The sequence below is a fragment of the Salmo salar genome, chromosome ssa19, assembly GCF_905237065.1.
Source record: "Salmo salar chromosome ssa19, Ssal_v3.1, whole genome shotgun sequence".
In the NCBI taxonomy this organism is placed as follows: domain Eukaryota; kingdom Metazoa; phylum Chordata; class Actinopteri; order Salmoniformes; family Salmonidae; genus Salmo; species Salmo salar.
In genome coordinates this window covers 48,014,177-48,158,355 of record NC_059460.1, presented here as the reverse complement: position 1 = coordinate 48,158,355, position 144,179 = coordinate 48,014,177, and the positions used below count along the sequence as shown (strand labels likewise).

General features: G+C 44.8%; 8 protein-coding genes across 31 annotated transcripts in view; 4 read left to right on the top strand and 4 right to left on the bottom strand.

Annotated features, from left to right (window-relative positions):
- Positions 1–7,143, top strand: part of LOC106578942 (neurexin-1a) — a 135,190-nt gene extending 128,047 nt beyond the window's left edge. For 13 of the 20 annotated variants that reach the window (XM_045702396.1, XM_045702405.1, XM_014158246.2 and 10 more), the window contains one exon: positions 6,403–7,143. In XM_045702396.1, coding sequence (XP_045558352.1) covers positions 6,403–6,707 — 305 coding nt within the window. In that variant the 3' untranslated portion in view covers positions 6,708–7,143. The remainder of the gene's footprint in view (positions 1–6,402) is intronic. The other 7 variants (XM_045702410.1, XM_014158245.2, XM_045702409.1 and 4 more) reach the window with 1 other exon arrangement.
- A 15,221-nt stretch (positions 7,144–22,364) lies between these two features.
- On the top strand, positions 22,365–40,954 carry LOC106578936 (F-box only protein 11). 4 transcript variants are annotated; one of them, XM_014158221.2, is made up of 21 exons: positions 22,365–22,681; positions 24,090–24,244; positions 24,624–24,705; positions 24,814–24,958; positions 25,168–25,297; positions 28,394–28,477; positions 28,586–28,718; positions 28,837–28,943; positions 29,034–29,145; positions 29,275–29,381; positions 32,132–32,269; positions 32,367–32,584; positions 34,627–34,807; positions 34,893–35,015; positions 35,171–35,256; positions 35,366–35,697; positions 35,810–35,917; positions 36,304–36,384; positions 36,761–36,869; positions 37,458–37,556; positions 37,788–40,954. In XM_014158221.2, the coding sequence occupies exons 1-21, from the start codon at positions 22,594–22,596 to the stop codon at positions 37,915–37,917; spliced, it is 2,748 nt and encodes a 915-aa protein (XP_014013696.1). In that variant the 5' UTR covers positions 22,365–22,593; the 3' UTR covers positions 37,918–40,954. The 4 variants fall into 4 exon arrangements, with proteins under 4 accessions (XP_014013696.1, XP_014013695.1, XP_014013697.1 ...); XM_014158220.2 differs by having other exon boundaries at positions 24,087–24,244; XM_014158222.2 differs by lacking the exon at positions 36,304–36,384 and having other exon boundaries at positions 24,087–24,244.
- Positions 40,955–46,045: 5,091 nt separating this feature from the next.
- Positions 46,046–54,243, bottom strand: LOC123728969 (uncharacterized). The gene is made up of 3 exons (XM_045701929.1): positions 52,608–54,243; positions 46,437–46,489; positions 46,046–46,296 (listed from the first exon to the last, which is right to left on the bottom strand). Exons 1-3 carry the CDS (start codon positions 53,336–53,338, stop codon positions 46,046–46,048), a joined length of 1,035 nt encoding a protein of 344 aa, XP_045557885.1. The 5' UTR covers positions 53,339–54,243.
- An 11,439-nt stretch (positions 54,244–65,682) lies between these two features.
- On the bottom strand, positions 65,683–67,979 carry LOC106578939 (cysteine-rich PDZ-binding protein). Its single transcript, XM_014158227.2, has 5 exons — positions 67,852–67,979; positions 67,402–67,467; positions 67,269–67,323; positions 67,066–67,178; positions 65,683–66,248 (listed from the first exon to the last, which is right to left on the bottom strand). Exons 1-5 carry the CDS (start codon positions 67,865–67,867, stop codon positions 66,184–66,186), a joined length of 315 nt encoding a protein of 104 aa, XP_014013702.1. The 5' UTR covers positions 67,868–67,979; the 3' UTR covers positions 65,683–66,183.
- A 113-nt stretch (positions 67,980–68,092) lies between these two features.
- On the top strand, positions 68,093–71,356 carry LOC100196055 (phosphatidylinositol glycan, class F). 2 transcript variants are annotated; one of them, XM_014158219.2, is made up of 6 exons: positions 68,093–68,319; positions 68,602–68,859; positions 68,956–69,047; positions 69,146–69,262; positions 70,747–70,855; positions 70,966–71,356. In XM_014158219.2, exons 2-6 carry the CDS (start codon positions 68,632–68,634, stop codon positions 71,077–71,079), a joined length of 660 nt encoding a protein of 219 aa, XP_014013694.1. In that variant the 5' UTR covers positions 68,093–68,319; positions 68,602–68,631; the 3' UTR covers positions 71,080–71,356. The 2 variants fall into 2 exon arrangements, with proteins under 2 accessions (XP_014013694.1, NP_001134556.1); NM_001141084.1 differs by having other exon boundaries at positions 68,156–68,319; positions 68,597–68,859; positions 70,966–71,118.
- A 2,415-nt stretch (positions 71,357–73,771) lies between these two features.
- Positions 73,772–77,872, bottom strand: cox7a2l (cytochrome c oxidase subunit 7A2 like). The gene is made up of 3 exons (XM_014158226.2): positions 77,663–77,872; positions 77,197–77,331; positions 73,772–74,190 (listed from the first exon to the last, which is right to left on the bottom strand). The coding sequence occupies exons 1-3, from the start codon at positions 77,735–77,737 to the stop codon at positions 74,047–74,049; spliced, it is 354 nt and encodes a 117-aa protein (XP_014013701.1). The 5' UTR covers positions 77,738–77,872; the 3' UTR covers positions 73,772–74,046.
- Positions 77,873–81,293: 3,421 nt separating this feature from the next.
- LOC106578937 (potassium voltage-gated channel subfamily G member 3) lies at positions 81,294–86,846 on the bottom strand. Its single transcript, XM_014158225.2, has 4 exons — positions 85,684–86,846; positions 83,052–83,226; positions 82,612–82,678; positions 81,294–81,913 (listed from the first exon to the last, which is right to left on the bottom strand). Exons 1-4 carry the CDS (start codon positions 86,102–86,104, stop codon positions 81,329–81,331), a joined length of 1,248 nt encoding a protein of 415 aa, XP_014013700.1. The 5' UTR covers positions 86,105–86,846; the 3' UTR covers positions 81,294–81,328.
- A 2,444-nt stretch (positions 86,847–89,290) lies between these two features.
- Positions 89,291–129,743, top strand: mta3 (metastasis associated 1 family, member 3). Its single transcript, XM_014158228.2, has 14 exons — positions 89,291–89,558; positions 96,040–96,107; positions 96,687–96,780; positions 96,963–97,089; positions 100,341–100,404; positions 100,526–100,643; positions 100,713–100,815; positions 100,920–101,019; positions 101,123–101,311; positions 127,432–127,506; positions 127,643–127,701; positions 127,866–127,984; positions 128,126–128,283; positions 128,431–129,743. Exons 1-14 carry the CDS (start codon positions 89,531–89,533, stop codon positions 128,674–128,676), a joined length of 1,548 nt encoding a protein of 515 aa, XP_014013703.1. The 5' UTR covers positions 89,291–89,530; the 3' UTR covers positions 128,677–129,743.
- Positions 129,744–144,179: the final 14,436 nt, after the last annotated feature.

Genomic DNA, 144,179 nt, shown 5'->3' with positions numbered 1-144,179 from the left:
GCCGTCCCTACGCTCTAACCACTGGCTACCTGCCGTCCTGCCGTCCCTACACTCTAACCAGTAGGCTACCTGCCTGCCCCTACACTAACCACTAGTCTACCTGCCGTCCCTACGCTCTAACCACTGGCTACCTGCCGTCCCTACACTCTAACCACTAGGCTACCTGCCTGCCCCTACACTAACCACTAGGCTACCTGCCGTCCCTACACTCTAACCACTAGGCTACCTGCCTGCCCCTACACTCTAACCACTAGACTACCTGCCTGCCCCTACACTCTAACCACTAGTCTACCTGCCGTCCCTACACTCTAACCACTAGACTACCTGCCTGCCCCTACACTAACCACTAGGCTACCTGCCGTCCCTACACTCTAACCACTAGTCTACCTGCCGTCCCTACACTCTAACCACTAGACTACTTGCCTGCCCCTACACTAACCACTAGGCTACCTGCCGTCCCTACACTCTAACCACTAGTCTACCTGCCGTCCCTACACTCTAACCACTAGTCTACCTGCCGTCCCTACACTCTAACCACTAGACTACTTGCCTGCCCCTACACTAACCACTAGGCTACCTGCCGTCCCTACACTCTAACCACTAGTCTACCTGCCGTCCCTACACTCTAACCACTAGTCTACCTGCCGTCCCTACGCTCTAACCACTGGCTACCTGCCGTCCCTACACTCTAACCACTAGGCTACCTGCCTGCCCCTACACTAACCACTAGGCTACCTGCCGTCCCTACACTCTAACCACTAGGCTACCTGCCTGCCCCTACACTCTAACCACTAGACTACCTGCCTGCCCCTACACTCTAACCACTAGTCTACCTGCCGTCCCTACACTCTAACCACTAGACTACCTGCCTGCCCCTACACTAACCACTAGGCTACCTGCCGTCCCTACACTCTAACCACTAGTCTACCTGCCGTCCCTACACTCTAACCACTAGACTACTTGCCTGCCCCTACACTAACCACTAGGCTACCTGCCGTCCCTACACTCTAACCACTAGTCTACCTGCCGTCCCTACACTCTAACCACTAGACTACTTGCCTGCCCCTACACTAACCACTAGTCTACCTGCCGTCCCTACACTCTAACCACTAGACTACTTGCCTGCCCCTACACTAACCACTAGGCTACCTGCCGTCCCTACACTCTAACCACTAGTCTACCTGCCGTCCCTACACTCTAACCACTAGTCTACCTGCCGTCCCTACACTCTAACCACTAGGCTACCTGCCGTCCCTACACTCTAACCACTAGGCTACCTGCCGTCCCTACGCTCTAACTACTAGGCTACCTGCCGTCCCTACGCTCTAACCACTAGGCTACCTGCCGTCCCTACGCTCTAACCACTGGCTACCTGCCGTCCTGCCGTCCCTACACTCTAACCAGTAGGCTACCTGCCTGCCCCTACACTAACCACTAGTCTACCTGCCTGCCCCTACACTAACCACTAGGCTACCTGCCGTCCCTACACTCTAACCACTAGGCTACCTGCCGTCCCTACACTCTAACCACTAGTCTACCTGCCGTCCCTACACTCTAACCACTAGGCTACCTGCCGTCCCTACGCTCTAACTACTAGGCTACCTGCCGTCCCTACGCTCTAACCACTAGGCTACCTGCCGTCCCTACGCTCTAACCACTGGCTACCTGCCGTCCTGCCGTCCCTACACTCTAACCAGTAGGCTACCTGCCTGCCCCTACACTAACCACTAGTCTACCTGCCTGCCCCTACACTCTAACCACTAGGCTACCTGCCGTCCCTACACTCTAACCACTAGGCTACCTGCCGTCCCTACGCTCTAACTACTAGGCTACCTGCCGTCCCTACGCTCTAACCACTAGGCTACCTGCCGTCCCTACGCTCTAACCACTGGCTACCTGCCGTCCTGCCGTCCCTACACTCTAACCAGTAGGCTACCTGCCTGCCCCTACACTAACCACTAGTCTACCTGCCGTCCCTACGCTCTAACCACTGGCTACCTGCCGTCCCTACACTCTAACCACTAGGCTACCTGCCTGCCCCTACACTAACCACTAGGCTACCTGCCGTCCCTACACTCTAACCACTAGGCTACCTGCCTGCCCCTACACTCTAACCACTAGACTACCTGCCTGCCCCTACACTCTAACCACTAGTCTACCTGCCGTCCCTACACTCTAACCACTAGACTACCTGCCTGCCCCTACACTAACCACTAGGCTACCTGCCTGCCCCTACACTCTAACCACTAGGCTACCTGCCGTCCCTACACTCTAACCACTAGGCTACCTTACTGCCCCTACACTCTAACCACTAGTCTACCTGCCTGCCCCTACACTCTAACCACTAGGCTACCTGCCGTCCCTACACTCTAACCACTAGGCTACCTGCCGTCCCTACACTCTAACCACTAGGCTACCTGCCTGCCCCTACACTAACCACTAGGCTACCTGCCGTCCCTACACTCTAACCACTAGGCTACCTGCCGTCCCTACACTCTAACCACTAGGCTACCTGCCGTCCCTACACTCTAACCACTAGGCTACCTGCCTGCCCCTACACTCTAACCACTAGGCTACCTGCCGTCCCCACACTCTAACCACTAGGCTACCTGCCTGCCCCTACACTAACCACTAGGCTACCTGCCTGCCCCTACACTAACCACTAGGCTACCTGCCGTCCCTACACTCTAACCACTAGTCTACCTGCCGTCCCTACACTCTAACCACTAGACTACCTGCCTGCCCCTACACTAACCACTAGGCTACCTGCCGTCCCTACACTCTAACCACTAGTCTACCTGCCGTCCCTACACTCTAACCACTAGACTACTTGCCTGCCCCTACACTAACCACTAGGCTACCTGCCGTCCCTACACTCTAACCACTAGTCTACCTGCCGTCCCTACACTCTAACCACTAGGCTACCTGCCTGCCCCTACACTAACCACTAGGCTACCTGCCGTCCCTACGCTCTAACCACTAGGCTACCTGCCGTCCCTACGCTCTAACCACTAGGCTACCTGCCGTCCCTACGCTCTAACTACTAGGCTACCTGCCGTCCCTACGCTCTAACCACTAGTCTACCTGCCGTCCCTACACTCTAACCACTAGTCTACCTGCCGTCCCTACGCTCTAACCACTGGCTACCTGCCGTCCCTACACTCTAACCACTAGGCTACCTGCCTGCCCCTACACTAACCACTAGGCTACCTGCCGTCCCTACACTCTAACCACTAGGCTACCTGCCTGCCCCTACACTCTAACCACTAGACTACCTGCCTGCCCCTACACTCTAACCACTAGTCTACCTGCCGTCCCTACACTCTAACCACTAGACTACCTGCCTGCCCCTACACTAACCACTAGGCTACCTGCCGTCCCTACACTCTAACCACTAGTCTACCTGCCGTCCCTACACTCTAACCACTAGACTACTTGCCTGCCCCTACACTAACCACTAGGCTACCTGCCGTCCCTACACTCTAACCACTAGGCTACCTGCCTGCCCCTACACTCTAACCACTAGGCTACCTGCCGTCCCTACACTCTAACCACTAGGCTACCTGCCTGCCCCTACACTAACCACTAGGCTACCTGCCTGCCCCTACACTAACCACTAGGCTACCTGCCGTCCCTACACTCTAACCACTAGTCTACCTGCCGTCCCTACACTCTAACCACTAGACTACTTGCCTGCCCCCTACACTAACCACTAGGCTACCTGCCGTCCCTACACTCTAACCACTAGTCTACCTGCCGTCCCTACACTCTAACCACTAGTCTACCTGCCGTCCCTACACTCTAACCACTAGGCTACCTGCCGTCCCTACACTCTAACCACTAGGCTACCTGCCGTCCCTACGCTCTAACTACTAGGCTACCTGCCGTCCCTACGCTCTAACCACTAGGCTACCTGCCGTCCCTACGCTCTAACCACTGGCTACCTGCCGTCCTGCCGTCCCTACACTCTAACCAGTAGGCTACCTGCCTGCCCCTACACTAACCACTAGTCTACCTGCCTGCCCCTACACTCTAACCACTAGGCTACCTGCCGTCCCTACACTCTAACCACTAGGCTACCTGCCGTCCCTACACTCTAACCACTAGGCTACCTGCCTGCCCCTACACTAACCACTAGGCTACCTGCCGTCCCTACACTCTAACCACTAGGCTACCTGCCGTCCCTACACTCTAACCACTAGTCTACCTGCCGTCCCTACACTCTAACCACTAGGCTACCTGCCGTCCCTACGCTCTAACCACTAGGCTACCTGCCGTCCCTACGCTCTAACTACTAGGCTACCTGCCGTCCCTACGCTCTAACCACTAGGCTACCTGCCGTCCCTACGCTCTAACCACTGGCTACCTGCCGTCCTGCCGTCCCTACACTCTAACCAGTAGGCTACCTGCCTGCCCCTACACTAACCACTAGTCTACCTGCCGTCCCTACGCTCTAACCACTGGCTACCTGCCGTCCCTACACTCTAACCACTAGGCTACCTGCCTGCCCCTACACTAACCACTAGGCTACCTGCCGTCCCTACACTCTAACCACTAGGCTACCTGCCTGCCCCTACACTCTAACCACTAGACTACCTGCCTGCCCCTACACTCTAACCACTAGTCTACCTGCCGGTCCCTACACTCTAACCACTAGACTACCTGCCTGCCCCTACACTAACCACTAGGCTACCTGCCGTCCCTACACTCTAACCACTAGTCTACCTGCCGTCCCTACACTCTAACCACTAGACTACTTGCCTGCCCCTACACTAACCACTAGGCTACCTGCCGTCCCTACACTCTAACCACTAGTCTACCTGCCGTCCCTACACTCTAACCACTAGTCTACCTGCCGTCCCTACACTCTAACCACTAGGCTACCTGCCGTCCCTACACTCTAACCACTAGGCTACCTGCCGTCCCTACGCTCTAACTACTAGGCTACCTGCCGTCCCTACGCTCTAACCACTAGGCTACCTGCCGTCCCTACGCTCTAACCACTGGCTACCTGCCGTCCTGCCGTCCCTACACTCTAACCAGTAGGCTACCTGCCTGCCCCTACACTAACCACTAGTCTACCTGCCTGCCCCTACACTCTAACCACTAGGCTACCTGCCGTCCCTACACTCTAACCACTAGGCTACCTGCCGTCCCTACACTCTAACCACTAGGCTACCTGCCTGCCCCTACACTAACCACTAGGCTACCTGCCGTCCCTACACTCTAACCACTAGGCTACCTGCCGTCCCTACACTCTAACCACTAGTCTACCTGCCGTCCCTACACTCTAACCACTAGGCTACCTGCCGTCCCTACACTCTAACCACTAGGCTACCTGCCGTCCCTACGCTCTAACTACTAGGCTACCTGCCGTCCCTACGCTCTAACCACTAGGCTACCTGCCGTCCCTACGCTCTAACCACTGGCTACCTGCCGTCCTGCCGTCCCTACACTCTAACCAGTAGGCTACCTGCCTGCCCCTACACTAACCACTAGTCTACCTGCCTGCCCCTACACTCTAACCACTAGGCTACCTGCCGTCCCTACACTCTAACCACTAGGCTACCTGCCGTCCCTACACTCTAACCACTAGGCTACCTGCCTGCCCCTACACTAACCACTAGGCTACCTGCCGTCCCTACACTCTAACCACTAGGCTACCTGCCTGCCCCTACACTAACCACTAGGCTACCTGCCTGCCCCTACACTAACCACTAGGCTACCTGCCGTCCCTACACTCTAACCACTAGGCTACCTGCCTGCCCCTACACTAACCACTAGGCTACCTGCCTGCCCCTACACTCTAACCACTAGTCTACCTGCCGTCCCTACACTCTAACCACTAGGCTACCTGCCGTCCCTACACTCTAACCACTAGGCTACCTGCCTGCCCCTACACTCTAACCAATAGGCTACCTGCCTGCCCCTACACTCTAACCACTAGTCTACCTGCCGCCCCTACACTCTAACCACTAGGCTACCTGCCGTCCCTACACTCTAACCACTAGGCTACCTGCCGTCCCTACACTCTAACCACTAGGCTACCTGCCGTCCCTACACTCTAACCACTAGGCTACCTGCCGTCCCTACACTCTAACCACTAGGCTACCTGCCGTCCCTACACTCTAACCACTAGGCTACCTGCCGCCCCTACACTCTAACCACTAGGCTACCTGCCTGCCCCTACACTAACCGCTAGGCTACCTGCCACATACATATCATTTTTAAAGCGTTTTTCATGAACCGAAAGACGCTTTACAGTATCAAGGAAGCCAAAATCTAAACAAAAACAATGCCAGATTAAACAGAAAGATGCTGGGATAAAATACTCTCTCTATCTCCCCCTCTCCCTCCCCCCCCTCCCTCCCTCCCTCCCCTCCCCTCCCCTCCTCCCTCCAGCAGCCCACCCCCCTCTCCCGGAGGTCAAGCCGTTCCCGGGGACGTCGGAGGTGGTGAGGGAGTCCAGCAGCACCACGGGCATGGTGGTGGGCATCGTGGCAGCTGCTGCCCTCTGCATCCTCATCCTGCTCTACGCCATGTACAAGTACCGCAACCGCGACGAGGGCTCCTACCACGTGGACGAGAGCCGCAACTACATCAGTAACTCTGCCACCCAGCCTAACGGCAGCACCAAGGACAAGCCGCTGGGCATCACCAAGATCTCCAAGAACAAGAACAACAAAGACAAGGAATACTACGTGTGAGGAGAGGAGGAACTAACTAATGACACTCATAGACAGCAGTGGAGGCTGGTGAGGGGAGGACGGCTCATAATAATGGCTAGAATGGAGTAAATGGAATGACATCTAACACATCAAAGACGTGGTTTCCATGTGGTTGATACCACTCCATTGACTCCATTCCAGCCACATTTATGAGCCGTCCTCCCCTCAGCAGCCTCCGCTGACATATATACATATACACGTATACACACATACAGGAGGACATGCTCTGATACACACACTTAGACAAACACACACACACAGAGTGAGACGAAGAGACTGTCATGAGGACAGAGGCCCATGCTGTACAGTAATAGCCACTCATCACAGCCTCTCTGTGTTCAACCAGAATAGCAAGCAGATAGTAAAGGACCAGTCTCCCGTCTCTCACTGCTATAAACTGTCCTGTGGACTCAGAGAGGGGGGGGCAGGGTCAGAGAGAGGAGGGGGGAGCAGGGTCAGAGAGAGGAGGGGGGGTAGGGTCAGAGAGAGGAGGGGGGAGCAGGGTCAGAGAGAGGAGGGGGGCAGCAGGGTCAGAGAGAGGAGGGGGGCAGCAGGGTCAGAGAGAGGAGGGGGGGGCAGGGTCAGAGAGAGGAGTGGGGAGCAGGGTCAGAGAGAGGAGGGGGGGAGCAGGGTCAGAGAGAGGAGGGGGGAGCAGGGTCAGAGAGAGGAGGGGGGAGCAGGGTCAGAGAGAGGAGGGGGGAGCAGGGTCAGAGAGGGGGGAGCAGGGTCAGAGAGAGGAGGGGGCGGGTCACGCTGGGAAAGATCCCAGAGAATGCTTGTCTTCTGTCATACGGAGTCAAAATCAGAATAGCCAGATTAACACCCTGATAAACTCAGTTATAGTTGAGTGTAAGGCTGGTGTTTTGTCCAGTGGTGTAACACCAGATTACCTGAACCCTGAACCTAGCCCTAACCCACAAGTCAGCAGGATGGATGTTACCCCGGCAACAAGACAGGAAGAGCCACACCCACCAGGGTTGCCATGGTGGCTTGATACGCCGACTCGCTATAGGTAGATGGGAGAAGGAGCTGTGTGTTTGAAGTGTTGCTGGGACGTTTATTGTACAACGCAATACAATGTCACAATGTGATATCAACCTATCAACACTATGGAAACAAAAGACTTTGACTCTGGAGAGGAGGCCAGAGACACCAGAACTAACTACCTACCTATCTACACATACCACATATATATATACACACACCAGAACTAACTACCTACCTACCTACCTACCTATCTACACATACCACATATATATATACACACACCAGAACTAACTACCTACCTACCTATCTACACATACCACATATATATATATATATATATATATACACACACACACACCAGAACTTCATCACTGACTCTGTGATGGCAACAATATCTGAGATGATGATGATGATGATGATGAAGACGCTGATGAAGAAAAGAGGAAGAATGATAATGAAAATGTTTGCAGTTTAAACTCTATGGGGAAATTGTTGCACGTTGAATTATCTTACTCCATGTGTCGCTAACAGAGCAGAGACTACAGGGGTTACTCCTAAACCCAGCACATCCATGACCTACCACCTAAACTACCAACTGGGTTTATAATGATCTACCGCCTAAACTACCAACTGGGTTTATAATAATCTACCACCTAAACTACCAACTGGGTTTATAATGATCTACCACCTAAACTACCAACTGGGTTTATAATGATCTACCACCTAAACTACCAACTGGGTTTATAATGATCTACCACCTAAACTACCAACTGGGTTTATAATGATCTACCACCTAAACTACCAACTGGGTTTATAATGATCTACCACCTAAACTACCAACTGGGTTTATAATGATCTACCACCTAAACTACCAACTGGGTTTATAATGATCTACCGCATAAACTACCAACTGGGTTTATAATGATCTACCACCTAAACTACCAACTGGGTTTATAATGATCTACCACCTAAACTACCAACTGGGTTTATAATGATCTACCACCTAAACTACCAACTGGGTTTATAATGATCTACCACCTAAACTACCAACTGGGTTTATAATGATCTACCACCTAAACTACCAACTGGGTTTATAATGATCTACCGCCTAAACTACCAACTGGGTTTATAATGATCTACCACCTAAACTACCAACTGGGTTTATAATGATCTACCACCTAAACTACCAACTGGGTTTATAATGATCTACCACCTGGTTTATTCACTTCAATGTAATAAACGTAATTTACACCCAACAGGCCATTATTACTGGGCTTAATAGTGACAGACAGACAACACATAACAACTGGATCAACACATGGTGGTCCTCTGTAGGTCCATTGGTAGAGCATGGTGCTTGCAACATCAGGATTGCAGGTTTAATTCCCGCTGGGGTCACCCATAAGTTAAAATGTACGTTGCTTTGGATAGAAGCAGCTGATAAACAGGATATACTATTATTGCAAGATCATATATCAATCATCAATAAGAAGACGGGACAGATACAGGACACGCAACTTAATTTGTACCCAATCAACCTTCCCTCACCTCCCAACACACAGCAGATACTGACCAACAGAGGTGTGGCCGGGCTACTGAGAGACCGGGTGGTGTGTTTGTGTCGGGGCGTGGTTTAGTGAGTAACCCTGGTGGAAAGGCAGGATATGTTCACAGGCCCAGTCCTGTTTTACAGTCTGTGCTATAGACATTACATGTATGACTGTACCTGCTCTGATGAGTGTTTTATATCAACAATGTCTGTAAAATAATCCAAAACTGAATATTACGTATTATCATGTGTTTCTATAGCGATAGAGCTGTTCATGATGCCATTGGCTAAGAGAATTTGAGTTGATTTACTGTCATTGGCCCTCCCTCTCCGTGCATCCTGTTGCTTCACCTCATTGGTTGATTGTCCCGCCCGTTGTCCAGGTGATCAATCCCAGCCAGGCAGGAGAGAGTGTGTGTGTGTGTGTGTGTGTGTGTGTGTGTGTGTGTGTGTGTGTGTGTGTGTGTGTGTGTGTGTGTGTGTGTGTGTGTGTGTGTTTTAGAGGGCAGGCTCTGTGGAGAAGGTTGAGGGGGTGAGTATGATGTCATTCAGAGCGTGTAAGACTGTCTTAAAATGGCACCCTTTTCCTCTAAAAGTGCATGACTATAGACCAGAGGCCTATGTTCCTAACCCTACGTGGCTCTGGTCAAAAGTAGTGCACAGGCTGCCATTTGAGACACAGACTAAGGACAAAGCAGATAGAAATTCACTGTCCAGAACAGGCAGAACTCTCCATTGTTTCTTATCTGCTCATTGTATTTCTATCTGCTGTCAGTGAACTCCCCCAGGTCATCCAAGCAATATTGCCAACCAATCACATGGTTGCATGGGAATCAGACTGGGGGCGGGACATAAAGCATTAAAGAAAAAGTACTAGAGGGAGAGCGGAAGAGATTAAACTGAAAAATGAGACGGAAAAATGTAACTAATTATTTCCCTCGCTCCAACTCTTTATCTTTCCATATATCTCTATTTCTCTCTGTTCCTCTCTCCCTGTAGTCTACCCCTCTCTCCCTGTAGTCTACCCCTCTCTCCCTGTAGTCTACCCCTCTCTCCCTGTAGTCTACCCCTCTCTCCCTGTAGTCTACCCCTCTCTCCCTGTAGTCTACCCCTCTCTCCCTGTAGTCTACCCCTCTCTCCCTGTAGTCTTACCCTCTCTCCCTGTAGTCTACCCCTCTCTCCCTGTAGTCTACCCCTCTCTCCCTGTAGTCTACCCCCTCTCTCCCTGTAGTCTACCCCTCTCTCCCTGTAGTCTACCCCTCTCTCCCTGTAGTCTACCCCTCTCTCCCTGTAGTCTACCCCTCTCTCCCTGTAGTCTACCCCCTCTCTCCCTGTAGTCTACCCCCTCTCTTCCTCTCTCCCTCTAGTCTACCCCCTCTCTCCCTCTAGTCTACCCCCTCTCTTCCTCTAGTCTACCTATCTCTTCCTCTCTCCCTCTAGTCTACCCCCTCTCTTCTTCTCGCCCTCTAGTCTACCCGTCTCTTCCTCTCTCCCTCTAGTCTACCCCCTCTCTCCCTCTAGTCTACCCCTCTCTTCCTCTCTCCCTCTAGTCTACCCCTCTTCCTCTCTCCCTCCAGTCTACCCCTCTCCCTCTAGTCTACCCCTCTTCCTCTCTCCCTAGTCTACCCCTCTCCCTCTCTCCCTCTAGTCTAACCCTTCTCTTCCTCTAGTCTGCCCCTCTCTTCCTCTCTCCCTAGTCTACCCTTCTCTTCCTCTCTCCCTCTAGTCTAACCCTTCTCTTCCTCTCTCCCTTTAGTCTAATCCTTCTCTTCCTCTCTCCCTCTAGTCTAACCCTTCTCTTCCTCTCTCCCTCTAGTCTAACCCTTCTCTTCCTCTCTCCCTCTAGTCTAACCCTTCTCTTCCTCTCTCCCTCTAGTCTAACCCTTCTCTTCCTCTCTCCCTCTAGTCTAACCCTTCTCTTCCTCTCTCCCTCTAGTCTAACCCTTCTCTTCCTCTCTCCCTCTAGTCTAACCCTTCTCTTCCTCTCTCCCTCTAGTCTACCCCCTCTCTCGTTCTCCGTCTCTATGCTCTATATCTGAAGTTAAGAAGCATTGAGCTGTGGTATTGTTCATATAAGTGTTTGTTTAGCCTTTTAATTTTATACATTTTCTACCGTATTTTACTTTTATTTTTATTGTTACAGTTCTTTGAAGAACATAAAGCGGCCATTTATTATGAAAAATAGTTTTGAAGATCTAACGAGTCAATAAAATATTACCCAAGTTAAGGTACCCTGATTTCTATTCTAAAATATTCAAATAAGTGCAGTTATTTGTATACATTTCCTGCAAAACACTATTTCTTTATCTCTCCCTCTACCCCATTCTCTCTCTTTCTCTCCTCCCCGTTCTCACTCAATCACTACCTCGCCTGCCTCTCTCTCTCCCATCTCCATCTCTCGCTTCATCTCTCTCCCTCTTTTTCTCCTCCTTATGGTGAAGGTTGACAGTGCCGTTTTGCTTTCATCACTGTGGACCCTTTCATTTCTCTATTTACCTCTCCTTCTCTCTCTCTCTCTACCTATTTCTCTCTCGCTCCCTCTCTTTCTTCCTCTCTTGCTCTCTCTCTCTCTCTCTCTCCCTCATCCATTACCTTATTAAAGGTTTGTAAATATTTTTGTAAATGTGTTATTATATAAGGACCAATGATCTGGTGTCCTTGACCACAACATACACACACAGCCCTCCAGCCCCGGAACAATACGGGTGCTTGGAGAGTGGGGAAGAGAGGAGGAAGATATACAGGGATGTAGGGAGAAGAGAATGGAGGAGTAGAGGATGAAGGAAGACAGAAGACAGTGTGTGTGTGCATGAAGGAGAGTAGAGTTAGGGAACGTTCCACATTGTTCCCTTCGCACATAAATACAGTAAACTTATGTAAATGTAATATTTCAGTTTTTTCTTTTTAAGAAATTTGGAGAGAAAAAAAATCTAAAAAGCTAATTTTGCTTTGTCATTATGGGGTATCGTGATTAGTAAAAAAATATAAAAAATGTATCTATTTTAGAATAACATGCTGACCACACCGCTTAGAATAAGGCTGTAATGTAACAAAATGTGGAGAAAGTCAAGGGGAATGCAGTGTATACTCAAACTTCAGGGCCTCTTGCCAGCTTTAATGTGGCTCGTGGTCCATGGTTTTGACACATCAGACTAAACTAAACACACACATACAAACACAGACTGAACACACTCACTGGTCCCCTACCGACTAGCCTCAACACCTTACACCCTACCCCCTACCTCCTACACCCTAAGCCCTGGCAGCTTATACAATGGAGTGAGTGATGGGATAAGTATCCTTGATTTCACCCAGCCTATCAGAGAACAAGGTTACTGTTTTGCAGTAATAGTTCATCTATTTCCATATTGATTTTGATTTATTCAATCCTTGTAGAGCTTTGCAAGATCCTCTGGAGTTAGGGGAAGGGGACTGAGGATAAGGGAAGGGGTCAGAGGGTAGGGGTTAGGGGAAGGGGTCAGAGGGTAGGGTTTAGGGGAAGGGGACAGAGGTTAGGGGACAGAGTGTAGGGTTTAGAGAACAGAGTGTAGGGTTTAGGGGGCAGAGGGTAGGGTTTAGGGGAAGGGGACTGAGGGTAGCGGAAGGGGTCAGAGGGTAGGGGTTAGGGGACAGAGGGTAGGGTTTAGGGGGCAGAGGGTAGGGTTTAGCGGAAGGGGACTGAGGGTAGCGGAAGGGGTCAGAGGGTAGGGGTTAGGGGACAGAGGGTAGGGGTTAGAGAACAGAGGGTAGGGTTTAGGGGCAGAGGGTAGGGTTTAGGGGAAGGGGTCAGAAGGTAGGGTTTTAGGGGTCAGAGGGTAGGGGACAGAGGGTAGGGTTTAGGGGAAGGGGACAGAAGGTAGGTGTTTAGGGGTCAGAGGGTAGGGGTTTAGGGGGCAGAGGGTAGGGTTTAGGGGGCAGAGGGTAGGGGTTAGGGGACAGAGGGTAGGGTTTAGGGGGCAGATGGTAGGGGTTAGGGGACAGAGGGTAGGGTTTAGGGGGCAGAGGGTAGGGGAAGGGGACAGAAGGTAGGGTTTTAGGGGTCAGAGGGTAGGGTTTAGGGGACTGGTTCCCAAACTTTTTTGGCCCAAGACCCCATTTTGATATCTGAAAATTATATGACAGTCAATTGCAAATTAGTCTGACGTAATCTATTTATCTCACCACCAGTAATGAGACGGGTGTGCTTGAAGCATGTCACGTCGGAGCTTCTCAAAGTCAGGGGTCGTGATCGACAGTGTGCACCTCATTTCTCCTGTCACATCCAACTTCGATCGATATTTGTTTTTAATGCAGACGAGAGAGCTGAATCAGCGTACTGCGAGTTTTAATGCTCGGAGCGAGACGGCACAGTATTCCCTTTGAGTCAGGAACCAAAACTCCTCCATAGTGATCTGTGAATGCGTTGTCTGAAGCATTCGGTCACATGACAGCATGATCAGCTGTTCGATTTCACTAACTTGCATGTCAAATAAGCCAGGATCACAGTCAAATGGATTTGATATGTTTTTGTATTTCCCCTGCATGCTTGTATTCAGTTCGTTCAGTTTCCCAAATGTCTGTTACATTTTCTTTTCATTACAAAAGTCAACCAAGTCCGTTTTTTTTACATCCATTGTGAATGACAACAGTGGAGGTCCTGGGCTGGAGTGGTTAAATGTGGTCTCCGGTTGTGAAGCTGGTTGGACACACTGCCAAATTCTTTAAAACGATGTTGGAGGCAGCTTATGGTAGAGAAATTAACATTAAATTCTATGACAACAGTTCTGAAGGGAAATTCCTGCAGTCAGCATGGCAGTTGCACGCGCCCTCAAAACTTGAGAGATCTGTGGCATTGTGTTGTGTGACAAAACTGCACATTTTAGAGTGGCCTTGTATTGTCCCCAGCACATGGTGCACCTGTGTAATGATTTTTTTACATTTACATTTTAGTCATTTAGCAGATGCTCTTATCCAGAGCGACTTACAGTAGTGAATGCATACATTTCATACATTTTTTTCTCCGTACTGGTCCCCCAGCTTCTCGAAATGCCACACCTGTCAGATGGATGGATTATCTTGGCAAAATAGAGATGCTCGCTAAAAGGGATGTAAACAAGTTTGTGCACAAAATGTGAGGGGAGAAAAAAAGGTTTGTGCGTATAGAAATTGTCTGGGATCTTTTATTTTAGCGCATGAAACATGGGACGAACACTATATATATACTGCTCAAAAAAATAAAGGGAACAATAAAATAACACATCCTAGATCTGAATGAATGAAATAATCTTATTAAATACTTTTTTCTTTACATAGTTGAATGTGCTGACAACAAAATCACACAAAAATAATCAATGGATAACCAATTTATCAACCCATGGAGGTCTGGATTTGGAGTCACACTCAAAATTAAAGTGGAAAACCACACTACAGGCTGATCCAACTTTGATGTAATGTCCTTAAAACAAGTCAAAATGAGGCTCAGTAGTGTGTGTGGCCTCCACGTGCCTGTATGACCTCCCTACAACACCTGGGCATGCTCCTGATGAGGTGGCGGATGGTATCCTGAGGGATCTCCTCCCAGACCTGGACTAAAGCATCCGCCAACTCCTGGACAGTCTGTGGTGCAACGTGGCGTTGGTGGATGGAGTGAGACATGATGTCCCAGATGTGCTCAATTGGATTCAGGTCTGGGGAACGGGCGGGCCAGTCCATAGCATCAATGCCTTCCTCTTGCAGGAACTGCTGACACACTCCAGCCACATGAGGTCTAGCATTGTCTTGCATTAGGAGGAACCCAGGGCCAACCGCACCAGCATATGGTCTCACAAGGGGTCTGAGGATCTCATCTCGGTACCTAATGGCAGTCAGGCTACCTCTGGCGAGCACATGGAGGGCTATGCGGCCCCCCCCAAAGAAATGCCACCCCACACCATGACTGACCCACCGCCAAACCGGTCATGCTGGAGGATGTTGCAGGCAGCAGAACATTCTCCACGGCGTCTCCAGACTCTGTCACGTCTGTCGCGTGCTCAGTGTGAACCTGCTTTCATCTGTGAAGAGCACAGGGCGCCAGTGGCGAATTTGCCAATCTTGGTGTTCTCTGGCAAATGCCAAACGTCCTGCACGGTGTTGGGCTGTAAGCACAACCCCCACCTGTGGACGTCGGGCCCTCATACCACCCTCATGGAGTCTGTTTCTGACCGTTTGAGCAGACACATGCACATTTGTGGCCTGCTGGAGGTCATTTTGCAGGGCTCTGACAGTGCTTCTCCTGCTCCTCCTTGCACAAAGGCGGAGGTAGCGGTCCTGCTGCTGGGTTTTTGCCCTCCTACGGCCTCCTCCACGTCTCCTGATGTACTGGCCTGTCTCCTGGTAGTGCCTCCATGCTCTGGACACTACGCTGACAGACACAGCAAACCTTCTTGCCACAGCTCGCATTGATGTGCCATCCTGGATGAGCTGCACTACCTGAGCCACTTGTGTGGGTTGTAGACTCCGTCTCATGCTACCACTAGAGTGAAAGCACCGCCAGCATTCAAAAGTGACCAAAACATCAGCCAGGAAGCATAGGAACTGAGAAGTGGTCTGTGGTCCCCACATGCAGAACCACTCCTTTATTGGGGGTGTCTTGCTAATTGCCTATAATTTCCACCTGTTGTCTATTCCATTTGCACAACAGCATGTGAAATGTATTGTCAATCAGTGTTGCTTCCTAAGTGGACAGTTTGATTTCACAGAAGTGTGATTGACTTGGAGTTACATTGTGTTGTTTAAGTGTTCCCTTTATTTTTTTGAGCAGTGTATATAGAAATATATACAGTACCAGTCAAAAGTTTGGACACACCTACTCGTTCAAGGGTTTTTCTTTATTTTTACTATTTTCTACATTGTAGAATAGTGAAGACATCAAAACTATGAAATAACACATATGGAATCATGTAGTAACCAAAAAAGTGTTAAACAAATCAAAATATATTTTATATGTTTGAAGAATCTAAGTAGCCACTCTTTGACTTGATGACAGCTTTGTACACTCTTGGCATTCTCTCAACAAATCCTCTGTAGCACTTTGCGGTTGAGGGCGGTGCAGTTGCCATACCAAGCGGTGATGCAGCCAGTCAAGATGCTCTCAATGGTGCAGCTGTATAACTTTTTGAGTCATGACAAATCTGTTCAACCTCCTGAAACTGTCATGCTCTCTTCACAATTGTGTGGGTGTGTGTAGACCATGTTAAGTCCTTAGTGATATGGACACAAAAGGAACTTGAAGCTCTCGACAAGCTCCACTACAGCCCCCTCGATGTGGATGGGGGCTTGCTTGCCCGCCTGTTTCCTGTAGTCCACGATCAGCTCCTTGGTCTTGCTGACGTTGAGGGAGTTGTTGTTGTCCGGGCACCCCACTGCCAGGTCTCTGACCTCCTCAGTGTAGGCTGTCACTGCCATCTGTGATCAGACTTACCACCGCTGTGTCGTCAGCAAATTTGATGGTGTTGGCGTCGTGCGTGGCCATGCAATCGTGGGTGAACAAGGAGTACAGAAGGGGACTAAGCACACACCCATGAGGGCCCCCCATGTTGAGGGCCAGCGAAGCGGAGGTTTTGTTGCCTATCCACACCACCTGGGGGTGGCCCATCAGGAAGTCCATGATCCAGTAGCAGATCAGCCATGATCAGAGCATTGTCTTCTTCTTCAAATTGGCTTGTTTGCGAATGTCTTCAAACGATTTCCCCACCATCTACTAGACACAATAAATGAATGATACAAAAGGTTTGGTTCAATACTCCAGCACTGCAGGTGGTGGTAAATCACCAATATTAGCTTAACACTTAACATATAAAAAATGTAAAATCCTGTTAAAAACATGTATTAGAAACAGTAACTTTTACTATGTTGTTTTGCATTGCATCAAACAAATGTTTGCTTTCATGTTTAAACTTTAAAGAAAGAAACCTGTCAATTATTTAAGAGGCACTGTTGGTTTGAATTCTTTGTAGTACAGTCTACTTAATTCATTTGACCTATTGGGTTGAGATGTGAAATAGTGGCCTGATTTGGTTTAGCCAATTAAAGTCTTGTTATGTTTTGGGCCGATCGTGTGAACTTTGGTTTTATTTACTGTTGTGGGGCACTTTTAGGGGCACTTTTGACACTGCTGGAGACGTGAAGCGAAACAGAGACCTACACTGTTGAGTTTAAACTTTTACATCTGATGGAGCCTCCTGAGAGGTGCAGCGGTCTAAGATACTGCATCACAGTGCTAGAGGCATCACTACAAACCCGGGTTCGATCCTGAGCTGTATCACAACCCGGCCGCGATCAGGAGCGGCGCACAATCATCCGGGTTAGAGGAGGGTTTGGCCGGGAGGGCTTTACTTGGCTCATCGCTCTCTAGTGACTCCTTGTGGTGGGCTGGGTGCCTGCAGGTCGACCTCGGTCGTCAGTTGAACGGTGTTTCCTCCAAAACATTGGTGCGGCTGGCTTCCAAGTTAAGCGGGCGGTTGTTAAGAAGCGCAGTTTGGTGGGTCATGTTTTGGAGGACGCATGGCTCAACCTTCGCCTCCCGAGCCCGTTGGGAAGTTGCAGCGAAGGTTTGGCGGGTCACATTTCCCCTGTCTTCTCAATATAAAGTTCAAGATATGTTTAATGTTTTTAAGAGATATATAAAGATGTTTGTGTTTGTTTGTTGTTGTTTGCAGACCCGGGTCAATTGCAACTCCAAAGTATTTGAGGTGCTTCGAGTTTTGGAGATGCACCTAATTTAGCCTAGAAAGTTGAAAGTGTTCCATTTCATTGAACAGGGCTAACCAAACCAACAGCAGAAGTATTTAAAATGATTTTGAAATGTTTATTCCACCCAGATCTGGTTCGTTCATGAGATATGTTTATCGGTTGTATAAAAATGTTTTTATATGAGTTCTGCTGTTGTTGATCAATCTCTCTGATGTGCATTTTATCAAGAGTGAGAATGTTACTGAGACTTGAGTTGAGGTATAGTGTGTACTGGCAGCACAGAGAAGCCAAAACTAACCCTCACCCACACACGTACTTCATTCATTTCTTGTGTTATCAGAAACATTCTGTCCTTCAGCACATCCAAATTGTTCAAGGACAAAGACCAATCTCCCAACCCCTCTGTGTGTGTGTGTGTGTGTGTGTGTGTGTGTGTGTGAGTGAGCGAGAGAGAGGAGGTTACACAGCTGCACGCAGCCGGTTTATCATGAGGACGGAAATGGCTGGTAGATATGCCTCATACACACACAGTCTATCAAACACACACACTCCAAAGATGTTATTTCAAGGTTGCAGGTGCAAGGCAGGTCCATGAGTCCACCTGAATGTGGAAAAACACGCTGATGCCCAGTCCCAAATCAACCTCTAGTCCCTAGGCCTAGCTACTACCACTTACCACCTACCAGGGCAGCGGGGTTGCCTAGCGATTAGAGCGTTAGTCTAGTACCAAAAGGTCGCTAGTTTGAATCCCCAAGCCAACAAGGTGACAATTCTGCCGGTGTGCCCTTGAGCAAGGAACTAAACCTTAAATTGCTCCAGGGTCAGCGTTGATACTGCCTGTGACCCCACTCAGGAAGAGTTGGGAAATGCAAAAAAACACATATGTATTAATAGGACAAATATAAGCACCCACCAAATTATACTGAACAAAAATATAAACACAACATGTAAAGTGTTTGTTTCACGAGCTGAAATAAAAGATCTCAGAAATGTTCCATATGCACACAGCTTATTTCTCTCAAATGTTGTACACAAATTTATTTACATCCCTGTTAGTGAACATTTCTCCCTTGGCAAGATAGTACATCCACCTGACTGGTGTGGCATATCGAGAAGCTGATTAAACAGCATGAATATTACACAGGTGCACCTTGTGCTGGGGACAATAAAAGGCCACTTTAAAATGTGCAGTTTTGTCACACAACACAACGCCACAGATGTCTCAAATTGAGGGAGCGTGCAATTGGCATGCTGACTGCTGGAATGTCTACCAGAGCTGTTGCCAGATAATTGAATGTTAATTTCTCTACCATAACCTGCCTCCAACATCATTTTAGAGAATTTGGCAGTACGTCCAACCGGCCTCACAACCGCAGACCACATGTAACCACGCCAGCCCAGGCCCTCCACATCCGGCTTCTTCACCTGCGGGATCGTTTGAGACCAGCCACCGGGACAGCTGATGAAACTGTGGGTTTGCACAACTGAAGAATTTCTGCACAAAGCATCAGAAACCATCTCAGGGAAGCTCATCTGCGTGCTCGTCGTCCTCACCAGGGTCTTGACCTGACTGCAGTTTGGCGTCGTAAACTACTTCAGTGGGCAAATGCTCAACTGCCACGCTGGAGAAATGTGCTCTTCACGGATTAGTCCCAGTTTCAACTGTACCGGTCAGATGGCAGACAGCGTGTATGGAGTGGTGTAGGCGAGCGGTTTGCTGATGTCAACGTCGTGAACAGAGTGCCCCATGGTGGTGGTGGGGTTATGGTATGGGCAGGGATAAGCAACAGACAACAAACACAATTGCATTTTATCTACGGCAATTTGAATGCACAGAGATATCGTGACAAGATCCTTAGGGCCATTGTCGTGCCATTCATCCACCACCTTCACCTCATGTTTCAGCATGATAATGTACAGCCCCATGTTGCAAGGTAGAGAAAGCTTGTTGGACACTAAGAAAGCTTTGTTGTAGAGCATTTAACACAACATCTGGGGAAGGGACAGCTGAGTATAAGACTATCATTTGCATATAGATGGATGAGAGAGCTTCCTACTGCCTGAGCTATGTTGTTGATGTAAATTTAGAAGAAGGTGGGGCCTAGGATTAAGCCTTGGGGTACTTCCTTGGTGACAGGCAGTGGCTGACAGCAGATTTTCTGACTTTATACATTGCACTCTTTGAGAGAGGTAGTTAGCAAACCAGGCCAAAGACCCCTCAGAGACACCAATACTCCTTAGCCGGCCCACAAGAATGGAATGGTCTACCGTATCAAAAGCTTTGGCCAAGTCAATAAAAATAGCAGCACAACATTGCTTAGAATGAAGGGTAATGGTGACATTGATTGAGGACCTTTAAGGTTGCAGTGACACATTCATAACCTGAGCGGAAACCAGATTGCATACCCGAGAGAATACTATAGACATCAAGAAAGCCAGTCAGTTGATTACTGGCAAGTTTTCATCTGACCCAGATGTTTTTTTTGGGGTCAAGTTTAAGGAGCTCCTTTTGCACCTTGGGATCAGTGACTGCCTGCAGGGAGAAACTTTGTAGTGGGCAGGGGAAAAAGAGGGAGAAGCATCGGGGATAGTCACATTAGAAGGGGTGGGAGATGAGGATGTTGGACTGGCAAGGAGGCATGGCTGAGTCAAATAGGAATTCTGACTTAATGAAGCGGTGATTAAGAGCTCAGCCATGTGCTTCTTGTCAGTAACAACCACATCATCAACATTAAGGGACATAGGCAGCTGTGATGAGGAGGGTTTGTTCTCCAGGTCTTTAACCGTTTTCCAGAACTTCTTGGAGTTAAACCCACAGAGAGAACTGCTCCTAAAAGTAACTAACTTTGGCCTTCCGGACAGCCTGAGTGCACTTATTTCTCATTTGCCTGAACGAGAACCAGTCAGCCTGAGTATGCATGTGCCGAGCCTTTCGCCAAATGCAATTCTTGAGGTGGAGTAACTCCGCAAGATCATGGTCGAACCAGGGGCTGAACCTGGTTTTAATTCTCATTTTCTTTATGGGGGTATGTTTGCTAACAATACCACTGAAAATATTAAAAAATAAGGTTCAAGCGTCTTCAACAGAGTGGATCAAGCTGATTCTATACCGTTTTACAGAGGCCAGTTCATGAAGGAAGGCTTGCTCATTAAAGTTTTTTACCAAGTGTCTATGACAAATCAGGACATGTCGTTTCACTGAGCAGACATTACAAACACAGGCTGTAAAACAGTGATCATTAAGGTCATTACAGAAAACACCAGACTGATACCTATCAGGATTATTTGTGAGGATAACATCAAGGAGAGTAGCCTTTTCTGGGTGTTTGGCGTCATACCTTGTGGGACTGGTAATAATCTGAGAAAGATTTAGGGAGTCCTATTGCTTTAGGACTTGGTCAGGTGTTTTTAGCATGTCCCAGTTTAGGTCACCAAGCAGGACAAATTCAGACTTAGTGTAAGGAATTCAGACTTAGTGTAAGGGGCCAGGGGAGAGCTTAGGGCAGGTAGGGTACAGGCTGGTGCTGATGGTGGACGATAACACCCAGCAACAGTCAACAAAGAGCTATTTGAAAGTTTAATGCTTAAAACCAGCAAATCAAATTGTTTGAGGACACGCTTCCAACAGATGCATATCTGTATTCTCATGTAAGTGAATTCCATAGATTAGGGCTTAATGAATGTATTTCAATTAACTGATTTCCTTCTATGAACTGTAACTCAGAAAAACCGTTAATTGTTTCGTTTATATTTTTGGTCAGTGTATTATGTACACATCAAAGGACGACTAGAGGGCAACATTGCACCGTATTTCTAGACCGTCCCCTAGTGATCAGATTCACAACCAGGCGACTAGGTTTAGTATGCAGTACAGTAGCCACTTACCCATTAACACGCTACATATGCGCAAGCGAATGCCATAAAACATGATCTTGAGCATGGAAGTAGCACACACACATAGAAGTACTACAGCACCAGGCTAGAGGTAGCCGGTTTTGTCCTCAATTATATCAATTATGTTACTGACCATTGCTTTGACACTCTACTATCCTGTAGCCTATCCTGGGTTGTATCCATACGGTTGGTTCTGGCCCACTGCCTATCCTGGGTTATATCCATATGGTTGGTTCTGGCCCACTGCCTCTGTGTGGTTATCCTAACCAAAAACGCCCTGCGGCTATGCAAAGCAGGGATCCCTTCCCTCCTGCTTTATCATACTTGATTCAGCTAAGCAACTGCTCCACAGGACCTTGACTTATCCAGGTGTGTTGTGTAGCGTTGGAGCCAAAGTCTGCACTCCGATCTACACGAGGGCAGTGTTCTCAAGAGGATCTGGTATGCTTGGCCACAGGAGGTCGCTGTGAGTCCAGGGTGTGATTGGTGGCAGACATCCTCCAGTGTTTTCCGACTGTCCCTGTGTGAGTTAATGGCTCCTCCTGCTAGATACGGAGCTGGTAGCGAGCAGTCCGAAAAACACTAACTACACCCGGGTAGATAGCTAGCGCACTGGGTGGTTTGAGAGAGCGAGGCTCACCGGGTTGTAGTCGAGGCCTGGTGTTAAAGCGTGAAGCGGATGGTCGAGGAAAGCGTTCTGTATTTTAACAACAGACTCTCCAAAAAATGAACTCCGTCAGAGCCACCAACCGGAGACCCAGGCGAGTCTCAAGGCCGCGCCCGGTGCAGCCCGACCGGAACGAGGGGGACCGAGGTGAGAGGGACCATCGCCAGAGCACTGTAGGGCTGTAGTCGTGTCAGGACGGCAAGGTGCCACAGTGACCCCAGTCTCAGCTGCCTGGCACGAGTGTGTTATTTAGGCAAAGCCGAGGCTTGTACCGCTGTGGCACAGGCCGCGCTTTGTTTGGCTTGAGTGACTGTGGCTACCAGTGGGGCTGGGGGGTAGCGTGAGTGCTTTCCCTGCTGCGTAGTTCGCTAACGCGTTGACTAGCTAACGTTAACTAGCCCATATAACTATGCAGCCATCCATAACGTCGACCATGGCGAACCCACTGACTTTGACAGATTGTGAATGTTCATGGGCATGGCACTAACGTTACTAGCTAGCTATCATCGGCTTCTGACGAAATTAATCTGCGTTGTATTTTGGACTGACATTTTTTGGGGTGTGCTGCCCATACTCTAGTAACTAGCTAGTTACTTTAGCTCGCTAACGAGTAGCTATGAATGTCTACTTTAGCGATGAACGATCAGCCTCAATTTAGACAAGTACATGTTCTTGTTAAGCAGTCAACCAGCTAGTTAACTGCGTGGCTCACACTCATCAGACATTTAATTTAGCCAGTTAACTACCTAGTTAGTTAAGCTAACCAGTTATGTATAACTGAGCGCTACCGTTGGCTAGCTAGCTGTGTTTGTTTACATGGCGGATTTACTAGCTAACAGCAGTACCTACGTAGTTGAGTTGTGACTCATCCGTGCAGGTCTGCTCGGCCCGGTTACCTGCAGGTCAACTTTTCGGGGCTTTATAGGGGCTGTGGCTTTGTTATCGCAGTGTGATGGGCAGGAGGCCGGTGGCCAGCTAGGGAAGGACATTGTGGGGCTCAGTCGGGCCCTATTCTGGTAGTCAAACCGCAGGGACGCATCTGCAGTTATCAATCACCAATCATAATCTGTCACCCACACGGCCTTGTAATACAGTAGCCTACCCCTGTCATATATTAAACACATCCATGACACCACCCAGTCTATGAATGACCTAAAATCGTTTTAAAAGAGGCAGCCTAGAATGACACTGATCAGCTGTCATTACTAATAAATGTGTTTTTAATCAGCCCTTTACACCCTTACCAACTGCAGTAGTGATTAGTCTGTGTGGGTGGATGGTGTTGTTTAAATGGCATCTGCCTGCTGGTGTTTGTCTGTTGAACTGTGCTGATGGAGAAGATGTGTCTTTGTCCTGTGTTTACACGGGCAGCACAATTCTGATGTTTTCCACTCTAATTTGTTTTTTGACCAATCAGATCAGCTATGGAGAAGATCTGACATTATTGGTCTAGGACCTATTAGTGGAAAAAAGATTGAAAAATTGGGCTGCCAGTGTAAACGCAGCCTATGTGTGTCAGACTGTGTTCTGACTGTGTCCTCTGTGTGTCCAGCAGATGAGGAGGCTCCAGCTGCAGCAGCGGAGGTGGCTGTGGAGGAGTCTGGGCCTGCAGCTGGGAACAGCCCCTATCAGCTCCGACGCAAGTCTCTACTGCCCAAGAGAACAGCCTCCGGTACTGCAGCGGCCTGCCCCAGCAAGACCGCTATGGAGGTCAGACCGAGAGAGAGCACCATTCTGTGTTTGTTCACCTCCCTTAATTGGTTTAAAAGGACTGGTTCCTGTATTTCTGGTGCTTGCACCACCAGGGTTGCGGGTTTAATTCCCGGGGCCACCCATACGTAAAATGTATACATGCATGACTAAGTCGATTTGGATAAAAGTGTCTGCTAAATGCCATATATTATTATGTTATTCTGATACATTATTTATGAAACAGTGTAAACTCCCACTAGCACCAGTGTACATTTCGGGAGAATGGTAGAGGACAGTATTGGTGTGAGAGAGACAGAATGTGTGTGTATTAGTGTCTGTCATTGGGAGAGGTAGCTGTGTGTGTGTGTGTGTTACTGATATGTGTGTTCTGACACAGGGAGCGTCCACCTCGACGACAGAACCCTTCGGTCACCGAGCCAAACGGGCCAGGGTCTCTGGCAGGAGCCACGACCTGCCAGGTAAGAATGTGTGTCTAGGCGTACAAGTCAATGACATGAGGTGTCTGCATGGCTGTTTCTACAACTGCATGTATCGTCTATGAATACTAATGGGAACTGTGTGTGTAGCCGCTCTAGCAGAGCAGTACCTGCAGCAGAAGCTTCCAGATGAGGTGGTTCTGAAGATCTTCTCATATCTCCTGGAGCAGGACCTCTGTCAGACTGCCTGCGTCTGCAAACGCTTCAGCGAGCTAGCCAACGACCCTATACTCTGGTACACAATCTTCAGTGGACTGTGACTCTATATACTGATGGGGAAAACAAAGACACATTTTCTTGCCCATTGTAGTTAACTGATATGTTACCCCCCCCCAAAAAATCAGTCACTATCGACCATTATTGGTCCACACTGACATGAAGGCTGTTAATTTGGGCATCCCTCTATGCCTGAAGTTGACCTTTGCCTTTTCTGTTTGTGTCCAGGAAGCGTCTGTACATGGAGGTGTTTGAGTACACCCGTCCCATGATGCACCCCGAGCCAGGCAAGTTCTACCAGGTCAGCCCTGAAGAACACGACCACCCCAACCCCTGGAAGGACAGCTTCCAGCAACTGGTGGGTAGACTGTGTGTGTCAGTGTTTTCCATTAGCGCATGAATTTGGTTAATTAGCCGGTAACATAATAATTTTCAGCCTGCTACTTTTTCTACTTCATTTTAACTAGGCTACTTTTCATTTAAAGTTTAAATTTGCTACTCTGTCGAGTCCGCTAGAACGAACGATATGCATTTTCTGGCGATCTAGGATAAGCGCCTGTCAGTCACAAAGAGAGCGATGACCCATACCTCAGTGGCGATGACAGGGAAACTCAGGCTGCTGTCTGTCCTACCTCCTGGTACAATTTGTGTGCTCTGTGTTGGTTTGCAGTGGAATTTCTATACACTGAGGAGGGAGAGAATTTGCTCGTCCCATGTTATGTAAGTGGTAACGATGAGTTGAAATCCACCACGTAGTCTAGTTATTGTTTTCTGGCACATTGGTTTATTTTCTATTGCATGTTTCATATAGCCAGCCACGCGGAGTCGTGGTGGATAGTAGGCTATTTACTGTGCTTTGATTGACAATTGAACAGCAAATGTTGACTAGTTTATAAAAGGTGTCTGGCTGACAAAGTAAAGCAGATCTATAACTCTTGCCAGTCATAAATCATGCAACGTGGTTATAGGTCCATGGTATCGCATCGGGACAAGTAAACCAAAGGATTTCCTGGTTTCCTTTCCTATGATGACGGGGCTTGTCAGACAGGGACGCTAAAGTGATCTTGTCAGTCCGTGTAGCCCTTCAGAATCACATCGGTGAGACGTTCATTTGTCTCCCTAATTTGCATAGGCTACTGGTAGGACTAGGGTTTTTGGCGATTATCTGGAGATAAATGATGAAAACATTTTGAGGAAGATGGTGAATCATCCACAGGAATGATAGTTAGTGGAGAGCCTCATTTTGCTCCAAGTATGATCATTTGGTCCCTTGCGGAATTCAGGCATTAAAACGGATTTCAACAATATAAAAAAATGTTGACCTTAGGAGGGAATCAACAAAATGTCTTGAAAATGAGTTAATTTGCCCAAGTTTATCATATGACAGAATGCATCAGTGATTCGTATTTCCTGCAGCTTTCTGAATAGGCAACGAGAATGCTCCTGTGTGTGGGGGGCCGTTAGCGATGATGCAAATGAAAACAGTCTTCTGGTAGATGGAAAGGCTTTTCCATAAACCTTCTCAGGGCTTGACATTGTTTGTCTGGGGGAAAGTTTAAAAAAATGTTGGACAACCAGAATATAGATTTAAGTAAAAAAAAACACTCTCAAACAATTACCCTGATCAGAATTGGACCAGGCAGCGCACAGCAGGGCAATGCATGTTTGACATTCTGAGTAAATAACTTACAGTCCTATTTGCTATAGCCTATTTCAATAAATATGTTATATTTACACAAAGCAAGATAACAATGTAAACAGACCTAAGTCTTTCCAAAGCAGCGCCAAATATCCGGTCGGAAAATTCTCTTTCGAATGTAGGACGACCTGGGCCAATAGCCGAAGCCTATTTTTCTAGAGGACACTGCAGCGTCTTATTGTTATAGACCACCACAGGTTCTATTTTCTTTCCATTTGATATGATTATGACTTGTCTAATTGAGCCACTCTTTCAGTTTAATGCGTGCTAGGTTTCTCCTGCAGCGCTGTTTCATGAACAAACATTGAATGAATCTAACAGAATGGCTAAAAAATTGTGAATGTCAAGCCCTGCTTCTCAATTAAATGTTAACAAGTAGTCTAAGCTTACTTGGCAGAATGATATCATGAATATTTTCATCAACCCAGTGGGTATTTGTCAGTGGTGTAAAGTACTTATGTAAAAATACTTGAAAGTATTAAAGTACTTTTTTGAGGTATATTTACTTTACTAATTTATATTTTTGACAACTTTTACTTCACTACATTCCTATAGAAAATATTGTACTTTTTACTGCATACATTTTCCCTGACAACCAAAAGTACTTGTTACATTTTGAAGGCTTAGCAGGACAGGAGAATGGTGAAATTCACACACTTATCAAGAGAACACGTGGTCATCCCTACTGCCTATAGTCTGGCGAACTCACTAAACACAAATGCATCTTTTGTAAATAATGTCTGAGTGTTGGAGTGTTCCCCCCCCCACTATGCGTACATTTTTAAAACAAGAAAATGGTGCCGTCTGCTTTGCTTAATAGAAGGCATTCTAAATGAGTTAAAGTTTAACTTTTGATACTTAAGTATATTTTAGCAATTACATTTACTTTTGATACTTAAGTATATTTGAAACCAAATACTTTTACTCAAGTAGTATTTTACTGGGTGACTTTTACTTGAGTAACTTTCTATTAAGGTATCTATACTTTTACTCCAGTATGATAATTGGGTACTTTTCCACCACTGGTATTTGTTTTGCAAACTCTACCATGGTATGTGCGCTACAAAAACAAGCTAACAGCCTATTGCTAGGTGCTCACTGGAATTAAAGGGTGACTACATCCCAAAATTAAAATGTCTTATGACTTTTCACAGTCCTCAAAAGTGGTCTCCTGATGTGGTTTAAGCATTGATGTGGACTTAGAACATTCAATTTGGTTGTTTTTCTATTAAAAAAAAGGTGATTTTTGAAAGCGAAAACCTGAAAAAAAGAATGTGGGCTATATACTATACTTCCTTTTTTTGTTTTAATAAAATACATAATTTGAAGAAAAAAACATCACTGTAACAATTCATGTCTTGTAGTGAAACTGTAAATATGACTAATCAAGAGAAGACAGGTTAAATGTTAACATTAAAAAAGGTTAAAGGTTCTCTTTCTTAGAAACTAGTCCTGATCATATAGGCCTGGATCTACACAATATATATATATTCCTCAAATTACCACAACACATTTTTCCAATCTGGGAGGTAAATTCTCTAAAGTATTAAGTCATTTTGCTGTGTATTTTAAGGGAATCAAGACATTTGAATGTACCAGAGGCCACCAAAATAGAGCTGCTTTTGGAGAAAGATAATCTAACAGGCCCAGGGGTGCCTTGTTGGCTGCTCTATGTATTATACTGGTGTGTGTGTGTGTGGTTAGACAAACATTGTGTTGATGTTATTTGAACATTGTTGTAAAATTGTGTTGCAGTATAAAGGAGCCCATGTGAAGCCAGGCTTTGCTGAACATTTCTACAGCAACCCTGGGAGGTTCAAAGGCAGGGAGAATATGCTGGTAAGAGACACATAATTCTACTCATGGTCTATTGAAGGCCTATTTTTCAATATGGCTGCGAGCCAGCTCCATTTTAGCTTGATTTGATGTAACCGTTTCTGTCTCCAGTACTATGACACCATAGAAGATGCATTAGGAGGGGTGCAGGAGAGTCATTTTGATGGGCTGATCTTCGTCCACTCTGGGATCTACACTGACGAGTGGATCTACATAGAGTCCCCCATCACCATGATTGGAGCAGGTACTGTGTGTGGTCTGTCTGTCTGTTTTTCTCTTTCTACCTCTGTCTGTATTATCTAGTGGTAGAAATGGTCTTTGTGTGTGTGTGTGTGTGTGTGTGTGTGTGTGTGTGTGTGTAGCTCCTGGTAAGGTGTCTGATAAGGTGGTGATTGAGAACACCAGAGACTCAACGTTTGTCTTCATGGAGGGATCGGAGGACGCCTACGTAGGGTACATGACTATCAGGGTACGCTGCTAACACAGATCCAACTCTCTCTACACACACACACACACACACTCTCCCCATCTCCCCTCTAACCTGTTGTTTCATCTTCAGTTTAACCCAGATGATAAGTCAGCTCAGCACCACAACGCCCACCACTGTCTGGAGATCACTGTCAACTGTTCTCCCAACATAGACCACTGTATCATCAGATCTACCTGCACAGGTAATGTGCACACAGTCCGCAGTAAGGCTTGTATGTTTTGCCTGTTTAGTTTGTCTCCAGTGGGGGATGTTGGGTAATGTAGTTTGTCTCCAGTGGGGCATGTTGGGTAAAGTAGTTTCTCTACTCCAGTGGGCTCGGCTGTGTGTGTGAGCGGCCAGGGGGCGTGTCCTACCATCAAACACTGCAACATCAGCGACTGTGAGAACGTTGGACTTTACATCACCGACCATGCACAGGTAAACAACCACATCACCGACCATACACACCACTAACCACTCTTAAACACCCTCTCTGACTGTGTATTCCTGCACGGTATCTATGGGGATAAGTAAGGGATAAACGCCCACGTTCTGTTCATTACCTTGGAAATATTAGATGAGGGGGAGCCAAGTCCGTTTGCCAAGGTAATGTACGGGGGAGCAGAGGCGTATACCACAGTTGCCAAGGAAAACAATGTTAAAGCACACATTTACTGGTAGAAATGAAATGTATTCGTTGATATTTAAATGTTTAAGTGAATTCATACTTTCTCATCTTCTGGTTGCTAGAGACGTGATCTAGTCTTTCATTCGATTAGTTCGATATTTATGGGCGCTACCCAGTCGTCGGTTGTTTATGTTCCGTTGCCATGCTCGCTGGCAACATTCTTATCCCTTGCTTGCTAGCTAGCCAACTAGCTACGGCTAACACAGTCATGGCCTCTGCAGCCAGAATAACAGCAAAGTAGCTGCATTTGCATTTGTTTAAACTGTTTTCTATTGACAATCCTTTGCCTACATCCATAACAATGAGCTGATGCCCGTTTTTGCCTGGCATAGCTAGAAGTGTATGCCTTCTCATCAGGACACTCGTCAACACTGTTCATTATGAGGAGATCGCATTGCATATCAAACACTAGGCTAGAAGCTAGCTAAATAGTTTGTTGCTAGCAAACCTGCCAACATGGCAACTGAATTAAAAATAATATCAGATGCTGAAAACAGCAGGTCAAACTAGAAACATGTAGAAGGATTTGACAGCATAGCGCCACTTGCGTCGTGACTGCAACAGTAGCGACCAGATAAATTCATGTTTATCACTCACCACACTAGATCTGATGCTATTTTTAAAAAAGTATGTATTTGCAAAAACAGATCGCTTGCTAGCTACGTTTTTCATCGTTGGACCTGCGTTTACTATGTATCAAATTTTGGTGTGTGCGGTTGTTGGTTTAGCTTTCTGTAACTAGCAAGTACAGTTTGCATGTGTACAGTCGTGGCCAAAAGTTTTGAGAATGACACAAATATACATTTTCTAAGTCTGCTGCCTCAGTTTGTATGATGGCAATTTGCATATACCCCAGAATGTTATGAAGAGTGATCAGATGAATTGCAATTAATTGCAAAGTCCCTCTTTGCCATGCAAATGAACTGAATCCCCCAAAAACATTTCCACTGCATTTCAGCCCTGCCACAAAAGGACCAGCTAACATCATGTCAGTGATTCTCTCGTTAACACTGGTGTGAGTCTTGACGAGGACAAGGCTGGAGATCACTCTGTCATGCTGATTGAGTTCGAATAACAGACTGGAAGCTTCAAAAGGAGGGTGGTGCTTGGAATCATTGTTCTTCCTCTGTCAACCATGGTTACCTGCAAGGAAACACGTGCCGTCATCATTGCTTTGCACAAAAAGGGCTTCACAGGCAAGGATATTGCTGCCAGTAAGATTGCACCTAAATCAACCATTTATCGGATCATCAAGGACTTCAAGGAGAGCGGTTCAATTGTTCTGAAGAAGGCTTCAGGGCGCCCAAGAAAGTCCAGCAAGCGCCAGGACGTCTCCTAAAGTTGATTCAGCTGTGGGATCGGGGCACCACCAGTACAGAGCTTGCTCAGGAATGGCAGCAGGCAGGTGTGAGTCCATCTGCACGCACAGTGAGGCAAAGACTTTTGGAGGATGGCCTGGTGTCAAGAAGGGCAGCAAAGAAGCCACTTCTCTCCAGGAAAAACATCAGGGACAGACTTATAAACTGCAAAAGGTACAGGGATTGGACTGCTGAGGACTGGGATAGTCATTTTCTCTGATGAATCCTCTTTCCGATGGTTTGGGGCATCTGGAAAAAAGCTTGTCTGGAGAAGACAAGGTGAGCGCTACCATCAGTCCTGTGTCATGCCAACAGTAAAGCATCCTGAGACCATTCATGTGTGGGGTTGCTTCTCAGCCAAGGGAGTGGGCTCACTCACAATTTTGCCTAAGAACACAGCCATGAATAAAGAATGGTACCAACACATCCTCCGAGAACAACTTCTCCCAACCATCCAGGAACAGTTTGGTGACGAACAATGCCTTTTCCAGCATGATGGAGCACCTTGCCATAAGGCAAAAGTGATAACTAAGTGGCTCGGGGAACAAAACATCAATATTTTGGGTCCATGGCCATGAAACTCCCCAGACCTTAATCCCATTGAGAACTTGTGGTCAATCCTCAAGAGGCAGGTGGACAAACAAACAAAAAACACAAATTCTGACAAACTCCAGGCATTGATTATGCAAGAATGGGCTGCCATCAGTCAGGATGTGGCCCAGAAGTTAATTGACAGCATGCCAGGGCGGATTGCAGAGGTCTTGAAAAAGAAGGGTCAACACTGCAAATATTGACTCTTTGCATCAACTTCATGTAATTGTCAATAAAATCCTTTGACACTTATGAAATGCTTGTAATTATACTTCAGTATTCCATAGTAACATCTGACAAAAATATCTAAAGACACTGAAGCAGCAAACTTTGTGGAAATGAATATTTGTGTCATTCTCAAAACCTTTGGCCACGACTGTAGGAGCATATTGCTTCATGATTGTCCCGATGTCTTTCCCAACTGTCCCGTTTTCTGGTTTTAATGCCCTTCTGGCCAATCAGAAACGAGTATTCAACAATGCTGTGGTATAATGATGTGACAATGTATTGTGGGGTATCTTTGAGGATAATGGTGTGATGATGTGTTCCAGGGTATCTATGAGGATAATGAGATCAGTAATAATGCATTGGCGGGAATCTGGGTAAAAAACCACGGCAACCCCATCATCAGACGAAACCACATCCACCACGGCCGAGATGTAGGAGTCTTCACCTTCGACCACGGCATGGTAACACACTGACCTATAACTTCTCACCCACCATTTCCCAGGTTTTTACATAAGTGCTGTACATTGCAATGCTGACAGTATCTCTCTCTCCCCTCAGGGTTATTTTGAGAGTTGTAACATCCACAGGAATCGTATAGCAGGCTTTGAGGTGAAGGCGTATGCTAACCCTACAGTGGTTCGCTGTGAAATTCACCATGGCCAGACAGGGGGCATCTATGTGCATGAGAAAGGAAGAGGACAGTTTATAGAAAACAAGATCTACGCCAACAACTTCGCTGGAGTCTGGATCACCTCCAACAGCGACCCTACGATACGGTACACACACACCCCTACAATACTGTTACACACACACCCCGACAATACTGTTACACACACATACACCCCGACAATACTGTTATACATACACACACATAGTAACCCTACGATACGGTACACACACACCCCTACAATACTGTTACACACACACCCCGACAATACTGTTACACATACACACGCATAGTAACCCTACGATACGGTACACACACACCCCTACAATACTGTTACACACACATACACCCCTACAATACTGTTACACACACACCCCGACAATACTGTTACACACACACCCCGACAATACTGTTACACACACACCCCGACAATACTGTTATACATACACACGCATAGTAACCCTACGATACGGTACACACACACCCCGACAATACTGTTACACACACATACACCCCGACAATACTGTTATACATACACACGCATAGTAACCCTACGATACGGTACACACACACCCCTACAATACTGTTACACACACACCCCGACAATACTGTTACACATACACACGCATAGTAACCCTATGATACGGTACACACACACCCCGACAATACTGTTACACACACATACACCCCGACAATACTGTTATACATACACACACATAGTAACCCTACGATACGGTACACACACACCCCTACAATACTGTTACACACACACCCCGACAATACTGTTACACATACACACGCATAGTAACCCTACGATACGGTACACACACACCCCTACAATACTGTTACACACACATACACCCCTACAATACTGTTACACACACACCCCGACAATACTGTTACACACACACCCCGACAATACTGTTACACACACACCCCGACAATACTGTTATACATACACACGCATAGTAACCCTACGATACGGTACACACACACCCCTACAATACTGGTACACACACACCCCGACAATACTGTTACACACACACCCCTACAATACTGTTACACACACACCCCGACAATACTGTTATACATACACACGCATAGTAACCCTACGATACGGTACACACACACCCCTACAATACTGTTACACACACATGCACCCCGACAATACTGTTATACATACACACGCATAGTAACCCTACGATACGGTACACACACACCCCAACAATACTGTTACACACACATACACCCCGACAATACTGTTACACATACACACGCATAGTAACCCTACGATACGGTACACACACACCCCGACAATACTGTTACACACACACCCCGACAATACTGTTATACATACACACGCATAGTAACCCTACGATACGGTACACACACACCCCAACAATACTGTTACACACACATACACCCCTACAATACTGTTACACACACACCCTGACAATACTGTTATACATACACACGCATAGTAACCCTACGATATGGTACACACACACCCCTACAATACTGTTACACACACACCCCGACAATACTGTTACACATACACACGCATAGTAACCCTACGATACGGTACACACACACCCCGACAATACTGTTATACATACACACGCATAGTAACCCTACGATACGGTACACACACACCCCTACAATACTGTTACACACACATACACCCCGACAATACTGTTATACATACACACGCATAGTAACCCTACGATACGGTACACACACACCCCAACAATACTGTTACACACACATACACCCCGACAATACTGTTATACATACGCACACATAGTAACCCTACGATACGGTACACACACACCCCAACAATACTGTTACACACACATACACCCCGACAATACTGTTATACATACACACGCATAGTAACCCTACGATACGGTACACACACACCCCAACAATACTGTTATACATACACACGCATAGTAACCCTACGATACGGTACACACACACCCCAACAATACTGTTACACACACATACACCCCGACAATACTGTTACACATACACACGCATAGTTGCACTGCGATGCAGGAAACACACACACATAAAACTACTCTGTGAAATTAGACACTAACCCCTCTCTCAGTATTATGGGCTGTTTGTTGACGTTCTGTTCGTCTCTAGGGGCAATGCAATCTTTAACGGTAACCAAGGGGGCGTGTACATATTTGGCGATGGGCGTGGCCTGATCGAGGGGAACGATATCCATGGCAACGCTCTGGCAGGAATCCAAATCAGAACCAACAGCTGCCCGATTGTACGCCATAACAAGATCCACGACGGACAGCACGGCGGCATCTACGTGGTAAATCAGTTTACTCATATAGATCCTTGGACTTGTGCGTCTCAGGAGATGTTGCTAAATGTTGTGTGTGTGTGTGCGTGTTCAGCATGAGAAGGGCCAGGGTGTGATCGAGGAGAACGAGGTGTACAGCAACACGCTGGCAGGAGTCTGGGTGACAACTGGCAGCACGCCTGTCCTCCGCAGAAACCGCATCCACAGCGGCAAACAGGTAACACACAGCCCACACTCATTCTCTCACCGTTATCGTTGGAAGAACAAATACAAAAGGGATGTTGTATCCTGTGAGAATTGGAGGCCTGTCTCATTAGTGTCCGGACTCTAAATTGTTTAGAAGTCCGACCTAACGCCCTTTCTCCCTCTCAGGTTGGCGTGTATTTCTATGACAACGGCCATGGGGTGTTGGAAGACAACGACATCTACAATCACATGTACTCCGGCGTTCAAATACGGTAGGTCCTGCCTCCTCACACGCCAGTCCAGCGCAGGACACACGGTGGGGATGATAACGTTTAACTGATGTTAGATGGCGGTTTTACTAACACTGTTGGTTGTCTATAGGACGGGCAGCAACCCCAAGATCCGACGCAACAAGATCTGGGGAGGACAGAACGGAGGCATCCTGGTCTACAACTCGGGTCTGGGTTTCATCGAGGACAATGAGATCTTCGACAACGCCATGGCGGGCGTGTGGATTAAGACGGACAGCAACCCCACGCTGCGGCGCAACAAGATCCACGACGGGAGAGACGGAGGCATCTGTATCTTCAACGGAGGGCGAGGTCTCCTGGAGGAGAACGATATCTTCAGGAACGCCCAGGCGGGAGTTCTGATCAGCACCAACAGCCACCCGGTGCTCCGCAAGAACCGCATCTTCGACGGTTTTGCTGCAGGTGAGCTGCCCATGTGTACACATTTTACATGAACTTTACTGTACTGACTGGTCAATACTGTAAGCTACTCGTCGTCCGCCACCTGTGTTGAGGATGTCATTTCCTGTCTCAGGTATCGAGATAACCAACCACGCCACTGCAACTCTGGAGGGAAACCAGATCTTCAACAACCGTTTCGGAGGCCTGTTCCTCGCCTCGGGGGTGAACGTGACCATGAAAGGTAGCTAGCGCTAACAGGGTAGGGTAATGTAGAGCTAACAGACCAGACCAGTGGTAGTCAGTATATTTCTGAGGGATCCACTTGTGAAACAACCTCGCTGGGCGAGCCGCCATAGGCTATCGATCGGAGAAAGGGGGTTGGGGGGGGGGCAAGAATTCAAATGAATTCACACATGATATTTATAGATACTAATTAACATGGACAAACAAGCTATTTCATTCTCCATTGTAGGACACTTGGCTATTAGAAACAAATGTTACTAAATTATTTGATGAATCTTTTGAATTTGGCCTTATTGCCATTATCTCAAAAGTTATAGTACAAAGATATTTGTTAAATTTCAGTCTGAAGGAAGTATATGGTTTTAATCAGTTCATTTCCCCCAGTCATTCTGTGCAGATTCATCACTCTCCCTTCTAACGAGTCCTACACAGCTTGTGTTCGTCGTAGATGGAAACAGAAGACACGTATGTGTTCCTGAGAGTCTTTGCTTTCAGGAATGGGGTCAAACTCAGTTCAACAGCTATAGTCAAATTCCTAGGAATATTATCTCTGTTTGTCCCAGCTGCTAATAGTGGATACTGGAGGTTACTGGCGTAACCATGGTTCTATGTACTAATTAAGCAGCACATTCAGCTGACTGAAGAAATAACTTGCACAACACATTCATTCAGATCATTGCAGAGAGACGCCAATAGGGTTGCCGTGAGACGCGCAGTGACTATGGCTGGCTTAGACTGTATAGAAAAAGGTTCTTGGTCACTGCACTCTCTGGATATGTGATCTTTTGGGAATGTCTGTCAAGTGGACGGGCTCTCATCCTCTGCTCTGCCTCTCTTCCAGATAATAAGATAATGAATAACCAGGATGCCATAGAGAAAGCTGTGAGCAGAGGACAATGTCTCTACAAGATCTCCAGCTACACCTCCTACCCCATGCATGACTTTTACAGGTACACACACCAGCCCATGCACGACTCCTACAGGTACACACACCAGACCATGCACGACTCCTACAGGTACACACACCAGCCCATGCACGACTCCTACAAGTACACACACCAGCCCATGCGCGACTCCTACAAGTACACACACCAGCCCATGCGCGACTCCTACAGGTACACACACCAGCCCATGCACGACTCCTACAAGTACACATACCAGCCCATGCACGACTCCTACAAGTACACACACCAGCCCATGCACGACTCCTACAAGTACACACACCAGCCCATGCGCGACTCCTACAAGTACACACACCAGCCCATGCGCGACTCCTACAGGTACACACACCCGCCCATGCACGACTCCTACAGGTACGCAGAGGACATTTAGTCACAGGTACGCAGAGGACATTTAGTCACAGGTACGCAGAGGACATTTAGTCACAGGTACGCAGAGGACATTTAGTCACAGGTACGCAGAGGACATTTAGTCACAGGTACGCAGAGGACATTTAGTCACAGGTACGCAGAGGACATTTAGTCACAGGTACGCAGCAGTTACTCCACTGATGTTTTCTTTGACCTGTGTGTGTCCAGGTGTCACACCTGCAATACGACAGACAGGAACGCCATCTGTGTGAACTGCATCAAGAAGTGTCACCAAGGACACGACGTGGAGTTTATACGGCACGATAGGTGAGTAGCGCACGCCAACCGTTTACTACCGACTAGATGGTCCCGCCTGTGGCGTTTTGTTTCAAAAGAATTGAAGGACTGTCAGTACTATTTTTCGCCGAGTATCTTTTTAGAATAACAGGATAACAACTTATATATGTTTTCATTATGTTTTGGATGTTTCTTTGTCTCACGCCCTCTCCTGTCCTGTAATCCGTGTTACCCCCCCCCCATCTCTCTCTCTCTCCGTAGGTTTTTCTGTGACTGTGGAGCGGGAACTCTGTCCAACCCCTGTACTCTGGCTGGAGAACCCACACACGACACAGACACACTTTACGACTCAGCCCCGCCCATAGAGTCCAACACGCTGCAACACAACTGAACACACACACATCACATGTACACACACCCTATAATCTACATACACACACTACATAACACACATTCATAACACACTCCTATATATATATATATATATATATATACACACACAGACATATTCATCACTCACACACGCTGACCATAGGGAGCCAGAGAGACTGAATACGGTGTTCTCAGCCGGGACTGGCATAGAGGAACCCTGAGATTCAGAGAGACTGAATACGGTGTTCTCAGCAGGGACTGGCATAGAGGAACCCTGAGATTCAGAGAGACTGAATACGGTGTTCTCAGCAGGGACTGGCATAGAGGAACCCTGAGATTCAGAGAGACTGAATACGGTGTTCTCAGCAGGGACTGGCATAGAGGAACCCTGAGATTCAGAGAGACTGAATACGGTGTTCTCAGCAGGGACTGGCATAGAGGAACCCTGAGATTCAGAGAGACTGAATACGGTGTTCTCAGCAGGGACTGGCATAGAGGAACCCTGAGATTCAGAGAGACTGAATACGGTGTTCTCAGCAGGGACTGGCATAGAGGAACCCTGAGATTCAGAGAGACTGAATACGGTGTTCTCAGCAGGGACTGGCATAGAGGAGCCCTGAGATTCAGAGAGACTGAATACGGTGTTCTCAGCAGGGACTGGCATAGAGGAACCCTAAGATTCAGAGAGACTGAATACGGTGTTCTCAGCAGGGACTGGCATAGAGGAACCCTGAGATTCAGAGAGACTGAATACGGTGTTCTCAGCAGGGACTGGCATAGAGGAACCCTGAGATTCAGAGAGACTGAATACGGTGTTCTCAGCAGGGACTGGCATAGAGGAACCCTGAGATTCAGAGAGACTGAATACGGTGTTCTCAGCAGGGACTGGCATAGAGGAACCCTGAGATTCAGAGAGACTGAATACGGTGTTCTCAGCAGGGACTGGCATAGAGGAACCCTGAGATTCAGAGAGACTGAATACGGTGTTCTCAGCAGGGACTGGCATAGAGGAACCCTGAGATTCAGAGAGACTGAATACGGTGTTCTCAGCAGGGACTGGCATAGAGGAACCCTGAGATTCAGAGAGACTGAATACGGTGTTCTCAGCAGGGACTGGCATAGAGGAACCCTGAGATTCAGAGAGACTGAATACGGTGTTCTCAGCAGGGACTGGCATAGAGGAACCCTGAGATTCAGAGAGACTGAATACGGTGTTCTCAGCAGGGACTGGCATAGAGGAACCCTGAGATTCAGAGAGACTGAATACGGTGTTCTCAGCCGGGACTGGCATAGAGGAACCCTGAGATTCAGAGAGACTGAATACGGTGTTCTCAGCAGGGACTGGCATAGAGGAACCCTGAGATTCAGAGAGACTGAATACGGTGTTCTCAGCAGGGACTGGCATAGAGGAGCCCTGAGATTCAGAGAGACTGAATACGGTGTTCTCAGCAGGGACTGGCATAGAGGAACCCTGAGATTCAGAGAGACTGAATACGGTGTTCTCAGCAGGGACTGGCATAGAGGAACCCTGAGATTCAGAGAGACTGAATACGGTGTTCTCAGCAGGGACTGGCATAGAGGAACCCTGAGATTCAGAGAGACTGAATACGGTGTTCTCAGCAGGGACTGGCATTGAGGAACCCTGAGATTCAGAGAGACTGAATACGGTGTTCTCAGCAGGGACTGGCATAGAGGAACCCTGAGATTCAGAGAGAGACCGAGACAGTGATGCACTTGGGAGTCTCTTCTAAAGGGAACTATGAAGCTGGTCTGAATTTGACTGGTCTGGTCTGGATTAGCCTCTGGTCTACTGTGATGTGAAACTGACTCGTACTGAACGGCCACATGAGATTCTCACCATTGCATCTCTGGACGCCAAATGGCCAGGTAGAGGATGGAGAGTGAGTGTGGAGAGGGTAGGGAAGTGGCTACTCTGATAATGTCGGAGTGGCCAATGAGACTTCCTTTGCCTGTGACCCCTCACATCTCGGCGACTCTCCAGGATCCTGGGAATCTAACTTCCTCCCAAGATAAGAAGAAAGGAGATTTAGCCCCACCCACTGAGAAAACGCTTCCTGTTCAGAGGCATCTGTTACTAGGCAGTGGATGGATGATATATACATACGTACTGCTAACGGAAGAGAGGGACTTTGATCAAGCACCTCTGCTTTTATAATATGTTATTCTGATCAACAGATATTATTTTAATGCTTTCTCATGTAGTTTTGTATTTACAAGCAAAAAATCTTACTGTATTTGAATGTCTTTTTATTATTATATATTATAATTATAAATGTTTGTTGTGTTGACCCCAGGCTTGCTGCAGTAGCTGTTAATGTCCCAGTGGATTTGTTCTTTCTGTGAAAGAGAATCACGTTTAACACTAAAGTCTCTCTCCAGGCTAGTAGATGTAGGACTGGTGGAAGATTGTGTGTGTGTGTTGGAAGGGTGCATGTGTATGTTTGTGTTCATATGCAGTCCGTGTTTCTGGAGAGGGTCAGATACGGGGCATCGGGACTTTTTCAAACTGGGACAGACGAGTCGTTCTGCAGCCCCCTTCCCCATCTCTCCCTCTCATATTCTCTCCCCTCCTCGTTCCCTCTCCTCCCTCCCTACTTCCCCCCTCTCTTCCTTACCCTGATCTCTCCCTCTCCTATTCTCTCCCCCCTTCCTTTTCTCTCTTTGTATTCTGGTGACTGTGGCTCCTCATACAGCCTGGATTGTATGCATGTGTACCATAACATCAAGGTCGTGTGCCCCTGCTCAGACGCTGTGTGCCACGTCGTCGACTGTGCCGTCGAGAACCAGATTGCTATTACATATGTGGTTAATTGATGCGTAAAATTCCTTCCCAGGCATAAGATCTGGCTCGCATCAATAACGTCTGAGCAGTGGGACACAACCCTAGACTTAATATATTGTGAAGTATTAATACAACCATTATGTAGATGCTAGTATGAATTCAAAAAGGGTTTAATTTCCTAGGAAGAAAGAAAAAAAAAGAAGACGGAAACTGGTCGTTTGTAAGAAAATAAAACTTTATTAGATCAGCGGTGTCTGATTTTCCGACTGATTTAATTCCGTCCTACCCATTTACGAGTCCGTGCTCCTCCCACCAGCCTCCCTTGCAATACAACCTTTGGGTTTTAGTTTGCTTGTTTTGTTTTTTTACCAATCAAAGCTCGAGTAAAGTTGTGTGTAAATATTGCACCAACAACGGACTCCTGACCAGTGTGTCACTGCTCTCTCTCGCGTCAGCCAGGCTAAGATGGGGCGTCATGTATAAAATGTTCTCACACTCAGGTTTGGTCATGAATTATGCATGTTTCAAATCACACTAACATTGTTATTTCTAACTTGAACTTTGTGTGAAAACGTAAGATGTATTGTTTATGATCTACCCAACTTTTATTCATGTGTATAAAGTACACTTCGTCAACAGTTCCTTCCAATTTTAACTGCCATGTAATATATTCTCTAAAACTTTGTTTAGTGTCCTCGGGACGTTGATCTCTGCAGAGATCTAGCGTCTCGGCTGAGATGTAAAGGGTTTATTCATGCAACCATCATTACTGGCCAAAAGAAAATACAGAACGATTGAAATCATTTGAACACTATTTTTTTTTATTGGAAACATGGTTACATGTTTTATGAAACTAGAAAGATGGTGAGGAAAGACTACGCAGAAAAAGAAAACTGACCATGTGCTGCAACTACTGTAGAAGGTCTGCACTTGCATGGAGCTCGGTGATGTCTTATGGGTAACAACCTCCACCTTAATGGCTTTAAGCTCTGCCTTTACCTCCTGGTCAGTAGTGGTGGCGACTGGCAGAGATTTCACCTCTAGAAACGACTGGAACAATACTCCCTCCTGGAGAGAGAGAGTGTATTAGGAAGTTGGAGTAACTACAAGCCAATGAGCTACATACACTGCAATGCGTATGTATTTGGACAGTGATGCTAAATGTTTTCATTTGGCGCTATACTCCAGCATTTTGGATTTTAGATCAAATGTTTTATATGAGGTGACAGTACAGAATGTCACCTTTTATTTGAGAGCATATTAATACATATCTGTTTTACCGTTTTGAAATTTAAGCACTATAAGTCTAATCCCCCCCCCCCATTTTGAAGACGTCAAGTATTTAGACAAATTTCACTTAGTGCACCAAAGTAGTCAACAGTATTTGGTCCTATTTTTATTTATTTTTATTTTATTTCACCTTAATTTAACCATGTAGGCTAGTTGAGAACAAGTTCTCATTTACAACTGTGACCTGGCCAAGATAAAGCAAAGCAGTGCAGTGCGAGACAAACAACAACACAGTTACACATGGAATAAACAAACATACAGTTGTGTCTTTGGCATCATTAAACTGAAGACATGTTTATCAAATAACTCTAATTATTATTACGCGATTAACTGATTAATCGTGTAACTGTAATTTACTAGGAGGTCAGGGCACCAAGGAAAATATTCAGATTACAAAGTTATAATTTTCCTAATATAACTTTGATATTATAATATCTGATCGATTAGTCTTCTGATTTAATGATGTATTTTTACCTCGCGTCAGTCTCATTCCAAATGTTGTAAATTGTTGTTATCTGCACGAACCCAGTCTTCACTAAGTCATCCATACATCAATTGTCTTAAAATCATTTATTTACTAAACTAAGTAATTCACACAAAGCATACAAAACAGTAGGTATCATTACAAAGAAATGGTAGAGGAATGTGCCCTAGTGGGCTAAACCGACATGGGGGCTTGTTAAAAGTTGAAAATTATAACAATTGATATGCTAATCCTTTGCACATGAACGCTCACTCATTCGGAAACAATTGCAATCAATATATATATTTACGCTCAGTGTGTCGTCGTGATCTTTGTTGGAGAGTTTGGTTCAGTTGGAGAGTTCTCTCTCTCTCTTGGTTAGAATGGATCTTTCAAAGCGACATTCATTAATGTCGTTATAGAATGGATGTTTCGTCGGTTGTCGCGTTCAATGATACCGAATTCCTAGCTGCAGACTAGTAATTAATATCAAAGACTTGTTATTATTCTGTCTGTATCGATAGTCTAATAGTTTAACCACGTGGTATGGTTAAAGTTCAGTAGAGGGATGCATGGTCAAACCTTGGCCCTCTCGTTATCGAGGTAAGCTGGTCTGGGGAAAGAAACCCTGGGTCGGGGTTCATATACTGAACGTAGAAAAGGCTGTCACATGACCCCTTGTCCTGTCTGTGTCCCTGGGGGCGTGCCGGTGACTTGGTAAAACTTTAAGTAGAAAATACAATTCTCTCACATTAACATCTTACAAGCATCCCAACATATTCCAAATAGGTTTATCCATATTCATAAATTTTATACAACCATTTAGATGTAAGCCTCATAGCTGAGGCTATCATATAAACATTATTATGGTAATATGGCCGTATTGTCTCATGAGTTTCACAACATTGTACCAAACAGACCAGTTCGTAGCTGGATTCTTCACTGATCTTTTATACCTTCTCCAGAACATAAATGTCGTTCAGTTCCCCCGTCCTGTGAGGTGGAAGAATTCCTTTCTCTCTATGAAACCACTCTGTCTCAAAACTGTGGCCATGAGGCAGGACTTTCCCTTTGGAATTTACGACCGCCTTCTGGTGAAATAATTACAATTTAGCAATTAAACACTGGAGTGATAGATGTGCAGAAGCTGAATGTGCAAGTAGAGATACTGGGGTGCAAAGGAGCAAAATAAATAACAGTATGGGGATGAGGTAGTTGGATGGGCTATTTACAGATGGGCTATGTACAGGTGCAGTGATCTGTGAGCTGCTCTGACAGTTGGTGCTTTTAAAGTTAGTGAGGGAGATATGAGTCTCCAGATTCAGTGATTTTTGCAGTTCGTTCCAGTCATTGGCAGCAGAGAACTGGAAGGAAAGGTGGCCAAAGGAAGAATTGGCTTTGGGGGTGACCAGTGAAATATACTTGAAATATACCATATTCCTAGCACGCAATGACTACATCAAGCATGTGACTCTACAAACTCCTTGGATGCAGTTGTGTTTTGGGTTATGTTTTGTTCAATAAAGTTAGAGAGGCTACACCAAAGCATGCGAAACTCAACAATAATGGGGGAGATTAGCATTTTGGGGGGGGGGGGATTATCTTTGTCCCTCTGTAACGTTTGCACTCATCATTCACAATTAATTCAGGATTATCCATCTTTTAGTCTTACTTGCAATAAAAGTGACTACAAAATGACACAATACATTAGGGAGATACCTAGTCAGTAGTAAAGGGAAAGGGGGATACCTAGTCAGTTGTACAACTGAATGCATTGAACTGAAATGTGTCTTCTACATTTAACCCAACCCCTCTGAATCAGAGAGGTGCGGGGGGCTGCCTTAATCGACATCAATGTCTTCGGTGCCCAGAGAACAGTTGTTTAACTGCCTTGCTCAGGGACAGAGCTAGAGATTTTTACCTTGTCAGCTCGGGGATTTGATCGAGCAACCTTTCGGTTACTGGCCCAACGCTCTAACCACGAGGCTACCTGCCACAGTATTCACCATTCACTTCCGATTAGACAACACATAATCCAAAACACAACCAAAACAAGCTGTAAATGCATCCAACAACTTTGTAGAGTCACAAGCTTTAATGTAGTCATTATCTGCTAGAATATGGGACCAAATACTACACTTTTGACTACTTTATGACACTGTAAGTGAAATTTGTTCACATACTTATGACACCTTCAAATAGATACATAAAGTGCTTTCATTTCTAAATGGTAAATCAGATATGACAATACCTTCAAATAAAAGGTGATATTCTGTATTGTCACCTCATATGAAACATTCATGTTGAAGTGTTCACCATCTTCTACACAGACAAAAAGAGCACTGTGTGTGATGATATACAGTGCATTCGGAAAGTATTCAGACTTGACTTTTTCCTCATTTTGTTACATTACAGCCTTATTCTAAAATGGATTAAATAAGGGAAAAAACTGAAATACCTTATTTACGTAAGTGTTCATTTCTAAATGGTAAATCAGATATGACAATACCCTCATAATACCATCAAGGTGATAGACCCTTCTCTATGAGACTCGACATTGAGCTCAGGTGCATCCTTTTCCATTGATCATCTTTGAGATGTTTCTACAACTTGATTGGAATCCACCTGTGGTAAATTAAATTGATTGGACATTATTTGGAAAGGCACACACCTGTATATAAGGTCACACAGTTGATGTCAGAGCAAAAACTAAGCCATGAGGTCAAAGGAATTATCCGTAGAGCTCCGAAACAGGATTGTGGCGAGGCACAGATCTGGGGAAGGGTACCAAAACATTTCTGCAGCATTGAAGGTCCCCAAGAACACAGTAGCCTCCATCATTCTTAAATGGAAGAGGTTTGGAACCACCAAGACTCTTCCTAGAGCTGGCTGCCTGGCCAAACTGAGCAATCGGAGAGAAGGGCCTTGGTCAGGGAGGTGACCAAGAACCCGATTATCACTCTGACAGCGCTCTAGAGTTCCTCTGTGGAGATGGGAGAACCTTCCAGAAGGACAACCATCTCTGCAGCACTCCACCAATCAGGCCTTTATACGGTAGAGTGGCCAGACGGAAGCCACGCCTCAGTAAAAAAGGCATATGACAGCCCACTTGGAGTTTGCCAAAAGGCACCTAAAGACTCTCAGACCATGCAAAAGAAGATTCTCTGGTATGATGAAAGCAAGATTGAACTCTTTGGCCTGAATGCCAAGCGTCACGTCTGGAGGAAACCTGGCACCATCTCTACAGTGAAGAATGGTGGTGGCAGCATCATATTGTGGGGATGTGTTTCAACCGCAGGGACTGGGAGACTAGTCGGGATCGAGAGAAAGATGAACGAAGCAAAGTACAGAGATCCTTGACGAAAACCTGCTTCAGAAGCCTCAGGACCTCAGACTGAGGCAAAGGTTTTTATTCCAACAAGACAACAACCCTGAGCACACAGCCCATTTTTATAAATGAGCAAAAATGTATAGAAACTGCCCAGCCAAACTGTTTTTGCTTTGTCATTATGGAGTATTGTTTAGATTGAGAAAAAAAACAATTTAAGCAATTTTAGAATAATGCTGTAAAGTAACAAAATGTGAAAAAGGTCAAGGGGTCTGAATACTTTCTGACGGCACTGTATAAGCTCTGCTCCTCCTGTATGAAGGATATACTATATCATTAGGTATGAAGGCTGTGTCTTGGGTGGGCATGGCCTGTTGGAACTCTAGACCCCTGCAGTCCGCAGCCAGGAGGCCTGGTGTAGGGGATGGGGTGGAGATAGAGGCCACAGAGAAGCCAATCACTGCAACCAGCTGGGCGACGCCGTCACTCAACAACTGCAGGGGGTCCACATAGCCTGGTGAGGTCAAAGGACATAGTTTAAAGGGGGGGGGGGAAGCAACAGGGAATAGATAGGAGATTGAATTCCAACATTGATCTCTAATTCTAATTAAAATTGTACTGATAGGAAGTTGCAGAGTGTGTGTTTGTTCTCACCCGAGGCAATGGCATTGTGAGCCTCATACTCCTCATTCAGAGAACTCCGCTGACTGCGCACCCACACACAGAAAGTTATCATATTGCGGGGCACATTGTGTGTGTTTGTGTGTGTGTGTCACAGGCCGGCTCATAGCCTGTGGCAAAAATGAGAGGACATCAACAACTGGAATAGGCCAATTCAAAACGTTCTTTATTATATAACAAAACTATTAACTATAAACAAAGAAAATGGAATGAGGTGTGGAAATGTCATAATGTAAGGTGTAGGGAAGGTGCATGGATGCTTGAATATGTGTGTGTAAACATGACTGAATGGAAACTAGCTAAACCAGCAAAGTAACAAACGAAAACAGATCATACCTGGAGGAGCAGGGGGAGAGAGAGAGAGAGAGAGAGAGGGGGAGAGAGAGAGAGAGAGAGAGAGAGAGAGAGAGAGAGAGAGAGAGAGAGAGAGAGAGAGAGCAAACCCAGTGAGCCAGAAGCTCAGCGAGGAGACAGACGACAGAGAGGTTAGTGGAGCAGTTTGTTAAATACCCTGAGCCCAGGTGGCTCCAATCACACCAGCTGCAATCACTAACGACCCTCCTCTGCCTGCAGGGGAAACCACACTGCACTGCAGAGGAGGAGCCGTGACACCCCCCTCCTTAAAATGAGGGTCCCACCCTCAATTCAAATTATGACCCAACATAATAAACCCATAATCCAAATTCCTCAAAACAAACAAAAAAACTAAACAGATACCAGTCCCGGCTCCTAGCAGTAGCCCCGTGTCCCCTGGCTGACTGTCCGTCCTCAACTCAGCAGCCCTGGTACCTGGGGGGCAAATTAAGAGGAAAGAGGCGCAGACAGCCCGCAGGGTTCAACAGAGAGAAAATACAAACTAGGTTAAAGGAGCACGAGACAGAGCATCAGCAATAATATTATCCTTACCACTAATGTGTCTAATATCCAGGTTGAATGGTTGCAAAAACAAAGCCCAACGCATCAGGCACTGGTTGGGATTTTGCAAGGACTTCAGAAAAGTGGGTTGTGGTCCGTGAACACAGTTAAAGGGGTTAAACCAGAACCAACATAGACCTCGAAGTGCTGTAAAGCCCAAATGAGACCTAAAGCCTCCTTTTCAATTACAGAATAGTTTCTGATACTTCTTAAATTTCCGGGAAAAGAAACTGACTGGACACTCAATATTGTCATCATTTTCCTGGAGAAGCGCAGCCCCAGCACCGATTTGACTGGCGTCTACCTGCAATTTGAAAGGTTTCTTAAAATTTGGTGCTACCAACACAGGTGCCAAACACAAAAGAGCCTTAACTGCACCAAATGCCTCTTGACACTGGGTGGACCAGAGAAATTCAGCCTTGGCCTTCAGCAGATTGGTCAGGGGAGACACTACTACCGAAAAGTTTTTACAAAAAGCACGGTAGTACCCCGCCATTCCCAGGAAGCGCATCAGTTCTTTCTTTGTGGAGGGCTGTGGGAACTGCTTCACAGCCTGAACCTTGGCTTCCACGGGACAGACAACACCCTGACCAACAACCTTGCCTAGGTATGTGACTGTAGCTTTGGCAAACTCACACTTGGCCAAATTGATAGGCAACCTGGCCCACACCAGTCTTTCAAACAGGGCTTGCACTCTCCAGGAGTCTGAGTAGACGACCACGTCGTCCAATAGCAGTCTTTTCTCCTCAGATACACAATAAAATCTCTGTTTAATAGGCTTAGCATCTCCGATGTCTATGTCATGCTCAATTAAGTGGGTTTTCGATAGAGTGTCAGAAAACAAAACAGGGTAGCTTCTAATAAGAGCTACCAATTCACCACGTTTCTTAGAGTCTAAATGATCTACCAAAAGCCCAAGGTTTTGCAAAGTCTGGGAGTTTTTCAACCGACCTTGTAAGACCTCATCCGAAACCCTAACTACCTCCTCTTCTCCCCCCTCCAAAGTTAAAGCCACAAGATTCAGTGACTGGAGCAGCAGTCAATGCTGACCTCACTGCTGGAGTGCCTTCCACTTTGCTTAGATCACGGGAGTGATAACATTTTAACAGGTTCACATGGCATAATTTAGAGGACTTCCTATGACCAGGGGTTTCAATAAGATAGTTCAAATCTGACACTTTGCGCAACACAGTGAAAGGACCACAGTATTTTGCCTGAAAAGGTGAACTTAAAAGAGGCAAAAGAGCAAGTACACGATCACCGGGACTAAACTCACGTAGCTCAGCCTGTCCGTCATATTTCAGTTTCATTTTCTGTTGAGAACATTTTAGTTTTTCTTTCGCCAGTTCACCAGCCCTATACAACTTGAACCTAAAACCATTTACATAGTCAATAAGGTTCCAAGGTGGTTCCTCAGGCAAACAACCATCCTGCAGTACTGCTAAAGGCCCACACACCTTATGACCAAACACTAAGTAATTTGGGCTAAACCCTGTGCTTTCTTGCACTACTTCACGAGCAGCTAGTAACAACCAAGGTAACCCCTCCTCCCAATCTGCAGACAGTTCTGTACAGTATGCACAAAGCAAGGATTTTAAAGTTTGATGAAAACGTTCCAAAGCTCCCTGACTCTGGGCATGGTACGCAGTAGACTTATTGTGTTTAACTTTAAGTTGTTTGAGAACCTGAGCAAATAAATGGGAGGTAAAGTTAGATCCCTGATCTGACTGGATGATTTTTGGAATCACAAATGTTGAAATAAATTGAGTTAACGCTTTAACTACTGATTTTGAAGTTATGGTACGCAGTGAAAAGCTGCCGGATATCTAGTTGCTTGACACATAACAGTTAATAAGTAGCTATGACCTGATTTGGACCGTGGTAAAGGCACAACACAATCGATAATAAGATGCTCAAAAGGTTGCCCTACGGCTGGTATTGGATACAAAGGTGCTGGCTTTACAACCTGGTTTGGCTTGCTTGTGCGCTGACACGTATCACAAGTTTTAATAAACTGAGCTACATCCCGCTTTAAATGTGGCCAGAAAAAATTACGGAGTACGCGATCATAAGTTTTACGAACACCCATATGACCTGCCACATCACCATGTGAAGTTCGCAACACTCTATTTCGCAAAGTAGTAGGTACAACTATTTGAAAGACTGGTTCTCCTAGACCCTGATCATAGTGTGGAACCCATTTCCTAACCAACAGTCCATCAAGAAGAAAGTAACACTGAGCACTATTCCTCACCACTGAATCAGGAACAACTTTCTCAAACAGATCATCCAAAGTAGTATTAGCCTTTTGCTCAGCTATCAATGAATCTCTAGAACTAGTCAACTGTTCTCTGGAGTTTGACCGGCAACTCAAGACTTTCAGGCTTACTTTCTACCTTATTACGAGAGGCAGCGCGGGTAACAGCACAAACTGGAAATATCTCAGGAGATACACAGTTGTGATCTGGAGATACCCTTGCTGGGGACACTGAAGGTTGCTTCGTAAAGATGTTTACTTTTCCATCTGCCCACACCTTACTACCTGCCAAATCATTCCCCAAAATCATGTGGACTCCCTCTACTGGCAACTGGGGTCTAACCCCAACATCTACATCACCCTCTACCAGACCACATTTTAAGGTAACTTCATGTAAAGGAGAAGAGAATGGAACTAAATCCATACCACGTACCATTACACATCTGCCAGTATCAGACTCCTTAGAGAATGGCAAAATAGATTTCAGAATAAAATAATCTAAAGCTCCAGTGTCTCTTAAGATCTTGATCGAAACATTTTGGTTGCCATCTTTCAGGGATACTACACCATCTGAAATAAAGGCTGAAAAATCACAGTGGGAAGACTGAGAATCAAACTCAACTAGTGGCTGAAAAAAACTCACCCTGGTGGTCAGAAGCTGAAACAGGAGTTGCCATCACAGCAGGTTAACTTGACCTGACTTTTTTGATTTAAGCCTTCCCTGTAGCTCAGTTGGTAGAGCATGGTGTTTGCAACACCAGGGTTGTGGGTTCAATTCCCATGGGGGGCCAGCACAGGAAAAAAATAAAAAAATGTATGAAATTGTATGAAATGTATGCATTCACTACTGTAAGTCGCTCTGGATAAGAGCGTCTGCTAAATGACTAAAATGTAAAAAAATGTAAATTGTAGAGGACAATCTTTCTTCCAATGTCCTTCAACTAAACAGTAGCGACAGGTATTAGCATTCACCGGTGCTTTAAGTCCTCCAAACTTCTGTTGAGGCCTTTGGAAAGAAGCTACAAAAAAATTGACCTACTATTCCTGGAAGTAAAGTTATTTTTATGGTACATGTCACTGTTTGACTCAAAATGGCTTTTATGTGTTAGCCTGTACTCATCTGCAAGGACTGCTGCATCACTTGGAGACTTAACTTTACGTTCATTCATGTACGTAGCAACCTGGTCAGACACAGAATTTTTGAACTGTTCTAACACAATCAAATTAGACAGATCCTCAAAAGTACTAACTTCTGAAGCTGTACACCAACGATTAAATGCAGAAGTCAAATCACGAACAAACTCAGAACAGGTTTGTGAATCTAACTTTTTCCTGTAACGAAAACGTTGACGATATGCCTCTGGCACAAGTTAGTAGACCTTCAGAACTGCTGATTTAACTTTAGCATACACTTTACTGTCAGCTACACTCAGTGCTGCAAAAGCCTCACGTGGTTTACCTGTAAGTACACATTGCAACAACATAGTCATGTCCAAATCAGACCAAGCTCTAGCTTCCGCAATACGCTCAAATAAAGTAAAGTATGTATCTGGATCTGACTCATCAAATTTAGGCAACAAACGAAGATTCTGTGCAACATCAAACTGTGGTAATCCTTCTGGTCTATTAGCATCTCCAACTGCATTCCCAACAGCTCCCGCTGCTGCTCAAAAGTTAATGAAGTACTAGACTGAAAACTTCTACCTTCACTACTAGCAGATTGACCCGAAAAAACACCTATTTCCATAAGACCCTGCTTTAATAGTCTTTAATTTTTTTATCAACAATCTCAATCTGATAATGTTCAGCAATTTCAATTAACTGCTCCTTAGTACACAACTCTAAGGCTACCTCTGAAGGAGCTTGAACAAAACCACTCAGAATGGAAGACATTTTCCTCAACCAATACAACTATTACAAATGCTCAACAAAAATACACAACTCACCTGCTGTTAGTCTGGGTTCAAGGACAGGAGCCACACCCCACTATCCTCCAAAAACAACTACCTAACTGCCCTGGTCTTCGTGCAGTCACATGTGGTGGGGTTTTATGCACACAAAACCAGTGGAGTGGAAAAGACAACCAGAAACTGGCGGCCCCCCCATAACCACGGAGGTGCTCCCGAGCGGATGTAAGGGAAAAGGAAAAGGGACACTCTACCCACGTTCACTGCCACCTAAAACAAAAACACCACAAGCCTCCTACTGACACTCGGTGATAAGCCTGAACAGCAGAGGACTCCCACTTTAACAAAAACCCAGAAAAACCCAGAGTGAATTGCTAACCAAATTTAGCTACCAAACTAACTGAACCAAAAGAACACATGGCTCTCAATGCTCTCTCCAACAATATTGGCCAAACCAAAACATCCCTCTCAAACAAAAACTTGGCAATCTGAACTAAACTAACTATAAGTACAACTAACCTTAACTTATGGATGAGCCCCCACTTGTCACAGGCCGGCTCATAGCCTGTGGCAAAAATGAGAGGACATCAACAACTGGTATAGGCCAATTCAAAACGTTCTTTATTATAAAACAAAACTATAAACAAAGAAAAAGGAATGAGGTGTGGAAATGTCATAATGTAAGGTGCATGGATGCGTGAATATGTGTGTGTGAACATGACTGAATGGAAACTAACGAAACCAGGTAGGTAGGTAGGTAGGTAGGTAGGTGAGAGAGAGAGAGAGAGAGAGAGAGAGAGAGAGAGAGAGAGAGAGAGAGAGAGAGAGAGAGAGAGAGAGAGAGAGAGAGAGAGAGAGAGAGAGAGAGAGAGAGAGAACAAACCCAGCGAGCCAGAAGCTCAGCGAGGAGACAGACGACAGAGAAGTTAGTGGAGCAGTTTGTTAAATACCCTGAGCCCAGGTGGCTCCAATCACACCAGCTGCAATCACTAACGACCCTCCTCTGCCTGCAGGGGGAACCGCCCCTGCACTGCAGAGGAGGAGCCGTGACAGCGTGCGACAGACCTGTTGCTGAACCGGACTCTGTTCTTCTGGACGTCCAGCATAGTGAACTTATTGTTGCTTAGACGACTCTCCTCTTTACAGGTCACCTTCAGATAAAACCCCAACACGCTGTCACTCATCTCCTCTTTACAGGTCACCTTCAGATAAAACCCCAACACGCTGTCACTCATCTCCTCTTTACAGGTCACCTTCAGGTAAAACCCCAACACACTGTCACTCATCTCCTCTTTACAGGTCACCTTCAGATAAAACCCCAACACGCTGTCACTCATCTCCTCTTTACAGGTCACCTTCAGGTAAAACCCCAACACACTGTCACTCATCTCCTCTTTACAGGTCACCTTCAGGTAAAACCCCAACACACTGTCACTCATCTCCTCTTTACAGGTCACCTTCAGGTAAAACCCCAACACGCTGTCACTCATCTCCTCTTTACAGGTCACCTTCAGGTAAAACCCCAACACGCTGTCACTCATCTCCTCTTTACAGGTCACCTTCAGGTAAAACCCCAACACGCTGTCACTCCTCTCCTCTTTACAGGTCACCTTCAGGTAAAACCCCAACACACTGTCACTCATCTCCTCTTTACAGGTCACCTTCAGGTAAAACCCCAACACGCTGTCACTCCTCTCCTCTTTACAGGTCACCTTCAGGTAAAACCCCAACACACTGCCACTCATCTCCTCTTTACAGGTCACCTTCAGGTAAAACCCCAACACGCTGTCACTCATTTCCTCTTTACAGGTCACCTTCAGGTAAAACCCCAACACGCTGTCAGACTCATCTCCTCTTTACAGGTCACCTTCAGGTAAAACCCCAACACACTGTCAGACTCATCTCCTCTTTACAGGTCACCTTCAGGTAAAACCCCAACACACTGTCACTCATCTCCTCTTTACAGGTCACCTTCAGGTAAAACCCCAACACGCTGTCACTCCTCTCCTCTTTACAGGTCACCTTCAGGTAAAACCCCAACACGCTGTCACTCATCTCCTCTTTACAGGTCACCTTCAGGTAAAACCCCAACACACTGTCAGACTCATCTCCTCTTTACAGGTCACCTTCAGGTAAAACCCCAACACGCTGTCACTCATCTCCTCTTTACAGGTCACCTTCAGGTAAAACCCCAACACGCTGTCAGACTCATCTCCTCTTTACAGGTCACCTTCAGGTAAAACCCCAACACACTGTCAGACTCATCTCCTCTTTACAGGTCACCTTCAGGTAAAACCCCAACACACTGTCAGACTCATCTCCTCTTTACAGGTCACCTTCAGGTAAAACCCCAACACACTGTCACTCATCTCCTCTTTACAGGTCACCTTCAGGTAAAACCCCAACACACTGTCAGACTCATCTCCTCTTTACAGGTCACCTTCAGGTAAAACCCCAACACACTGTCAGACTCCTCTCCTCTTTACAGGTCACCTTCAGGTAAAACCCCAACACACTGTCACTCATCTCCTCTTTACAGGTCACCTTCAGGTAAAACCCCAACACACTGTCACTCATCTCCTCTTTACAGGTCACCTTCAGGTAAAACCCCAACACACTGTCACTCCTCTCCTCTTCAGCATCCAGACCTACACACACAAACACTATTAAATTGTGTGTCCAGTTCATGTGCTGTTCCGTCTGCAGGCTGTTCCGGTGTGTTCATCTACTCCCTCAGCTCAGAGAGCACCGTGTCAAACGACGCCTTCACCAGGGACTCATTGTTCTCTCACACACACACACACACACACACACACACACACACACACACACACACTCTTTACCTGGTTCATATCTATTGTTGTATCATCTCTCTGTACTTGAAGTCTGCCCACAGGTCTCTGAGAGGAGAGATCAACAGCATCTGGCGCCTTCCTAGAACATAGGATGGTGCTAGAGTTAGTGTGTGTGTGTGCGTGTCACAGGAGGTTGGTGGCTCCTTAATTGGGGAGGACGGGCTCGTGGTAATAACAGGAGTGAAATCAGTGGAATGGTATTAAATACATCAACACGTGGTTTCCAGGTGTTTGATGCCATCCCATTCACTCCGTTCCAGCCATTATTATGAGCTGTCCTCCCCTCAGCATCGTGTGTGTGACACCAGAAGGGCAGGGATCTGACCCACTGTGTGTGTGTGGCTGTGGCCTAGTGGTTAGAGTGTTGGGCCAGTAACCGAAAGGTTGCTAGATCCAATCCCCATGCTGACAAGGTAAAAATCTGTTGTTCTGCCCCTGAACACGGCAGTTAACCCACTGTTCCTAGGCTGTCATTGAAAATAAGAACTTGTTCTTAACTGACTTGCCTAGTTAAATAAAGGAAAAACGTATTGGACAAGCGGTGGGGAACTGCCACAACAGATTGTCCTGAAGAGTCTGTCTGACCTCACTTTCATTCACTAGACACACTACGACATCTAAACACAACAGTATAGTAATAGGAAAGACATTTTTTTATTTAACTAGGCAAGTAAGTTAAGAACAAATTCTTATTTACAATGACGGCCTAGGAACAGTGGGTTAACTGCCTTGTTTAGGGGCAGAACGACAGATTTGTACCTTGTCAGCTCGGGGATTCGAACTTGCAACCTTTTGGTTACTAGCCCAACATTCTAACCACTTGGCTACCCTTCCGAAGGTGGCAGCAGAAGAGAGGGCACAATCTTCGGTGTTACCCTGAACTGCCATGTTTACGCACTATGCCGTCACCGTTGAGGGCTGCACGGCTAAGTTATGCAGCCACACACACTTATCTTGAAGAGGTTGAGGGCCTGTACAGCAGCGTTGTCCTGTCTCATGTACTGGCTGAGGTCAAGGGTCGTCAAGCTGAACGAGCTGAAGTTTGATTGGTCATACAGCAGTTCCAAGTAACGAACCACTTCTGCCAGACACAACGTGGCTACCTGGAACACACACAGACACACTATACTGTAAATGGAGTGTTTTGTGTTGGGCAACAATGGTCAGATTACCCGCGAGCAGTGAAGAGCTGTACTAATGGAAATGTATGCTGGTTTAACAAGCTGCTGCCTCCCAGACCGAAGGGTACTGACAGGCATGAGGCACCTTGTGTGTGTGTTACCTGTGTGTCTTGTTCAGGCAGAACGTTGCAGGCATTGGCCTCTCCTTTCCTGGTCCGTAACAGTCATTTGGGGTCCTGGGTCACGTCTTTATTACTGACAGCAACGCACCACCACGCTGCAACTCGCACACAGATTATACATAAGCAGACACACATACAACATGTACACACACTCCCTTTCTCACTCACACACTCCCTTCTGCTCACACTCACTCACATTTTCTCTCTCTCGCTCTCTCTCTCGCTCTCTCGCTCTCTCACAGACACACAAACCTACCAGTCTTATGTAATCAGTGTTGTCGCCCTGTGGTAACAGACATTCTTTAGGGCCGACTAGGTTACATTTCTCCGTCAGGGAACTTACACGTCCACATAACCTACGCCTACCACTCACTATCCATCAGCACCGACAGCGAACCGTAAGGCCACAACCCCTGCTGATCCAGCCCCGCTTCCCTCAGCCCCGCTTCCCTCAGCCCCGCTTCCCTCAGCCCCGCTTCCCTCAGCCCCTCCAAATAGAAAATCCTCAAACTAGGTCAGATTCCCAGAAAGAGATGAAAAGTGAGAACTATTATTGTGTGTGTGTGTGTGTGTGAGAAGAAAGAGGGGGGGTGGGCTTGTTTGGATAACATAGCGTAATGCTACAACTCGGGTAGGTGTAACATAGTAAATCTGCACACTTCTCGATTATAATTTGCTGGTGAAGTTCTCTACATGTTCTGTGTTTGTGTGTCATATTTATTTAGGGTGAGAAATGACAGATCTGCCCTCTTAATGTTGCCAGGGTAACCAATGCCATGGCAACACAGATGATAATATCATATATTATTGTGTGTGAACCACGTTCCTCTCTGCTGGCTGCAACATGTCTCTATCTCTACTCCATCTGCCCCCCATTCTTGACAGGCAAGGCATCACATTCAATATGTTTAATTATTTTGACAACTTCTCTGTTAATATGTTCCGCCCATGTCATTCGAGTGTCAAACCGGACCTCCAGGAAGCTAAACTCTCCCCCTCTCCTTCTGTACTGCTCCAGGAGAGCGGAGCTGTCAGCAACATGCTGCTGGTTCAGACCAGAGGTTGACTAACAGGTGGTTGGAGGTGAGAGAGCTTAAGGCGTCCACATTCTTCTCAGCCGGAAGAGTTTGTGCATATATTATGACTACATTTTGTTTGTTTGTGTTCGTTTTGGACTTCGGTTATGTTTTGTTTTGGCTGTTCGGGCACAAAATATTTATCTTGAGGCAAGCCGAAGTTGGTAGCCGAAGTCTACGCCCCTTCGTGGGTGACTGACTGGTCAACAGTTGTGATTCTTCAATAAAGTATGTCATTCAATGAGAGACGACTCGTTTTCATGCACATTTTTTCCTTGAGAAATACTGTAACAAACATCTTAGATGTAAAATTGCGCGACTAAGATCTCCTCGGCAAAAACGTCAAAATTAATAACAGATTTCTTAGAATTTTTTATGATAAATTCGGACTATTTTGAGGAAGAGTATACTGGCTACGGCATCCCAAAATAGACAAGCAGTACTATTGCCACTTTTTTCTCATTTTTCAAGCGAAGGTCTTTTAAGGGAGTATGTGAGTACACTCGTTCGGTTCAGCGGAACTGAAGCATGCTGACGCCTTTAATGTTACCTGAGTGTTAGTGTGGGTTACTGGAGTGTTGGTGTTGGGTTACCGGAGTGTTAGTGTGGGTTACTGGAGTGTTGGTGTTGGGTTACCGGAGTGTTAGTGTGGGTTACTGGAGTGTTGGTGTTGGGTTACCGGAGTGTTAGTGTGGGTTACTGGAGTGTTGGTGTTGGGTTACCGGAGTGTTAGTGTGGGTTACTGGAGTGTTGGTGTTGGGTTACCGGAGTGTTAGTGTGGGTTACTGGAGTGTTGGTGTTGGGTTACCGGAGTGTTAGTGTGGGTTACTGGAGTGTTGGTGTTGGGTTACCGGAGTGTTAGTGTGGGTTACTGGAGTGTTGGTGTTGGGTTACCGGAGTGTTAGTGTGGGTTACTGGAGTGTTGGTGTTGGGTTACCGGAGTGTTAGTGTGGGTTACTGGAGTGTTGGTGTTAGTGTTATTTCAGTTTTTTTAGGCTTATAGTGTTAGCCCTACTGCTAATATCCTGTCTCACACCAGACACAAACAAACAGAGGGACAATACCCAGACCTAACCGCTCCCAGACCATGAGAAAATCACTCCAGACCAGTTCGAGTCACACTTCTTATCACAAGCTCTCTCCTTCTGTCTCCCTTCCTCACTGTACTGTATATCATCATCACTGTATATCATCAACAAGATCTCATGATCTGACTTCAGTATTCAACATTTGTCCAGGGGGGAGGATAAACGCCTATTTTTGACAGTTAAGTTTCGGAATCAATTCCGATTGGTTGAGGGTTAAGGTTTGGGATAGGGTTAAAACAAACAAACCAACAAAAATGTGTGAACCTGTGATCCTTGGAGCTTGCGGCATACTGGGATTGAACCCGTGATCCTTGGAGCTGGAGGCTTACCTCCATCCACATTCCCCATTCACAATGCCCTATCAAGCCGCGAACCTACTTGATGGTAATACTGCTCACCATTGCCCCTAGTGGCCAGTATTGAAAGCATCTTCCGACATCATGGGGATCTGGACGAACGTCAAATACTGCATTGAATTGTGTGATCTGGCTCATATCCTAGCTACCCTTCTATTCCTCTCCAAACATACACCTTTCCTAACAATTTCAGATAATGTTTTGACAGGCAGTGATTGACAGGTTGACAGAATTATTGCCAGATGGTCAAGACTATCAGGATGTCTCTGTATTTATAAAGACATGAATTGTTATTAAACCTGATCACCAATTATTCATTTATGTTTGATGGTCTTTCTAATGTATTATATTGGTGTGTGTGTGTGTGTGTGTCCTTGCTGTGATAGCAACTGTTTTCTGTGTGTGTCTGTAGGATTGTTGAGATCTACAGTCAGAGGCTCCAAGGTAAGAATGGCAGACGGCGAGAGAGAGTGTTTACATATATACACTATACAGTGCATTCGGAAAGTATTCAAACCCCTTTACTTTTTCAAAATTTGGTCAGTGGTGGAAAAGTATCCAATTGTCATACTTGAGTAAAAATAGAAAATGACTCAATTAAAATTGAAAGTCACACAGTAAACTACCACTTGAGTAGTATTTGGTTTTAAATATACTTACTGTTGAAGTCGGAAGTTTACATACATCTTAGCCAAAGGCATTTAAACTCAGTTTTTCACAATTCCTGACAATTAATCCTAGTAAAAATTCCCAGTCTTAGAAATGTCAGAATAATAGTAGAGAGAATGATTTATTTCATCTTTTATTTCTTTCATCACATTCCCAGTGGGTCAGAAGTTTACATACACTCAATTAGTATTTGATAGCATTGCCTTTGAATTGTTTAACTGGGGTCAAATGTTTCGGGTAGCCTTCCACAAGCTTCCCACAATAAATTGGGTGAATTATGGTCCATTCCTCCTGACAGAGGTGGTGTAACTGAGTTTGTAGGCCTCTTTGCTCGCTTTTTCAGTTCTGCCCACATATTTTCTTTCGGATTGAGGTCAGGGCTTTGTGATGGCCACTCCAATACCTTGACTTTGTTGTCCTGAAGCCGTTTTGCCACAACTTTGGAAGTATGCTTGGGGTCATTGTCCATTTGGAAAACTCATTTGCGACCAAGCTTTAACTTTCTGACTGATTTCTTGAGATGTTGCTTCAATATATCCACATAATTTTCCTGCCTCATGACGCCATCTATTTTGTGAAGTGCACCAGTCCCTCCTGCAGCAAAGCACCCCACAACATGCTCCCACCCCCGTGCTTCACGGTTGGGATGGTGTTCTTTGGCTTGCAAGCCTCCCCTTTTTCCTCCAAACATAACGATGGTCATTATGGCCAAACAGTTCTATTTGTTTCATCAGACCAGAGGACATTTCTCCAAAAAGTACGATCTTTATCCCCATGTGCAGTTGCAAACCATAGTCTGGCCTTTTTATTGCGGTTTGGGAACGGTGGCTTCTTCCTTGTTGAGCGGCCTTTCAGGTTATGTCGATATAGGACTCGTTTTACTGTGGCTATAGATACTTTTGTACATGTTTCCTCCAGCATCTTCACAAGGTCCTTTGCTGTTGTTCTGGGATTGATTTGCACTTTTCGCGCCAAAGTACATTCATCTCTAGGAGACAGAACGCGTGTCCTTCCTGAGCGGTATGACGGCTGCGTGGTCCCATGGTGTTTATACTTGCGTACTATTGTTTGTACAGATGAACGTAGTACCTTCAGGCGTTTGAAAATTGCTCCCAAGGATGATTTGGTCTTGGCTGATTTCTTTTGAATTTCCCATGATGTCAAGCAAAGAGGCACTGAGTTTGAAGGTAGGCCTTGAAATACATTCACAGGTACACCTCCAATTGACTCCGATGATGTCAATTAGCCTATCAGAAGCTTCTAAAGCCATGACATTTCTGGAATTTTCCAAGCTGTTTAAAGGCACAGTCAACTTATTGTATGTAAACTTCTGACCCACTGGAATTGTGATACAGTGAATTATAAGTGAAATAATCTGTCTAAACAATTGTTGGAAAAATTACTTGTGTCATACACAAAGTAGATGTTCTAACAGACTTGCCAAAACTATCGTTTAACAAGAAATTTGTGGAGTGGTTGAAAAACGTGTTATAATGACGCCAACCTAAGTCTATGTAAACTTCCGACTTCAACTGTAAGTATCAAAAGTAAATGCTAAAATATAACTATAAAAAGTAGCAGTAAAAGTTGTCAAAAATATGAATAGTAAAGTAAAGATACCCCAAAAAACGACTACGTTTTTTGTGATTGCTTACACGCTTGTTGCGGAATTTGGCTCATTGTGTCAAAACTCTACATGCAAGTCAAATAAGACAACACTTGAAGATAAACATCTCACTTTTATGTCAAAATGAAACTCTGCAATCAAAACCTAACAATCCTTTTTCAAAATGGCATTTTTGCAACAAAATGTTGCACATGCACCATTTAAATTACTCTTTCAAAGCAGCAACACACTGATGTACTTTATACAAAACACTGCTGTCTTTATTACTTTGTATACCTTTTTAATGTTCTCATATAGGCTTCTGTGAAAGATTGTTCCAGTACAGTACATCTACTCACATTTCAATTAACACAAAAATAGAAACACTTCAGAAAAAAAAGATACAGCTAATTTTTTTTCCATTTCAGGTTTTTAGGACAACAAAAAATACACAAAGAAAAGTAGAATTACAGTACAGTAATCAATACAATATGTTACTGTAAGCACATGGAAAGAAAAATGATTACTGTAAAATTACAGTGCAATGGTAAACAAAAAAATAGGATTGTAAGGGATTGTAAGGGATGGGGTGAATGGTTTATGGATCCCGCCTTTTGTTAGGGTCTGCCCACATCACCTCATCCACATCACAAGCAATGTCATCCCTGGCTGGGCAACGGGGAAAAGATTGCCTTGCGTGCTGTATCCAACCCTGGACTGACCCCACTTCAATGTCTCTGCATGCCTCTTCCATTGCTTGCAGAAGAGGCAAGCGGGCATGTGGTTGGCGGTCATACACTTTCCAAGGCGAAAATAATTACTCAATCGGATTGGGAAATGGGGAGTAAGGGGGCAAGTAAACAACTGATGTTATTGTAGTTGGTGAACCAGTCCCTAACCAGAGCAGCCCGGTGGAAACTAACATTATCCCAGATGACAACAAACCTGGGCTGCTCTGGTCCGTCCTGTACAACTGCATTATGTAGTGCATCCAGAAATATGATTATGTGTGCAGTATTGTAGGGACCTAGGGTGGCATGGTGATGGAGAACTCCTTGCAGACTAATGGTGGCACACAAGGTGATATTTCCCCCGCGCTGCCCAGGGACATTCACAACGGCTCTATAACATTTCGGCCCCGACGTCTGGTTTTAGCCAGATTGAATCCAACTTCATCAATGACAATCAACTCATGAGGCTGTGCAGCTGCATCAAAGTCCAGGACTCTAACATAAAATGCATTCACTGTACCGTGAATATGGTGTAACTCAAAACACAGGACTACAATACCTACATTTTCAAACAAGGATGGGGGTGGGGGTGGATTGGGTCAGACACATTCAGTCAAAACTACAAGTTACAGGCAAGGCAGGTGCCTCCACAGACAATTTAGCAATTAAACACTGGTGTGATAGATGTGCAGAAGATGAATGTGCAAGTAGAGATACTGGGGTGCAAAGGAGCAAAAAAAGTGTTGACATACTGACACGGTTGATATTATGGAATGTTGTGTGATCTGCGATGATTTGCTCTCGTAGTTGATGTAGGCGGATGGTAACATCACAACTGTATTACATGTACTTCACAGTACTATACCTATTTTTCTGGTTCACTGAGGAGCATAGACCTAATATTGTAGGACTCCATTGTATTGTACTGTGATACAGAATGATGTGCAACAATTACATAGGTACAGTCTAGTGTAGAAAGTTCAAGACACGCTACCATGTAGCGACTCAGGTTGGGCTGGACTCTCTGCCCAGCCTCCCTCATCGTCAGGCCATGATTTATGACATGGTCCACCAAAGTGGCCCTAATGTCGTCGGAAATATGTCTCCGTCTGTTGCCTGGTCCCCTTCTTTGTTCTTGTCGTCGTCCTCCTCCTATCGCTCTTCCTCTTCCTCTCGCTGCCTCCATGTTTGCAAAGTTCTCACAAAAGAGGTGAGCTTACCTGAGGTCTATTTGTAGTGCTAAGGCTCAGACTAATTGGTGTTCAATTACTGTATAAATGTTTTCGTGTGGGTGTTGCCAATTTCAGGTATGTGTGTTTTCCCACTAATTGCAAGAAATGTCATTCTTGAACCAAGTGTCTAATGTATGAAACAGTGTGTAGTGTTTTGCCAGTTTGTTTGCAGAATTGCAAACAAAGTGCAAACAAAGTGCAAAGTGTGTTGCAGAATTGCAAACAAAGTGCAAAGCAGAAAATGTGTTTGTACTTTTGGTGCCTTTGTTTAAGGCATGGTTACAAAAGTTAAGGTTTTGATGCTTTTGTCTAAGCATTCACTTTCAGTGTGTTAGCAATCGGCAAAAACTGTGAGTAGTACTTTAATGTATTTTTACTTAAGTACTTTACAACACTGCATTTTGTTACGTTACAGCCGTATTCTAAAATTTATGAAATGTGTCTTTCCCTCATCAATATTCACACAATACACCATAATGACAAAGCAAAAACATGGTTTTTAAAAATGTTAGCTAATTTATTAAAAATAAAAAACAGAAATATGACATTTACATAAGTATTCAGACTGTTTACTCAGTACTTTGTTGAAGCACCTTTGACAGTGATTACAGCTTCAAGTCTTCTTGGGTATGACGCTACAACCTTGGCAGACCTGTATTTGGGGAGTTTCTCCAATTCTTCTCTGCAGATCCTCTCAAGCTCTGTCAGGTTGGATGGGCCAGGCACAGACTGGGCCACTCAAGGATATTCACAGACTTGTCCCGAAGCCACTCCTGCATTGTCTTGGCTGTGTGCTTAGGGTTGTTGTCCAGTCTGAGGTCCTGAGTGCTCTGGAGCAGGTTTTCATCAAGGATCGCTCTGTACTTGAATCTTGAATCTTGTTTCTCATGGTCTGAGTGTCCTTTAGACTCCATGCGGGCTGTCATGTGCCTTTTACTGAGGAGTGGTATCCGTCTGGCCACTCTACCATAAAGGTCTGATTGGTGGAGTGACCTCTGAAGCTCTATCAGAGTGACCATCGGGTTATTGGTCACCTCGCTGACCAAGGCCCTTCTCCCCCTATTGCTCATCTGGGAAGAGTCTTGGTGGTTCCAAACTTCTTCAAACAGTATACAGTGCATTCGGGAAAGTGTTTAGACCCCTTGACTTTTTCCACATTTTGTTACGTTACAGCCTTATTCTAAAATTGATTAAATTGTTATTTCCCTCATCAATCTACACACAACACCCCATAATGACAAAGAAAAATCAGGTTTAAGAAATGTTTGCAAATGTATTAAAAATAAAAAACGGAAATACCACACATGCTAATTTACATACACATACATAGTGCATATGGTACAAAGGACATATACATACACATATTACCTTAGAACATTACTGGAAGAAAAATGCAATATTGTGTGCATGTGTCCTGTTCCCCTCCCCAGTTCAGGAGCATCTGACCAAGCAGATTGCCATGGTGATATCTGAGGCACTACAGCCAGCTGGTTCCTGTGGTTATAGAGGCAGCGTGAGTACTTCACACTCTCTCTCGCTCACTCAACTCGGGATGTGTTTCAAACTGCTTTAAGATACTTGAAGTTCTGGACTTACAAATCACGTTATCCATGAGTTGAAACATGGCTTTTCTGGTGTTGGTGTGTATATTATAATGATGTGTGTGTGTGTGTCTCTGCGTGCACATGTATCTAGTGATGTGTGGGGTTCAGAAGATCAACAGTCGAACGTGACCAACTGCATGTTGACCCCTGACCTGTGTGTGTGTGTGCGTGTGTAAAAATTGGTGGCTTCAGCTAGAAACCTGACAATCTTAAAACATTCTACTGTACATAAGTATACTGAACAAAAATATAAATGCAACATGCAACAATTTCAAAGATTTTATTGAGTTACAGTTCATAGAAAGAGATCACTCATTTGAAATAAATAAATTAGACCCTAATCTATGGATTTCACATGACTGGGCAGGGGCTCAGCCATGGGTGGGCCTGGGAGGGCATAGGCCCACCCACTTGGGAGCCAGGCCCAGCCAATCAGAATGTTTTTCCGACAAATAGGCTTTATTACCCCCCCACCCACCCCCCCATGTAAGCCAACGTGTCCTACTATAGATGTACAACACATTAAGAACACCTGCTCTTTCCATGACAGACTGAGCAGGTGAATCCAGCTGAAAGCTATGATTCGTTATTGATGTCACCTTTTAAATTCACTTCAATCAGTGTAGATGAAGGGGAGGAGACAGGTTAAAGAAGGATTTTTAAGCCTTGAGATAATTGACATGGATTGTGTGTGTGTGCCATTCAGAGGGTGAATGGGCAAGACAAAATATTTCAGTGCTTTTGAACTGAGTATGGTAGTAGGTGCCAGGCGCACTGGTTTGACTGTGTCAAGAACTGCACCACTGCTGGGTTTTTCACACTCAACAGTTTCCTGTGTGTATCAAGAATGGTACTCCACCCAAAGGACATCCAGCCAACTTGACACAACTATGGGAAGCATTGGAGTCAACATGGACCAACATCTCTGTGGAACTCTTTCAACACCTTGTTGTCCATGCCCTGGCGAATTGAGGCTGTTCTGAGGGCAAAAGGGGGTGCAACTCAATATTAGGAAAGTATTCCTGTTTTTTTCTTAATATGTGCAACAATGTTTTCCTCTCTCTATGTTGCCATATTTGTTTTCATGAATCGTGTGTTCTCAATAAAACAATATCACTACGACGGTAGTGGTTTGGCTCTTCCTTTCTGTGTAACAGGCTGGATGTGTGTATGGTGGGGTAGAGTGGAGAGCCTGAGGGTAGACAGGACATTTAAATGTCAATGACTTAGCCAACCTCTGTTCTCTAACCTGACCCTGGGTTGCACAGGAAGTTACAGCATGCTGTGTCACATCATGATGATGTCAGAGGTTCTAAACCAATCCCTGTGGGGCATAGAGCTGACAGAGATCCCACGTTCACATGCTAGTCGGAATTAGGAAACTCAAGAAATTTCTGACTAGCTAGCTGGTTGTAGTTATACATGTGCCGTGTTAAACCAGTTAGACAGTCAGAAATCTCAGAGAAAACGACTAGCACGTGAACACGGCAAGACACAGAAGAGGGTAATGACTCGTGATCATGCCTACTGAATAAGAAGACCATGTACATTGAACAGACATACTTGTTATGCTTTTCGTCTGAAACTACACAAAAGTAATAAATAATCCTGTCATTGCCATTACATATTGAATATTTTTATGCACTCAAAACATAACACTTGATATAATTCACAAAGAATCAATAAAAGGAAACTCCTGTATCAGAGCAGATTTTACACAACAGGAGAGAAACCATCAGTTCAGCTATTAAAACTAAAAGTAGTCTCCGATTTGGTGTGTGGAACAGTGCTGGCCACGTATTGCTGCTACAAAGCTGAAAATTATAGGAGCTTTACAATAGGGAGGGAAACCCTGCTCCACATCTGTCACACACACACACACACACACACACACACACACACACACACACACACACACACACACACACACACACACACACACACACACACACACACACACACACACACACACACACACAGAGTAAAAACCCCTTGACTGCAACTCTGCTATGAGTGTTTTAGACAGGGGGTCTAAACAACAGGATAAAGTCGTCATTCCTCGTGCACACCTTCCTCCCCTCTCCCTCTCTCCGGTCATCCTGGTGGCCTGTCAGAAGCCTGTCAGACAGAGGTCTGCTTGTAGTTCTTGGTGTCCAGAACCTTTTTCCCACACATGGCACAGATACCTGAGAAAGAAAAAGGGAGATAAGGGAGATTGTTATCAGGTGAAAGTGTCACACAATTTGCTTCTGAAAGAGCAACCAAAATGTAATAAAACATGGTGTGTGTGCTTAGGTAGATATACCGTAATTTCCGGACTATTAAGCGCACCTGAATATAAGCCGCACCCACTGAATTTAAAATGTTTTATTATTTTGAACATAAATAAGCCGCACATGTCTATAAACCGCAGGTGCCTACCAGTACATTGAAACAAATGAACTTTACACAGGCTTTAACGAAACACGGCTTGTAACAAAAATAAATAGGCTTTAACGAAACACGGCTTGTAACAAAAAATAAAAAAATTGCAGTAAGCTTTAGTTGTCTTTTGCACTGAGTCAATTCCTCACGCTGCTGTTTCCAACGTCTTATCATCGACTCATTAAGACCAAGCTCCCGTGCAGCAGCTCTATTTCCTTTTCCAACAGCCAGATCAATCACCTTCAACTGGAAAACTGCATCATATGCATTTCTCTGTGTCTTTGCCATGATGAGGGTGACAAAATGACTACCGTAATCAGAATGATGGGAAGTTTGAGAGCGCTCGATTTAATCTAAACAGTAAACAAAAAAGTTGTTTGACCTTAACCGTTCGGCAATTTCATTGGTCTAATGAAAGCTTCATGCCGCCAAAAAACTGAGCACGTCACAGAATGTTTTTTTGCAGAAAAAAAATTGAAAGCGGGAAAAATCCATATATTAGCCGCGTCATTGTTTAAGCCGCGAGGTTCAAAGCTGGGAAAAAAGTTGCGGCTTATAGTCCGGAATTTACGGTAGTACCTTTCTTGTAGGCACAGCCCTGGCAGTAGTGAGATCCTGATTGGTGAACAGAGCTCTTGCAGATTCTGCAGATGCCAAAGCCTGACTTTCCTGGCTTCCCATAAGGATCAAACCTGTTGACATAATCATATTACTGTAACATATTTACTGACCATATACAACATCCACCCGCTCCCATCATTCAACAACAACAACGGTCTTACCTGGCCTTCTTAGATGTCAGAGCCTTGTTCTCGTTCAGCTTCCGCCCACCGCTCTCTAATAAACATAATACAATACTGTAATGAATAATGAGTATCAAAGAATTCTAAACATTGTAATACAAAATTCTGTAACCTGTAGTGTTTCTCGCTCCATCCTTCCAGGTGTCTGGAGTTATCACCCTGCCCAGCTTTTTCTCACCTAAGAGAAAAAGAGAAAAAGAGAAGAGATAGAGGACGAGGAAGAAAAGTTAAGAAATAGGAGAAATTAAGAAAAAAGATGGGGAGAGATGGGAATTCATTACTAGCTGCAGGAGTCACACAAACACTTCTCGTTCGTTCTCGGATACACAATAGGGCATGCTAATTACGTAGACTACACAACAAAACAAGCCTTCTGCAATAGTTTCTAGTTAGATACTGTTGCTCAGATAAACAGAATCAGCTAACGTTAGCTAGCCAGCTAACTAGCCAGAGTAACGTTAAGATAGCTGCCATCTGCTAACACAGCATCGCTTTCTAACGTCAGCATTATAACATGCTTTACGGACAGAAATGCTAATACTCCTGAAAAGGTCGTACTTACAATTGTCGCAAACCATGTTTTCTTTGTTTAGACAAAAAGCAACAATTTTCGCTAAGAAATTGTACCTAAATGTGTAGCTCGTGTGTCAACAACGATTGTAAACTTCCTGTTCGTCTGGGACATCGGAATCTGATTCGTTGATCTCCCAGGTGGGGTAAATTTTTATTGGCTGCCAAATATGTCAGTCAATGACATAGTTGACTGACATATTTGGCAGCCAATAAGAATCCAAGCATCTGACCTTGCTCGGCAGCATGTTTACGGAAGTGCGTCTGATGAATGAACACTACATTATCGTCCGTGTCTATGTGGAATGTAGAACAACTGTCACGTATAGTTAATTTGTCTCATTTAGAATAGTAGCTACTGTCATATGTCTAAGGATGAAGCTAGCTAGGCCACAAAGGCAGTAGCTAGCAGCCAAAAAACGTCAACGTCGCAACATCTCAGAAGCAAGAGGTTCTCATTGTAAGGCGATTCAGAATATCCACTGGCACTGCTTGTTTCTGCCCTAGTTAGTTGGTTTTGTGCTAATAGCTGTTAGAGTTATTGCCAGGGGTTTAGTGGCTCAAACTATTATGATGAATGATTAACAATGCAACCAGCTCTGTCTGCCAGCCCTGAGTCTGCATGTTTTAACCATGCCTTTATTGTACAGGTGGTTGTGGACTCGCCCTGTAACGGCTACGTCTTTTCCTCTCAGTCGATGCAACATGTTACCATAATACCATATTTCCTATCTCAGTACAGGTAGACCTGACCAGACCTCTCTCCAGCACCATGTGGGACCAGGAGATCAGACAGATGGCGTCCAGCCACGCCATCATGGCGTCAGGGGTGTTTATGGCGACAGTGGTGCCAGCGGTGCTAGTGCCAGGTTTCTCTGTGTACGGGACCCACCTGCTGTGGCTGTACTCTGTTGCCGGGGCCGTTGCCGTGGTCAACATCACCCTGTTCTGGCTGCTGGGGGTCAGCTCCCCCACCAAGAAACACACTATCACCTACAAGGTACAGAGGCATACACACATCTGAGGTTATGATCAGTTTCATATCAGACCAGAACTGAACAGTATAAGCTGATAATCTCCTCGTCCTCTCCTTCAGGTGTCTAGGTTGGTACGTTCCTGTCTCTACCTGCTCCTTTCCTGTCTGTTCTTCCACACTGTAGTGATCCTGTATGGAGCACCGCTACTGGAGTGAGTTCTGCCAAGAGTATGTGTGTTTCCAACTGCCAAGATTGGGTGTGTCAGATTGTGTTGTAAGTCTTTGTTTCTGACTCTTTTCATTGTGTTAGGACTGCGTTGGAGACGTTCTCTCTGGCGGTGTTGTTGACCAGTCTAACCACTCTGAGGTGTGTCTGTGTCCTCGGGCCCAACGTCCAGGCTTGGATAAGAGTGTTCAGTCGACATGGGTACTACCTCTATCTACCTCTGACTCTCTCGGTCTCATGCATTTCCTGATCCTCGTATTCTCTCTCTAGTCAAACTCTCTCTCCAACTAGGGCTGGGTGATCATTTGAAATTAGCGCAAAGTTCCAAATACCTTTATTGCAAGAATCTAGGTTTTTCTGAGTGTTTGTCTTATTGGTCTCATCTCCTTCCCTCCGTCTGTGCTGTGTGCACCTTCCCACTTGCACATAGACACCAATCCCCTCCCCCTGTCACTCACAACAACAACAACAATGAAAGCATCTTCTTCCTCTCTGACAACAAGCAGTTTCAACTCGCTATTTGCGTTTGAGGTTTGGTCCAACAGAATCGGTGATATGGACACCAAATCACATTGAGACATTATTTTACTGTAATAGAACTTCAACTTTGTAAAGGTACCCTTTTTATGTCTCAACTCCCAAAATGTAGAACAGCAGAGCCTACAAAACGGGAGTATCAATGAACATGATTGTGAAAAATGTACTGTATGCTCAGTTTCTTTCACAGGTGGCATTGTGGTACCGCTAGCAGCATTTTAGCCAGACTGTTATGTGCTGGCTGTCTAGTCTGTGTTTTGTAAATGTGCCATGAGCATAAAAATATGTATTTATATAAGGAACAGGCAATGTTGTTCAAACAGTTGGAGACCGACAGGCGGGTGTATTCATAACAGTTGACCTGTTCTACCTGGTTAGCAAGCAAATGGATACAAGTTGGCTTTAATATAAATATAAAGATTAGCTGGCTACTCACTAGCAGGTGGACTTGTGCTTGAGAGATTGTTTATGAGACCTGTGTTCATTTCCTATAATACCTGCTACCAGGAGTTGGTCATTATCAGTGGTTGTGCATGGTTCAGCTTACATTTGTGACAAAAACTGCATTTTCATAGACTTGAGAGCCAGATAAGGGATTTATTGCGGCAACAACAAAAAGCAGGTTAAACTATTTTGATCAAATAATTAAATTAGGGTTGAAGGCTTATATTTAGGCCTAGGTACAATTGTACCTGAATTCATTTCATTATTCCCGACTGTTTTAAATGTAGTGTATTGATCATTAATTGTGCAACAAAGCTTATTTAGAAATAAAAATGTTTTTCGAGATATTGTGAATCTCCCATACGTTAGGAAAAAAATGATTTTTAAGCCGTCACCCAGCTCTTTCTCCAACTCCTTCTTTCTCTCTGCTGCTCTCTCTCGTATGTCCACTAGGAGGCAGTCTTCACAACTACATCACAAGCTTCACAATGAAGATGCTTTGTGTGTTAAATATCTATATGGTGCCTATAGATATTCTACACCTGCTTTTGTCACATTTTGCTGGCTTAAAATTAAATCTAAAAAGAGAGAAAAAAATTCTCCCTACAGATCTACACAACCTATACTTTTTAAAGTGAATGAAAGTTATAGAACATTTTCCAAATGAAGACAAGGTTTACACAATAGTTGTGTGTGTGTTTCAGGGCCATGTCGGTGTGGGACACCTCTCTACAGATGGTGGTTGGCTGCAGTGTTGTCGGAGCCTGGCTAGGAGCCTTCCCCATCCCATTGGACTGGGACCGGCCCTGGCAGGTCAGAACACTCACAGAAAGGCCATGAGTAGATTGACACAATTCCTTACTTTCATATCAGCAAGCCATGTCTGTTCTACACATTGATTTTCTATCTACAATTGTCTGTAGGTGTGGCCCGTCTCCTGCAGTCTGGGTGCAGTGATTGGTTACCTGACTGGGCTAGTCGCCGCCCCCGCCTGGATCCACTGGCACCGCAAACACCTCACCTACAAGATCAAGTGATGGACTGGGGAGAGAGTGAGTGAGGATGTGATGGACTGGGGAGAGTGAGTGAGGATGTGATGGACTGGGGAGAGTGTGCGTTTCTATACGTGCATATGGTTTATATGTCAGTCCTCCAGGCAGCTGATCCATTATCCCTGTAGTATTCCTGCTGTATTCCATTGGTATCTGAATATGTACTGGACTGTTGGAGTGGACAGGCTCTCTCCTGTAAAATATGTTGCCGTCAAAAAAGATTCCAGACTTCCCTTTTGACAAATAAAGTCTTAGTTCTCTACAGACGTTTTCTTTGTATTTCTCTGATTATGGTTGATCCAATAGGCTTGTAACTGGGTAATTACAGACAACAAAACAGTGACTGCCACAGCTATGCATTACACACACTGTTCCAATTACTCTAGCTGTCATCTTTCAATATCACGACTTCATTGATTCATTTTCTGTACTATGGCGGGGCTGTGTGTGTGTTGCTGTGCACTGAAAGGCAATTTGTCTTTTGTTCCTCCCTGGAGAATTGCTCCAATCTTTACCTTGTGTTCGAGGGAGAAGGGGAAGGGGGTAGAGTGTGCAGAAAGAAAGAGGAGAGGGAGGGAGTGCAATAAGGGGGTGAGTGGGTTCTGAAATGGGCTGTGGAATGAGTCAATACTCTCTAATAGAAGGATTAATATTTCATGACCATTTGTCTTCAGCGGTCTGATCATACAAGCGCTCCCTCATTTTTATTACCCTCTCCCCCTCCACACTGCTTTTTCTCTGTTTACCTCAGTCTTTCTCCCCCTTCTTGGTGACAGGTAGAGTTACTGACATGCTGTTCTCTCCAGTCTCTCCCTCTCTAAGAGCAGGAACAATAGAACAGACGATAGAGAGCTGTAGTGGGTCGTCGTGACACAATCAGAGAAAGGGTGAAGGAGGGAGAGACACCGGATTGGATGAGACGGGGTAGATGTATATGTAGCTGGGCAGCCTAGTGTCAGCCAAGGGAACCTGTAGATGTAAAACCTTAGCAAATAAAATGAGGAAAGAGCTTGACATGTCTCTATGGCTTATAGAGGCAAAGAGGAGCATCCGGCATAACGCCACAGCCAGCCACCCCCTCCACAAGAGATGAAGGGCGTCCAAGAGCCAAGTGAACAGCAGCTCAGACTGCACCAGACGGAGGAGGTCTTTCAGAAACACACACTTACTCTGGCAGAAGTCTGTAGGCTGTCTAAAGCTGTGTGGGAATAGGTCTGTCACATCCATTCTAAAGCTGTCGGTCAGTGAGAGAGCCAATGTTGTTCAGTGCATTTGAAAAGTATTCAAACCCCCTGAATTTTTCCACATTTTGTTCAGCTACAGCCTTAATGCAAAATGGATTACATTGTTTTTTCCCCTCAATCTCAATCACAATATCCCATATTGAGAAAGCAAAACCAGTTTTTTAGAAATGTATGCAAATGGTAAAATAAAAACATTTACATAAGTATTCAGACCATTTACTCAGTACTTTGTAGAAGCACTCTTGGCAGCGATTACAGCCTCAAGTCTTCTTGGGTATGACACTACAAGCTTGGCACACCTGCATTTGGGGAGTTTCTCCAATTCTTCTCTGCAGATCCTCTCAAGCTGTCAGGTTGGATGGGGTTCAGGGTCAATCAAATTTATTTAAAAAGCCCTTCTTACATCAGCTGATGCCACAAAGTGCTGTACAGAAACCCAGCCTAAAACCCCAAACAGCAAGCAATGTAGGTGCAGAAGCACGGTGTAGGAAAAACTCCCTAGAAAGGCCGGAACCTAGGAAGAAACCTAGAGAGGAACCAGGATATGAGGGGTGGCCAGTCCTCTTCTGGCTGTGCCGGGTGGAGATTATAACAGAACATGGGCAAGATGTTCAAATGTTCATAGATGACCAGCAGGGTCAAATAATAATAATCACGGGTCAAGTCCGGGCTCTGGCTGGGCCACTCAAGGACATTCAGAGACTTGTACCGAAGCCACTCCTGCGTTGTCTTGGCTGTGTGCTTAGGGTCGTTGTCCTGTTGGAAGGTGAACCTTCGCCCCAGTCTGAGGGTCCAGAGTGCTCTGGAGCAAGTTTTCATCAAGGATCTCTTTGTACTTGGCTCGGTTCATCTTTCCCTCGATCCTAACAAGTCTCCCAGTCCCTACTGCTAAAAAAAACATCCCCACAGCATGATGCTGCCACCACCATGCTTCACCGTAGGGATGGGGCCAGGTTTCCTCCAGACATGACACTTGGCATTCTGGTCAAATAATTCTATCTTGTTTCTCATGGTCAGAGTCCTTTAGGTGCCTTTTGGTAAACTCCAAACGGGCTGTCATGTGCCTTTTACTGAGGAGTGGCTTCCGTCTGGCCACTCTACCATAAAGGCCTGATTGGTGCAGTGCTGCAGAGATGGTCTCCCATCTCCACAGAGGAACTATGGAGCTCTGTCAGAGTGATAATCGGGTTCTTGGTCACCTCCCTGACCAAGACCCTTCGTCCCCGATTGCTCAGTTTGGACAGGCAGCCAGCTCTAGGAAGAGTCTTGGTGTTTCCAAACTTCTTCCATTTAAGAATGATGGAAGCCACTGTTCTTGGGGACCTTCAATTCTGCAGAATTTTTTTGGTAACCTTCCCCAGATCTGTGCCTCAGAGCAGACGAGACACAGTTGGGTGCTTTGGGAACCATGCCAATAAAGGACAGAGGATCACTGGGTATTTAACTGTTTTTAATCACATTTATCAACTTCTTTTTATACAAATGTGACAGACAGACATCACACGTTCTCATATAATTACATTCATATTTTTGTTCCTCCTCATTTTCAACACATTTGCTCTGTATAGTTTCAGTGTTCGAGCCGTGGATGATATGATAGGTGTCGGGTCCTGGGCCAAGCCAGGGGTGTCATCAGTGAGGTGTAATGTTGGGCCCTTCTGAACAGACCCCCGGTGAACTTGGCTGGGGATATTGGGCTGGACTGGGTTTAGGTCGTTTTCCTGGGTCGTGCAGCGATGTAGAGGGCCACGAGGCAGTAAAGTGCTCCTCCTACTGTCAGGGCCATGGTGGTGCGGTACAACAGTCTGTCAGGGACACCTCTCTTCAGATGGACTGGAACGCCATCTGACGTCTGAGGCAGGGACAGAGAAAGAGAGGGGACTGTTAAGCACAAATCACACAGGCTGAGTTTACGTGTGTGAACGAGCGTGCTCAACTGGAAATAGAATACATGGGAGTGAAAAACAGAAAACAGACGTCCGCGAGCGTCAACGGCGTCACGAGCATATAGCCCGTCAACTTAGAAAGAACGTTTCTTTTTCCTTGCGTCTATGCGGAGCAATACTGGTCAAATTAGCCGATAAATTGTCCGAAAATAGACTGTTGGTGCACTGTAACATTGAATTGTGACATGTATAGTTAGTGTCTACTTAGTGTTGCTAAGTTTGACTGCCAGTGCCAACATTATGTATAGGATAGTGCTTATAGGACAGTGCCAGTGTAACAATGCATGAATGCAACGGAATTCTATACATTTATCAACCGGATTGTGTTTTGGAATTACACATGACGTTATCGATGTAATTTATTGTCAAAGTCATTTATTGACAATAGGCTATCACCATTGTAGCTTACAGCCAATTAAATTGATGAAGTTCAAATTAAATGCATGTTTGGGGGGGGGTCTAGATATTGAGTGGGTCATTTGTAGAAAAGAATTAGAAGAGATGCTATGCTAAAGTTGTAGTTTAAAACATATTGGGCTGTAGGCTAGGGTTTCAGTAAAATAGGCTACCTGTATAAAAAAAAAAAACTATGGCAGCATATGAGTGTTGATTTCCATCATAGGCATTTAGCCTAGGTGGGCTACGTCTGGAAAACTCAAGGAACTCCGATTTTGAGAGCGAATACAACTGTTTACTATGGCTTTATTTGTCACATGCGCCGAATACAACAAGTGTAGACTTTACCATGAAATGCTTACTTACAAGCCCTTACCTGTTGAGGACAGCAGCGGAACGCCTAGCCAACATCCAATGGAACAGCAGGGCGCGAAATACAAAACATCAAAAATCGAATAATTTCAATTTCTCAAACACACGACTATTTTACACCATTGTAAAGATACACTTCTCCTTAATGTAACCACATTGTCCGATTTCAGAAAGGCTTTACAGCGAAAGCAAAACATTAGATTATGTTAGGAGAGTACATAGACAAAAATAACCACACAGCCATTTTCCAAGCAAGGAGATGTGTCACAAAAACCCAAAATACAGCTAAATGAAGCACTAACCTTTGACGATCTTCATCAGATGACACTCCTAGGACATCATGTTACACAATACATGTATGTTTTGTTCGATAAAGTTAATATTTATATCCAAAAACAGCATTTTACATTGGCACGTGATGTTCAGAAAATGTATTCCCACCAAAAACTTCCGGTGAATGAGCGCTTCAATTTACAAAAATAATCATCATAAACGTTGACAAAATGCATAACAATTATTTTAAGAATTATAGATACAGTACTCCTTGATGCAACCTCTATGTCAGATTTTAAAATAGCTTTTCGGCGAAAGCACATTTTTCTATATTCTGAGTACATAGCTCGCCATCAAAGCAAGCTATACAGACACCCACCAAGTTCTGGGGTCACCTAAACTCAGAATTAGTATTATAAATATTCTCTTACCTTTGCTGATCTTCGTCAGAATGCACTCCCAGGATGGCTACTTCCACAAGAAATGGTTGTTTTTGTTCGAAATAATCCATATTTATGTCTAAATACCTCCGTTTTGTTTGTGCGTTCAGGTCACTATCCAAAGGCATAATGAGCAAGCGTAATTCGAGACACGAAAAGTCAAAATGTTCCATTACCGTTCGTAGAAACATGTCAAACGTTGCTTACAATCAATCTTTAGGGTATTTTTTACGTAAAAATGCGATAATATTCCAACCGGACAATAGCGTATTCATTCCAGGAGAAAAAGAAGCAACGGCACGCTCGCGGATCACCAAGTCCTTTGTCCATAGGCAGTCCACTCATTGACTGAGCTACTATTCTCTGCCCAGTAACAGGAGAATGATGGAAAGGCTGTTGACTTTCTGAAGGAGACTTTCTGAAGGCTGTTTACAGCCAATGGAAGCCTTAGGAAGTGCAACGTGACCCCACAGACACTGTAGTTTCGATAGGGATTCAAAAGAAGAACTACAATTCTCAGATCTCCCACTTCCTGGTTGGATTTTTCTCAGGTTTTTGCCTGCCATATGAGTTCTGTTATACTCATAGACATCATTCAAACAGTTTTAGAAACTTCAGAGTGTTTTCTATGCAAATCTACTAATAATATGCATATTCTAGTTTCTGGGCCCGAGTAGTAACCAGTTTAATTTGGGTACGTTTTTCATCCGGCCGTGGAAATACTGCCCCCTACACCCAACAGTGCAGTTCAAGAAAGAGTTAAGAAAATATTTATCAAGTAGACTAAAATAAAAACTAATAACAAAAAGTAACACAATTAGAATAATATTAACGAGGCTATATACAGGGGGCACCGGTACCGAGTCAGTGTGTGGGGGTACAGGCTAGTTGAGGTAATTTGTACATGTAGGTGGGGGTTAAGTGACTATGCATAGATAATAAACAGCGAGTAGCAGTGTACAAAAAGGAGGGGGGGGGGGGTCAATGTAAATTGTCTGGTGGCGATTTTATTAATTGTTCAGCAGTCTTATGGCTTGGGGGTAGAAGCTGTTGAGGAGCCTTTTGGTCCTAGACTTGGCGCTCCGGTACCGCTTGCCGTGCGGTAGCAGAGAAAACGATCTATGACTTGCGTGACTGGAGTCTCTGACAATTTTATGGGCCTTCCTCTGACACCGCCTATTATATAGGTCCTGGATGGCAGGAAGCTTGGCCCCAGTGATGTACTGGGCCGTTCGCACTACCCTCTGTAGCGCCTTACGGTCAGATGCCATACCAGGCGGTGATGCAACCGGTCATGATGCTCTCGATGGTGCAGCTGTATCACCTTTTCAGGATCTGGGAAACCATGCCAAATCTTTTCAGTCTCCTGAGGGGAAAAAGGTTTAGAGGATAGAGAAAGGGGGAGTGTGAGAGGAGTGAGTGAGTGTGTACCTGGAACAGTCTCTGGAAGTATGGCACCTTGTTCACCCCTAGGTATTCCACCATGGCCCCTGACTCTGACACCATCTTGGTGGGTGTAGCAAACGTCATGGTGGGAGGCTCTGCTGGCAAACCAGACCTCAGACCCTGGAACAGAACACACAGTTTTATCTCAACACCAACACAAGTTAGGACAACTCCTTGAAGCACCTTTTGACAAGTAAAATAACCAGGTGCTAGTAAACTCAGTGGGGACAGGAGGGACGCTGCTAACTAGTTACACAAGCCATGGTCAAGATAAAAACTATTAATATTCATATCCCATTAACACAACTCAAAGAAATACATTTTTCACGTTTAGGCTCGGGCCTCTCGGATACGCTGTTCTGTCAGCCATCGCAGCACCGTTAGTTAATGAAGGTCACTAACGCCAGGTACCCAGCCTCTCACTGTCCGACTAGGGCACTCCCGGGCTTACCTGCGGACTGTAGGCGGTGGCCGGTGCCGACCCTGTCAACCTCTGGCTGAACCCGCTGAACTTGTAGTATGTCATGTTGCCAGATGAAGGACAGGTCAGATGGCGAGTAGTTACTGTTACAAAACACACAGCTTCTCTCGACAAATACACCCGGCGAAAAGGGTCTTTCCCGAGGCAGCGTCGACGGAAAGTGACGCACTGAGGTGTCTCTGCACTGCCCGTTCAGAAATGCAACAGCTATAGTATTGCGTCCCTTTGATATTTTAAGTAGAAATTGTGCACCAATATTACATTTTAAAAGCCTGTTATATTAAGTGAAGTGCTCTTTAATATAGACTTCATGAAGAATTAAATCAATCAGTTTTGTTATATGAATAAAGACTTGCTAAAGTGGCAAAATTCAGAATTCCCTTTGTGCACCCTCTGTGATTTCTAGGGAGATTTCAACTCACATAACCCCAATATTTCTGCTAGTGTTCACTGTCATTGTAAAGCCCTAGTTATTTTTGTTGCTTTGAGAAAGTCATTTCTGAAGATTATTTTTTATTTTATGTGATTTACTGATTCACATAGGCTACATCTGTTCCTTTAATGCAAGGGCAACCCTGTTATGTGAACTGAACTCTCGATTTAATATGGTGAAACTATTTATTTTTAAATATTTTTCCCTAAATAAACATTGAACATCTAAAAGCCAAATCCTAGTGTAAAAGCAGGTGAGCTGGTTCTACTGTTTGGGGCCATTTCCTGATGTTTTGTGGTGGAAAACTGAGTGCGTGGAGCATAACACGTCAACTCTGTTACCCATTGATAGACAGGCTAGAAATGTTTTAACAATGTAAAAAATAGATAATAGTGAAGCTTGCATTCAATTGCCACACCCTGTTGCACACAACACACAATGGGCATTGTGGCTGATTTAAGATGAAATTGTCAACCCTGCTTCAGTCAACCCTATTACAGTCAACTCTGCTACAGTCAACCCTATTACAGTCAACTCTGTTACAGTCAACCCTATTACAGTCAACCCTGCTACAGTCAACCACATTACAGTCAACCCTGTTATAGTCAACCCTATTACAGTCAACCCTGTTACAGTCAATCCTGTTACAGTCAACCCTGTCACAGTCAACCCTGTTACAGTCACCTCTATGACAGTCAATCCTGTTACAGTCAACCCTGTTACAGTCAACCCTATTACTTTATTTGGCACTTAATAGACACTTACTATAGTATTTGTTTTCTTTCTTTTTTACCTCTTGAGATGGGAAAAATTGTTTTCTATGAAGTTTTATGAAATATACATTTTTTTCAAACGTTCAAAGGGCATTAAATTGGTGGAAGGAACTGTGACAGTACCAAAGAAGACAGGGTTAAACTTACAATTAGATTATCTTTATAAAGGTTTATAATTTGTTTATTAGGCTAACTGTCAATTAAACATTAGGATATAAATAAGTGCACCTAGATATGCCTCCTATCAAAAACAAAGAATGTTCTTCAACTGTAAATTGCTTGCCAATAAAGTTGGATGATTTAATGAGTGTTCAACTTATAAGCATTTGTAATTACAATCATAAAGCACTAATAACAGTGCAGCTACATAAGGAGTGAGGGCGGGGGGCAGCAGGAGGAAGCAAAGAGTCAGATGAGAGGGAGTGAGAGAGGGATGAACAGGGGGATGAGAGGGAGTGAGAGAGGGATGAACAGGGGGATGAGAGGGAGTGAGAGAGGGATGAACAGGGGGATGAGAGGGATGAACAGGGGGATGAGAGGGAGTGAGAGAGGGATGAACTGGGGGATGAGAGGGAGTGAGAGAGGGATGAACAGGGGGATGAGAGGGATGAACAGGGGGATGAGAGGGAGTGAGAGAGGGATGAACAGGGGGATGAGAGGGAGTGAGAGAGGGATGAACAGGGGGATGAGAGGGATGAACAGGGGGATGAGAGGGAGTGAGAGAGGGATGAACTGGGGGATGAGAGGGATGAACAGGGGGATGAGAGGGATGAACAGGGGGATGAGAGGGAGTGAGAGAGGGATGAACAGGGGAATGAGAGAGATGAACAGGGGGATGAGAGGGAGTAAGAGAGGGATGAACAGGGGGATGAGAGGGAGAGTGTGTGTGTTTGGTTCACATATTTCTCCTCTCAGAATCACAGCGACTCACAGGCACAGGCAGCCAATCATCTGCAGACTTGTGTCCAGTCTGAAACTATGGTTTATGTAGCTACGGAATTGTTCATGGGATATGTGATGCTCCATACCCGTTACAGATTGGCTAATGGAAAGCCTCGAAAGGAATTTTTCAACTAACCTGTTCTTGCCGGAGAATATTCAGAAAGATATTAAGTTCACGTTTTGCACCGAGTGAGGAGTTCCCTCACCATTTTAGCTGCCAGACATCTTGCATTTCCCAACATCTTTGCAAGAAATCGTTGTTTTTAATGCGACGCGGCCGCGGCTATGTGTAGTTGTAAATGAGAACCTGTTCTCAACTGGACTAACTGGTTAAATAAAGGTGAAATAAATAAATACATGTTAAAAAGTAGGTGACGACCAAAACAAAGATCTACACACATGCAAGAGGCATTTCTCACTCGATACAAAAAGTGGATTTCTGAATATTCTCTGTTTTTTGGAGAACCACGTGAAACTAGACACAGACATTTATAAGATACATTTTTTTTACTGAATCGAGAACGAAACAAGTATCTTCCTTATCGTATCTCCTAGAACAGGTTAGTTGAAAAATTCCTTGTGAAATTCCAATCTGTAACGGGTATGGAGCATCACATATCCCGTCAACAATTCTGTAGCTACAGTTTATGGTCTGTACAGTCTGCTGTGTGTGTGTGTGTGTGTGTGTGTGTGTGTGTGTGTGTGTGTGTGTGTGTGTGTGTGTGTGTGTGTGTGTGTGTGTGTGTGTGTGTGTGTGTGTGTGTATGAGCAGCAGCGTCACAGCTATGATTGACAGTCATACAGTAACTGAACTAGGCGAGAAACCTGTTCCCCATAGAGACCAGAAACACATAATTTGTCACTTTGTAGTTTGCTAAGAGAAAATCAATAGAAATTCACACATGCATTCACACACACAAACACGCACACAGTCTCTGTTGATCTTTTATGCTGAGCTCATGCCGACTGTCTTTGTCTGTTTCTTTCATCTCTGTCAGGCTATCTCATCCTCTCTTTGTCTCTCTCTTTTTTTATTTCAGACTGAAACCTACACAAATGGGAAAAGCTGTCTCTGCGAAAGTAGTTTCCATGGAGATATGATGCAAACATTGACTTATGGTCTTTGTGTGTCTTCTGTCATCTGCCCTGCTTCCAGATGGCGGCACAGGATTGGTGGAGATACGAGGGACGTCCAAAAGTCTATTAGTTCATTAAAGTTCCATGTTCAGGGGGAGGGGCCGAAGGGGTCACTTCAACTAGGCAGCTGGGCAAAGCTGTAGAAGATGAGAGGGTGTGTGTGTGTGTGTGTGTGTGTGTGTGTGTGTGTGTGTGTGTGTATATATATTCAGGTGTGTGTGTGTGTGTGTGTGTGTGTGTGTGTGTGTGTGTGTGTGTGTGTGTGTGTGTGTGTATATTCAGTGTGTCTGTCTGTCTGTCTGTCTGTCTGTCTGTCTGTCTGTCTGTCTGTCTGTCTGTGTGTGTGTATATTCAGTGTGTGTGTGTGTGTGTGTACCTAGCGGAGCGTAACTTCAGTTCGTTGTAACACTGAACAAAGCTGTGGTAGATGAAGGTGATTGGCAACGCTAGAAGAACGATGCCACTGACCACACACAGCCCGCCCAGCATGCGCCCACCAACCGTTACTGGGTAAACGTCACCGTAACCAACGGTCGTCATGGAGATGACAGCCCACCATGCGGCAGCTGGGATGCTGGCATAGTCTCCTCCTCTGTTACTGCGGTCGTCAAGGTTACGGTGGTCAGGGTCAAGGCCATGCTCCAGCAGCTGAGCCAATGCGCTGTATATTGCCGTGGCAACGGTAAGAAAAATGGCGAGGGTGGCCATCTCGTGACGACAGCGGCGTAGCGTCATCCCCAGAGTCTGCAGTCCCAGGAAGTGTCTGGCCAGCTTCACCAGCCAGAACACACGCATCATCCTCAGAACCCTCAGGGTTACCCCGGCGACGCCTGACAATCCCCCTGCTCCGCCTGGCATCACCATTGAGACGTAGTAAGGTGTGATGGCCGCCACGTCGATCAGGTTCAGCGGCCGACACAGGAAGACCAGCTTGTCCTGGATTAGATTTAGATTTTGGGGTTATAAAATGAATGTAATGAAAAAAGAAGGATAAGTACCAGCCTTTTTGGGATTATATAGAATCATTTTTTATGGTCTTTCGAGAACTTTTATGGAGAATGTTTCTATAAAAAACCTTTCTCAATCTGAATGGTTCTTTGTAGATCCTTTTGTAGAACAATACAGGGTTTTTAATTATGGTCAGCCATATTATATTGTTTAAATTCCATGGGTGTTATTATTGTGTTAATTGACAAGTTGAATCTAGTGAACTTCCTCTAGAACATCTGGAGCTCCCTGAGGAGAGAATTGGGAACCACTGACTGAATTAGTTAACTGTTCTCAAATTACACAAGCCATACATGAGTCTTTCACAAGACACAATCACTAGCCACAGTCATATATAATATGTAATGACATAACATAACACACTAGATAAACTGGAATGACACTCTCACTCATTGTTGCACAAAAAGGAGCTGTACGTAAATCACACCCCAAAATATTCAAATGAGCCGCCCTACATTTTAATTATCACTAAAAGAGCAAAGAACCCTTTTGTGAACTGTAAAGAACCATTAAAGAGTTCCAAGTGTTCTTTGAGCCATTATGGTTCCACATAGAACCATCCCCATTACCAAATAACCCTTGAGGAACAATCATATTTTAGTGTGTGGAACCAAAAAGTAACACACCTTAGCCACGAGGAAACGCACCACACACTCCGCTGTGAACCAACCGATACACACCGCCTCCACAATCCTGTAAGGAGGTATAAAAAGAGAAACACAGAGAGGGAAAGGAAAGGAGAGACACAAAGACAAGAGGACTGTTAGAGTTAACCAGCCAAAACATCTCCTATTGTTGTAGCTACGTCTGATTGCTTATTGATTCGCAGCCAGGTTATTAGAGGTCTGTGTGTACGGATAATCAATGTTTTAAATTAAAGCCAATGGCTGTCTGCTGTGCAGTATCCGGCTGCTTGTTGTCACCGATCAATCTTACCGAGAAGCCCACAATCATCACACACACTCCCATACACACACTCACACACACTAACACCCCAATTCGACTGATATTCAATGACCCCTGCTTGCGTGCGTGCATGCGCTTTTGTGAGTGTGTGTGTGTGTACCTGTGCTCTTCCACTGTGTTGTGTTTTGCGGTGTTCCAATCTGGCAGCGTGCTCATACACAGCATCACCATGGAGATGATGACGAAGATGACGGACAGCAAAGCGAGGAGTTGAGCTGCCACCGATGACCCCGGTTCCTCAAAGGTCCGACGCATCCACTCTAGCCACCCTGATCCTACACACACAGACACACACACACAAAGGTCTGTATTACATGTGTCAAACATATCACACTCAAAGGCCTACACACAGACACAGACAGTGGCGTCTAACTATCTAGCATTTGAGATGGGGCCCCCAACGCCCATAGGGGGCACAAAGGCACTTGGCAACTCAGATTTGTCCTATTTGTTTATTTTTCAGATGTTTAATTGATTACTAAACATTTTTAAGCCCATCTTTTATCATCATTATTATTTATTTTTTATTCTGTCAGTGGTGTTTGGCGGAGGGGGCACACTGACTGGACCAGGCAAAGAGTACCCTCCCCCCTCCATTCTCCCTAGTCAGTGGTTCTTTCCAAGGTACAAGGAGCAAAGAGATAGCCTAGGCAGGATGCTACTCTAGTGTGTGCAGTATTGCCAGTGGAGGAGAGAGAGTGTAGAGCGACACACACATCATTTGAGTTGATTTTAGCTTCTGGTGATTGAGGTATGTTGGTAAATGAATTTGATCAAGCAATACTGAACAAAAATATAAACGCAACATGTAAAGTATTGGTCTCATGTTTCATGAGCTGAAGTAAAAGATCCCCAAAATGTTCCATACCCACACAAAGCTTATTTCTCTCAAATGTAGTGCACAAATTAGTTTACATCCCTGTTAGTGAGCATTTCTCCTTTGCCAAGACCATCCACCCACCTGACAGGTGTGGCATATCAAGAAGCTGATTAAACAGCATGCTACTTACACAGGCGCACCATATGCTGGGGACAATAATAGGCCACTCTAAAATGTGCAGTTCTGTCACACAACACAATGCCACAGATGTCTCATGTTTTGAGGGAGTGTGCAAAGGCAGTGGTGTAAAGTACTTATGTAAAAATACTTGAAAGTACTACTTAAGTCGTTTTTTGTGGTATCTGTACTTTACTATTTATATTTTTGACAACTTTTAATTTTACCTCACTACGTTCCTAAAGAAAATGATATACTTTTTACTCCATACATTTTCAATGACACCCAGGACAAGAAGGACAAGAAATTGGCCTAATTCACACTTATCAAGAGAACATCCCTGGTCATCCCTACTGCCTCTGATCTAGCGGACTCACTAGATCAGAGGCAGTAGGGATAAGCTTTGTTTGTAAATTATGTCTGAGTGTTGGAGCGTGCCTCTTGCTATCCCTAAATAAATACAAAAACAGGAAAATTGTGCCATCTGGTTTGCGTAATACAAAGGTTAAATAAATAAAATAAATAATATATTGAATTTTAAATAATTCGTACTTTCACTTTTGATACTTAAGTATATTTTAGCAGTTATATTTACTTTTGATACTTATGTCTATTTAAGACCAAATGCTTTTAGAATTTGACTCAAGTAAGATTTTACTGGGTGACTTCCACTTTTACTTGAGTCATTTTCTATTAAGGTATCTTTACTTTTACTCAAGTATGACAATTGTGTACTTTTTCCACCACTGGCAATTGGCATACTGACTACAGGAATGTCCACCAGAGCTGTTGCCAGATAATTTAATGTTCATTTCTCTACCATAAGCCTTCTCCAAAATGTTTTTGAGAATTTGGCAGTACGTCCAACCAGCCTCACAACCGCAGACCACGTGTAACCACGCCAGCCCTGGACCTCCACATCCGGCTTCTTCACCTGCAGGATCGTCTGAGACCAGCCCTTTTGTGGGGAAAAACTAATTCAGATTTTGCTTGGCCTGGCTCCCAAGTGGGTGGGCCTATGCCTTCCCAGGCCCACCCATGGCTGAGCCCCTGTCCAGTCATGTGAAATCCTTAGATTAGGGCCCAATTTATTTATTTCAATTGACTGATTTCCTTATATGAACTGTAACTCAGTAAAATTGTTGAAATTCTTCCTCATTGTGTTTATATTTTTGTTCAGTATATGTAGCCTATTAACTCCTTCCTGATGAATAAATAAAATGCAAATTTTATGAAGTTGGAAATTCATAGACAGCGAATTAAAATCACAGGCTATAAATTCATAGACATTTTCCACTGTGAAATTCATCGTTAGATGCATGCATGCAAAGATCGACAGCCATTTAGATTGTTCTTTTCAAAACTCAAAAGACAATAAATAGATACACAATTGACTAAAACGTATTTAATTATTGGGTTATGACACTATATACCAGTGTGGTAGTTGTACTGAACTCCTAAGGCATAAAAGTTCTTAATGAATCAATGTGCATCATTAAGTAAAATAACAATTGAACAGGTAAAGAGGTATGCTTAGATAACCTATGCAGAAAGGTATACATTTGTTTTATTATATAGAATTAGGCATAATATACCAGTGCACAAACACACACTAGATTGCAGGTGTTTGAGAAATGCAACCCCCCCCAATCCTCATGTTTTTGTGCCCCCTCTAAAATAATGAGTGCATGACGCCCCTGACAACACACACACACACACACACACACACACACACCTTTCTCCACCTCCACCTCGCTCCGGGACTCGTTGTCCTCCGCGCGCATAATCAGGTCCTCTTCGGAATAACCGGTGTCGTCTAGTCTCCGCTGGCAACAGAACTCCAGATGCGCGCTCCCAAGCCCCCAGTACAGCATTTCGCTGTAAAAGGAGAGCGCGCACACTCCCGGGACGAATCGGAGCTTTCCGGAGCGCAAGTAGAGCATAATGAAGACAAAGGCTTGCGCGTGCCGGTCGAAGAAGAATTCATTGCTATCCTGGTCGTAGTCGTCGCAGACCTCGAGGACTTCCTTCTCCGTGACACAGGCGTGCAGGCGGCTCACGCGCTGAAGTGGGAAATCACGGATCACCTCGCCAGGGAAGGCGTACCGGGTACCCCCCACGTTCAGTACACAGACGCTCTTCTTACCGAACTTCATCTTTCTCTCCACTGTAGCCAAACCGTACACTCACAATCCAGAAATGCCCTCAGGTCTGGCGGTGTCCCATCTCCTCTCCAACCACGGAGATCAAAAGTCAAGCAAACCAAATGACTAAATCACTCTGGAGATAACCATCAGGCAGAGCAGAAACTTCCTCTGCTGTCTGTATAGACCCGGGTTCTCCGGATCCGTCCTGGCGCACTTCTTGACTCCAGGCTCTCCTCGGTGTTTTACGCACAGCCAGCGCCTGGTACAAGACAGGAGATGGACTCAGACTGATCTCCACTATAGAGGAAAGGGTAATGTCTCTGCTCCCATGGATTGATGGATCAGGTTGCACCCAGAGCGGGATGGAAACTGCTCCTCTCCTCTCTCTTCTCCGTCTGCACCAACCACTCGCTTTCCACCACCCCTCTCCCTCTCTGTGATGTCACAAATCTCCCCCTTTCTCAACACACATGCACGCACGCACGCGCGCACACACACACGCTAGATAAACATTGCGCACCATGGTAACACGTCTGGGATAGAGCTGTCAACGAGAGGCGATGAGAACATGAAATACGGCCGTTTTTGAACAGCTTATTGCCTATATTTCACGCCCACACACAGACTCAGAGACAGACAGAGACAGACAGACATTCGGACACAAAGAGTACGAATTACATCGGAAAGGATAACTTGGCAGTGACAACCTATAGTTTAAAATAAATGTTTCTGTTAATGCAAGTGTTATGGACCTTGTTTGCTAGAATTGTTGTGAACATGAATGTTTTCACCAGATATACACTGTAAAACATTTCCTGTAAAAAGTACAGCATCTTACTGGCAGAAACTGGCCAGTAAGTTACTGTCATTTATTTTACAGTTCAGCTACTGTAATCCATTTTACAGTAATCTATTTTATGTCACCTAAATTGTTACTGTAATCTAATTTACACTATATTACTGGAATTATCCATGCAGAAACATATGTGTGTTCGTTGCAAGATTTTATTTTTTACATTTACATTTTGGTCATTTAGCGGGTGCTGTCAGTGCATTCAACCAAGGTTGATAAAAAACACATATCACAGTGATGGCAAGTAAAACTTTACTGTAACATTACTGAAAATGTTGTTGTAGTTAATGTATTGGTCTCCAAAATAATTGTAATTAAAACAAGATATCTTATGATATATCTCTGACTATCTCTGGATAGTGCCAATACATTACTGAGATATTCAAGGTAACTTGATGCCAGAGCAATGAAACACAGTACAATACAGGCAAAGTGGCTATTCACTTGTAAGAAAATTATTTCCACAGTATTATACTGTAATTACAAGGGATTAGAGCAAACAGGTTGGCTCTAGGCATTCACATATTACAGGATATTAAGGAATACTTGCACTCTTAGAAGCATAAACAAAGACTTCCAAACTGGCCGTGATTGATGAGCAAAACAGCTCAACTGGACATGGGTAAATATTCAACCGTTAAAAGATTTAAGACCCACTACCACTCTGTTCACTATATACATTTAATAGCTAGGGAACTACCAACACTTATCACTTGAATTGGTACAGGACTCTCACTAATGGGTGCAACAAATATTGTCACGTACAAAGCAAGGCTCAAAATATGTTAATGACTAAGAAACAACAAAACCATGCACTAATTAGTGTTCAGAAGGTTTTTGGCACTCCAGAAATGCATTATGATATTGTATTCGGAATTTCAGTACATGTCTGGCAGCAATTGTCCAGTAAGTTAATGTAGAGTTTCAGGACAAGGTTTGTAGAATTCCTAAAATACAGTATGTTACTGCATTCTGTAGGGGTACAACATTCTCATTTACGGTTGCAACTTTACAAGACACACCTTAAAATATGTTAATGAGACAGAAACTCTTTCCATGCACACATTTTCCAATAATGCACCATAATTAATACTGTAAAAGACATTTGCGTTTTTTTACAGTGCATTCGACAGTGCTTTACTGTTGAAATTACAAAAGGTCTTACAGTGTGCTATAAAACAAGTATATGGTATTGTACTGTGCCTTCTATGGTAATCTACTATATTCAGGTTATACAGCATCATACTGTTGTGTAGCCTAGTGCAGTAAAGCAACATATAAGACATCTATAGAATAACCTGGAACTGCAGAATAGGCTATAAGGTGACGCAGCATGCGGTAACAAAGCTCAAATTACTTTGTGATGTGTGCTTGTGTGTGTGTGTGTGTGTGTGTCACGTCGCAGTAGGCTTAGGCTAGTTCCCTCAAATGATGTATATAAACCCTGGATTACTGATTCTATGTTTTGGCCATCAAGAGGCTTTGAAACCACCGGTCGGCCATAATGGCACTCCCCAGTAGGAGCAGTCCTCCATAGGAATGAATGGAATTCTACAGTATTTCAACTAAATCTTTCAGGGACAAAATTACACGTATTTAAGTATTTTTGTTGTTTTTTGTTGTAGTGGGGCCAGTAACATTAGCAATCACAAAAAAAGTATACTTTAAGGAAAATATTTATTTTTATTTAAAGCTCACCTAAATCATTTTAAAGTATGCATTAATGCCACAATATCTAACTTTTTTGGGAGCCGACCAAATTCACATAGAGATGTGAGTTATAGATCTTTCATTCTGATTAAAAGCAAGTCTAAGAAGCAATAGATCTGTTCTCTGTGTGCTATTTCTATGCTTCCCGATCTTAAGTTGCTTTTTTTATCTTCTACTTTCGGTTTTGTACACGAGCTTCAAACAGCTGAAAAAACAATAATTTTGGTTATGGAAATACATTACTCAGCGGTTTTGATGGTACAATAATTCCCTCCACACTGCTTGTTTTGTCACATAAACTGAAATTAGGCAAACTATTTGAATTTTAGCATCCAGGAAATGGCGGAGAGATTTCTGCATATTGCACCTTTAAGGTGTCCGTAATAGAATATGTATGGCAAAAACGAATGTAGACATGAATAAATACAATTCTATAGCTTCTAAAATATGTTTTACAACGGCGAGGAGTGCCAAGATGGAGACACGGTGGCTTCAACACAGCACCCCCTATGTGTCACCTAGTGTATATATAAACTGTTGGTTCCCTCCCCCTCTCCTCCGGGACGGTCACTAGAAGCCTATGGTTTCGGGTTGATCCGAGTCTTTTGGTTGTGTGTGTCTCTCTCTCTCTGTGTGTGTGTGTGTGTGTGTGTGTGCGCGCCCAGTACTACTGTATTGTACTGTGAGAAGGTAGGCAGATAGGGGGCACCGCACCAAAATCTCCCGCTCAACCCCCCCCCACAAACTCACTTTCTAACTTCAACGTTTTTTTTTTAAACCGACCACAGGACTTTAACAACTGATCGCTTTATTTATTGATAACATTTTCGGTTAGTTTATGGTTTGTGTTTTTACACACCGGGAGGGCAGAAATGGCCGCCAACATGTACCGGGTCGGAGGTATGTCACATAGGGTTTTTGATGAAGTCGAAACATGCTAATTTTCTCTCAATGCCAGCGAATGTGTTATTTTCTCAGATATAGCTGTAGTGTAAATGATTATAATTGGCAGGCAAACGTGTGCAGTCATTTACAGGAGAAATGCATGGATTTCCAAATATTTGGGATTGTAATGGGTCAGGCCTTGCGACTATCGTGGCCATACCAGTCAGTCAGTCAGTTAGCCATTAGCTTGCATGTTACACCATAAACATGACCATTTTCTACTTTAGCTTTATGTACTCTTATTTTCACGTAAAATCCCATTTAATACACACATGCACAGACATGCATTGCATGATTTGTCGAGTGCACGTTGGATTGTCTTTATGATTATTGTTAGGAAGAGGTGCCTTTGTATTTGGCTCCTTTTTGGCACGCATCCATGTAATACGGCTCCTTATTGTGCTAGCTAACAGCTAGCTATCGAGTCCCCTGACTAGAAGTGTGCATGCTTTGTTGCCAATGCAATGAATTATCTTAACCGCTATAGCCAGCTAATAATGCTTTGTTTGACAGTGTGAGGGGAATGGCCCATGCATCTGTTTCTTGTAGTTTTACTGATACTCTGCTCCAGGTAGCTAGCTGTGCAGTTAGTTTTGCCAGGTTATCCACCTAGCTAGCTGTTTTTCTCTTCTAGCTAACTAGCTGTTGATTCCGACATTGTCTCATGGCGTCACGTGAACTAGTCTTTCACGTTTGCGAGACGAGCCAGTGGGGAAACAATATTGCCACGCCACTTCGATACAGAAGTTACTTTTTTGTATCGAAGTGACATGAAAATATTGTGTCCCATTAGCTACTGTTTATGATAATTATCCCAGAGCATCTGCCCTGGGCAACAAAGGCGGGGGTAAAGAAAGTATCTTGCATGTATAATAACGTAAAACACTGCTGGGTGAAAGGATGATCTGGAAACAATGTAACGATGCTTTTTTTTTCTTATCGGCTGCAGAGTATCGGAATGTATGTCACGTGGATGTCTGATCTATTGTCATCTTTTTCAGAGTTATTTAGGGCTGTGTTTTCCACCGGATGTCACTGTGTGTTTGCATTGTATCAAGTTTAAAGTTGTCACGTACACAAGTACAGTGAAATTGCTTTTTTTTTTTGCAAGCGACAAACCCAACAATGCAGTAATCAATATCAACGTAGCACTAAACAAGGTATAAGAAAAACATTTGAGATTTTGTGTTACTGGCCTACACACAATACTGTATAATGTCAAAGCAGAATTATGTTTTTAGATTTCTTTAAACAAATTCATTAAAAATGAAAAGCTGAAATGTCTGGAGTCAATAAGTATTCAACCCCTTTGTTATGGCAAGTCTAAATAAGTTCAGGAGTAAACATTTGCTTAACATGTCACATAATAAATTTAATGGACACTCTTGTGTGCAGTAATAGGTTTGAACATGATTTTTGAATGACTACCTCATCTCTACCCCACACATACAATTATCTGTAAGGTCCCTCAGTCGAGTAATGCATTTCAACCACAAAGACCAGGGAGGTTTTTCCAATGTCTCACAAAGAAGGACAACTATTGTTAGAAAGAAGAAAAAGACATTGAATATCCATTTGAGCATGGTGAAGTTATTAATTACACTTTGGATGATGTATCAATACACCCCGTTACTACAAAGATACAGGCATCCTTCCTAACTCAGTTGCTGGAGAGGAAGGAAACTGCTCAGTGATTTCACCATGAGGCCAAAGGTGACTTTAAACCAGTTACAGAGTTTAATCTTAGCGCGGCGATCCCGCTTGCGAGATCAAATTCGACAACATCCGATGAAATCGGAGTGCGCCAAATACAAAATCGTAATATTAAGCATTCATGAAAATACAAGTGTCATACATGAATCTTTAGCTTAGAATCTTGGTAATCGAACTGCGTTGTCAGATTTCAAAAAGGCAATTACGGCGAAAGCATAGCATTCGATTGTCTTGAGGACAGCGCCTCACATTAGCATATTTTCAAACCAGCACAGGTGTCACCGAATAACAAATAGCGATAAAATAAATCACTTACTTTTGAAGATCTTCCTCTGTTTGCAATCCCAAGGGTCCCAGCTACACAATGAATGATCGTTTTGTTCGATAAAGTCCTTCTTTATATCCCAAAAACGCAGTTTAATTGGCGCCATTGAATTCAATAATCCAGTCCTTCAACATGCATACAAAGGATTCCAAAAAGTTACCAGCAAAGTTCGTCCAAACGAGTCAAACAATGTTTTTTATTAATCCTCAGGTTGTCTAATATCTAAATAAACAATAATATTTCAAACGGAGATTACTATTTTCAATAGCAAAGGAAAAGAAAAGACAACTTTTGCCCTAGTGCTCAACTTGGAAAGACTACAAATAATTCTTCATTAAAAAAAAAACAAGCCTAAAACCTTGTATAAAGACTGTTGACATCTACTGGAAGCCATAGGAACTGTAATCTGGGAGGTGGAAATTAGATCTTTCAATAGCATTGCATTGGAAGTTATTCGGAGCTCCAAAAAAAAACATTTTCCGCATCGATTTTCCTCAGATTTTCGCCTGCTATATCAGTTCTGTTATACTCACAGACATTATTTTAACAGTTTTAGAAACTTCAGAGTGTTTTCTATCCAATTCTACCAATTATATGCATATCAAGGCAGTTTACTTTGGGCACGTCAGACAGACGGAAATTCAGGAAACTAGCCTTACTCGCAGAGAGGTTAATGGCTGTGATAGGAGAAAACTGATGATGGATCAACAACATTGTAGTTACTGCACGATTTTAACCTAATTGACAAAATAAAAATATTCAAAAACATGCATCCTGTTTGAAACAAGGAACTAAAGTAATACTGCAAAAATGTGGCAAAAAATGTACTTTCTGTCCTGAATACAAAGTGTTATGTTTTGGGAAAATTCAATACACACATTACTGAGTACCACTCTCCGTATTTTCAAGCATAGGGTTGGCTGCATCATGTAATGGTATGCTTGTAATCAGTAAGGACTGGGGAGTTTTTCAGGATAAAAAAATTAATCTAATGGAGCTAAGCAAAGGCAAAATAAATAAAACCATGTTCAGTCTGCGTTCCACCAGACACTGGGAGATGATTCCACCTTTCAGCAGGACAATAACCTAAAACACAAGGCCAAATATACACTGGTGTTGCTTACCAAAATGACATTGAATGTTCCTGAGTGGCCTAGTTACAGTTTTGACTTAAACTGGCATGAAAACCTATGGCAGGACTTGAAAATAGCTGTCTAACAATGATCACCAACCAACTTGACAGAGCTTGAAGAATTGTGCAAATATTGTACAATCCAGGTGTGCAAAACTCTTAGACTTACCCAGAAAGACTCATAACTGTAATCGCTGCCAAAGGTGATTTTAGCATGTATTAAGTCACGGGTGTGAGCACTTATGTAAATTTGGTATTTCATTTTCAATACAGTAAGCAAAAATAATTCTTAACATGTTTTCACTTTGTCATTATGGGATATTGTGTGTAGATGGTAACACAAAATGTGGAATAAATCAAGGGGAATGAATACTTTCTGAAGGTACTGTATGTATAGGGGAAAGGGGAGTAGGTATTATATATTAAACAGAGTAACAGCAGCGTAAATTGTGATTGTATGTGCGTGTGTATAGAGTCAGTATAAATGTGTATGTATAGAGTCAGTATAAATGTGTGTGCGTGTGTGTGTGTATAGAGTCAGTATAAATGTGTATGTATAGAGCCAGTATAAATGTGTGTGCGTGTGTGTGTGTGTATAGAGTCAGTATAAATGTGTGTGCGTGTGTATAGAGTCAGTATAAATGTGTACGTATAGAGCCAGTATAAATGTGTGTGCGTGTTTGTGTGTATAGAGTCAGTATAAATGTGTATGTATAGAGCCAGTATAAATGTGTGTGCGTGTGTGTGTGTATAGAGTCAGTATAAATGTGTGTGCGTGTGTATAGAGTCAGTATAAATGTGTGTGTGTGTGTATAGTCAGTATAAATGTGTGTGCGTGTGTATAGAATCAGTATAAATGTGTGTGCGTGTGTATAGAGTCAGTATAAATGTGTGTGTGTGTGTGTATAGAGTCAGTATAAATGTGTGTGTGTGTGTGTGTATAGAGTCAGTATAAATGTGTGTGTGTGTGTGTGTATAGAGTCAGTATAAATGTGTGTGCGTGTGTATAGAGTCAGTATAAATGTGTGTGTGTGTGTGTGTATAGAGTCAGTATAAATGTGTGTGCGTGTGTAAAGAGTCAGTATAAATGTGTGTATAGAGTCAGTATAAATGTGTGTATAGAGTCAGTATAAATGTGTGTATAGAGTCAGTATAAATGTGTGTGCGTGTGTATAGAGTCAGTATAAATGTGTGTGTGTAGAGTCAGTATAAATGTGTGTATAGAGCCAGTATAAATATGTGTGTGTGTGTGTAGAGTCAGTATAAATGTCTGTGCGTGTGTATAGAGTCAGTATAAATGTGTGTGTGTATAGAGTCAGTATAAATGTGTGTGTGTATAGAGTCAGTATAAATGTGTGTGTGTGTATAGAGTCAGTATAAATGTGTGTGTGTGTATAGAGTCAGTATAAATGTGTGTGTATAGAGTCAGTATAAATGTGTGTGCGTGTATAGAGTCAGTATAAATGTGTGTGCGTGTATAGAGTCAGTATAAATGTGTGTGCGTGTATAGAGTCAGTATAAATGTGTGTGCGTGTGTATAGAGTCAGTATAAATGTGTGTGTGTATAGAGTCAGTATAAATGTGTGTGTGTGTATAGAGTCAGTATAAATGTGTGTGCGTGTATAGAGTCAGTATAAATGTGTGTGCGTGTTACGTGGTTGTTGGAAGTGTCAGTGGGCGTGTGTGTGTAGACTCCTGTAAGTGCAACTCAGTCTGTGTAGCCATTCTGTTAGCTATTTAGCAGTCTTGTGGCTTGGGGATAGAAGCTGTTCAGGAGCCTGTTGGTGCCAGACTTGATGCACCGGTACTGCTGTTATAGAGGTCCTGGATGGCAGGGAGCGATGCTGTTGCCAAACCAAGCAGCGATGCACCTGTAAAACATTTTGAGGATTTGAGGGTCCATGCCAAACCTGTTCAACTTCCTGAGTCGGAAAAGGCACTTTTGCGCCTTCTTCACGACTGTGTGAGTGGACCATTTTAAGTCCTTAGTGATTTGGACACCAAGGAACTTAAGGCTCTCGGTCCACTCCACTGCAGCCCCGTGGATGGGGGCGTGCTCACCTCCTCCCCCCTTGTTGTGATCAGCTCCTTGGTCTTACTGACTTTGAGGGAGAGGTTGTTGTCCCGGCACAACTCTGCCTTGTCACTGACCTACACCCTTTAGACTGTCATTGTCGCCGGTGATCAGGCCTTCCACCGTTGTGTCGTCAGCAAACTTGATGATGGTGACGGAGTCGTGCGTTGCCACGCAGTCGTGGGTGAACAGGGAGTACAGGAGGGGACTAAGCACACACCCCTGTGGGGCCCCTGTGTTGAGTGTCAGCGTGGCGGAGGTGATTTTGCCTACCCTCACCACCTGGGTCAGGAAGTCCAGGATCCAGTTGCAGAGGGGGAGGTGTTCGTTCCAGGGTCCCGAGCTTGATGACGATCTTGGAGGGACAATGGTGTTGAACGCTGAGCTGTAGTCAATGAACAGCATTTTCATATGTATTCCTCTTATCTAAGTGGGTGAAGGCAGTGTGGAGTTTGCATCGTCTATGGATCTGTTGGAGCAGTATGCTAACTGGAGTGGGTCTAGGGTGTCTGGGGTGATGGAGTTGATGTGTGCCATAACCAGCCTCTCAAAGCACTTCATGATTACAGATGTGAGAGCTACAGGGTGATAGTCATTGTGGCATGAAGCCTTAGAGTTCTTAGGAACAGGAATGATGATAGTCATTTTAAGACGTGGGGATTACAGACTGGGACAAGGAGAGGTTGAAAATGACTCAATCAATATTATACTATATAATATTATAGCTACTCTGTTAATGTGTAATCTGGCTATTGGACTACTTATGCCTGGACCTGGGCCTGTGTGTGTCTAGTAACGTAGCAAGCCTATTTGATGATGGTTGACATGCTTCTATAGGTAAGATATCAGGTAGGTGTGCCACTCAGACCTGATTGACTTGTTCAACTGTGAGCAGAACCAACAACTCTCAGAAAGAGTTTGTGTTTGGCTGCATGTTCCCTGTCTCCCTTTATTTGACTACTGCAGCCTCTGCCAAGGGTTTTGGATCTTTATGGCACAGCCAGGATGCAGTGGCCTGGCTCGCTAACTGCAGGGTCACTGGTTCAAGCCCCATTGGGTTGTTCTCCCCTGTTGTTGAATTAGGTGTTAGAACAGGGCTGGAATAAAAGCCTGCACACCCAGTAGCTGGAGTGGTTATACAGTAAGTTATATGGCAGGCAGTGTGTCAATGTGATATTGTATTCTCTTCCAGACTATGTATTCATTGAGAATTCCTCCAGCAACCCTTACCTGATCCGCCGGATAGAAGAACTAAACAAGGTACTGCCCGCCCTGGGGGATGTGTGTGTGTGTGTGTGTGTGTGTGTGGGTAATTAAAGTACTCTGGCCTATGTGCCTAGCGGTGAATAGCTGCCTGTCTGTCCTGTGACTTTTCCTGTCCTGCGCTAGTGAGTGTGAGATTGTGTGTGTAATATGATGCTTAGCGACAGATGTTACCTGCCTTCAACTGTCATTTCCATGGCAACCGGAAGGTGAGAATGGGCACACCTCTTCCCCCCCCCTCTCTCCCTCAGTACCGCCCTCTGTCCTCTTCATCTATACCTCCTTCCCTCTTCATCCGTACCTCCTTCGCTCTCTCCTCTCTTCCTCCATGCCCTTCCATCAACGTGTTTCATCTCAGAGGAGACAAAACATCTGCCTGCCCAGTGTCAGGGAGAAAAGTCTCATGGGAAATTAAAATGTTGGTCTTCTTTGTTAGTTAGTCATTGTATTTCCCTGCCTCTCTCTCTAAATGCAATTCAAGACGCTGTTTTTAAAGTGTTGGAACTCTCTTTCCCCCTCCCATAAACAGCCAGTCGTAAATTTGAGTAGTGTTTAACCTCTCCTCTCACTCTTCAGACGGCCAGTGGCAATGTGGAGGCCAAGGTGGTGTGTTTCTACAGAAGGAGAGACATCTCACACAGCCTCATACAGTTGGCTGACAAACACGCACGTAGGTGGCCCTGTGTGTGTGTGTGTGTGTGTGTGTGTGCGTGCGTCAGTCTGTCCGTCCATGCGTATGCTTTTGTGTATCAGTGTAACAGTAGGGGGTAGCTGAATGTCTGCAGAGTTTCCTGATCCATATAACAGGGGTCCAGGCTCAGACAGTCATGTTTTGTGTGTGTGAACATACAGAGGACCTAGAGGAGGAGAAAGAGAGTCCGTCGGAGGCGGACCTGACAGACAAACAGGAACACCAGTTACGCCACAGAGAACTGTTCCTCTCGCGCCAGTATGAGAGTCTACCAGCCACACACATCAGGTACACTCACTCATTTACACACACACACACACACACACACACACACACACACACACACGATAGAGACATGACGGTCATGGAATTTTGGATGACTGCAATTGGTCAGCCAAATGACCGAAGGCATCTTAATATCCGTTCGAATAGCAAAAAAAATACAGTTGAAGTCAGAAGTTTACATAAACTTAGGTTGGAGTCATTAAAACTCGTTTTTCAACCACTCCACAAATTTCTTGTTAACAAACTATAGTTTTGGCAATTCGGTTAGGACATCTACTTTGTGAATGACACAAGTCATTTTTCCAACAATTGTTTACAGACAGATTATTTCACTTATAATTCACTGAATCACAATTCCAGTGGGTCAGAAGTTTACATACACTAAGTTGACTGTGCCTTTTTTAAACAGCTTGGAAAATTCCAGAAAATGATGTCATGGCTTTAGAAGCTTCTGATAGGCTAATTGACATCATTTGAGTCAATTGGAGGTGTACCTGTGGATGTATTTCAAGGCCTACCTTCAAACTCAGTGCATCTTTGCTTGACAAGGCAACCAAAGACTTGTTTGCTACAACACCTTGCTTGTTTCAGCAACGTTTCATCACGTTACAGCAGAAACAGACTCAACCCCATGAATTCCTGGCATCTCATTTTCAATCAGCTGTTTGTTACACACACACACACACACACACACACACACACACACACACACACACAGTGTCTTCACAAAGTATTCAGACCCCTTGACTTTTTCCACATTTTGTTATGTTACAGCCTTATTCTAAAATGGATAAATATTTATAGGATTTTTTTCTCAGCAATCTACACACAATACCCAATAATGACAAAGTGAAAACGTGTTTTAGATTTTTTTGAGCAAATAAAATAAAATAAAAACCTTTTATTTACATGAGTATTTAGACCCTTTGCTATGACACTATAAATTGAGCTCAGGTGCATCCTGTTTCCATTGATCATCCTAGATGTTTCTACAACTTGATTGGAGTCCACCTGTGGTAAATTCAATTAATTGGACATGATTTGGAAAGGCACACACCTGTCTATATAAAGTCCCACAGTTGACAGTGCATGTCAGAGCAAAAACCTAGCCATGATGTCGAAGGAATTGTATGTGGAGCTCCACAACAGGATTGTTTTTAGGCACAGTTCTGGGGAAGGGTACTAAAACATATCTGCAGCATTGAAGGTGCCCAAGAACACAGTGGCCTCCATCATTCTTAAATGGAAGAAGTTTGGAACCCCCAAGACTCTTCCTAGAGCTGGCCGCCTAGCCAAACTGAGCAATCGGGGGAGAAGGGCGGTGACCAAGAACCCGATTATCACTCTGACAGAGTTCTAGAATTCCTCTGTGGAGATGGGAGAACCTTCCAGAAGGAGGACAACCTCTGCAGCACTCCACCAATCAGGCCTTTATGGTAGAGTCACCAGACAGAAGCCACTCCTCAGTAAAAGGCACATGACAGCCCGCTTGGAGTTTGCCAAAAGGCGCCTAAAAAGACTCAGACCATGAGAAACAAGATTAGCTGGTCTGATGAAACCAAGATTGAACTCTTTGGCCTGAACGCTAAGCGTCACGTCTGGAGGAAACCTGGCACCATCCCTACGGTGAAGCATGGTGGTAGCAGGATCATGCTGTGGGGATGTGTTTCAGCTGCAGGGACTGGGAGACAAGTCAGGATCGAGGCAAAGATGAACGGAGCAAAGTACAGAGAGATCCGTGATGAAAACCTGCTCCATAGCGTTCAGGAGCTTAGAGTGGGATGCAGGTTCACCTTCCAACAGAACAATGACCCTATACACACAGCCAAGACAATGCAGGAGTGACTTCGGGACAGGTCTCTGAATGTCCTTGAGTGGCCCAGCCAGAGCCCGGATTTGAACTCGATCGACCATCTCTGGAGACCTGAAAATAACAACACTCCCCATCCAACCTGACAGAGCTTAAGAGGATCTGTAGAGAAGAATGGGAGAAACTTACCAAATGCAGGTGTGCCAAGCTGGTAGCGACATACCCAAGAAGACTTGAGGCTGTAATCGCTGGCAAAAGTGCTTCAACAAAGTACTGAGTAAACAGTCTGAATACTTATGTGATATTTCAGTTTTTATTATTTTTTAAATATAAATTGGCAAAAATTGATAACCAGTTTTTTCTTTATTATGGGGTATTGTGTGTAGATTGATGATGAAGAAAAACAATTTGATAAATTTTAGAATAATGCTGTAATGTAACAAAATGTGGAAAATGTCAAGGGGTCTGATTACTTTCCGAATGCACTGTGTCAGTGGAGGCTGCTGAGGGGAGGACGGAGTGGAGGCAGTGGAGGCTGCTGAGGGGAGGACGGAGTGGAGGCAGTGGAGGCTGCTGAGGGGAGGACGGAGTGGAGGCAGTGGAGGCTGCTGAGGGGAGGATGGAGTGGAGGCAGTGGAGGCTGCTGAGGGGAGGACGGAGTGGAGGCAGTGGAGGCTGCTGAGGGGGGGACGGAGTGGAGGCTGCTGAGGGGAGGACGGAGTGGAGGCAGTGGAGGCTGCTGAGGGGAGGACGGAGTGGAGGCTGCTGAGGGGAGGACGGAGTGGAGGCTGCTGAGGGGAGGACGGAGTGGGGGCTGCTGAGGGGAGGACGGAGTGGGGGCTGCTGAGGGGAGGACGGAGTGGGGGCTGCTGAGGGGAGGACGGAGTGGGGGCTGCTGAGGGGAGGACGGAGGGGGGCTGCTGAGGGGAGGACGGAGTGGGGTCTGCTGAGGGGAGGACGGAGTGGAGGCTGCTGAGGGGAGGACGAAGTGGGGGCTGCTGAGGGGAGGACGGAGTGGGGGCTGCTGAGGGGAGGACGGAGTGGGGGCTGCTGAGGGGAGGACGGAGTGGGGGCTGCTGAGGGGAGGACGGAGTGGGGGCTGCTGAGGGGAGGACGGAGTAGGGGCTGCTGAGGGGAGGACGGAGTGGAGGCTGCTGAGGGGAGGACGGAGTGGGGGCTGCTGAGGGGAGGACGGAGTGGAGGCAGTGGGGGCTGCTGAGGGGAGGACGGCTCATAATAATGACTGGAACGTATCATTTTATTTTCATGACTGTCTTCATCCATAACCGTCGGTGACACCGTTATACAGTAATTGTGCCAGCACTAACACACACACACAATCCCCCCTGCTGTAACAGGCAGTACCCCAGGATGCACACTCACCCAGCCATTAAACCGTGTACCACAGACAACAGTGCTCATCCCCCCCATCTCTCTCTTTTAGGGGGAAGTGTAGTGTGGCATTGTTGAATGAGACGGAAGCTGTTCTCTCCTACCTGGACAAAGAGGTAAGAGGGGTTGTGTGTAGGTGTTGGTAGGTCCACACCTGCCAATAAAATGCCTCCCATACCATTCTCATGTGTCAGCTTTGTGTGTGTATATATTGTAAAACATCTGTGTTTTCCATAGGATATGTTTTTCTACTCGCTGGTCTACGACCCGACCCAGAAGACACTGTTGGCTGATAAAGGAGAGATCAGAGTGGGACCACGCTTTCAGGCCGACGTACCTGACATGCTACAGGAGGGTAGGCGCGCACGCGCACACACAGACACACACAACCCCCCCCTCTCTCTGACTGACTATCTCTTCGTAGGTGACTCAGATGAACGTGACCAATCAAAGCTAGAGGAGAAGCTATGGGATCCTGACTGTCCTCTCTCCAGCAAACAGATAGACCAGTTCCTGGTGGTGGCACGGTACGACCTTTAACCTCTCATCCCTGACCTCTCGGTTCGTTTTCCGTACCGAAGACCCCGGACCCTTGATCTCTAGCCCTGACATTAAAACTATGTGCTTGTAGGGCGGTGGGGACGTTTGCCAGGGCGCTGGACTGTAGCAGCTCGGTCAGACAGCCCAGTCTACATGCGAGTGCAGCCGCCGCCTCACGAGACATCACACTGGTGATAGACACACACACTTTTGTATTGTCCCGAGTTTGACTGTTCGTCTAAGGATGTAACCTTCTCTAACTTTATATCTGCCTGTGTGTGTCCCTGTGTGTAGTTCCACGCGATGGACACGCTGCATCGTCATGGTTACGACCTGTCCAGTGCGTTGAGTGTGTTGGTGCCGTCTGGTGGGCCGGTGCTGTGTCGGGACGAGATGGAGGAGTGGAGCGCTTCGGAGGCAGCCATGTTTGAAGAGGCTCTGGAAAAATACGGAAAGGACTTCAACGACATAAGACAAGACTTCGTAAGTCACAGTCTCAGTGTGTGTGTACATAGTTTTTAGTGTCACGTGCACATGTACAGTGAAATGCCTTTCTTGCTCGTTCCCAACAATGCAGTAAGTAACCAATATCAGTAGTACTATAAAATACTATAGTATGGTAGAACAAAAACACAGGAGAATGTAAGAAGCTATATACAGGGTCACTTCCAATACCTTATTCACAGAGTGCACAGATACTGGAGTGATGGAGGTAGATATGTATAGGGGTAAGGTGACAGGGATACTGGAGTGATGGAGGTAGATATGTATAGGGGTAAGGGGACAGGGATACTGGAGTGATGGAGGTAGATATGTATAGGGGTAAGGTGACAGGGATACTGGAGTGATGGAGGTAGATATGTATAGGGGTAAGGGGACAGGGACACTGGAGTGATGGAGGTAGATATGTATAGGGGTAAGGGGACAGGGATACTGGAGTGATGGAGGTAGATATGTATAGGGGTAAGGGGACAGGGATACTGGAGTGATGGAGGTAGATATGTATAGGGGTAAGGGGACAGGGATACTGGAGTGATGGAGGTAGATATGTATAGGGGTAAGGGGACAGGGATACTGGAGTGATGGAGGTAGATATGTATAGGGGTAAGGGGACAGGGATACTGGAGTGATGGAGGTAGATGTATAGGGGTAAGGGGACAGGGATACTGGAGTGATGGAGGTAGATATGTATAGGGGTAAGGGGACAGGGATACTGGAGTGATGGAGGTAGATATGTATAGGGGTAAGGGGACAGGGATACTGGAGTGATGGAGGTAGATATGTATAGGGGTAAGGGGACAGGGATACTGGAGTGATGGAGGTAGATATGTATAGGGGTAAGGGGACAGGGATACTGGAGTGATGGAGGTAGATATGTATAGGGGTAAGGGGACAGGGATACTGGAGTGATGGAGGTAGATATGTATAGGGGTAAGGGGATACTGGAGTGATGGAGGTAGATATGTATAGGGGTAAGGGGACAGGGATACTGGAGTGATGGAGGTAGATATGTATAGGGGTAAGGGGACAGGGATACTGGAGTGATGGAAGTAGATATGTATAGGGGTAAGGGGACAGGGATACTGGAGTGATAGTGGTAGATATGTATAGGGGAAAGGGGACAGGGATACTGGAGTGATGGAGGTAGATATGTATAGGGGTAAGGGGACAGGGATACTGGAGTGATGGAGGTAGATATGTATAGGGGTAAGGGGAAACTGGAGTGATGGAAGTAGATATGTATAGGGGTAAGGGGACAGGGATACTGGAGTGATGGAGGTAGATATGTATAGGGGTAAGGGGACAGGGATACTGGAGTGATGGAGGTAGATATGTATAGGGGTAAGGGGACAGGGATACTGGAGTGATGGAGGTAGATGTGTATAGGGGTAAGGGGACAGGGATACTGGAGTGATGGAGGTAGATATGTATAGGGGTAAGGGGACAGGGATACTGGAGTGATGGAGGTAGATATGTATAGGGGTAAGGGGACAGGGATACTGGAGTGATGGAGGTAGATATGTATAGGGGTAAGGGGACAGGGATACTGGAGTGATGGAGGTAGATATGTATAGGGGTAAGGGGATACTGGAGTGATGGAAGTAGATATGTATAGGGGTAAGGGGACAGGGATACTGGAGTGATAGTGGTAGATATGTATAGGGGAAAGGGGACAGGGATACTGGAGTGATGGAGGTAGATATGTATAGGGGTAAGGGGACAGGGATACTGGAGTGATGGAGGTAGATATGTATAGGGGTAAGGGGAAACTGGAGTGATGGAAGTAGATATGTATAGGGGTAAGGGGACAGGGATACTGGAGTGATGGAGGTAGATATGTATAGGGGTAAGGGGACAGGGATACTGGAGTGATGGAGGTAGATATGTATAGGGGTAAGGGGACAGGGATACTGGAGTGATGGAGGTAGATGTGTATAGGGGTAAGGGGACAGGGATACTGGAGTGATGGAGGTAGATATGTATAGGGGTAAGGGGACAGGGATACTGGAGTGATGGAGGTAGATATGTATAGGGGTAAGGGGACAGGGATACTGAAGTGATGGAGGTAGATATGTATAGGGGTAAGGGGACAGGGATACTGGAGTGATGGAGGTAGATATGTATAGGGGTAAGGGGACTGGGATACTGGAGTGATGGAGGTAGATATGTATAGGGGTAAGGTGATAGGGATACTGGAGTGATGGAGGTAGATATGTATAGGGGTAAGGGGACAGGGATACTGGAGTGATGGAGGTAGATATGTATAGGGGTAAGGGGATACTGGAGTGATGGAGGTAGATATGTATAGGGGTAAGGGGACAGGGATACTGGAGTGATGGAGGTAGATATGTATAGGGGGAAGGGGACAGGGATACTGGAGTGATGGAGGTAGATGTGTATAGGGGTAAGGGGACAGGGATACTGGAGTGATGGAGGTAGATGTGTATAGGGGTAAGGGGACAGGGATACTGGAGTGATGGAGGTAGATATGTATAGGGGTAAGGGGACAGGGATACTGGAGTGATGGAGGTAGATATGTATAGGGGTAAGGGGATACTGGAGTGATGGAGGAAGATATGTATAGGGGTAAGGGGACAGGGATACTGGAGTGATGGAGGTAGATATGTATAGGGGTAAGGGGACAGGGATACTGGAGTGATGGAGGTAGGTATGTATAGGGGTAAGGGGACAGGGATACTGGAGTGATGGAGGTAGATATGTATAGGGGTAAGGTGACAGGGATACTGGAGTGATGGAGGTAGATATGTATAGGGGTAAGGGGACTGGGATACTGGAGTGATGGAGGTAGATATGTATAGGGGTAAGGGGATAGGGATACTGGAGTGATGGAGGTAGATATGTATAGGGGTAAGGGGACAGGGATACTGGAGTGATGGAGGTAGATATGTATAGGGGTAAGGGGACAGGGATACTAGAGTGATGGAGGTAGATATGTATGGGGTAAGGGGACAGGGATACTGGAGTGATGGAGGTAGATGTGTATAGGGGTAAGGGGACAGGGATACTGGAGTGATGGAGGTAGATATGTATAGGGGTAAGGGGACAGGGATACTGGAGCGATGGAGGTAGATGTGTATAGGGGTAAGGGGACAGGGATACTGGAGTGATGGAGGTAGATATGTATAGGGGTAAGGGGACAGGGATACTGAAGTGATGGAGGTAGATGTGTATAGGGGTAAGGGGACAGGGATACTGGAGTGATGGAGGTAGATATGTATAGGGGTAAGGGGACAGGGATACTGGAGTGATGGAGGTAGATGTGTATAGGGCTAAGGGGACAGGGATACTGGAGTGATGGAGGTAGATATGTATAGGGGTAAGGGGATACTGGAGTGATGGAGGTAGACATATATAGGGGTAAGGGGACAGGGATACTGGAGTGATGGAGGTAGATATGTATAGGGGTAAGGGGACAGGGATACTGGAGTGATGGAGGTAGGTATGTATAGGGGTAAGGTGACAGGGATACTGGAGTGATGGAGGTAGATATGTATAGGGGTAAGGGGATAGGGATACTGGAGTGATGGAGGTAGATATGTATAGCGGTAAGGGGACAGGGATACTGGAGTGATGGAGGTAGATATGTATAGGGGTAAGGGGACAGGGATACTGGAGTGATGGAGGTAGGTATGTATAGGGGTAAGGTGACAGGGATACTGGAGTGATGGAGGTAGATATGTATAGGGGTAAGGGGATAGGGATACTGGAGTGATGGAGGTAGATATGTATAGGGGTAAGGGGACAGGGATACTGGAGTGATGGAGGTAGATGTGTATAGGGGTAAGGGGACAGGGATACTAGAGTGATGGAGGTAGATATATATAGGGGTAAGGGGACAGGGATACTGGAGTGATGGAGGTAGATATGTATAGGGGTAAGGGGACAGGGATACTGGAGTGATGGAGGTAGATATGTATAGGGGTAAGGGGATACTGGAGTGATGGAGGTAGATATGTATAGGGGTAAGGGGACAGGGATACTGGAGTGATGGAGGTAGATGTGTATAGGGGTAAGGGGACAGGGATACTGGAGTGATGGAGGTAGATATGTATAGGGGTAAGGGGACAGGGATACTGGAGTGATGGAGGTAGATATGTATAGGGGTAAGATAGGGGTAAGGTGACAGGGATACTGGAGTGATGGAGGTAGATATGTATAGGGGTAAGGGGACAGGGATACTGGAGTGATGGAGGTAGATATGTATAGGGGTAAGGGGACAGGGATACTGGAGTGATGGAGGTAGATATGTATAGGGGTAAGGGGACAGGGATACTGGAGTGATGGAGGTAGATGTGTATAGGGGTAAGGGGACAGGGATACTGGAGTGATGGAGGTAGATATGTATAGGGGTAAGGGGATACTGGAGTGATGGAGGTAGATATGTATAGGGGTAAGGTGACAGGGATACTGGAGTGATGGAGGTAGACATGTATATAGTAAGGATGTGTGATTAACAAGAGTAGCAGCAGTGTATATAATGATTGAGTGTTTAGAGTCAGTATGAGTGTGTAGTGTGCATAGAGTCAGTGCAAAAAGAGAAATAAAATCAAGGGTCAACTCAGATAGTCCGTGTAGCCATTCTGTTAGTTATTTAGCTGTCTTAAGGCTTGGGTATAGAAGCTGGTCAGGAGCCTGTTGGTGTCAGACTTGTTGCTCCAGCATTGCTTGCCGTGCAGAAACAAAGAGAATAGTCTATGGCTTGGGTGGCTGGAGTCTTTTGGTGTGGCTGGGTGGCTGGAGTCTTCAGGAGCCTGTTGGTGTCACATCGCCTGGTTTAGAGTTCCTGGATGGCAAGGAGCTCGGCCCCAGTGATGTACTGGGCTGTCTGCACCACCCTCTGCTGTAGAACCTTTTGAGGATTAGAGGGCCCATGCCAAATCTTCACGACTGTTTGTGTGTATGTGTACCATTTGAAGTAGAGGTCGACCGATTATGATTTTTCAACGCCAATACCGGCACCGATTATTGGAGGCCCAAAAAGGCCGATGCCGATTAATCGGCCGATTTTTATTTCTTTGTAATAATGACAATTACAACAATACTGAATGAACACTTATTTTAACTTAATATAATACATCAATAAAAATCAATTTAGCCTCAAATAAATAATGAAACATGTTCAATTTGGTTTAAATAATGCAAAACAAAGTGTTGGAGAAGAAAGTAAAAGTGCAATATGTGCTATGTAAGAAAGCTAACGTTTAAGTGCCTTCCTCAGAACATGGGAACATATGAAAGCTGGTGGTTCCTTTTAACATGAGTCTTCAATATTCCCAGGTAAGAAGTTTTAGGTTGTAGTTATTATAGGAATTATAGGACTATTTCTCTATACGATTTGTATTTCATATACCTTTAACTATTGGATGTTCTTATAGGCACTTTAGTATTGCCAGTGTAACAGTATAGCTTCCGTCCCTCTCCTCGCTCCTACCTGGGCTCGAACCAAGAACACATCGACAACAGCCACCCTCGAAGCAGCGTTACCCATGTAGAGGAAGGGGAACAACTACTCCAAGTCTCAGAGCGAGTGACGTTTCAAACGCTATTAGCGCGCACCCGCTAACTAGCTAGCCATTTCAAATCGGTTACACCAGCCTAATCTTCGGAGTTGATAGGCTTGAAGGGGTGGGTATAATTTGTGGAACGTTCCAACAGGAATCTGTTCCAAAAAAACGTAAAGTAAAAGGTTGCCAACCAACAACGCATACAAAGTAGCAACGCATACAAACCTAGCTAACTAGCTGCCGAATAGGCATCAACTCACCACGTAGCTTATTCTTAATGTTTGTCCATAGGCAACCAGAGTGAGGACAGACATTTTTCGGAATAAACGTGATGAGTGAAAAACGCAATGAAATAGACCACTCCCTACCCGGTATCTTATTCTGCCGCTATACAACTTTGTATGCGTTGTTTTTTGGCAACCTTGTTATTTACAAAGTTTTTGGAATAGATTCCTGTTGGAACGTTCCACAAATTATACCCACCCGGCTTGAAGTCATAAACAGCTTGAAGCACAGCGAAGAGCTGCTGGCAAAACGCACGAAAGTGCTGTTTGAATGAATGCTTACGAGCCTGCTGCTGCCTATCACCGCTCAGTCAGACTGCTCTATCAAATATCAAATCATAGACTTAATTATAACATAATAACACACAGCAATACGAGCCTTAGGTCATTAATATGGTCGAATCCGGAAACTATCATCTCGAAAACAAAAGTTTTTTTTTTTTCTGTGAAATACGGAACCGTTCCGTATTTTATCTAACGGGTGGCATCCCTAAGTCTAATAATTACGTAAAATTCTGGCAAATTAGTTCGCAACGAGCCAGGCGGCCCAAACTGTTGCATATACCCTAACTGCGTGCAATAAACGCAAGAGAAGTGACACAATTTCATGTTAGCAGGCAATATTAACTAAATATGCAGGTTTAAAAATATATACTTGTGTATTGATTTTAAAGAAAGGCATTGATGTTTATGGTTAGGTACATTGGTGCAACGACAGTGCTTTTTTCGCAAATGCGCTTGTTAAATCAACACCCGTTTGTCGAAGTAGGATGTGATTCAATGACAAATTAACAGGCACCGCATCGATTATATGCAACGCAGGACACGTTAGATAAACTAGTAATATCATCAACCATGTGTAGTTAACTAGTGATTATGTTAAGATTGATAGCATTAAACTTATCTTATAAAAAACTATCTAGCAACTTACCTTGGCTTCTTGCTGCCCTCGCATAACAGGTAGTCAGCCTGCCACGCAGGCTCCTCGTGGAGTGCAATGTAAGGCAGGTGGTTAGAGCGTTGGACTAGTAACCGGAAGGTTGCAAAAACGAATCCCCGAATCCCCCCTGAACAAGGCATTTAACCCCCGTTCCTAGGCCGTCATTGAAAATAAGAATGTGTTCTTAATCTGACTTGCCTAGTTAAATAAAGGTGTAAAAAAAAAAAATATATATATATATAATAAAAAAATAACAAAATAACAATTTTTTAAATAAAAAAAATCGGCAAATCGGCGACCAAAAATACCGATTGTTATGAAAACTTCAAATCGGCCCTAATTAATCGGCCATTCCAATTAATCGGTCGACCTCTAATTTGAAGTCCTTAGTGCAGGGTTTCCCAAACTCGATCCTTGGGACCCCAAGGGGTGTTTTGGTTTCTGACCTAGCGCTACACATATGATTCAAATCAATTATTCAATAAAGGTTTGATCATTTTAATCAACCGTGTAGTGTTTGGGCAAAACACTAAATGTGCTCCCCTTGGGGTCCCGAGGACCGAGTTTAGGAAACGCTGCCTTAGTGATTTGGACACAGAGGAACTTGAAGCTCATTGACCCGCTCCACTGCAGCCCCGTTGATGTGGATAGGGGGAGTGCTTGCTCCCCGTTTCCTGTAGTCCATGATCGGCTATTATGTCTTGCTGACGTTGAAGGAGAGGTTGATATATTGGCACCACACTTAATTTTTTTTATCCTTATTTTACCAGGTAAGTTGACTGAGAACACGTTCTCATTTTACAGCAACAACCTGGGGTATAGTTAAAGGGGAGAGAAGGGGTGACGAATGAGCCAATTGGAAGCTGGCGATGATTAGGTGGCCATGATGGTATGAGGGCCAGATTGGGAATTTAGCCTGGACACCGGGGTTAACACCCCTACTCTTACGATATGTACACACTGCCAGGTAGGTCACTGACCTTCCTGTAGGCTGTCTCATCGTCGCCGGTGATCAGGCCTACCACCGTCGTGTCGTCAGCAAACTTGATGTTGATGTTTGAGTCGTGCATGGCCACGCAGTCATGGGTGAACAGGGAGTACAGGAGGGGACTAAGCACACACCCCTGTGGGGCCCATGTGTTGAGGGTCAGTGTGGCGGAGGTAGGGTTGCATATTTTGGGGAATATTCAGAGGTGGAAACTTTCCATGGGAATTAACAGAAATATATGCAAATTTAATATTAATACCATTTAAATGTATTTTGCATTGGATATATGTACCATATCATATGGAGACCGAAACATAAACTTTTACCTCATCATAAGTAGACACAATTGCTAATTATTAAATCCTTCCAATAGAAATTTAAAACACTATTTAGTTACGAATTGAACTTTAATTAAAAGAGTTGACAATTCACATGGGCTGATTTCACTGAACAACAAAAGAAAGGGAATATTGAATGATCCCCAATGATCCATCGCATCTCCCAAAAATGTTTTCAACCACCAGGTGGCTGATGGGATATGTTGGCACGACTGCCATATTGCATCTCCATCCCAAAGCCCTTGCTTGGAAGTGTACTTCACCAGACTGCCAAGAACTTTGCCCTCACCCAGGCCAAGGTGGCGAGACACGGTAGTGTCTTGGTAATCCAAGATGGCGTAGCAGTGGGATGTTTTGATTGTCTTGTCTCGTCCCTTGTACAGTTGAAGTTGGAAGTTTACATACTCCTTACACGGAACCCAAACCGGCTGCGCGCGTGCGCTATCGTGCATACATTTATTTTGTCCCCCTACACCAAACGCGATCACGACACGCAGGTTAAAATATCAAAACAAACTCTGAACCAATGACATTAACTTGGGGACAGGTCGAAAAGCATTAAACATGTATGGCAATTTAGCTAGTTAGCTTGCACTTGCTAGCTAATTTGTTACATTTAGCTAGCTTGCTGTTGCTGTTTCTGGGATATAAACATTGAGTTGTTATTTTACCTGAAATGCACAAGGTCCTCTACTCCGACAATGAATCCACACATAAAACTGCCAACTGAATCATTTCTAGTCATCTCTCCTCCTTCCAGGCGTTTTCATCTTTGAATTTATATGGTGATCGGCATCTAAACTTTCATAGTATTACCACGACGACCAACAAAACAGTTCGTCTTTCAATCACCCACGTGGGTATAACCAATGAGGAGATGGCATGTGGGTACCTGCTTCTATAAACCAATGAGGAGATGGGAGAGGCAGGACTTTCAGCGCGATCTGCGTCAGAAATAGAAAGGAGTTCTATTTTAGCCCTTGGCATCGCAGACGCTTGTTGGCGCAATAATTTAATAACATGGAATTCTACATTTATTTTGCGACACTCGCGCACGCGACGTGTCCGGTCTGGTCAGCATGTTAGCCAAATACATTTAATCTCAGTTTTTCACAATTCCTGACATTTAATCCTAGTAAAAATTCCCTGTCTTTGGTCAGTTAGGATCACCACTTTATTTTAAGAATGTGAAATGTCAGAATAATAGTAGAGAGAATGATTCATTTCAGCTTTCATCACATTCCCAGTGGGTCAGAAGTTTACATACACTCAATTAGTATTTGGTAGCATTGCCTTTAAATTGTGTAACTTGGGTCAAATGTTTTGTGTAGCCTTCCACAAGCTTCCCACAATAAATTGGGTGAATTTTGTCCCATTCCTCCTGACAGAGCTGGTGTAACTGAGTCAGGTTTGTTGGCCTCCTTGCTCGCACACAATTTTTCAGTTCTGCCCACACATTTTCTATAGGATTGAGGTCAGGGCTTTGTGATGGCCACTCCAATACCTTGACTGTGTTGTCCTTAAGCCATTTTGCCACAACTTTGGAAGTATGCTTGGGGTCATTGTCCATTTGGAAGACCCATTTGCGACCAAGCTTTAACTTCCTGAATGATGTCTTGATGTTGCTTCAATATATCCACATAATTTTCCTTCCTCATGAAGCCATCTATTTTGTAAAGTGCACCAGGCCCTCCTGCAGCAAAGCACCCCCACAACATTATGCTCCCAACCCCGTGCTTCACGGTTGGGATGGTGTTCTTCGGCTTGCAAGCCTCCCCCTTTTTCCTCCAAACATAACGATGGTCATTATGGTCAAACAGTTCTATTTTTGTTTCATCAGACCAGAGGACATTTCTCCAAAAAGTACGATTTTTGTCCCCATGTGCAGTTGCAAACCGTAGTCTGGCTTTTTTATGGCGGTTTTGGAGCAGTGGCTTCTTCCTTGCTGAGCGGCTTTTCAGGTTATGTCGATATAGGACTCGTTTTTACTGTGGATATAAATACTTTTGTAACTCGTTCCTGCAGCATCTTCACAAGGTCCTTTGCTGTTATTCTGGGATTGATTTGCACTTTTCACACCAAAGTACATTCATCTCTAGGAGACAGAACGCATCTCCTTCCTGAGCGGTATGATGGTCCCATGGTGTTTATACTTGCGTACTGTTGTTTGTACAGATGAACGTGGTACCTTCAGGCGTTTGGAAATTGCTCCCAAGGATGAACCAGACTTGTGGAGTTCTACAATTCTTTTCTGAGGTCTTGGCTGATTTCTTTAGATTTTTCCATGATGTCAAGCAAAGATGCACTGAGTTTGAAGGTAGGCCTTGAAATACATCCACAGGTACACCTCCAATTGACTCAAATGATGTCAATTAGCCTATCAGAAGCTTCTAAAGCCATGACATCATTTTCTGGAATTTTCCAAGCTGTTTAAAAGCACAGTCAACTCAGTGTATGCAAACTTCTGACCCACTGGAATTGTGATACAATGAGTTATAAGTGAAATAATCTGTCTGTAAACAATTGTTGGAAAAATTACTTGTCATGCACAAAGTAGATGTCCTAACCGAATTGCCAAAACTATAGTTTGTTAACAAGAAATTTGTGGAGTGGTTGAAAAACAAGTTTTAATGTCTCCAACCTAAGTGTATGTAAACTTCCGACTTCAACTATATATATATATATTTTCTTTCTTCGTATATATTTTCAAATTTTTCCATCTACGGACTGAACATACTCTCCTGCAACCTGCCTCACCCAATGCGGTATGGATCTGCTATTTTTTATAATTTACAACCGTAACCCCCTTCAAGCTAGCCAGCTAGTAGTCAGTTAGCCACTGTTAGTTAGCCATCACCGTTAACTGGGATATCTGCCAGCTTCAGCCCGGTCAACTCCTGCCAGCCTGCACAGCGCGATATCCCCAGAGCATATTGGACTGCTTTTCTCCACCATATCTCCGGATTCCTACCGCAAGCTCTGAACCTTTACTCCGGATCATCGCAGTTAGCTAGCTGCTATCCGAGTGGCTACTCCTGGCTAACTTCTCTGTCCCAAAGCAAGCACCAGTTAGCCTGGAGCTAGCCTCTAATCTAGGCCCATCTCCCGGCTAGCCGAATAGATCTATCAAGAATTCCTGGGCTTCAATTACCTCTTTTGCCAATTGGCCTGGACCCTTTGCTGCCAATACGAAGCCCCGCCGATCCATCACGACTGGTCTGCCGATGTAACCGTCCGAGGGGATTTCTGTCCCGAAGCAAGCACCAGTTAGCCTCGAGCTAGGCTCATCTCCCGGCTTGCCGATGAAATCCAACAGATAATCCCCGGGCTTCAATACCTCTTTTGCCAATTGGCCTGGACCCTTTGCTGCCAATACGGAGCCCCGCCGATCCATCACGACTGGTCTGCCGATGTAACCGTCCGAGGGGATTTCTGTCCCGAAGCAAGCACCAGTTAGCCTCGAGCTAGGCTCATCTCCCGGCTTGCCGATGAAATCCAACAGATAATCCCCGGGCTTCAATACCTCTTTTGCCAATTGGCCTGGACCCTTTGCTGCCAATATGGAGCCCCGCCGATCCATCACGACTGGTCTGCCGATGTAACCGTCTGAGGGGGTTTCAACAGGCTCCCCCGTTGCGACGTCCCCCTGAGGCCCATCTGCTAGCCCCGGCCTGCTAGCTGTCTGAATCTCTGTGCCTTCAGCTCGCCTAGCTACTCACTGGACCCTATGATTACTCAGCTACACATGCCTCTCCCTAATGTCAATATGCCTTGTCTATTGCTGTTTTTGTTAGTAATTTTTGTCTTATTTCACTGTAGAGCCTCCAGTCCTGCTCAATATGCCCTGTTGTTCCACCCCCCACACATGCAGTGACCGCACCTGGCTTAAATGGTGCTTCTAGAGACAAAACCTCTGTCATCGTCACTCAATGCCTAGGCTCCACTGTACTCACATCCTACCATACCCTTGTCTGTACATTATGCGTTGAATCTATCCTTCTATGCCCAGAAACTTTCCCCCTTTACTCTGTTCCGAACGCACTAGACGACCAGTTCTTTTAGCCTTTAGCCGTACTCTTATCCTACTCCTCCTCTGGTGATGTAGAAGTTAACCCAGTCCCTGCAGCCCCCAGCATCACTCCCATTCCCCAGGCGCTCTCATTTGTTGACTTCTGTAATCGTAAAAGCCTTGGTTTCATGCATGTTAACATTAGAAGCCTCCTCCCTAAGTTTGTTTTATTCACTGCTTTAGCACACTTCGCCAACACGGATGTCCTAGCCGTGTCTGAGTCCCGGCTTAGGAAGGCCACCAAAAATACAGAAATTTCCATCCTTAACTATACCATTTTCCGACAAGATAGAACTGCCAAAGGGGGCGGAGTTGCAATCTACTGCAGAGAGAGCCTGCAGAGTTCTGTCATACTATCCAGGTCTGTGCCCAAACAATTCGAGCTTCTTCTTTTGAAAATCCACCTTTCCAGAAACAAATCTCACCGTTGCCGCTTGTTATAGACCCCCTTCAGCCCCCAGCTGTGCCCTGGACACCATATGTGAATTGATTGCCCCCCATCTATCTTCAGAGTTTGTACTGTTAGGTGACCTAAACTGGGATATGCTTAACACCCTGGCCGTCCTACAATCAAAGCTAGATGCCCTTAATCTCACAAATTATCAAGGAATTTACCAGGTACAACCCAAAATCCGTAACCATGGGCACCCTCTTAGATATCATCCTGACCAACTTGCCCTCAAAATACACCTCTGCTGACTTCAACCAGGATCTCAGCGATCACTGCCTCATTGCCTGCGTGCGTAATGGGTCCGTGGTCAAACATCCACCCCTCATCACTGTCAAACGCTTCCTAAAACACTTCAGCGAGCAGGCCTTTCTAACAGACATGGCCCGGGCCCTGGAAGGATATTGACCTCATCCTGTCAGTAGAGGATGCCTGGTTGTTCTGCAAAAGTTATTTTCTCTCCATCTTAAATAAGCATGCCCCATTCTAAAAATGTAGAACTAAGAACAGATATAGCCCTTGGTTCACCCCAGACTTGACTGCCCTTGACCAGCACAAAAACATCCTGTGGCGTTCTGCATTAGCATCGAATAGCCCCCGCGATATGCAACTCTTCAGGGAAGTCAGGAACCAATATACTCAGTCAGTTAGGAAAGCTAAGGCTAGCTTTTTCAAACAGAAATTTGCTTCCTGTAGCACTAATTCCAAAATGTTTTGGGACACTGTCAAGTGCATGGAGAATAAGAGCACCTCCTCCCAGCTGCCCACTGCACTGAGGATAGGAAACACTGTCACCACTGATAAATCTACGATAATCGATCATTTCAATAAACATTTTTCCACGGCTGGCCATACTTTCCACCTGGCTAACACTGTCACCACTGACAGTGTTAGCCAGGCTTTCCACCTGGCTAACCTCAGCACCCCCTGCAGCAACTTGCCCAAACCTCCCCCGCTTCTCCTTCACCCAAATCCAAACAGCTGATGTTCTGAAAGAGCTGCAAAATCTGGATCCCTACAATTCAGCTGGGCTAGACAATCTGGACCATCTCTTTCTAAGATTATCTGCCGAAATTGTTGCAACCCCTATTACTAGCCTATTCAACCTATCTTTCGTATCGTCTGAGATCCCCAAAGATTGGAAAGCTGCCGCTGTCATCCCCCTCTTCAAAGGAGGAGACACCTTAGACCCAAACTGTTATAGAACTACATCCATCCTGCCCTGCCTTTCTAAAATCTTCGAAAGCCAAGTTAATAAACAGATCACCGACCATTTCGAATCCCACCGTACCTTCTCCATTATCCAATCTTGTTTCCGAGCTGGTCATGGTTGAACCTCAGCCACGCTCAAGGTCCTAAACAATATCATAACCGCCATCGATAAAAGACAGTACTGTGCAGCCGTTTTCATCGACCTGGCCAAGGCTTTCGACTCTGTCAATCACCGCATTCTTATCGGTAGACTCAATAGCCTTGGCTTCTCAAATGACTGCCTCGCCTGGTTCACCAACTACTTCTCAGATAAGATTTCAGTGTGTCAAATCGGAGGGCCTGTTGTCCGTACCTCTGGCCGTCTATGGGGAACCACAGGGCTCAATTCTCTGGCTGACTCTTTTCTCTGTATATATCAATGATGTCGCTCTTGCTGCTGGTGAGTCTTTGATCCACCTCTACGCAGATGACACCATTCTGTATACTTCTGGACTTTCTTTGGACACTGTGTTAACAACCCTCCAAACGAGCTTCAACGCCATACAACACTCATTCTGTGGCATCCAACTACCCTTAAATGCTAGTAAAACTAATTGCATGCTCTTCAACTGACTGCTGCCCGCAGCCTCCAGCTCGACTAGCATCACTACTCTGGACGGTTCTGACCTAGAATATGTGGACAACTACAAATACCTACGTGTCTGGTTAGACTGTAAACTCTCCTTCCAGACTCACATTAAGCATCTCCAATCCAAAATTAAATCTACAATCTGCTTCCTATTTTGCAACAAAGCCTCCTATACTCATGCCGCCAAACATACCCTCGTAAAACTGACAAATCCTACCGATCCTTGACGTCGGCAATGTCATTTACAAAATAGCCCCCAACACTCTACTCAGCAAACTGGATGTAGTCTATCACAGTGCCATCCGTTTTATCACCAAAGCCCCATGTATTACCCAACACTGCCTTTCCTTCCAGTTCCAAATCTCATATCTCCCTCTCTAACTTTAAGCATCAGCTGTCAGAGCAGCTTACCGATCACTGTACCTGTACACAGCCAATCTGTAAATAGCACACCTGACTACCTCATCCCCATATTATTACTTACCCTCTTGCTCTTTTGCACACCAGTATCTCTACTTGCACATCATCATCTGCACATATATCACTCCAGTATTAATGCTAAGTTGTAATTATTTTTCACCTCTATGGCCTATTTATTGCCTACCTCCCTACTCCTCTACATTTGCACACACTGTACATAGAACTTTCTATTTTTCTTTTCCTTTTTGTTATTGACTGTACGTTTGTTTATGTGTAACTCTGTTGTTTTTGTCACACTGCTATGCTTTATCTTGGCCAGGTCGCAGTTGTAAATGAGAACCTGTTCTCAACTGGCCTACCTGGTTAAAATAAAAAAATATATAAAAAAATTACACCATAGGTCTTGTTGATCTCTGCACCAGACAGGATGCTCTTGCTAGCATTCTTGGTTTCCAACATGTACGATGCGGCGTGTATGGGCTTCAGGCAGAAGTCTTCACGCTTTTTGATGTATTTCAGAAGTGCAGTTTCCTCTGCTTGGAGTAACAGTGAAGTGGGCAGGGCAGTATGGATTTCTTCTCTTACATCTGCAAGCAGAGTCTGAACATCAGACAGGATGGCATTGTCTCCCTCAATTCGTGCAATGGCTACTGCTATAGGTTTCAGGAGTTTCAGGCTGCTGATGGGGCTGTCCATATCGGCAGACTGTGATATGGCCATTTCTTGGAGAGACATCATCCCCTCCAGGAGACTGTCAAACATGATTACAACACCACCCCAATGGGTGTTGTTGGGCAGCTTCAATGTGGTGCTCTTGTTCTTCTCACTTTGCTTGGTGAGGTAGATTGCTGCTATAACTTGATGACCCTTCACATGCCTAACCATTTCCTTGGCTCTCTTGTAGAGCGTATCCCTTTTTTTCAGTGCTATGATGTCCTTGAGGAGCAGATTCAATGCATGAGCAGCACAGCCAATGGGTGTGATGTGAGGGTAGGACTCCTCCACTTTAGACCAAGCAGCCTTCATGTTGGCAGCATTGTCTGTCACCAGTGCAAATACCTTCTGTGGTCCATGGTCATTGACTGCCTTCAGCTCATCTGCAATGTAGAGACCGATGTGTCTGTTGTCCCTTGTGTCTGTGCTCTTGTAGAATACTGTTTGAGGGGTGGAGATCATGTAGTTAATTATTCCTTGCCCACGAACATTCGACCACCCACCAGAGATGATTGCAATCAGTCTGCTTTCTCTATGATTTGCTTGACCTTCACTTGAACTTTGTTGAACTCTGCATCCAGCAAATGAGTAGATAAAGCTTGTCTGGTTGGAGGGGTGTATGCTGGGCGAAGCACATTCGGAAATCTCTTCCGATACACATTGCGTGTGAATATCAGAGGTGAACCAGTTGCATACACAGCTCGAGCAAGACATTAATCAGCATTTCTCTGACTACGTTCTCCATTGAGTCAAAAAAACTTCTGATTCCAGGTGGACCATGAGCTGTTGCTATCGATAAGGTGTCTGATTCATCATTTTCACCTCAAATCGAAGTAGAGGGACTTTTGTCAGAGGTTGCTTGTTGTGAGCGCTGAGGGAACTTTATGCACTTGGCCAGATGATTCTGCATCTTTGTTGCATTCTTCACATATGATTTGGCACAGTATTTGCAAATGTACACAGCTTTTCCTTCTACATTAGCTGCAGTGAAATGTCTCCACACAGCATTTTCCTGTAAAGATTAGGAAAAAATTAGTAATAAAAAACAAATACAATTCCATGTACAGGTAAATAGTTAAGCAGTTAGATTAAACCAGGGGTTCTTAAACTTTTTCAGCCTGGGACCCAAATGAGAATTATGTGTTTTCCTGGGACCCAAGCTTAGGAAAATATGCAACCATAAGTAAATATTGGTACATTTCATTGCCTTTATGCCTAAAAAAAAGCAATATAGACAAACAAATAACAATGAAATACCCATAAATATATTTTCATGTTTATTTTTCCCCGTTAAAAACACTCGTACATACCTGTCTAGGTTGGAACTGTTGCTGTTAAAATACAATAAATAATTTTCATTCTGAACTGGAATAAACAGATTGATCACATCACACAGATGTATAACAGAACACACACACACACAGGCTTTTTGATCGTGTAACCCTAAGTAACAGTACAGATAAAAAATGATCAGGCCCACTGATCAGGCCCACATCTTACTGTATAAATTATTGTTGATAGAAAGTCTAGGTTGGAACTGTTGCTGTTAAAATACAATGTTTTTTTTTATTCTGAACTGGAATAAACTGATTGATCACATCACACAGACATAGACTAGAAAACACACAGTCCTAATGAGAGGTGTATGGCTGGTTGAAGTTTTCAACAAGCATGTCTATTCTGGGCTCAGGTTTTAATAGTGCAACACTGAGGTCATGCACAGCATTGACACTGTTTCTGTACTTGAGAACCCTGACTTGCATATGTATGTGGTGCCAAACTGGATCAGAACATCTACTGCTTTCTCAGTCAGGCAGGAGACCGCTTCCTGTTGCAGATGAGCAACCCAGAACTGTGTGTGTTTGCCTCAAAAACCATCTTGCTTAAATCAGTCTATTCCAGTTCAGAATAAAAAGTATTACTTGTATTTTAACAGCAACAGTTCCAACCTAGACTAGTTTTCAACAATAGTTTCTACAGTAAAATGTACAGTAGGCCTGATAATTTTTCATATTTTTTACGTCATTTACGTCATTTAGCAGACGCTCTTATCCAGAGCGACTTACAAATGGGTGCATTCACCTTATGATATCCAGTGGAACAACCACTTTACAATAGTACATCTATATCTTTGGGGGGGGGGCAAAAGGATTGCTTTATCCTATCCCAGGTATTCCTTAAAGAGGTGGGGTTTCAGGTGTCTCCGGAAGGTGGTGATTGACTCCGCTGTCCTGGCGTCGTGAGGGAGCTTGTTCCACCATTGGGGTGCCAGAGCAGCGAACAGTTTTGACTGGGCTGAGCGGGAACTGTGCTTCCGCAGAGGTAGGGGGGCCAGCAGGCCAGAGGTGGATGAACGCAGTGCCCTTGTTTGGGTGTAGGGCCTGATCAGAGCCTGAAGGTACGGAGGTGCCGTTCCCCTCACAGCTCCGTAGGCAAGCACCATGGTCTTGTAGCAGATGCGAGCTTCAACTGGGAGCCAGTGGAGTGTGCGGAGGAGTGGGGTGACGTGAGAGAACTTGGGAAGGTTGAACACCAGACGGGCTGCGGCGTTCTGGATGAGTTGTAGGGGTTTAATGGCACAGGCAAGGAGCCCTGCCAACAGGGAGTTGCAGTAATCCAGACGGGAGATTACAAGTGCCTGGATTAGGACCTGCGCCGCTTCCTGTGTAAGGCAGGGTCGTACTCTGCGAATGTTGTATAGCATGAACCTACAGGATCGGGTCACTGCCTTGATGTTAGCGGAGAACGACAGGGTGTTGTCCAGGGTCACGCCGAGGCTCTTAGCACTCTGGGAGGAGGACACAATGGAGTTGTCCACCGTGATGGCGAGATCATGGAAAGGGCAGTCCTTCCCCGGGAGGAAGAGCAGCTCCGTCTTGCCGAGGTTCAGCTTGAGGTGGTGATCCGTCATCCACACTGATATGTCTGCCAGACATGCAGAGATGCGATTCGCCACCTGGTTATCAGAAGGGGGAAAGGAGAAGATTAATTGTGTGTCGTCTGCGTAGCAATGATAGGAGAGACCATGTGAGGATATGACAGAGCCAAGTGACTTGGTGTATAGCGAGAATAGGAGAGGGTCTAGAACTGAGCCCTGGGGGACACCAGTGGTGAGAGCACGTGGTGCGGAGACGGATTCTCGCCACGCCACCTGGTAGGAGCGACCTGTCAGGTAGGACGCAATCCAAGAGTGAGCCGCGCCGGAGATACCCAACTCGGAGAGGGTGGAGAGGAGGATCTGATGGTTCATCTGTACTGTTACTTAGGGTTGCACTATCAGTAGTTAGTTAGCTTGCTTTGGCTAACGTTAGCTGTGTAACATTACAAGGCCAGGGGATTGTTTGAAAGAGAAACTCACTACTATGAGAGATAGAACATCCTTATTTCTGCTTATCATCGCCTGTTATAAAATGACAACAATGCCTTGCTAGTTGACTTACTTTTCCACTTTCGAAGCATTGTTTCCTGAAGCATTCTGCCCTGTTCTGGAAGAAATCCCTGTGTTTGATCAGGACGTGTCGTTTTTATTAATTTGTTCATTTTGAGAGACTCATTACTAAGCGCTTTCCCAAACAAAACACATTGTGGGCGCTCCTCGTTATTTCTCAAAGTTTGTATGAAAGTGACAAAAAAGTCATCATTGTATTTGCGTTTCATGATGATTGAGCTCAGTCAGAACTAGCATGAGTCCGTTTCATGACAGCGGTGAGTGATGGCGAGCGGAAAAACAGGTCAGTGGCTGAACCGCAGCGTCGGGGTCGCGGAGTGATCTCCAACAAAACTGCAGAAAAAAGATCCGGTAAACCGCGAAGCACGCGGGCATCTCCCTCTATCACTCGTACAGCTGCCAAACTGAACCGAGAGCGCCGTTGCACTTGGCCAAATAAATTCAGGTAATTAATGAACTAATTATACATTTACGTCACAACCCATACTTTAAGAAACGCTGGATTAAACAACTCCTTTGTAAGATAAATGTTTTAAAATGAAACATGTATGGAAACAGGTAAATGAACACTCCTCAGTTAGCAGGCTCAAGCGAGCTAAAATCCACATGGCAGCAAAAACTAACTAGCAGAAATTGTTAACAAGTTAGAAATGATTTAAACACACTTTGCTGTAGGCTACTATTTGCTAGTTAACAAAAAATCATGTATGTCATATAAAATATATTCACCCCACCCAGTACTGTAATCAAAACTTACCAGAAAGCATGTAGTGTGGGCTCAATAGCATCTCATTAGTGTGCAAGAGCTTGAGAATCAGCTATACATGTGATGGAAGAATGCACTGTGCATGCGGAGGGTTGCAATTCCATTGAATTGGGGATAGTTTAACCAAAATATGCCACAAGCCCTAGAATTGCTTTATGTGTATCCCACAAAAAAAGTTTGCGGTTATAAGTAACTTTTTTTGATGAATCTAAGCAAAATTCCCGGGTTTAACTTCCCATGGAAAATTTCTGGAAAATGTCTGACCCTTTACAACCCTAGGTGGAGGTGATGTTGCCTACCCTCACCACCTGGAGTCAGCCCGTCAGGAAGTCTAGGATGCAGTTGCAGAGGGGGAGGTGTTCGTTCCAGGGTCCCGAGCTTGATGACGATCTTGGAGGGACAATGGTGTTGAACGCTGAGCTGTAGTCAATGAACAGCATTTTCATATGTATTCCTCTTATCTAAGTGGGTGAAGGCAGTGTGGAGTTTGCATCGTCTATGGATCTGTTGGAGCAGTATGCTAACTGGAGTGGGTCTAGGGTGTCTGGGATGATGGAGTTGATGTGTGCCATAACCAGCCTCTCAAAGCACTTCATGATTACAGATGTGAGAGCTACAGGGTGATAGTCATTGTGGCATGAAGCCTTAGAGTTCTTAGGAACAGGAATGATGATAGTCATTTTAAGACGTGGGGATTACAGACTGGGACAAGGAGAGGTTGAAAATGACCGTTGAAAATGACCGTGGAGATGCCTGCCAGCTGTACTGCACATGCTCTGAAATCGCGCCCTGGAATACCGTCTGGCGCTGCGGACTTATGAGTGTTGACCTGATTTTAAAACCTTACTCACGTCGGCCTCGGAGAGCGAGATCACCCAGTCCCCTGGGTCAGCGGGGGCCCTTGTGCACGGCGCGGTGTTGTTTTTGTCGAGGCATGCATAAAATGTATTGAGTTCGTCTGGTAGAGAGGCATCGTTAGGCAGATCACGGCTGGGTCGTCCTTTGTAATCTGTAGTGGACTGTAGCCCCTGCCACACGCGTCGGAGCGTATGTAATAGGATTCCACCTCGTTCCTACTTTGTCCTTTTGCTTGTTTGAGGGCTCTGCGGAGGTCGTAGCTTGACTTCTTGGACTCGTTCATGTCCTCAGCCGTATCCTCTGGGTTGACTGCAATAGCCCTGTGTGCGCTATCCCTGTTCTTTTAGCTTTGTGCCATCCTCTGTGTTAATCCAGGGCTTTTTATTGGGGAAGCAGCAAACCTTCCCTGTGGGGACAACATTGGTGATGCATTTCCTAATGAAGCAGGTGATGGAGGTGGTTAGCTCGTCGACGCTATTGGCGGAGTCCCGGAACCTATTTGAATCAGCACCAGCAAACCAGCCTTGTAGCGTAGCCTCCGATTCAGAGGATCATTTCTCAAGAGTGCATCACGGGTAACAGTGGTCTTTATCGCCCATAGTGTCGAAGGATACGTGTTGATGGATGTTGGGCATTATGTTAGAGGGCTGCAGGTCCCGACAAAGGTCATTGCGGCTTGGTCTGCATTTTTGGGAGTGGGCAGTCATATAGATCGTCAAATTTGGGATGAAAATATTCTTCTTGTCCCGCTGATTATTTGGAAACGGTTGTCTTTCTGCTTTGTATGCGTTAGCCTACCTATTGTATTAAAAGCACATCTTTGTCACATTATTCACACACTTTCAGAATTCGTTACTTCAAGTTAAGTAGCCTACCTCTCCTCTCCTAGTTGGGCATGCGAGATCAAGTGTGCCTAGTATATGTGTGGTCTCAGTGAAATAGAGTAGGCTACCTATGCATGGGCAGTTATACAATCACGGGCCAGTTTATTAGGTACACCCATCTAGTACCGAGTCGGACCCCCCTTTGCCTCCAGTACCGTTGACATCAGGCAGGAAGGGTCCATGGACTGGTGCTGCTGACGCCAAAGCCATCAGTATGACGCAACTGGAAACCGAGATTCGTCAGACCAGGCAATGTTTTTCCACTCCTCAAGTGTTGGTAATGACGTGCCCACTGGAGCAGCTTCTTGTTTTTAGCTGATAGGAGTGGAACCCGGTTAGCTGATAAGTGTGGAATCAGCCGCAATAGCCCATTCGTGACAAGGATCGACAAGTTGTGCGTTCCAAGATGCCGTTCTGGACACCACTGTTGTACTGTGCTGTTATTTGGCTGTTTGTGGACCACCTATTAGCTTGCACGATTCCTTTCGCCCACAGCACTGCCACTGACTAGATGTTTTTTTGTTTGTCGCACCATTCTCTGGAAACTCTAGACGCCGTCGTGTGTGGAAAGCCCAGGAGGGCGTCTGTTTCTGAGATACTGTATCCGGCGTGCCTGGCCCTGACAATCATACCACGCTCAGAGTTACTTAGGTCACACGTTTTACCCATTCCAATGTTCAATCAAACAGTAACTGAATGCCTCGATACCTGTCTGCCTACTTTATATAGCAAGCCACGGCCACGTGACTCACTGTCTGTAGGAGTGATCCATTTTTGTGAACGGGGTGGTGTACCTAATAAACTGGCTAGTGAGTGTAGCTTACTACAGTGTTTGTAAATATATATTAATAATGGAAGGAAGTGTTGGGCACTCAACCAACGTGAGTCGAGGTGCAATCAAAAAAATGTCATCATAATTTAAAAGGCGCAGCGCACGTAGAGGTCACCATGGTGAGCAAGTGTTGCACTTTTTCATTTTTAATAAATATTGATTACCCATTTATTGTCTCTGCCTGCAAATTGTCCTCCTAAAAGGTAGGCTATATCCGATATGCAGAACATAGCTCAAGAGAAAGTACAAGTGTCCACTCTCATCATTCTTGCTGCTTCAAGTTCAGTAGCCACACGTGTGAGATCAGGTGCGAGTGTGGTCTCAATTAAATAGAGTAGGTTATAGCATATGCATCGGCGGAGAAGCATGGGGCAGTTATCTTTCCAAAGAAATGTACTTCCTAAATATAATTAGCCTATAGTTTAGCCACTCCTTAAAGGTAGGCTACAAAACATAGCTCAAGAGAGAGTGCAAGTCTGCTGTCTTCACACTACGTCTAGCCTATTGGCTGATATAGCCTAGTAATACAGATAGCAGTGTTCGTCTTGAGGTGGTATCGAACACAAGACCCCGGGGGGGTGACGGGTTCGAGACCAAGTCAAGTCGGAGACCAGAAAAATGCAAGTCCAATTCAGGATCATGATTGTAATTGTGTCAAATCGCCACCATAATCAGTTCAAAATGTACTGGTACGATTCCGGGCTGTATCACAACCAGCCGTGATTGGGAGTCCCATAGGTTGGCGCACAATTGGCCCAGTGTCGTCTGGGTTAGGGTTTGGCCGGGGTAGGCCCTCATTTTAAATAAGAACTTGTTCTTAACTGACTTGCCTAGTTAAAGGTAAAATATATTATATATATATATATATATATACACACACACACACACACACACACACACACACACACAGTCGTGGCCAAAACATTTGAGAATGACACAAATGTAAACTTTCAGTCTGCTGCATGTATGATGGCAATTTGCATATACTCCAGAATGTTATGGAGAGTGATCAGATGAATTGCAATTAATTGCAAAGTCCCTCTTTGCCGTGCAAATGAACTGAATCCCCCCCAAAATCATTTCCACTGCATTTCAGCCCTGCCAGAAAAGGACCAGCTGACATCATGTCAGTGATTCTCTCGTTAAGACAGGTGTGAGTGTTGACGAGGACAAGGCTGGAGATCACTCTGTCATGCTGATTGAGTTCGAATAACAGACTGGAAGCTTCAAATGGAAGATGGTGCTTGGAATCATTGTTCTTCCTCTGTCAATCATGGTTACCTGCAAGGAAACACGTGCCGTCATCATTGCTTTGCACAAAAAGGGCTTCACAGGCAAGGATATTGCTGCCAGTAAGATTGCACCTAAATCAACCATTTATTGGATCATCAAGAACTTCAAGGAGAGCGGTTCAATTGTTGTGAAGAAGGCTTCAGGGCGCCAAAGAAAGTCCAGCAAGCGCCAGGACTGTCTCCTAAAGTTGATTCAGCTGCGTGATCAGGGCACCACCAGTACAGAGCTTGCTCAGGAATGGCAGCAGGCAGGTGTGAGTCCATCTGCACGCACAGTGAGGCAAAGACTTTTGGGGGATGGGCTGGTGTCAAGAAGGGCAGCAAAGAAGCCACTTCTCTCCAGGAAAAACATCAGGGACAGACTGTTATTCTGCAAAAGGTGCAGGGACTGCTGAGGACTGGGGTAAAGTCATTTTCTCTGATGAATCCCCTTTCCGATGGTTTGGGGCATCTGGAAAAAAGCTTGTCCGGAGAAGACAAGGTGAGCGCTACCATCAGTCCTGTGTCATGCCAACAGTAAAGCATCCCGAGACCATTCATGTGTGGGGTTGCTTCTCAGCCAAGGGAGTGGGCTCACTCACAATTTTGCCTAAGAACACAGCCATGAATAAAGAATGGTACCAACACATCCTCCGAGAGCAAGTTCTCCCAATCATCCAGGAACAGTTTGGTGATGAACAATGCCTTTTCCAGCATGATGGAGCACCTTGCCATAAGGCAAAAGTGATAACTAAGTGGCTCGGGGAACAAAACATCGATATTTTGGGTCCATGGCCATGAAACTCCCCAGACCTTAATCCCATTGAGAACTTGTGGTCAATCCTCAAGAGGCCGGTTGACAAATCAAAACCCACAAATCCTGACAAACTCCAAGCATTGATTATGCAAGAATGGGCTGCCTTCAATCAGGATGTGGCCCAGAAGTTAATTGACAGCATGCCAGGGCAGATTGCAGAGGTCTTGAAAAAGAAGGGTCAACACTGCAAATATTGACTCTTTGCATCAAATTCATGTAATTGTCAATAAAAGCCTATGACACGTATGAAATGCTTGTAATTATACTTCAGTATTCCATAGTAACATCTGACAAAAATATCTGATGATGGCACTGAAGCAGCAGACTTTGTGGAAATTAATATTTGTGTCATTCTCAAAACTTTTGGCCACGACTGTGTGTGTGTTTTATTTATATATATATTTTTTATATATATATTTATATATATATATATTTTTTTTTATTTATGTAACCTTTATTTAACTAGGCAAGTCAGTTAAGAACAAATTCTTCTTTACAATGATGGCCTACACCGGCCAAACCCTAACCCAGACGACACAAATTCTTCTTTACAATGACGGCCCCCCCCCCAATTTTTTTTTTGCGGGACTGTGGTTGGGTTTGGGAGCAATTCTTGCTGTAGCGGGTGGGAGTCGGACAGGAAGCCAGCAGGTGTGGGCGGGTGGGAGTCGGACAGGAAGCCAGCAGGTGTGGGCGGGTGCGGTATGAAAAGCTGTGGGAGCGGGATTAATTGCTCAGTCCCGCGCAGACCTCTACATGTCTTAATGACGCAGAAGGAAAGCAGCCTTCGGGGTGTATGGTTTCCTGCTTGTTTATACCCTCATACAGTTTAAGTGCCTGCTTGTTGTTTTTCTTGTCCTGAGGTGATATATACAGCAGTCACAATAACAGCTGAAAACTCTTGGGAGGTAAAAGGGTTGACATTTGACCATCAGGTATTCCAAGAAGGGTGAACAATAGGTCGAGAGTTCAGCACACCATTTGTTGTTGATGAAGAGGCATACCCCTCCCCCTCTTAACTTCCCTGAATCCAATGTCCTGTCTGCTCAGTGAATGGAAAATACTTTGATTTGGATAGCCACAGGGGGTTATCTTGTCCGAAAGCCACGTTTCAGAAAAGCAGAGAATATTGCAGTTTCTAGAGTCCCGTTGGTTGCAAATCTGCGATCGGAGGTCATCCATCTTATTATCAAGAGACTACATTGGCCAATAGAATGGAGGGAAGAAGTGGCCGGTTTTCCCTTTGTCGTAATCTTGCTAGGGCTCCCCTCTCCTGCCTCTTTGTCGCCGGCATTTCCTCTTGGATAGTCGGGAAAATTGGGTCAGAATTATACAAAGGGCAGATGAGTCTAAGTTGAAGCCGGAATTAGGTTAGTAACTGCCGATCTGATGGTCAAAAGTTCTTGTCAGTCATTTTGTGCATAAAAAAGGTAAGGATCAATGCTAAAATAATCACTAAATTGCAAAGTTGGGTTGGAGCTTGCAAGATGTCAGCCATACAGTATGGCGCCATCTTATTTGTGTGTGTGTGTGTGTTTTTGCGTCTGAGTTGGTTTCAGAATAACCCTGGTCGGCCTGCTCATCAATATTCATGAGGGATCTGACACAGACGTAAAAAAACATGAGCGTTAATACCATCTCTCTCCTTTTCCCTCTTTAGTTACCGTGGAAGTCTCTGACCAGTATAATAGAGTATTATTACATGTGGAAGACAACAGACCGATACGTACAGCAGGTCAGTCTCCGTATCTCTACACCACTCCTGCTAGCTAACCTAGCTGTTAGCCATACCGCAGCATCCAGTGCCAAGCTGTTCTCTGGTCTTATTGGCTAGTAGTCTAACCCTCCTCTCTGTCTTTCTCTCTGAGCAGAAGAGACTGAAGGCAGCAGAAGCAGAAAGCAAACTGAAGCAGGTTTACATCCCCACATAGTAAGTGTGTGTGTGTGTGTGTGTGTGTGTGTGCTATTGATTGAGTGTCTAAGTGTTTGTGTGTGAGTGTTAGTGCACAATCATGTCCATATACAGTGTGTCTTCAGCGTTAGAGGATTCATGTTGAAGATTTGTTGTGTATCTACCTCCCTCTTGTTTCGCAGCAATAAGCCCAACCCTAACCAGATCTCAGTGACCAATGGGAAGATGGCGACGGTGAATGGGGCGGGGCCTGGAGCCTACCATGCAGCGGGGGGAGGACGAGCCTGTGAGAGCTGCTACTGTAAGTACACCTTCGTCCATCCATCCATCCATCCCTCATCAGACTGGGAAATGGTGTTTAAGAGGATGACTTGATCATGTTTATTGATTATGCTTTGATGAGGTGTATGAGTCCTAACATGCAGAATGTGTGTGTGTACAGCGACACAATCAGCCCAGTGGTACTCGTGGGGGCCACCCAACATGCAGTGTCGCCTGTGTGTGTCGTGCTGGATGTACTGGAAGAAGTACGGTGGCCTTAAGATGCCAAGCAGAGCGGAGGGGCCCGAGGAGAAGACCCCACCCAGCCCTGTGCCCAACGTAAGACCTCACCTTAAACTACTGTACCCCAGGGGCTTATTCTGCAGAATCAATATTACTGAACATACTGATAAATATATAATGTAGGACAGTTGTTTTTCTCCGTCATGCAGAATGGGTACTAATGTTGGCCCTCTCTCCCTCTAGGAGCCTCGGTCGCGTGGCCACGGCCCCCGCCAGTCCAGTCACATGGTGCCGGTGCGTAACAGTGGCAGCCCCAAGTCCTCCACGAAGACAAAGCAGGCTTTCCTGCTGCAGGCAACCCGCCTCACCAAGCTGGCACGCCACATGTGCCGCGACATCATCAGACTGCGACGCGCTGCACGGCGCCCCTTTGTGCCCATTAACTGTGGCGCCATAAAGGCTGCGTGTAAGAGCTCCTTCAATTCCTAATTTCTGCCTCCACACACACACACATGGACACACACACACACCGCCCCCTCCTTCACCTTGACGCCCCCCTTTCACCCCCTCTCCTCCCACCCTCTGTCTGTTTCTCTCTCTGTTTTTGTTATATTGTATTATATTATTATTATGGTTTTTGTATTTCCCCCCGTTTCCAATAAAGACTGCCGGTCCTCATGACTTTTGAGTTTCACCATCTGTTCATCCGTCTGTCTAGGTCTGTTTTTGGTTAGTTTTTGTCGATATCAACTGAACAGCCGTTAGAGCCGTTTGAAATCCATACGAGCACACCCTCTTCTCCAAACATTTCTCAGAACGGGTCATTTTGTACACATGCATGCCCCGCACAGACGTCCTATACATGCTCACCCATACACAAACACACATCATTCCTATTCTCCAGGCCAGACTAGATGATAGTTGCAGAATGTCAGCGTATATCTGCTAAGGTTAGTTAGAAGTGGAGGAGACATATTTTACTAAGAGAAGCTCTATTTTGCACAGCACAGTGCATGCTACATTGATGAGCCTTGGTGTGCTTTTTCTGCAAGGAATTGTGTGTATGAGATACGAGTGGTCGGTGTGATTGATTTGAGAGAAGTTTCATTAGAGCTCATCTGATGACATAAGGAGGGAGGGAGGAATGCAAATGGGTGAGTTCAGGCAGTAGTGGCTTTATGAAAATGACCACAGCCTTCTATTCTCAGCTTTTCTTTCTGAGTTTAAAGCTCGTTCTTTTTAATTTCCTGTTTCTGTGTTGCCAAGCCAACCCCCACACTGCTCCCATTCCGTCCTGTAAGCCACTCTCACATGCCCATATCAGGATGTCCCTCTGTTCTAGTCATATGGACTCACTTCTATTGCTCTCTATTTCTCCTACCTCGTATTTATCTCTCTTGCTCTTCATCTCTCCCATTCCCTCTCTTTGTCTCTTTCTCTCTCTCCGTCTCTTCCTCTCCATTCTTGTTATCTTTCTCCGTCTCGCTCTCTTCCTCTCCATCCCTCTCTGTGAATGTGACAGTGGTAACTGTAATAAAGTCACAGCTGAAACCATCCTCTCTGAGTCCTTGTGCTTCATTTGTCTGTGTACCTGTCATCACGCCACCACACTCACCGATTGGTCAGAGGACCAGACAAGGCCCGTCCCCTACTGCAGCATGGACTCCACCCTTCTCTGCCTGCTTCCATCCCACCCCAGTCACACCCTCACCGTGTGCATGTGTTATAAGGGTTACGCTTATATATTTAGTGTGAGCTCTGCTGCTACATCTACCCATAACCATCTCATACAGTAAGTCATCTAACACACTGCTGCTACATCTACCCATAACCATCTCATACAGTAAGTCATCTAACACTGCTGCTACATCTACCCTTAACCACCTCATACAGTAAGTCATCTAACACTGCTGCTACATCTACCCATAACCACCTCATACAGTAAGTCATCTAACACTGCTGCTACATCTACCCATAACCACCTCATACAGTAAGTCATCTAACACACTGCTGCTACATCTACCCATAACCACCTCATACAGTAAGTCATCTAACACTGCTGCTACATCTACCCATAACTACCTCATACAGTAAGTCATCTAACACACTGCTGCTACATCTACCCATAACCACCTCATACAGTAAGTCATCTAACACACTGCTGCTACATCTACCCATAACCACCTCATACAGTAAGTCATCTAACACTGCTGCTACATCTACCCATAACCACCTCATACAGTAAGTCATCTAACACACTGCTGCTACATCTACCCATAACCATCTCATACAGTAAGTAATCTAACACTGCTGCTACATCTACCCTTAACCACCTCATACAGTAAGTCATCTAACACTGCTGCTACATCTACCCATAACCACCTCATACAGTAAGTCATCTAACACTGCTGCTACATCTACCCATAACCACCTCATACAGTAAGTCATCTAACACACTGCTGCTACATCTACCCATAACTACCTCATACAGTAAGTCATCTAACACACTGCTGCTACATCTACCCATAACCACCTCATACAGTAAGTCATCTAACACTGCTGCTACATCTACCCATAACCACCTCATACAGTAAGTCATCTAACACTGCTGCTACATCTACCCATAACTACCTCATACAGTAAGTCATCTAACACACTGATGCTACATCTACCCATAACCACCTCATACAGTAAGTCATCTAACACTGCTGCTACATCTACCCATAACCACCTCATACAGTAAGTAATCTAACACTGCTGCTACATATACCCATAACCATCTCATACAGTAAGTCATCTAACACTGCTGCTACATCTACCCATAACCACCTCATACAGTAAGTAATCTAACACACTGCTGCTACATCTACCCATAACCACCTCATACAGTAAGTCATCTAACACTGCTGCTACATCTACCCATAACCACCTCATACAGTAAGTCATCTAACACTGCTGCTACATCTACCCATAACCACCTCATACAGTAAGTCATCTAACACTGCTGCTACATCTACCCATAACCACCTCATACAGTAAGTCATCTAACACACTGCTGCTACATCTACCCATAACCATCTCATACAGTAAGTCATCTAACACACTGCTGCTACATCTACCCATAACCACCTCATACAGTAAGTCATCTAACACACTGCTGCTACATCTACCCATAACTACCTCATACAGTAAGTCATCTAACACTGCTGCTACATCTACCCATAACCACCTCATACAGTAAGTCATCTAACACTGCTGCTACATCTACCCATAACCACCTCATACAGTAAGTCATCTAACACTGCTGCTACATCTACCCATAACCACCTCATACAGTAAGTCATCTAACACACTGCTGCTACATCTACCCATAACCACCTCATACAGTAAGTCATCTAACACTGCTGCTACATCTACCCATAACCACCTCATACAGTAAGTCATCTAACACACTGCTGCTACATCTACCCATAACCATCTCATACAGTAAGTAATCTAACACTGCTGCTACATCTACCCTTAACCACCTCATACAGTAAGTCATCTAACACTGCTGCTACATCTACCCATAACCACCTCATACAGTAAGTCATCTAACACTGCTGCTACATCTACCGATAACCACCTCATACAGTAAGTCATCTAACACACTGCTGCTACATCTACCCATAACCACCTCATACAGTAAGTCATCTAACACACTGCTGCTACATCTACCCATAACCACCTCATACAGTAAGTCATCTAACACACTGCTGCTACATCTACCCATAACCACCTCATACAGTAAGTCATCTAACACTGCTGCTACATCTACCCATAACCACCTCATACAGTAAGTCATCTAACACACTGCTGCTACATCTACCCATAACCACCTCATACAGTAAGTAATCTAACACACTGCTGCTACATCTACCCATAACCACCTCATACAGTAAGTCATCTAACACTGCTGCTACATCTACCCATAACAACCTCATACAGTAAGTAATCTAACACTGCTGCTACATCTACCCATAACCACCTCATACAGTAAGTCATCTAACACTGCTGCTACATCTACCCATAACAACCTCATACAGTAAGTAATCTAACACACTGCTGCTACATCTACCCATAACCACCTCATACAGTAAGTCATCTAACACTGCTGCTACATCTACCCATAACCACCTCATACAGTAAGTCATCTAACACTGCTGCTACATCTACCCATAACCACCTCATACAGTAAGTCATCTAACACTGCTGCTACATCTACCCATAACCACCTCATACAGTAAGTCATCTAACACACTGCTGCTACATCTACCCATAACCATCTCATACAGTAAGTCATCTAACACTGCTGCTACATCTACCCATAACCACCTCCTACAGTAAGTCATCTAACACACTGCTGCTACATCTACCCATAACCACCTCATACAGTAAGTCATCTAACACACTGCTGCTACATCTACCCATAACCACCTCATACAGTAAGTCATCTAACACACTGCTGCTACATCTAGCCATAACCACCTCATACAGTAAGTCATCTAACACACTGCTGCTACATCTACCCATAACCACCTCATACAGTAAGTCATCTAACACACTGCTGCTACATCTACCCATAACCACCTCATACAGTAAGTCATCTAACACTGCTGCTACATCTACCCATAACCACCTCATACAGTAAGTCATCTAACACACTGCTGCTACATCTACCCATAACCACCTAATACAGTAAGTCATCTAACACACTGCTGCTACATCTACCCATAACCACCTCATACAGTAAGTCATCTAACACTGCTGCTACATCTACCCATAACCACCTCATACAGTAAGTCATCTAACACGGCTGCTACATCTACCCATAACCATCTCATACAGTAAGTCATCTAACACTGCTGCTACATCTACCCATAACCACCTCATACAGTAAGTCATCTAACACTGCTGCTACATCTACCCATAACCACCTCATACAGTAAGTCATCTAACACACTGCTGCTACATCTACCCATAACCACCTCATACAGTAAGTCATCTAACACTGCTGCTACATCTACCCATAACTACCTCATACAGTAAGTCATCTAACACACTGCTGCTACATCTACCCATAACCACCTCATACAGTAAGTCATCTAACACTGCTGCTACATCTACCCATAACCACCTCATACAGTAAGTCATCTAACACACTGCTGCTACATCTACCCATAACCACCTCATACAGTAAGTCATCTAACACACTGCTGCTACATCTACCCATAACCACCTCATACAGTAAGTCATCTAACACTGCTGCTACATCTACCCATAACCACCTCATACAGTAAGTCATCCAACACTGCTGCTACATCTACCCATAACCACCTCATACAGTAAGTCATCTAACACTGCTGCTACATCTACCCATAACCACCTCATACAGTAAGTCATCTAACACTGCTGCTACATCTACCCATAACCACCTCATACAGTAAGTCATCTAACACTGCTGCTATATCTACCCATAACCACCTCATACAGTAAGTCATCTAACACACTGCTGCTACATCTACCCATAACCACCTCATACAGTAAGTCATCTAACACTGCTGCTACATCTACCCATAACTACCTCATACAGTACGTCATCTAACACACTGCTGCTACATCTACCCATAACCACCTCATACAGTAAGTCATCTAACACTGCTGCTACATCTACCCATAACCACCTCATACAGTAAGTCATCTAACACACTGCTGCTACATCTACCCATAACCACCTCATACAGTAAGTCATCTAACACACTGCTGCTACATCTACCCATAACCACCTCATACAGTAAGTCATCCAACACTGCTGCTACATCTACCCATAACCACCTCATACAGTAAGTCATCTAACACTGCTGCTACATCTACCCATAACCACCTCATACAGTAAGTCATCTAACACTGCTGCTACATCTACCCATAACCACCTCATACAGTAAGTCATCTAACACCGCTGCTACATCTACCCATAACCACCTCATACAGTAAGTCATCTAACACACTGCTGCTACATCTACCCATAACCACCTCATACAGTAAGTCATCTAACACTGGTGCTACATCTACCCATAACCACCTCATACAGTAAGTCATCTAACACTGCTGCTACATCTACCCATAACCACCTCATACAGTAAGTCATCTAACACACTGCTGCTACATCTACCCATAACCACCTCATACAGTAAGTCATCTAACACTGCTGCTACATCTACCCATAACCACCTCATACAGTAAGTCATCTAACACTGCTGCTACATCTACCCATAACCACCTCATACAGTAAGTCATCTAACACTGCTGCTACATCTACCCATAACCACCTCATACAGTAAGTCATCTAACACACTGCTGCTACATCTACCCATAACCACCTCATACAGTAAGTCATCTAACACACTGCTGCTACATCTACCCATAACCACCTCATACAGTAAGTCATCTAACACTGCTGCTACATCTACCCATAACCACCTCATACAGTAAGTCATCTAACACACTGCTGCTACATCTACCCATAACAACCTCATACAGTAAGTCATCTAACACTGCTGCTACATCTACCCATAACCACCTCATACAGTAAGTAATCTAACACTGCTGCTACATATACCCATAACCATCTCATACAGTAAGTCATCTAACACTGCTGCTACATCTACCCATAACCACCTCATACAGTAAGTAATCTAACACACTGCTGCTACATCTACCCATAACCACCTCATACAGTAAGTCATCTAACACTGCTGCTACATCTACCCATAACCACCTCATACAGTAAGTCATCTAACACTGCTGCTACATCTACCCATAACCACCTCATACAGTAAGTCATCTAACACACTGCTGCTACATCTACCCATAACCATCTCATACAGTAAGTCATCTAACACACTGCTGCTACATCTACCCATAACCACCTCATACAGTAAGTCATCTAACACACTGCTGCTACATCTACCCATAACCACCTCATACAGTAAGTCATCTAACACACTGCTGCTACATCTACCCATAACCACCTCATACAGTAAGTCATCTAACACTGCTGCTACATCTACCCATAACCACCTCATACAGTAAGTCATCTAACACACTGCTGCTACATCTACCCATAACCATCTCATACAGTAAGTAATCTAACACTGCTGCTACATCTACCCTTAACCACCTCATACAGTAAGTCATCTAACACTGCTGCTACATCTACCCATAACCACCTCATACAGTAAGTCATCTAACACACTGCTGCTACATCTACCCATAACCACCTAATACAGTAAGTCATCTAACACACTGCTGCTACATCTACCCATAACCACCTCATACAGTAAGTCATCTAACACTGCTGCTACATCTACCCATAACCACCTCATACAGTAAGTCATCTAACACGGCTGCTACATCTACCCATAACCATCTCATACAGTAAGTCATCTAACACTGCTGCTACATCTACCCATAACCACCTCATACAGTAAGTCATCTAACACTGCTGCTATATCTACCCATAACCACCTCATACAGTAAGTCATCTAACACACTGCTGCTACATCTACCCATAACCACCTCATACAGTAAGTCATCTAACACTGCTGCTACATCTACCCATAACTACCTCATACAGTAAGTCATCTAACACACTGCTGCTACATCTACCCATAACCACCTCATACAGTAAGTCATCTAACACTGCTGCTACATCTACCCATAACCACCTCATACAGTAAGTCATCTAACACACTGCTGCTACATCTACCCATAACCACCTCATACAGTAAGTCATCTAACACACTGCTGCTACATCTACCCATAACCACCTCATACAGTAAGTCATCTAACACTGCTGCTACATCTACCCATAACCACCTCATACAGTAAGTCATCCAACACTGCTGCTACATCTACCCATAACCACCTCATACAGTAAGTCATCTAACACCGCTGCTACATCTACCCATAACCACCTCATACAGTAAGTCATCTAACACCGCTGCTACATCTACCCATAACCACCTCATACAGTAAGTCATCTAACACCGCTGCTACATCTACCCATAACCACCTCATACAGTAAGTCATCTAACACACTGCTGCTACATCTACCCATAACCACCTCATACAGTAAGTCATCTAACACTGCTGCTACATCTACCCATAACCACCTCATACAGTAAGTCATCTAACACACTGCTGCTACATCTACCCATAACCACCTCATACAGTAAGTCATCTAACACACTGCTGCTACATCTACCCATAACCACCTCATACAGTAAGTCATCTAACACACTGCTGCTACATCTACCCATAACCACCTCATACAGTAAGTCATCTAACACTGCTGCTACATCTACCCATAACCACCTCATACAGTAAGTCATCTAACACACTGCTGCTACATCTACCCATAACCATCTCATACAGTAAGTCATCTAACACTGCTGCTACATCTACCCATAACCACCTCATACAGTAAGTCATCTAACACTGCTGCTACATCTACCCATAACCACCTCATACAGTAAGTCATCTAACACTGCTGCTACATCTACCCATAACCACCTCATACAGTAAGTCATCTAACACACTGCTGCTACATCTACCCATAACTACCTCATACAGTAAGTCATCTAACACACTGCTGCTACATCTACCCATAACCACCTCATACAGTAAGTCATCTAACACTGCTGCTACATCTACCCATAACCACCTCATACAGTAAGTCATCTAACACACTGCTGCTACATCTACCCATAACAACCTCATACAGTAAGTCATCTAACACTGCTGCTACATCTACCCATAACCACCTCATACAGTAAGTAATCTAACACTGCTGCTACATATACCCATAACCATCTCATACAGTAAGTCATCTAACACTGCTGCTACATCTACCCATAACCACCTCATACAGTAAGTAATCTAACACACTGCTGCTACATCTACCCATAACCACCTCATACAGTAAGTCATCTAACACTGCTGCTACATCTACCCATAACCACCTCATACAGTAAGTCATCTAACACTGCTGCTACATCTACCCATAACAACCTCATACAGTAAGTCATCTAACACTGCTGCTACATCTACCCATAACCACCTCATACAGTAAGTCATCTAACACACTGATGCTACATCTACCCATAACCATCTCATACAGTAAGTCATCTAACACACTGCTGCTACATCTACCCATAACCACCTCATACAGTAAGTCATCTAACACACTGCTGCTACATCTACCCATAACCACCTCATACAGTAAGTCATCTAACACACTGCTGCTACATCTACCCATAACCACCTCATACAGTAAGTCATCTAACACTGCTGCTACATCTACCCATAACCACCTCATACAGTAAGTCATCTAACACACTGCTGCTACATCTACCCATAACCAACTCATACAGTAAGTAATCTAACACTGCTGCTACATCTACCCATAACCACCTCATACAGTAAGTCATCTAACACTGCTGCTACATCTACCGATAACCACCTCATACAGTAAGTCATCTAACACACTGCTGCTACATCTACCCATAACCACCTCATACAGTAAGTCATCTAACACACTGCTGCTACATCTACCCATAACTACCTCATACAGTAAGTCATCTAACACACTGCTGCTACATCTACCCATAACCACCTCATACAGTAAGTCATCTAACACTGCTGCTACATCTACCCATAACCACCTCATACAGTAAGTCATCTAACACACTGCTGCTACATCTACCCATAACCACCTCATACAGTAAGTCATCTAACACTGCTGCTACATCTACCCATAACCACCTCATACAGTAAGTCATCTAACACTGCTGCTACATATACCCATAACCACCTCATACAGTAAGTCATCTAACACTGCTGCTACATCTACCCATAACCACCTCATACAGTAAGTAATCTAACACACTGCTGCTACATCTACCCATAACCACCTCATACAGTAAGTCATCTAACACTGCTGCTACATCTACCCATAACCACCTCATACAGTAAGTCATCTAACACTGCTGCTACATCTACCCATAACCACCTCATACAGTAAGTCATCTAACACTGCTGCTACATCTACCCATAACCACCTCATACAGTAAGTCATCTAACACACTGCTGCCACATCTACCCATAACCATCTCATACAGTAAGTCATCTAACACTGCTGCTACATCTACCCATAACCACCTCCTACAGTAAGTCATCTAACACACTGCTGCTACATCTACCCATAACCACCTCATACAGTAAGTCATCTAACACACTGCTGCTACATCTACCCATAACCACCTCATACAGTAAGTCATCTAACACACTGCTGCTACATCTACCCATAACCACCTCATACAGTAAGTCATCTAACACACTGCTGCTACATCTACCCATAACCACCTCATACAGTAAGTCATCTAACACACTGCTGCTACATCTACCCATAACCACCTCATACAGTAAGTCATCTAACACTGCTGCTACATCTACCCATAACCACCTCATACAGTAAGTCATCTAACACACTGCTGCTACATCTACCCATAACCACCTCATACAGTAAGTCATCTAACACTGCTGCTACATCTACCCATAACCACCTCATACAGTAAGTCATCTAACACGGCTGCTACATCTACCCATAACCATCTCATACAGTAAGTCATCTAACACTGCTGCTACATCTACCCATAACCACCTCATACAGTAAGTCATCTAACACTGCTGCTACATCTACCCATAACCACCTCATACAGTAAGTCATCTAACACACTGCTGCTACATCTACCCATAACCACCTCATACAGTAAGTCATCTAACACTGCTGCTACATCTACCCATAACTACCTCATACAGTAAGTCATCTAACACACTGCTGCTACATCTACCCATAACCACCTCATACAGTAAGTCATCTAACACTGCTGCTACATCTACCCATAACCACCTCATACAGTAAGTCATCTAACACACTGCTGCTACATCTACCCATAACCACCTCATACAGTAAGTCATCTAACACACTGCTGCTACATCTACCCATAACCACCTCATACAGTAAGTCATCTAACACTGCTGCTACATCTACCCATAACCACCTCATACAGTAAGTCATCCAACACTGCTGCTACATCTACCCATAACCACCTCATACAGTAAGTCATCTAACACTGCTGCTACATCTACCCATAACCACCTCATACAGTAAGTCATCTAACACTGCTGCTACATCTACCCATAACCACCTCATACAGTAAGTCATCTAACACACTGCTGCTACATCTACCCATAACCACCTCATACAGTAAGTCATCTAACACTGCTGCTACATCTACCCATAACCACCTCATACAGTAAGTCATCTAACACACTGCTGCTACATCTACCCATAACCACCTCATACAGTAAGTCATCTAACACACTGCTGCTACATCTACCCATAACCACCTCATACAGTAAGTCATCTAACACACTGCTGCTACATCTACCCATAACCACCTCATACAGTAAGTCATCTAACACTGCTGCTACATCTACCCATAACCACCTCATACAGTAAGTCATCTAACACTGCTGCTACATCTACCCATAACCACCTCATACAGTAAGTCATCTAACACTGCTGCTACATCTACCCATAACCACCTCATACAGTAAGTCATCTAACACACTGCTGCTACATCTACCCATAACCACCTCATACAGTAAGTCATCTAACACTGCTGCTACATCTACCCATAACCACCTCATACAGTAAGTCATCTAACACTGCTGCTACATCTACCCATAACCACCTCATACAGTAAGTCATCTAACACTGCTGCTACATCTACCCATAACCACCTCATACAGTAAGTCATCTAACACACTGCTGCTACATCTACCCATAACCACCTCATACAGTAAGTCATCTAACACACTGCTGCTACATCTACCCATAACCACCTCATACAGTAAGTCATCTAAACACTGCTGCTACATCTACCCATAACCACCTCATACAGTAAGTCATCTAACACACTGCTGCTACATCTACCCATAACCACCTCATACAGTAAGTCATCTAACACACTGCTGCTACATCTACCCATAACCACCTCATACAGTAAGTCATCTAACACACTGCTGCTACATCTACCCATAACCACCTCATACAGTAAGTCATCTAACACTGCTGCTACATCTACCCATAACCACCTCATACAGTAAGTCATCTAACACTGCTGCTACATCTACCCATAACCACCTCATACAGTAAGTCATCTAACACTGCTGCTACATCTACCCATAACCACCTCATACAGTAAGTCATCTAACACACTGCTGCTACATCTACCCATAACCACCTCATACAGTAAGTCATCTAACACACTGCTGCTACATCTACCCATAACCACCTCATACAGTAAGTCATCTAACACTGCTGCTACATCTACCCATAACTACCTCATACAGTAAGTCATCTAACACACTGCTGCTACATCTACCCATAACCACCTCATACAGTAAGTCATCTAACACTGCTGCTACATCTACCCATAACCACCTCATACAGTAAGTCATCTAACACACTGCTGCTACATCTACCCATAACCACCTCATACAGTAAGTCATCTAACACACTGCTGCTACATCTACCCATAACCACCTCATACAGTAAGTCATCTAACACTGCTGCTACATCTACCCATAACCACCTCATACAGTAAGTCATCCAACACTGCTGCTACATCTACCCATAACCACCTCATACAGTAAGTCATCTAACACTGCTGCTACATCTACCCATAACCACCTCATACAGTAAGTCATCTAACACTGCTGCTACATCTACCCATAACCACCTCATACAGTAAGTCATCTAACACCGCTGCTACATCTACCCATAACCACCTCATACAGTAAGTCATCTAACACACTGCTGCTACATCTACCCATAACCACCGCATACAGTAAGTCATCTAACACTGCTGCTACATCTACCCATAACCACCTCATACAGTAAGTCATCTAACACTGCTGCTACATCTACCCATAACCACCTCATACAGTAAGTCATCTAACACACTGCTGCTACATCTACCCATAACCATCTCATACAGTAAGTCATCTAACACTGCTGCTACATCTACCCATAACCACCTCATACAGTAAGTCATCTAACACTGCTGCTACATCTACCCATAACCACCTCATACAGTAAGTCATCTAACACTGCTGCTACATCTACCCATAACCACCTCATACAGTAAGTCATCTAACACACTGCTGCTACATCTACCCATAACTACCTCATACAGTAAGTCATCTAACACACTGCTGCTACATCTACCCATAACCACCTCATACAGTAAGTCATCTAACACTGCTGCTACATCTACCCATAACCACCTCATACAGTAAGTCATCTAACACACTGCTGCTACATCTACCCATAACAACCTCATACAGTAAGTCATCTAACACTGCTGCTACATCTACCCATAACCACCTCATACAGTAAGTCATCTAACACTGCTGCTACATATACCCATAACCATCTCATACAGTAAGTCATCTAACACTGCTGCTACATCTACCCATAACCACCTCATACAGTAAGTAATCTAACACACTGCTGCTACATCTACCCATAACCACCTCATACAGTAAGTCATCTAACACTGCTGCTACATCTACCCATAACCACCTCATACAGTAAGTCATCTAACACTGCTGCTACATCTACCCATAACAACCTCATACAGTAAGTCATCTAACACTGCTGCTACATCTACCCATAACCACCTCATACAGTAAGTCATCTAACACACTGATGCTACATCTACCCATAACCACCTCATACAGTAAGTCATCTAACACACTGCTGCTACATCTACCCATAACCACCTCATACAGTAAGTCATCTAACACACTGCTGCTACATCTACCCATAACCACCTCATACAGTAAGTCATCTAACACACTGCTGCTACATCTACCCATAACCACCTCATACAGTAAGTCATCTAACACTGCTGCTACATCTACTCATAACCACCTCATACAGTAAGTCATCTAACACACTGCTGCTACATCTACCCATAACCAACTCATACAGTAAGTCATCTAACACTGCTGCTACATCTACCCATAACCACCTCATACAGTAAGTCATCTAACACTGCTGCTACATCTACCGATAACCACCTCATACAGTAAGTCATCTAACACACTGCTGCTACATCTACCCATAACCACCTCATACAGTAAGTCATCTAACACACTGCTGCTACATCTACCCATAACTACCTCATACAGTAAGTCATCTAACACACTGCTGCTACATCTACCCATAACCACCTCATACAGTAAGTCATCTAACACTGCTGCTACATCTACCCATAACCACCTCATACAGTAAGTCATCTAACACACTGCTGCTACATCTACCCATAACCACCTCATACAGTAAGTCATCTAACACTGCTGCTACATCTACCCATAACCACCTCATACAGTAAGTAATCTAACACTGCTGCTACATATACCCATAACCACCTCATACAGTAAGTCATCTAACACTGCTGCTACATCTACCCATAACCACCTCATACAGTAAGTCATCTAACACACTGCTGCTACATCTACCCATAACCACCTCATACAGTAAGTCATCTAACACTGCTGCTACATCTACCCATAACCACCTCATACAGTAAGTCATCTAACACTGCTGCTACATCTACCCATAACCACCTCATACAGTAAGTCATCTAACACTGCTGCTACATCTACCCATAACCACCTCATACAGTAAGTCATCTAACACACTGCTGCTACATCTACCCATAACCATCTCATACAGTAAGTCATCTAACACTGCTGCTACATCTACCCATAACCACCTCATACAGTAAGTCATCTAACACACTGCTGCTACATCTACCCATAACCACCTCATACAGTAAGTCATCTAACACACTGCTGCTACATCTACCCATAACCACCTCATACAGTAAGTCATCTAACACACTGCTGCTACATCTACCCATAACCACCTCATACAGTAAGTCATCTAACACACTGCTGCTACATCTACCCATAACCACCTCATACAGTAAGTCATCTAAACACTGCTGCTACATCTACCCATAACCACCTCATACAGTAAGTCATCTAACACACTGCTGCTACATCTACCCATAACCACCTCATACAGTAAGTCATCTAAACACTGCTGCTACATCTACCCATAACCACCTCATACAGTAAGTCATCTAACACACTGCTGCTACATCTACCCATAACCATCTCATACAGTAAGTCATCTAACACGGCTGCTACATCTACCCATAACCATCTCATACAGTAAGTCATCTAAACACTGCTGCTACATCTACCCATAACCACCTCATACAGTAAGTCATCTAACACACTGCTGCTACATCTACCCATAACCACCTCATACAGTAAGTCATCTAACACACTGCTGCTACATCTACCCATAACCACCTCATACAGTAAGTCATCTAACACACTGCTGCTACATCTACCCATAACCACCTCATACAGTAAGTCATCTAACACACTGCTGCTACATCTACCCATAACCACCTCATACAGTAAGTCATCTAACACTGCTGCTACATCTACCCATAACCACCTCATACAGTAAGTCATCTAACACACTGCTGCTACATCTACCCATAACCACCTCATACAGTAAGTCATCTAACACACTGCTGCTACATCTACCCATAACCACCTCATACAGTAAGTCATCTAACACTGCTGCTACATCTACCCATAACCACCTCATACAGTAAGTCATCTAACACACTGCTGCTACATCTACCCATAACCACCTCATACAGTAAGTCATCTAACACACTGCTGCTACATCTACCCATAACCACCTCATACAGTAAGTCATCTAACACACTGCT

Bases quoted from the DNA above. Each gene is read 5' to 3' on its own strand.
- LOC106578936 (XM_014158220.2), top strand. From the start codon at position 22,594: ATGAACTCCGTCAGAGCCACCAACCGGAGACCCAGGCGAGTCTCAAGG. The intron at 22,682-24,086 runs GTGAGAGGGACC...CTGTGTGTCCAG, and splicing joins CCGGAACGAGGGGGACCGAG to CAGATGAGGAGGCTCCAGCT. The intron at 29,382-32,131 runs GTAAACAACCAC...GATGTGTTCCAG, and splicing joins ACATCACCGACCATGCACAG to GGTATCTATGAGGATAATGA.
- LOC123728969 (XM_045701929.1), bottom strand. From the start codon at position 53,338: ATGAGTGACAGCGTGTTGGGGTTTTACCTGAAGGTGACCTGTAAAGAG. The intron at 46,490-52,607 runs GTCTGTCGCACG...GTGGGTGCGCAG, and splicing joins AGAGTCCGGTTCAGCAACAG to TCAGCGGAGTTCTCTGAATG. The intron at 46,297-46,436 runs GTGAGAACAAAC...TGACCTCACCAG, and splicing joins TCACAATGCCATTGCCTCGG to GCTATGTGGACCCCCTGCAG.
- LOC106578937 (XM_014158225.2), bottom strand. From the start codon at position 86,104: ATGAAGTTCGGTAAGAAGAGCGTCTGTGTACTGAACGTGGGGGGTACC. The intron at 82,679-83,051 runs GTACACACACAC...ACCTCCTTACAG, and splicing joins AACACAGTGGAAGAGCACAG to GATTGTGGAGGCGGTGTGTA. The intron at 81,914-82,611 runs GTGTGTTACTTT...AATCTAATCCAG, and splicing joins TGCGTTTCCTCGTGGCTAAG to GACAAGCTGGTCTTCCTGTG.
- LOC100196055 (XM_014158219.2), top strand. From the start codon at position 68,632: ATGTGGGACCAGGAGATCAGACAGATGGCGTCCAGCCACGCCATCATG. The intron at 68,860-68,955 runs GTACAGAGGCAT...CCTCTCCTTCAG, and splicing joins AACACACTATCACCTACAAG to GTGTCTAGGTTGGTACGTTC. The intron at 69,048-69,145 runs GTGAGTTCTGCC...TCATTGTGTTAG, and splicing joins TATGGAGCACCGCTACTGGA to GACTGCGTTGGAGACGTTCT.
- cox7a2l (XM_014158226.2), bottom strand. From the start codon at position 77,737: ATGACATACTACAAGTTCAGCGGGTTCAGCCAGAGGTTGACAGGGTCG. The intron at 77,332-77,662 runs GTAAGCCCGGGA...GTTCTGTTCCAG, and splicing joins CCACCGCCTACAGTCCGCAG to GGTCTGAGGTCTGGTTTGCC. The intron at 74,191-77,196 runs GTACACACTCAC...TCCCTGCCTCAG, and splicing joins ACTTCCAGAGACTGTTCCAG to ACGTCAGATGGCGTTCCAGT.
- mta3 (XM_014158228.2), top strand. From the start codon at position 89,531: ATGGCCGCCAACATGTACCGGGTCGGAG. The intron at 97,090-100,340 runs GTACACTCACTC...TCTCTCTTTTAG, and splicing joins CTACCAGCCACACACATCAG to GGGGAAGTGTAGTGTGGCAT. The intron at 127,702-127,865 runs GTAAGTGTGTGT...CTTGTTTCGCAG, and splicing joins CAGGTTTACATCCCCACATA to CAATAAGCCCAACCCTAACC.
- LOC106578939 (XM_014158227.2), bottom strand. The intron at 67,324-67,401 runs GTTACAGAATTT...TATGTTTATTAG, and splicing joins TGGAGCGAGAAACACTACAG to AGAGCGGTGGGCGGAAGCTG. The intron at 66,249-67,065 runs GTACTACCGTAA...TTTCTTTCTCAG, and splicing joins GGGCTGTGCCTACAAGAAAG to GTATCTGTGCCATGTGTGGG.